Here is a 125,014-nt window from a genome sequence, read left to right as displayed (position 1 = left end):
ATTAAGAAGGTCCCTTTAAATAATTTTGTTTCATATATTCTTTGTACCTCTCATCACTCCAAGCCACTAACATGGGGGTCCCCACATCAATCCATTGACTATGGATGGAATCTGGAGGGTTTGAATAAGGAAAAATTTTCTCTCAAATTCTGACTTCTTTTATCATACAGGCTGCCTCATCTGGGCACCTTTGACCTCATTATTGGGATCTTGAATCCACAACTGCCTCCTCTTCATTCTCATCCTCCTCTTCCTCCTCCTCCTCCTCTGTGGTGTCTTCATATGTCTGCACTGCAGAGCGAGACATGTCCCGGGAGGGACGCTCAGCACTGAGACCCTTTTCCTACACTCAGCACTGTTTTTTCCCTACCTCCTTCTGGAAATCTACAACAATATTTCTCCAAGAAAAATCCTAGGGCAATCCTGGGGGGCAGTTTACCTGCTTGGAGGCAATATCATTAAATCTACCCATTTCCCAGATGCAAGCGTCCTTAACTCTCACTCATGCTGAGGGGCGGGCAGGTTGCGCCATAACTGCAGAAAAACTACAAAAATGTTGTTTCCAGACCACAAGGTCATCAAATGTGGACACATAGTGCTGTTCTGTCCTGTATGGTCACATACAGTCTGTCACAGAGGGAGCTAGATCAGGACTGTGGGGTGTTTTAAATATTGAGTTTAATTTACTCATTATTCTTACTCCTTCACCATCATCCCCCCAGAACAAAGAAAAATTTTATTACTATCCACTTCTTCCAGTGAAATGTTTCTTAGAATTGGCCTTAAAGAGACAGAAAATTACCTCAGTGCAATTACATAAATTGTTGATGCCAGTCCAGGAAATCTTAATATTTCTTTTTGTTTGAAAAGTACATATGTGCTTGTATACATATATTGCAACTCAGAAAGCTACTGCTTAGCAAATAAAAGCATATTGTCAATGGAAAATTTGTCGAAATCCCAATTTCTAAAGGCTCTTATTTTTCTAGCAGCTTTTATATGTCACCAATGCCATTGCTGAGAGTAGACTGATTTTGGGGGTTTACACAGGTTAAATTACCTTATGACATTGTATGATTGCTTTGGAACACAGCAATATATCTACTAGATCCAGTGCTTAGGTTCTAGGCACTAGCAACATTACTTAAAGCAAGGAGCTGTCATGAAGATTCTGCACTCACTCTCTGCCCCCATACAATTCATAAGGAGGATACAGGTGCTTCATGCTTCCAAAGATTTTAGCAAAAGAAATCACATTTTTTGTTCCACACTTTTTATTCTGCTTCTGCTATTTACATAGTTAGGATATAGACGAAATTAAAGATTTCTTGCATATTAAATGTAGTGAGAGCTCAGATCTGAAGGGAGAGGGTTCAGGAGCTGTAGTTTTATTATCAGTAACTTTGGGCATCTGTCCCTGATCTTTCCCTGGGCCTGGGATTATAACAGTTATTTTCTGCATTAATGGAGGAGGAAAAGAAAAAGAGGAACAAATGTCAACACAGTGATGTGTTTAAAAGGTCAAAATTAAACATGAAGTTACATCCGCCACGGGACAGGACAGCAGTGCACTAAAAAAGGAATGACCATCCCTGAGGAAGTGTCCTGGCAGTCCTGCACCAGGGCAACAGCCAGGAGTTTTCACTGTATTTGCCAGCAAGGACACAACTCCTGCCACAGTGGCATCAGGGACAGTGAAAAGCCAGTCTCTGTCCTCTGCATGGACTCCACCACTCTGCCCAGCTGCCGGTGGCTCTGCACTGCCCCTTAGGCATGGAGATGTCAACAGGTCCAGCCACCTGAAAATCCGCTGGGCGGTTTCCAAGCCATTGTCAGATCCCACTGACAGCAGACCTCAAGGCTCTTCTTTCCTGTATGAAAACAAAACAAATATCTGATTTATCCCTGGTTTTAATTTATAATATCTAATATGACTGGAAACAAGTAATTTGTAAATATGGACAATATTTGACTTATTTTTAATTTTTATTTTAATCAATATCCCAAGGCATATCCCCAAGGATTTTTGTTAATACTGACTTTAAGCAATTAACAGATGTGATTCTTCTGCCAAATGTTAATTAAGGTAGTATAGTGAACAACCTGTACTAAGACTAGATCTTGTAAGGATGTGCAGAAATTCTTCTTAAAAATCTGGTGCTTTTCCACAGCAATTAACAATCCTTTCCACTCATGTTACGATGAATCTATAGGAATTTACAGGAATCTCAAAGCATTCTGGATCCCAGAGGATGCCAGGGGGTGATGCCAAAGCTAATCAATGCTCTCTCTCTCAGCTATCCACCCCCTAAAACTCATTATGAACAATTGTCAATGACATTATAGTATTTGCTGCAGGATGAGAAATAAATAACAAAAAAAAAATCAAAAAAAAAAGAAAAAAAAAAAAGCTCCCAAACAAATACATTTTGAAACAAACAAAAACCCCAAAACCACCAAAAAAAAACCTCAGAAAACCCACCGAAGTAGCTGTTGGTTACAGGGAAATGTAAACGTCAACAAGATGCTTTCCCTACCTCTTCTTTTTTTTTTTTTTTTTTTTTGGTGATATATTTTATTTTGTTTGTTCTGAGCACCACCTGCTGGATGTCGCCAGCTTGCACGAATATCCATCCCTGCAGTGAGGTTATTTTAACACACAAGCTGAGTGAGGTGGATCCTGCTCCCACATACAAAGACAAGACCTTTTATATAAATATCGCCCCAATCCTCATAAAGCAGAGGCAAGTGATATATGTTTTACCATTTATTTCTAAACACATGAGAAGCACTTAGTAGGTCGTGGATTGCATCAGTGTTGAAGGTGCTGGAATGAATCAGTGGTCAGTGGTACAGCTGAGTGCTCCTGCATTAGGCACTAATCTGCTCTGACCTCCAGACAAGCACTGGCCAGAGTGTGCCTGGGGAAGGACAAGCTCTAGTCCTAATTATCAGACTCATGTTTACTTGGTGTTAGAAGGTGTAAAAAGAGGGGTTTAACCTTCCACTTCTGTTTTAGGCTTACTATCCTGCCTTGTAATGTAGCAGCCATATTCTGATGTGTTTGCTCCTTGGAAAATCCCATCTGAATTTCCCCAAAAGGTCTGGTTACACTGACTCTCGTACTTCCCCATTAGAGCTTACTAGACTTGTATGAGGAAAACACAATCTTATCTCATCTTGTGATCCCCAAGACACCTACTTTAGAAGCCTTTCAAACTATGTGCATGTAAGCTGTGACATTAAAGTGTCCAAACTGGTCTTTATTAGCTGCTGCTTAATTTTTTTTACATTAATTTTGCAAAATTTAGGGGGTTTTGACAGGTATTTCATGCAAATCTTGGGGAAAAAAAATAGCAGTATTATAAATTGTTATCTGCTGAATTGCTAACATACAATTATTATCTGTGTGGAGCTGATACAGTTATGAAGAGAACTGTACCAATCGCTTTTGAGCAGAAAAGTATCCCTGACTGAGCTATACCTTGAAGAGAGAATGAGATAAAGAAGGAACCATCTCTTCCAGAATTGTCTTTCATTTTTTGCCACAAATCCCCTGACTTCTCCCTGAAAACTGAGGCAAAATGCAGATGTTGCTAAGGGCAAGGCAAAGCTAACTAGTGCAGAGAGAAGGAGCAAAATAGAACATACTTAGAACCCCGTTTGAGAAGGATTCTATCCATGTGCCCCAAAATTCAAGCTATTTACTCCATAAAGGACACATGTTAAACAGAAACCACTTCAGGACAATTTCCACTTGTTATTTTTCCTTTGGTAGCACAGGATATATAGACCAAATTGAATATACAGTCTACAGTGTTTACAAAAATAAATTTGTTCTACTTTGGATTTTATTGTGAATATATGAAGAATATAGGAGTCCAGATAATAGTATGAGTCTGCAAAGGGTAGATCAAGAACCATCACTGCGAATTTTAAAACACCCTCATAATTCCTTAGAGAATTCTTTCCTTAGAGACTTTCTTTTCTGAAATAGAAAAATTATTAAAAAGTTGGGGTTTTTTATTCCTTAGTCCCACTGTGATTGCTCTAGCATTCCAAAAGATAATATCCAGGGTTCATAAGCAAAGAAATAGATTGCTGGGTGACAGAACAAAAGAGTGAGAAATCATACGCCATCATCAAAAGATGAAATCAGATGCACTATTGTTAATAATTTACTCCAGATGGCACAGCACTATTGCCACTGTGATCCAACTGAAGTAGAAACAAAAATATTTAAGATTTATGGAAAGATGGAGGAAGCTGATGTTCTTATTGCCTGAGAATGTTCTTGCAATATCTGATAACATTTAAATATGTTTACTGAGGTAAAATCAGAGTGTTGTGCCATAACATAGGTTGAAATGGATCTTTGGAAGTCACGTGTCCAACTCCCCACCCAAAGTAGAGCTGGTTACAAAGTTGAATCCAAATTTGAAACCATAAGGTTTGTCAAGCCAAATTTTGTATCTAAGGATCAAGATCCCACAGCCTCTCTTGGCAACCCCTTCCAGTGATTTATCACCCTCATCAGAGTAATTGGCTTTGTCTTACCTCTTAATTGGGATTTTAACTGTCTGTGGCTTGTGCCCATTTCCCCCAGCATTGGAGGCTGTGCACCTCTAAGGGGAATCTGGCTCCATCATCACTATAAACACTCACTCATCCGTTGGAGAAAAAGCAGTTTGTTTGCTCTTCTGTGGGCTGGACAAACCCACCTCCCTACAACATCTCCATGTCACATGTACCAGTCCCCCAATCATGGTGGTGGCCCTCTGCCACTCTCAGCTCAGCTAATCAGTGTCTTATTTGTACTGAGAAGCACAAAATTGGACGTAGTACTTTTAAGGCAGTCTTAGGACTGTTACACTGAATAGACAGCAGCAATCACATCCCTCTTCCTGTACCTGTGGTCTTACTAGTACAGTTATTGATGTTCTTAGGCTTCACTGAAATACACACAAACCAGCTGCATATAAACCAAACACTGCTGTGTACTGTGTTGCTCTAATATAATTGTAATGTTGCTGTGTTGGACTGTAACTGAATTTCCAGACACAATGTGTTGTTAACTGCTGGTGTTATTTAATTAATAAACATGCAATGTAAGCCATATTATCTATTTTTAAGATAATATCTTAATGAAGGTCTGTAAGCTGGAGAATCTCTCCTATGAGCTATACAACAAAATACCATGTGGAAAAACGCAGCAAATGCAACTGCAGTAGAGGCACACACCACTTTGCACTGCTGCAGTCAGTTTTATCCAACACTAATGAAGCTTTGTAGAACTCCTACAGAGCAGATAATTGTTATATTATACAGAGGGGAGGAACTGAAGCATAAATAAGCAACTGAACTAATTTTGAAGTCCGCAGTTATGGCCTAAATGACCTCTTACTGAGTGGGAGTTTTAGGAATGATTTAATTAGAGAAGAACTGGGTCAAGGCTAAATGCTTTCTAAAATCTCAAGCTACCTTTTCTAACTCAAGGTCGAGCAGAGAACAGAAATCAAAGAAGGCTCCCCTCCTAATCCTACAATTTATTTATGCATATCATACTCATAAACAGTAAATCAGATTCCTCCTATCCATGTTCTACCATTCCCATTGGGAGCAACACAGAGTAAAAAATGTGATAGTATATGGATTTTTTTGAACCATTTAATAATTCAGATATTTAGTTTTTATGTACAATACATTGGTATCCAGAACACTTTTCACACATTGCAAATAAATGATATCCCATGAACACCATGTTAGCAGGGCACCATGTCAAGCTACCTTCTTAAGAACATGTTTTCATAGCATGATAAGACACTTTGCTTACCTTCAAATCCTGAAATATCTTTTAGAAGATGTAAGGACTTTTTATTTAACAGAATGAAAATTTTTGTTAGAAGTGAGATAAAAGATCTCAAAAATGTTTCTGGGTGAACAGTGAGATTTTCTTTAATTGTTTTCTTGGAAAAACATTTCACGACTCATATTAAAGACCTTAAAATCAGGGGTGCTTATTGTATCACAAAGAAATTTACACTCTTGAAAATGTCAACTTTATAAAGTAATATAACAGAAAAATCAGGAAATAGCCACACAAGTTATGAGTGCCACAAGATGGCACTGCTTCGTGCCATCGGCTCTATTCTAAGTGTCCTAAAACTACGAACAGGTTAACAGAGATGGTAAAATAAAACCCATAAAGGATACATGTATAGGTTTATATATATAAAATTAATAGTAATAAATTAACACAAAATATGAAATATTAGCTAAATAGCAGATTCCATAGAAATAGGGTAGAACTCATTCAGCAATGACATATTTGCCTCAATGTTATCCAGAGGTGGAGAAGGCCTGGAAGTAAAGAACTCATCATTAAGATGGTCTAGTATTAAAGCTTTCATTGTAAGACTTAAGGTTCAGGAAATATTTGTCCCCACAGCATTCCTCAACCTTTTTCTTTTCCTTGAAAGATAAAATTCATCTACACTGGTTTCTATGGTCAGAACAAATATTTTGCAGAAGAAAGGAATTCTGTAGCATGGGCACTTACACATTTGTGCAGAATGTGTGTATTAACATTATTGACAGGCCTAAGAAGAATTGTACCCAAGCTTCCCAGAACAGCAGCGTGACACAAAGCTCCATGTTTTGATCCTGGAGAACAGGAATTTGTTTCAAGTTGGGAGAAAGGTGGATCAAAATAACTTATTGGGCACACCCAATACAGTCAGTTTGGTATTGTCGGTGGAAACTTAAGACAGCTGATGCTTATTCAGACCTAAAAAGTTGTGTCTCTTCTATTAGTGGGTTGCTCCATAAAGCTCAGGTAGCTTTATTCCCCACATTCCTGCATGAATGTCAAGATCAATTTTACCTGGAAGGTCTTGTCCTGCACCTTCTTTGCATTTCTCAAGGAACATTTTGTTCCCAAAGGCCTATGGAAGAAGGCATTCATTCCCACTGACATCACTGGGAAAATGTAGGCCGTTAAATCTTTGTCTGGTTAGCAGTCTTAAGTTCTACATACAAGTCCTGCTGGGGAGTGCGTCACAAAATTAATGTGCAGCCTGTCTGTATGTCTGTCTTTGTGTCAACACAGGTGAGGGCAACTTTCTCTCTTGAGGGAAAATGTTAATTTACAATATTTTTCAGGTGTATCTTAGAAAAACAGGCCTGGGGCATTTGACTGTGTTTTGGGTTGCAACTCATCACAAGTAGATCTGTGTCTTCAAACAAAGCCAACAATAAAAGGAAAATCTCTGCTGAATTTAAAGGGATGTCTGAAATTCTTTCCTTTTTGGATTATTTAAATATTGCCCTTATTTTTTCTACCTCTGTATTTGGAATATGCAAGAAAAGAAAATATTTAGCTACAAAATGTGCATGTCTGTGTACAATATTACCTCAAGTAAGAAACATCAAATTTGATAGCATTGCTAGAAGCCTTTCTAAAAAGTATTAATTTGCTATTCTAAAACATTTTCCAACTCTTTCTTAATAGTAGAATCAATTAGGTTGGAAAAGACCTTAAGACTGAGTTCAACCATCAACCCATCCCTGCCAAGCCCAGCACTAAACCATGTCCCTGAGCACCACATCCACATGCCTGCAGGGATGGTGACTCACTTCCCCATCCCAACGCTTGACAACTCTTCTGGCAAACAGATTTTTCCTAATACCCAATCTAAACCTACCCTGGTGCAACCTGAGGCCATTTCCTGTCATCCTGTTGCTTGTTACTTGGGAAAAGAGATTGACACCCACACCACTACCCAACATGGTGAAGTGCACTGCAATAGACTGTCTTGAAAAGCTACGACTTCATTGATTAAAGGTCCGTTCAGCTCTACTATTGGAAAAAATATTTTTTTGCAGGCATTATTTTAGCAGCCTTCATGGAGAAGGAAAGCAGCAAAAAAAAAAAGGGGGAGTAGGATGAGGGATTTGGGATATTTTAATATATTCAAGACAGGAAACGAATAATAACTGTGAATCTTGGCAAAGGGTTTCTCAGCTCAGATCTTTATGTGTTTGCTGGGAAGGGAGGAGAGATAGGAGCAGGGAAAAACAGACATAGTGTTTGGAAGGTTGGCTCAGGACCCTGAAAAATGTGTTTGTAGAGAGTTCCTATTCTGCAGAGAGTCCAGCCTTGTCATGTCTCTAAGCAACAAGATCTATAATATGCACTTGCACTGAGAGAGAGTAAATTGCCTCAAATGTGCATAAATTTTAAGCCAGACCTGAATCTTTATTTAGTGATTGCTTTCTTATCACAGTAAGTAGGGGAATAAATATTGTCATGGCTTCAAGACCTTCATAAAGCTTATTATTTTGCAGTATTCATGTAATATCTAGAAATTATTTATATTCAGAGTTCTGAGTAATGCTCAAAATTACTGTGTGGGCAAGGCCCTTCACCTGCAAAATTCACCTCTTAATATTTTTCAGAGGATAGTGATGACAGAATGTAGAAATCTCTGGATTATGGAATATTCATTTGTGTTATACCTTTATGTAAAATACACATTTTTATCAGTGCTTGTGATCTATATGACACTAAAGGTTTACATAAATAGTAATAAATGAATGCTCTAAATCTAGGAATAAATTGAGTTGAATTATGAATAAAAGATTTCATAATTCCATTAGAAGTAGACTTCTAAATTGCCACATGTAAATATGAAGTATACTACCTCTATTCCAGGTATATTTATATATTTACATAATTATATTTAATTTTTTTATAAAAAATGTCACAAATTAGATTTAAATCTTTCTGTTTATTTACAACACTCATTAAAAACTGTACAAGAGCTGAAATAATATTTTTAAATGGAAAACCAATGTTTTGAAGATTAGAAAAAACCCCAGTATTTATGGGACTTGAAAATTGGACTTTTTTTTCTTTTTTATACCTGCATTAAGGTAACTAGAAACATTTCAATATGACTGAATAAGTCTACTATAAATGATTGAATTTTACCACACAGAAACAACATTCTACAGCTCAAAGAACAAAGAGAAGATAGTAACAGCTCAAATGACATATTAAAAGTGTGAATTTGGCCATCATGATAAAGTTGGTGCTATTGAAGATATGGGAGATTTATTTATTCATTAAATATGCCAAGGTAGGTGTATAGCAACAACACTCTGACTGGTAACATTGGAGGTCAACGTGTAATCAGTACAAATTGCTATATAACTATGTATAGGACAATACAAATTAGCTAGGTTGGACAAGAACTTGGGGGAGAATTCGGTATCTGTACTTCCCTTGATAAAGTCTCTTTCATTGGTAATGTCCTCTGAACTGGATCATCTTGTCAAATAATAAACACCAAGCACACATACAGACTCCTACAGTTAGAAACATAAGCATAGGTGCCTCCATCTCAAGTTTAATTCCATCCTAGATGTATTTCTAGAAGACCATTAGAGAGCTGACGTGATGGTCCATGCCTTGACATCTAGGATTGTCAGATACGTGTTAGTGTTGACTTGGTCCCTACCTGCCACTGCAGAATGGCCTGGATCACCTTTGCATTTGACACATCTCTTCAAGGCTTCCAAATATGCAAGGCATGTCAAAAAGCAGTGGGTACTTATGTGTGAGCAGGTGAACAGAGGATATTTTGAGTTTATGTATGCCTTCACAGCAAAAATGGCTCAGCAAGCACTCATCATCTATAATTTTCCTGGTACCAACTAGCTTTAGTATCCTTTTTTTTCCTCTTTCTTTTGTGGAATCTCTTACATAGTCAGGTCTCTGTTTTCAGATAGTTTAAATGGTATTCATCTGTCCTATTTTTGATACTTTTATATGATCAGATCTCTTAGAATAATTTTCTAGTCAAGGTGGCTATGACACAATTTTAGACTGCAATTAAACTCATCCTAAGGTACGTGGTTAAAATAGGTCAGATGAATCACATGCCCATTTCTCCTCATTGTCTTTACAGTATGGCTAATTCAGGTGTACACCTCTAAAGTCAGGTCAAATGAATCATGCAGTGTGGTATCTCCTCAAGGACAGATTTGGAGGGAGGAGTTGCATTCCTTCCAAAATGACTTGTTACCACAGTGTTGTCAGAAGTCAGAAAGATTAATTCTACCTGCATATTTGTGTGTGATTGTCATTTTGCATGTTATTGTTTATAAGTCTGAATAAGTAAAAAGTTTCACCTTGGGAAAATAGGTATATCATTAATATTTGACTGAGCATTTTAAAATGGTTTGGTTTAAAAAGAAGCACATAATCATGCTTTCACAGCATTAGCCTCAAACATATGGCACAAAATTTGTTGGCTTTATGTCTTTCTGCCATGCTGAACACAGGAGAACAGCAAGCGTTTTATGCAGCACAAGGGAGACCAGATAGATAATGACTTAACAATGCATAAAACCTAGCAGCGCAAGGTCCATGCCTCACATAAATTAATCATTAAAAGAGACTTGAATTTACACAGCTGGTTTATACCAGAATAATTATTATTATCATGTGCTTATTTTGTTCTGGTGCTAGGAGTCCTAGACCTAAATTTGCTCTGTCCTCTAAACAAAGACTGAGAGTTGAATGAGGCCTTTCTGGGATGAATATTCTACCAAAAGCTTTTTTCAGCATAGAATAATCCTCTTCGCTTTTGATCCAATTCATCAAATATTCCTTCATGCAAATACAGTTCCTACTGAAACTGGATTGTACACAGATCAGTGAAATTATGGAAGCTATAAATAACTGGCAGCATCTAAAAGTTCAGCAAATAGGAGCAGAAGAAAGAGCAGAAAGCAGGAACGAGGAGGATGAGGGAGCTTCACTGTCAAGCTGGCTTCGGTGTCAAGAAAATGCCACATGTTTACTGCTAGGCAATAAATAACTGCATATGGTCATGACATATGCATATGCAAGTTGCTAAAGCTCAAGGCGCTGAACAACTCTGAAATGACAAGAAAGTTGAAATACCTTCCTGATGGAACTGAGGACCAAGAAATCCTTAAAGAAGGAAAAGACGTGGAGGACTAAACCTGAATATCCTTGAAGGGAAGTTCTGAAGAGCTGCGTGAGTTCACATGTGAACCAGCTCTAGTGCAGCCTGGAGATTTAATACTGGAGGAGGTACATGCATATGCGACTGTGAAGCATCTATAAGTTAGTCAGACGAAGGATGAGAGAAACCTTTAGAATCCAAATATTACATAAAAACATATGTTACTAGTATTTACATTAAAACTGTTTTCTAAGCCTTTATGACAGTATTGTTTACCTTTACACGTATGCCTTCTTAGTGAGAAGGCTGCTCTCTTTAGCAACTCCCAGTTGGATGACCTGGTTCCACATCCCCAAAGCCTGGAACTTGCAAGAGCTGGACACCATAGTAATGGATCAAAGTTATGTTTAACACCTTGCTATTTCACAGGAATTGAAAACAGAGAGACACAGAAAAAGAGGCTTTATAGAAAGGGAAAAGAGATAGCAAAAATTACCTGTAGTTTGCAGTAGTCAGGTAGATGTGAATCTTCGTTAAAAGGGATGTTATGTGCCTCAGAAATTTTTTGCCTCTACTTTTGAAGCACATTAATGATTATTATAACATGGCATTTTTTGTTGTAGCTCCATGCATTATATATTATCTATAACTATTTTGTCTCTGGGAAAGTTATGAATATTGAAGTTATTTTACTGTCTTGAATTTTGCATCCTAGCTTTCTCACAAAAAAAAAAAAGGAACAAAGGGGGAAAAAAAGCATTAAACATGTATTCAAATGAAAGATAGTGTCTATAAAAAAGATCATCTTGAAATAAGCCAGTAGACCTCCCAGGAATGTTCTATTACAAATATTGTCGCAGTTGGAATGAATACCTCCTGCAGCCTAAGCCTGCTACCATAACTGGTCTGACTCTGTTACAAGGCGTCCCAACAGGAAAAAAAAAAAAAAAAAAAAAAGTAGGGACATTTTAACGACGTGCGATGACTCTTAAGGGCTGTCCTCATTGACTATGACACAAACATCTAATGTTCCTAGTGTCACTTTCTACAATCAGCACTTTAATATGTGCAGCAATTTTTTTTTTTTTTTTTAAAGGAGATCCTATTTCACTAGATCTTTTGTAAGGGCTTTTTAGAACTGGTTGCACAGAAGCTGCCAAGACCCATATTTGCCAGTTCTTTGAACAGTTAAGCCTTCTCTCAAGTGACATTTCTGGTTGCAGTTGGGCCACCAGCCCTACACTTTGTTCCTTTTCTTTTAGCATGCTTATAAACAAAAGTAGCTGCAAGTGTGTATCTATAAAGAAGAAAAGCCATACAAGGTTTGATCAAGAGCCAACCTGTACCTTTACAACTGCCTACAAACATTTGGCTTGTGACAGACTCCACATTACCTCCAAATGTCTGTATGGATCTCTGAGACAAAAATGACATGCTCCTGCAGGCATTTGCAGGTCTGACAGAAATGCTGGCCTCTGATGAAGATTCAGAATAGACATGTACAAAAATGGGCCACTGGATTTTTAAATAACTGTTAAGAAAAATAATTACTCATTTCTGACATAACCAGTGGGAAGACAGGAGTTAGGAGCTTTGCTTTTCTAGAACACTTTTTGCTTGAGCCTAAGATACACTAACTTCCATTAAAATTCATGTCTCTTACAGAAATACACTGTTAAGTAATTATAACAGGACTGCATTTTGCTGGCCTTGGCCACATGGCACCATGGCAGGGGCCATGACTGACCCTATTCCCCCATCCTGGGCTTTGGCACTGGGAAGCGGTGCTGGCGGGGCGAGGGCACCCTTGGTGCTCCCCAAACCGACCCCTGGCCCACACCCCACTGCTCCATGACACCTCATTTGAAACAGAGACCCCCAGCCCTTCCCAAGGTGCCTTCTGCAGAAAATGAATGGGAGCAGCTCAATATGCCATGTCCTTTGCAGGGGACCTCCAAGGGCAGCTTTGACCCCAAGGAGAGGCTGGGCTGGCAGGCAGAGCTCTCCTCCTACCCTTACTGGGCTCCAGGAATGTGTTGACAGTTTGTGCTCATCACCTGGCTGAAGCACAGGGCCTATTCCTGGTTCCTAGAATGGGCTTGATTTGTGAAAAGAGGGTGTAGATGCTTGCTCTAAAATGACAGTAATTTTAAGTAAAGGCTTAAATCAAAGCTGTGGGAAACACAACTGATGAAATATTGAGATATCTGTGAAATAAAGTAGGGATTTTGAGAACTGCTTTCCAGATTAAGATGCCTCAGCCACAAATATCACAACTTGCACTCATCGCTAGGCACCACCTATGTTTTGAGGTGACAGCTGCTGCAGAAAAAAAAGATTTCTATAATCACAATACATTTTTGTGAAATACATTTTGAGATGTCTTCTTTTTCTTTCCTTCATAGGGTGTATCACTGCTATGTCAATTATCCCAGCCCTTTATTGCTGTTCTTAGCAACTTATCCAGGCCATGATAGCCATTATGACTTGCTGAGATGCACATAGCACAGCACAGTACTAATGCTCCAGCTGTGAATGGGAAATCAGGGATGGAGTCACATTTTTCCCTACTGCATGCAGGTAGTAATTAAAGCTACCAGAGATTTTCTTCATTGGATTCTCCCCTGGCTCCCTGAAGTTCCACTCACAAACTTTATTAAAATACAATCTGTGCAATGTTTTTCTGTGCAAGGTATAAAGTCCCCTTGAGAACAATTGTTTGTGAAGTGATGGGCTTTTGTTGTGCTTTAAAGTAGTTCTGATATTTCTGTATATACAGGAATACACGTCACTGTACACATCCAAGTACTTTGTTTGAAGTTTGAGTTTTATCAGTCTACACTAACATAAACATGCCCTTGACAGTTATGGGACTATGTAGATACAGTGTCATAACATTTTAAGACTTCAAAGATGAATTCTCACTATTAGAGGGTTTTGGGTGTTCTATTATATGCACAGAAATGGTTACAGACAGAAGAGAAGGGAATCAGAATGCTCAGGTTTATTTAAGAAAGCCTGATAAATATTGCTGCTCATTTTCAGCTCTTACTTTACAACTTCATGCTTCACATTTTATACATAAAACTCCTCTTGGTATATTTGTGACTTTTCCAAACTGCAGACTAAAAGTTCAGTGCCAGCTAACTTTGTCTTCTATTAATTTTTTCAATGACAAGAACGTGTGCACATGTGCTTCCTGCTCGAGGTGAGATTCATATTTACAGGATATGGAAAGTTAGCATGACAAAAGTAATGACTGTGTAGAAGGAAACTCACTTTCGTTAGCAGGCATCCTATTTACTCTACTGTCACCTCCCATGATACGCTACATACCATTTCAGACACCAAAGTTCTTTCAGTGAAAACTTCCTGCAGAGAAAATGGAAACTTTGACAGAAAAACAACAATAACATTAAAAAAAAAAAAAAAAAGGCTGCATTTACCCTGGGAAAAAATGTATCAGTGAGATCCTTTCCTCAGATATACCCACCCAGCTTCTACTGAGTCCTCTGATCACATATGAACTTGATCACAGAAGATTATTGAGAATTATTTGGTTTAATAAATAAAAAACCTACTTTTTTTTTTTATGCCCACTGCATTCTACTCACTGAGAGGCCTGGCTGTCTTCATAATAGTTTTTCCAAAACCTTTTAATTATAACCGAAGCTTAATTTTTCTGTCAATGGCAGAACTGCAGGTCTCACTGTTACTACCCATCTGCCTACATCTTTCCGCAAGAACTGGAAATTTAAGGGAAATCATTTTCCATGCACTTTACTCTCCTACAAGTCCTCTGCACTTAAAAACTGGGCTCCATGTGATTGCAACTCAAAGCACTGAAATGAACATGAAACCAGGAGAAATTCTTGTGAACTAGTGCAAAGACTAATTTTGTTTAAATTTTTTTAGGATTTCCAAAACATAATAAGAAAATAACTATTAATTTGAGTGTTTCAAGAAATGGCAAGCTTTGCATTTTTGCTTTTAAAATGAAAGTTTAGGATGCTGATTTCACCCCAGATTATAATCACCTGCAACCATTTTTTGCAAAGGCTATAACACTAAAATTTAAAAGAATGTCATTTACCCACATGATAAATTATATTCTGTGAAGCAAGATTTGACTATAAGTCAGCTCATATGAATGACTGAATTTAGAATCATGGAATAATATTCTTCTGTGCTCTGTGATGCATGAATTTAATTTTGCACAGTGATACGGATCACTGAAAATGACCATTTGCAGGGTTATGGAAGAGCTTGTCACTGATTAGAAACCATTGAGTGCAGCTGAATTTAGGAACAAAAAGGCTGAGAATGAGTATAAAGATCTGAAGTTTTAGCTTCTGAGAAAAAAAATGTGTGAATGGTTCACTAGTTACTAAAATAGATCGAGTGTTACAACAGCAAGAGCTTGTAGACGTTTCTTGTGTAATAAAAATATGGGTGGTTGCAAATTATATTGCTGTGAAGAACAGATGAGGAGAGACGCCTACTGAAACCTGATGCTGCCTTTGAACTTTAAAATTTTGACTTAATAAGCTTTGCAGTGGCGCTGCTTAGCAAAGAGCTGTCACGAAGGGCAGATTTGTTTCACAGCAGAGTTGCTTTATTAAAAATCCTCAGCATTTCCATGAAGTCCTGATTCAGAAACAGAAGGAGGAGTTACACTGAACTTGACTGCTGACCTGACAGTGAGAATGGAGCTATTGTGCCCAGGACTGAATATGCATATCTGTGCTTCTCGCCGAGCTTCACAGGGCAGTTCCCCTCCAAGAGAGATGAACCCTTTAGAGATCTGAAAGCTTCTACTGCCAGATACTGAAACCCCAAAACAGACCCTAAAGTCTGTAGGTTTCATAGCCATTAAGAGGTTAAAATACAGCTTTTAACCTTCTCCCTTTTTTTCCTCTGCTGTAGGGTAATCAATGGACTGCAAGCCATGTGCAGCAGCGTGGCCCATGGCGTCATCTTTGTGCTATTCAGCAAACTGCAAGCTAGATGTGCTCAATTAATAGTAAAGATTGTCAGGAAAGCAGAGCTGGAAATGCTTATTTGGTACTGCATGAATTGAACCTGCTTGTTTGAATAAAATACTAATTACCTCACTGACTCTTTTGCATTAAGCCTTCTCTTTATACTGTGCTTTACTTGGTGGGAAGGAGTTAGTACAATTCAGCACAAAATGTGATACAAACTAATGCTTGGGAAGGAAAAACTCTAATGGCACATTAAGTGTTGTCAATTGCATGGCTTTCTCTATTATTGCTGAGCTTTCAGGATAAAGAAAATACCATCTGTAATCATTGGTTGCACAAATAAAACACACAGAAAGGAAATTAATTCCCTCATCTTGAACCTCGGAAAAAGGCAGGGCTCTTTTCTGCTCTGCATGTGTTACTAGGAAGACTGGCATGCAACTAAATCACATTTTTTCCCAAGATTTTAACTGAATTTCAGACTCTGTGATGCAGATAGATCTGCTTGTGATTTTATCTAGTAATGATGACAAGAAAAGGTATTTTAGTTGACTTCTTCTGTGCCATCCTTGAGACATAGAGGCTGTCTTTTCTAGGAAATTTTTTAATCCTTTTTCAATTCATCTGTGGTTTTCTTCTTTCTTCATCCTGATGGAAGCTGTGGTGCAGTTAAGCATTTTCTTGTTAAGGCTGCACTGAGACAGAGCTCTTGGTTCACTCTAGCAGCTCCTTCTAAAAGTGATACCAGCAGCAGTAACCACTTCTTTTAAGCAAAGACATGCAGAAAATGCACTGAAAGACTTAGAGAATATGCTTCATTCCTGTTTTGAGATCTGTAAGGAGTCAACAGAAGGCTTTTTATGTTTCATTTGTTTTATGCAAAATCATATTGTTCTACAATTCAGTGCTCAGTTGCTCCTCTAACAACTGAATGAGCAGAATTTTTGTCATAGGAGAAATAGTTTTCTATTGCCACCTATTAATGAGCTAGAAAAGATGTTTGCACATACTGTTATCCGAGAAATACTTTTTTTTCAGTGACAAACTGAAATCTCTCTACAAGCTAGAATTGCAGGATGTCTAACTAGGACCATTGCAATAAACAGTGCCAATGAAAGGAGACCCTCCGAGCTCTTGTCACCAGTGGTGAGAAGCTCCTCTCCCTAGAATGAAAGCTCAAGGCAACATCATGATGGAAGATGGCTTTGTGAGCTTTGGGATGAATGGACCTCAAAAGACACAACAGGGAGGGGGATGAGATTAGGAAAGGTGATGTTATTGGGTAAACAGAAGAAAGTGAGATGGAATAAGATATTTATTTCCTATTCTTAGCAATGGATGGGAAAAATGAGGCAAAGATTTATGATCTATTGCTTACCTCTGCTAGGTGGGAACTAAGAGCAGCTTTCTAACCCTTGAGAAGGTTATCAAGAAGACCCATCCCTTCTGCATCCCTGGAGGTTTTCAAGGCCAGGCTGTATGGAGCCCTGAGCAGCCTGGCCTCGTGGAATGAGATGATTTTTGTAGAGGGATTCCTTATGGAACAAGGGCATATGATACCCCTGGAAAGATTGGACAACCCAGGGTTGCTGAGGAAAGGCCCCTGGCTGCAGGCAGGCCTGGAAAGCACTTGGCTGCAGGCAGCCCTGAGAGTCCTTGGCAAGGTATACACTGGCCGGCTCCCCCACTGATTAGAGGCTGTCTAGAGGGACTGGGGGTGAATCTTTGCAAAAGTAGATATAAGTTGGCATAGCTGAACAATAAAGGGAGAATGATGCTTAATCGTATTGGTGTACGTGTCGTTTATCTGGCCAGCTCTCCGGACTCGGTCCCTAACAGATTTTTAAGGTCCCTTCCAACCCAAACTGTTCTGTGATTGATTCTAAGAGAGGGACATGCTCTGCTGAGTGGTGCATGGCAGCTGGAGGAGTTTCAACGCATGTATGGTGAAAAAAGGCAAAGTTCAGACTGGTTGTAAGGCAGTGTCCTCAACACGAGGACAGTCACGGGCAGAACAGCTTTCACACAGAGGCTATGCAGTTTCCTTTCTTGAGGCTTTTCAAGGTCCAACTGGATAAACACCAGAGCAACATGGTCTGATCTCACAGATGACCCTACGTGGAACAGGATGTTGGACTAGAAACTGCCTGAGGTCCCTTCCAACACGAATTATTTTATGATTCTGTGAGCCTATGATTTTTTAATTTTTTGTGGACACAGATCTTTTTCCACACATATAAATGAACCTTCCATTTATCCTTACAATTGACTCAGAATTAATCATTGTTCATTATAAACATCTGTTTGACTGCTGACTATTGACTTTCCATAATTACCACTGTATTTATCTTTCAGATTAGTGATATTTTATTTCATTTACATATAGACTCAATGCTTGTAAGAAGAGATGTAAGGTTATTTAGAGAACTCGGAAGAACATGTTTAGCTTTTCTAGTTCAGATGCCAGAAAAGGACAAAATAGTTTACTAAGAATAAGGATATTTACTTCTTTTTAAGTAGTTTTAACATCATCTAGCTGGAGGATAGTATATGGGCTATAATTATTCTCATTCTAATAAGACAGAATAAAGAATAATGCACTTTTGGAAGTGAGGAAAGCATTATCTCAATGTTCCTAACACTTCTGTTGCTGTGCTGTTTGAATTACGTGCTAGACAAATGATAGTCTAGGCTTGGAATGTCTAAATTGTAGAGGGCCTAAATTTTCATGTTGGCACCATCTCAAATGGAATCTAACAGTACTGATACATGTATACTTTCTTTGAATTTTTGTACACCTTTTTAAAAAGGTAGCATTCTTGATTTTTCAGATTTTAGGTAAAAAAATAATTATAGGAATGTGAGGGGTTTTTTTGTCAAATGACATGTAAGACAGTTTTATACTTCTCTCCCTTGTTCTCAAATAAAAGAAAAAAGAAGAAAGAGGCCAGTCTCCTACTGGCTTGCATGTAGTATAAATGTTCTACAGTTTGTCAAACATGGATAAAGAGAAAAAAGGGCCCTGCAGAAAAAAACTCATTAGATTTACTCCAAGTAATTTTTATACATCCTGATATTTGTTTTGACACAACAAAGAACAGATAAATACAAGTGACTTTAATAAAAGCTATAGCATGTGCTTCAAGTTATTTCCTATAGCAGAAGAGCCAAATAATTGTAGGAGAATTCAGTTTTTTAAATTCCTTGAGTTTGCTGGGCACTAAGCTGATGCCCACTCCAGGAACAACCAGACCATCTCTCTCCATACTGTGCTGGAGGCTGTCACATCTGCTCATATCTTCTTCTAGAGTTGACAAGGTGAGCAACCTCTTAATATGATTCAGTCAAAATGAAGTGACCCAGGAGAGACCTACTACTTAAACTGTTTAATCTGTCTCATTTTTGACTGTAATAGCAAATCATCCCAGAAAATCTTTGGAGACAATAAACACAGGCAAGCTGGGAGTGGTGATGTGGTGGTACCAATACAATGGAACTGAGAAGATGACATCCATTCACAACTTAATGCTCCTGCAGAGGATGGTCTGGATCCTGCAAATCCTTTCCAAATAGTCAATGCAAGACAGGGTATTAGATCATATTTGGTTTGATGTATTCTTTAAACAATGGAACTGCATACATAAAGCATGCGTTAAAAACAGTATTTAAAGCTGCAAAGTTAAAATTTCAAGAATTAGGAAATATCAGAATCAAGATTTTAATGTACATTTCCCATGGTCAGATTGGGCACTTACCCTACTTTCTGGCTGAAAATCAGAGGCTTGGAGAAATGGTTTATAAACAAACACGAACATTCATGTACCTGGATTTTGCCAAAGCGTATGTATTGGATCCACACTGAGATAATATGGGAAATTCAAAGCCTGGCTTTTCCTATTACAAAAGATAGTAATCTAATTTAGCAATCCAACTGTTACTTCAAAGCACTTGTGTAATTTCCTATAACAACTGCTCATCACTTCATACATCTTCAAATTGGACTCCTGACCTTTTTAAATTACTAACAAAGATTTCAGCTCAATTGAAGTCCACTGACTGCCATGTAGCAACGGGGAAAAATCAGATGGCTGAAATTCCATTTCCATCAGCTCTGTCCCCCTCTCCTTTGACAGAGCCTGCTGTACTCAAGGAAAGCTCTACTGCTTATTTCCTGAAGCATATTTTGAATATTGTGTTGGTCAGCAGCTATATGAAGGTCTAGGCCACCTGAAAACTTCAGTGGCTCAGGAGTTGCTTCAGAAACTGTTCTCTTGCTACATGTACATTTAACTCTGATATGAGTACAGGAAAAGTGACTGAGGACCATTTCAGCTGTCTAATTTGAATTTATTCTCGGTATAACTGAGTCCTACTGGTCAGCAGAGAAAAATAATTTCAGGAGTAGAACAACAACAGCTATCATTTTCACTGAGGAGTAGCTGTAGGGCTGTGGTTCAGCCTACCAGCTATGCTTCTTCATTTATTGATGTTGCTTTGAAAGGAGCTACCTAGGCCTGGCTGTTCAGAGTGTTCAGACTCCATGATTTTGATCCAGGCTGAGAGCTTGTGAGGAGCACAAATTTAAAAAAAAAAAACAAAACAGGAAAGAATAATCTACTTTTATAAATGTTCTGCATTTATAGGGTACTATACATGGTACATTTCTATAAACAAGCTTTGTCCCTGCTGAACTCCATGGATCTTATCAAATTTTTTTTTTAAATGTTTTATAATACTAGAATATACCAACGATACACAGGTTTCTGTAAAATGTCTTCTATAGCAAATATATTAAAAAAACTGACACATAACCACCAAAACCAGAAGACAGCTCTCTGAGAAATGTCCTTTCAATGACATTCACAGATGATATAATAACACATATATATAGCACCTCAACTTAATGTTTGCTGTAGATGCTGTGTTAGCTTCCCAATCTTCCAAGTCAGCATTTCTAGGTGTGGTAATGTTGGGAGCCTTTGCTCCTCTTCTTTTCTCCATAAGTTCTATGTGAGTTCGGTGAAAAATAGAGGATTTTCAATACAGAAAATAATAGAGAAGAAGCAGGGCTGTGGTTTGGGATAATCATGACTTCACAACACACAAGTTGGGATGCTTCTTGCTTTCCATGTTTGAGTAAAAGTATGTGAATCATGCCAGATACACGTTTAAGCTGGATAAATACACTGCAGAAAATGTTTAACAGATTATTAAAAAAAAAAAATCTAACTCACATAAATTCCTAATCATCTATCTATAGCTCTGAACGATGGAAGTTATCCATCTTGTATTCTCGTGATTCCTGCAGTATTGGTTACCTCATTTGCATAAAATGAATAGAATAAATTGTTACGAATCCAAAAATATACGGTTGCCAGGATACATCTTGCTCGATGCAAATGAAAATGGGTTTGTGCCGACCAGCTTAAAGTAGTTTGGAACTTAGACATTTTCTTATTAACATTAATAGTGATAAATGAAACATTACCTATGCAGTGAGCTATTGAAATTATTAATATTTGTTTTGCAAAAGGAATGTTATTTCAAGAAAATCTGAACTAATGGTTGTACAGTGTAATTCTACTAAAATATCCTGAGGTTGCATTGTAGAAGCAGCATTCAGAGTGAATATTCCATGCTTGCTCCTTTATAAACTTTTTAATTTAAAAGGTAAGTTTCTTGTTAATTGTTTTTATGATTTTCAGTGCTACAGCCTTAATAACAAGTATCTATCAGTGTATAGAAACACTATTATTATGCTTTATCCATGCATAATATGGGGGCAAGTTAGTTACAGTTGACAACCATATCCAAAAAAAATCCTAGGGTCTAACCACATTTCTATACAATGACATAGAGAAACTCTTATTTAATATATATTATTCTGACTTGCTAAAAATGACAAAAATATAATTTATTTTTATTTTGAGCACTATATTTTATAAATCTCGAATTTTTTAAGCTGTACACATGCATATCAATATTTTTTACTTAATTTTACTTAAATTTATAATTTAATATCAGAAGTTAAACTATATAACCTTTTTGAGTAAATTTCTTTAATTTTCACTGAATGCCTAATGAAGATAATTAATGCATAAAATAATTACATTTTTATTGTTTGTCATTCAAGGTGTGTACATGTCTTTAAAGGGGGAATATATATCCTATATATTGACTTCCAAAGAGGTAGATAACAGATCAGATTTCCAGCTGTATTCAGATGAGACTCCAGTGTTTTTGGTGAGTGTTGTAGCTGCTCTAATCTGCCATGGCTGGTCCCTTGTCAGCAATGTCATGTGCCAGTTGATACAAGAGATATACTGTTTCTGCAGTAAAGGCTCAATGTGCTCTGAGAAAGAAAGCTCTTCAAGCTGAAGATACTTGAGACAATTGAGGTGAGCAAGTTTTCTCTACCCCGTGACTAATGGCTGGTTCTTTGAGAGGAGAGAAAAATATTGACAAAGCCACAGCAGCACTGTTCTTTCATAGGAAACAATTTCAGACACAAGTCAGAGTTGTAAAATTATAGATTAACTCCCTCCTCTCATCTTTTGGTTTGTTGTGTCTCGGAAGTTACTGGCTTCACTGCTAATTTTCAGTCATATAACTGAAAAAGAAGATTATGTCCCTAAATTATAAAATAGCACTGAGGTTCCTCTTCACAAGTTACCATTAAAAACAATATCGGTGGTACTGTGAATTATACAAATGACAGGATCGTACAGAATATTCATATAATTTATTTCATAGAATATATAATTATCCTTTTTTTTCTGTGTTAACCACAAAAATAAAGGGCTTCCAGACTGAGGAAATGATTAAGGGGCTGATGGAATGGGCACTGAAATTAAAGACCTTCTCCTTTGAATTTGGTAATTTCTGAAGAGAGCTCTAAACCTTTCTTTTCCTGAAAATGCCCTTTGTACTAACCTTCTTCCTTTCAGTCTGCACAGAGCTAAAATGAGCATTAAGGAAGATTTCCTTTTATTCTACAAATATACTCCCACATGTAATACTGGAGAAAAGTGCTAGATAAATACATTAGTTCTGCCTAGCAAGTTAAACATCAAAAGCTGAAAACTGATGTGCCCATCTGTTCTGAGACTGCTGGTTGCATCCAGGTGATTTTGAATGCAATTCTGAATAAAGCCATGAGTTTCAAGACTTGCAAGGCACCATACTCTACAAAAGACTAAACAACACTGTTCCAGGTAAATAAAAAACCAAGTATTTGCCATTATTGCAGATGACTTTATGAATCATGCCTTTTTAAAAAAAGAATCTATGTCACCATTCAGATTTCAGCAGATATTATAAGGCCAGCACCTAAAAAATCCGGAGATTGCTGCTATGCTGCTATGTCCCAGTTGAGCCATGGCAAATGGTTGTGTATACATTGTCATAACTGTGAAATAAAATGTGTTAAAATCTCCTCAGATTTCAGATTGCAAATCGATTTGGATGGGATTCAGTGTGAGATTCAGACTCCTAAACTTTAGATGTCTGTCAGCAGGTGTCTTTAGCTAAGTGACTTAAATATCCACTGCAGTGATGACAGATGCACTTAGCAATGGGCATTCTGAGCTACATCTACAGGTCACAGGACCTACAGGTGCTTCTGGAAGACCAGTAGAAAATAAGGCAAGATACCAAGGGTAACTTAAAAATCTCTGGATGTTTGTGCTTATCCCACCCATGGATCAGGACTGGGGTAGCTTTAAGCTGTGATAACACAGACTGTTACTGGCTGGCCCATTGCACCTCTCACCAGAGAACTGAGCATAAGTGCCTACCTGCTTCTTGTGATGTGTGAAACAACCTCATGAAAGCACCAGACCTGGACTTTAGCACTGCCTGTAATGGGAGATTAGACACCTAATTAGTGTCTAAGAAATGGAGGTGTCTGTATACCCAGATTTAGGGTATATGAAGGTCTTTTCTATTCACACAATTCGCCTCATAAAGGCAAGCACATCCTTTCACCTGAAAAAGTTTAGGGTGCTTGAGGTATTGGGATGGCACTGGTAGAGATGAACCAGAAATTTATGGGTATCCTGAATCTCTTCAAAGAAAAAACAGGTGATATGTGAGATCACTCACAGAGTCTAAGTGATAAGAAATTACTTTATTGAGGAATCTGATCCCTTTGTGTACAAACTGAATTTGTCTCACACAAGCACTAAGATAACAGTTTCACACATACAGTTGTGGCTTGGCTAATATGCCAGTAGCCAGTTAAACAATTGTTTTCTGGTCTCCAACGTCATCGTCCAAAGCTGAGAATCTGAAACCTATCACTCGCCTGCCATTTCCCCTACAGGCTGATCAACTTCACTCTTATGGTAGTATGTTACACTACATGTAGATGTTCTACAGTTCATTTCATCAATATCTAGCAGTTCCTTTGTTTTGGCAGGATTTAAAAGTTGGATTTTTCTAACTCCTAAATATTATCTGTATGCAGAATAAAAATATTCTTCTGGCTAAGTCCTTGATGCATTCAGTGCAGACAACTTAAGAGCATACATAGCATGCGGTCATAGAGTCAGAATATTTCCAAAAGATGGGTGATAGCTGCCTCTTCTTTTGTAAAAGTATCCAGTTAAAGACACGACCATTATAAAGCAGTCAGAATGCATGCCCCAGAAAAATAATTAAAAGGGGACATTACGTTGCTAGCTGGGAATCTGAGGTTCAGTTCTTTCTCCTGGTTCAAGTTTTCCATGTGACTGTTCTTCCCGCTTGAAAGTGGAGCAATGCTATTTACTTCTTTTAAAAAGTACTTTGAGACTCGTGGGTAAAAAATGCAAGCCAGCAGCTCAGTGTTCTACTAAGCTGGGTGCTGAAAGGGTAGCTATACTAAATATGTGCTACAGCAACAGACACACAGCCTTTTAATAGACTAAGTATGTCACTTGAATTATTTTCTAGACAATTTGGAATTTTCAGACCAAAAAAAGAACAATTCAAGGACATCTGGATCCAGCCTGGGTAAAGGGAAGCAGTTAAATCATGGAAGTGATGCTGCTCTGGGGTACTTGATCAGAGGGAGTGACAGGCCAGAGGGTCAAGTCAGCAACAGGCCCTACATCCTCATAGCTCCACCAAACCACTCCACTTCTCACAGCGCTCCAAAACTTGCCTCATTCATGAGAATCACACCTCTCGGAGCACAGAGCTCTCCTCAACACATTTGCCCGAGGCAGGAGGCAGCTGTGAACTCTCAGGCTCACAAGCATAGAGCTGTGATAGCTTTGTGGTCAGCATCACAGCTTCTCACAATTAAAGAGCTCAGCAAGCAAAGTCCTGGTATGAACAAATAAGAAGATATTTCTGTACTGTACTCCCAATACTGTCACTTGTAGGTTTTTTTGTTTTGTTTTTCTTTTCTTGCTTTCTTTCTTGCTGTTAATGACGCACAGACTGGCTTTTGGGGAAGGGGGAAACCGAGTGCTGCACAGCCGTTCTGGCGACTTTAACCTCATTTAACCCTCCGCACAGCAAGAGGAAGTACAAAGTATTTTCACGAGCTGTGAATGGGCTCAGATCTGGTTTTGACGTCTTGAGGAAGCGCTGTGTTCTGCAAAGCCAGAAATACAAAAAAAAAAAAAGAAAATGTATGTGAAGTCCCGAACTCCAGCGTTTGTACAGACACCGTCCCGTCCCACCTCCCCCCACCCCGAAACAGAGGCCACCGGAGAGAGGGGGATGGAATCTCTACGAAACGGGGAGGGTTTGGGTCAGCGCCGATGTTCCCCGGCGGGGCGCAGCGCGGGTGACAGCCACACGCACCCCTGCACTGATTCCTGAGCGGACACCCCAGCGCCCCGACCCGCCGACTGGGGACCCAGGGCGCCCCTGCGTGCGGTCTGCACTGGGTGGGGGACCCATCCCATCCTATCCCTATCCCTACCCCTACCCCTATCCCTATCCCCATCCCCATCCCCATCCTCATCCCCGTCGGAGGCCGCCTCGCCCCGTGGCGGCGGGAGGCGGGTCCGGGGAGCCGCGCCCGGGGCGGCCGCCGGCGGGAGCCGCACGCAGCCACCGCGGGGCGGGGCGGGTCTGCCAGCGTCGCGCTGGGCCGGGCGGGCTGGGCCGCGCCGCAGCGCCGGCGGCTGACTCGGAGGCAGCGGCGGGGGATGGACGAGGGTACCTGCGGCGGCCAGCGGCGACGGGCGGCCCAGGTAAGAGCGGGGAGGCACGGCGGAAACGGGGGCTGCCGCCCGCCCGGGGGCTGCACGGGGTGGGGGCTGAGCCACCTCTGCCGCTCCTTCTCTCGGCGCCCCCGCATCGCGGCGGGGCGGGGACGGCGCGCTGCAGCCCCGGAGTTTCTCCGCTCCCCTCGCCCCCTGAACCTCCGCAGCCGCCTTTGTGCCCGCTCTCCGGCCCCGGGTCACCCTCCCCGCGGTGCCCCTGCCCTCGCACCGCGGGGGCTGCGGGCGGTGGCGGGGGGACGCGGAGGGACACAGCCAACTGTTGCCTGGGAAGCGCCGGCCCCGGAGCGCTGCCAGCGGCCCCGGGGCCGTGAGCGCCGGGGGGCCGGATTCGCCCCCAGCCCCGCTCGGAGAGGCATCGGGTGCGGTGCGAGCCCGAGCGGAGGCTCCCGGTTGGCCTCGCCCAGCCGGGGAGACGCTTCCCCGGCCACTGGCTCTCCCGGGTAGGCGCCTCCGGGTTTTTGCTGCCGGGCGGTGGATGCCGGAGCCGCCGCGGCCGCAGGGACGAGCAGCGCGGGTGCGGGAGCCGGCTGTGCCCGCGGCAGGGCCTGGGGGAGCCCGGCGGAGCTCCGCGCTGGCCCGGGCTGTCGGTCAGACAGCGCGTCGCTGTGCCTGGCTGGACTGAGTGCGGTGCGGGGCAAAGGGAGATTAAGCGTCAAACTTTGATTGTACCGAAAACTTTCTGTTCCAGCTGCTGGTGGTTGCTGGATGCGGGGTGCCATAAGCGTGGTGTTTCCAGAGGGATGTATCTAGACAGGAGATGAAAGACAGGTTCTGTAATGCTGCATTCATCTCGTTTGAATCGCTGTCCATGTTGGGAGGTGTTACAGTGAACAGATAGCTCGGTTGCATCTATTCTTCCTATTATTATTTTTCTCCTAATTTGATTCCAAGACCGTTTACTTTTACTTTTTTTTCAATCTGGGGTTTGTTCTGCTAAGGTCTCAGTAATACATTACGCCACTGTGCAAAATCGAATGCTCCATAATTCACTGGCAACACAGCGAGTCACTTAACTGCACAGGCTTTCAGTGGTGCTGCTAATAACTTGCCGAGGGTGATGATGTGAGTTGGTTTCCAGCCTGTTCCTAGTCTCTAATTGCCATACAGACTATCTGTTTTTGTTACCAGTTCTAAAGGCAGTTTATATGTGTTTGGGGAAAGGGTAGGTTAAGTGGGACAGATGTGTTTGCTTTACTCCTTCTGTTTTGATCATCTGCAAGGCCAGAAAAAAATGAAAATTGCTTTGGCAGTGAACTCTTAGGTGGGGAGATTTGGAATGAAATGCTGTCGTGACATGAGGTTGCCTTGTGGGCAAAGATTTTCACATGCTCAGCACAGCTCTGCAAAAATACCCCAACTCCTGTTACACAGGGAAGAACTGAGCTGATACTTCCCTTTTCTCTGTTACGGTAACTTTCGTATTTCTATGAAATGTAAGGAAGACTGTTACATCAGCAATGTACTTTTTAAAAGTAATTTTAAAAAATAAACCTTGTAATTTCTTGTGTTTAAATCTGCTTTCTACTCTCCTGTAATACCCCCGCTCCCCCATCTCACAAGGCCCAAATTAAAAACTGGTGATAAAGTCCTACTACTTCCTACAGTAGACTTTAAAAATATGTTTTAATGAAATGAAATTACAGATTATGGGAACATCATGAAAGGTTTGACTTAACTTTATAAAAAGCATAAGGTAGCAACTAAGAATAAAATTCTTCAATTTGAACTGCTGTAGTATTGTTTAACCGCTGGTCTGTAAAGTTTCACTTGATGTAGACGATGGCAAGTATAAGCAAGGCTTTCTGAGTTACTTATACGGTTTCTCAAAGACTCTGCAATATTTGATTGTATTCTGCTGTGTACTTTTCCAGTACCCTCCTCTGCTGCTGCTTTTGCAGTGATGCTTTGTTTATTGCCCCGTGAACTTATGCTCTTTATTAAAAACTGAAAATAAACAAACCACAAGCGATTAAAAAGACAATGTATGTCAGTAATTAGAATAAAACCTCCTTGATTAAGTAAGAAAGGAAAAATGGTGATCATCTTGGATACTACTGCATAGTTACTGTCGTCAGATGTCATTTTGCCATGACAGTGAGCCTATTAGTGAATTTTACAGTGGTGAGAAGATAATTCATTGTTAGTGTGCTTAGCTTGTCCTCATGACATCATTTTTGACGCTGTTTTGTCAGGCTGAAATATCTTGTCCTCAGCAGTATGGCAGCCTTACAAAGACATTGAGGATTTGCATGTGCAATATGTTGCAGATTTCCAGGTTATGTGATATACAAAATGAGCTTAAAATGTCTGTCAAAAATACTAGATGTTATTTAGATGAATAAAAATTCCTATACTTGGACAGAAATAATATTTTGTAGGTATACAAATACTATAAGTAAGACCTCTGTCATATTTTTATCTACTTCCAAATGCCATTCTAATTAGAGTTTTTTGAGAAACTGTAAACTATTTTTGTGGAATACTGGCATTCTTTAGCAATGGATGCATATTACATGCAATAGCACACGAACTTAATCATTCAGTTCACATTTTATACAAACTAGAAAAATACTATTCTATATCCAAACCCTATATATGATCCAGACATCATTAAGTCTCCTTTTAAAATCCCGTTGGGACAAACTGAGTATGTTACTGGGACCTATAACATCAGTGGATAGTGGTGTATGGATGCTAACAATATATGTTAATTTGAAGCAGCCAAACCTCTTAGTGTTTCCTCTGTACTGAATTCAGTATGTATTTGGATCCATTTCAATATTATCAATCATTCTTTTAGCAGTGCTTTCTACTCATGTTATCTAGGAATGCAAAACAGTAACACTAAATCAGAGAAAACAGTTTGAGAGGCATGAATTAAAATATTTAATATATGGGGCAGTTTGAGAGCTGCAAAAAAATGCAGTCATAAATTTGAATTTTGTTGTTTAAATTAAAATTGTAATAGATGCTGCTCTGCACTCGTGTGAATAATGAGCACAATGTGACTGATTTGAGTTGTACAGGTCCTAATTCTTATGAAGTACCAAGAATTTACTATTCTTCTACTTACATAAAATTCCAATTCTCACTTCCAGTTAAAATGAAAAATGTGCCTAATTTTCTGTCTTTACATACTGCTCAATACAAGTTCTTGATTTAAAGTGGTAGCAGTAATTTAGTATTTAGTATTGTGGGTTTAAAACGTTAAGAAATGATGCCATCATGAGGATACCAACCATGAGATTTAGTTAAACATCAGTCAGCCTTACCTTAACTCAGGAATGGTTACTTTTGCATGCTAACAACTAAACTACTCTTGTCTAATTTATAAACTTGTCAATAGACTAGAAAACCAGTGCTCTGAGGGACTTCTTTATGTATATTACCTTTTTTTTTTCCCCCTCCTGTCCACTACAGTACTTCTGTAGTGCTTTTCATCATGGACAGGTAGACTTTTAACAACATGGTTTGGATGATCAGCAGCGCAAAAAGTGAAGCTAATGCATAAGTCCCAGGATTATCTTTGAGTAAATCTGTGTAAGGAATTGATGATGTTTATAGTGTATGAAAAGTAAATTTTGAAGGTTCCAGTAGCAGTGCAGGTTGTGGTGTTATGTGTGCCTGTCATAAGTGCTAGTCTGGTTTGGTTCAAGTCTTGGGTTAATAAATGTGATTCATGAACACGTGTTCCTCAGACCTGGTGAAGAGTATCCATAGCATCCATACAGCATGGGAGTTGTCATGTCTAGAATATGGCATGGAGCATACTGGAATCTTGAGTTTCATCCCATTTTTCTGTGGTGAGCTCGGGATGGCAGAGTGTAAGTTCACACAATATAATAACACCGTGGAGGTGGTTTGGTGTTTTAAGGGAATGTGTAGACTTATTTTAGATAAAAGTCATTCTGTACTGTCCTGTATCTCTCTGATACACAAAGGTTTAACTTAAAATTTAAATAGTTGTTAGAAGCTTTCTTATATATAATTTATGGGATTTGGGCAGGGGGGAAATCCTTCTCTCTGCTGTGTTACTGCCTGAATTCATAAATTATTTGAGTGGCCTATTTTACAATTAGATGCCTCAAAGCTGAGGTTGATGGTCCTAAAACCCGTGTCTGAAAGCACACTTTTCTACAATTTTTACTGTGAAGAAAATGAGATGCAGAGCTTCCATTTTGCATCCATCCATAGCTGTTACCACCGAGGCTGTTCTGGAGAGTGGAATCTCTTTCCTGCCTCACTGCCTTTGGCATCCAGAGATGGGAATGTTCCCTCAGGATTAGAAAAGCTTGTTTTGCTAAGAAATAAGTGTAAGCTATTTACTCAAACTTGAGTAGAAGCATTTGCAATGATGTTAATCTCTCTTCATGTTTTATGGTGCATTAGTTGCATCCCATATTCATTGTGTGACACTTTATTCTCTGTCCTTTTCAGCTTTAAGTACCTTGAGCTCACATCACCCTCTTCCCGAGAGAGTGAAACAGTGTGTCATAAGCTGTCCTTTATTTAACCTGCAACCTGTGGAAAAATACCCAGAACAAAACAGTAATTAGGCCAGAGGGAGAGTGACTCCTGCCCTGTGATTAAAGCATTCAGGTGAGAGAAACCTGGTTTCTATAGGTGTTTCATTCTTTCATCCAGTAAATATTTTTCCATTTCATAACTTCAGCAGGAATAGTCTTAGGACAGACAATAGCCTGTGGTTTAGGGCACTACCCTGGTGTGCAGAGATGTGGTTGGGAGCCAGTCTCTCAACCTGAAAAGAGCCTACCACCCACTTCTACTTCCTCTGTGGTTGCTTTCCTGATGCTTTTAGATAGCTCGGTGGTGCTTAAGGGCATGCTCCTGCCCTCTCATCCGAAACTTCAAAATTGCATGACTCCTTTCCTTGGGAGCTTGTGAAAGGAATGACTTTGTATCTTGCTTCTAGAGAGGCCTGAGGGTTTTACAACCCTTTTTAATAACATAGGTACCTCTTCAGCTTCCAGGAATAGGTGACATCAGTTTAAGGTACAACCTTCACAACTTTCTTACCTGTTAGGTTAGATGGCTTCCTGCTTGCTCTCCGAGTTATCTTACTTTCCCTTATATACCCAAATATGTTGCAGCCATGCTCAAAATTCTCCTGTGAGTCCAATTTGGGCTTCTAGACTCACATGGATTAGTAAATCTATGATGAGTATAGATTTTGAAGGGATGAAGGCCAGAATTCAGCAAGACTAAGGACTTCCAGAGAAGGTCTTTTGGGTTTAGGACACAATTTGAGTCTGGTTTGATTCAGTTGTCCAGTGTAAATGTTTTTTCTTTGATGGGATGCTTTGCAACGTCTGTTGCATCTATACTTGGTTAGCAGATGCAAGGAGGCTGGAAAACCCATGTCCTGCATAGGCCCACATCCTGGAGTACCTACTGGGATATTTTAAAACAGCTCAGTACTATTTGCCTCTGCAGCTGAACTGAGCCCAGTAGAGTCCTAAGACTATTGTTGCTTAAGCTGAATGTGGTTATACTGAGAAGTGGGAGGGAGGGGTTATTTTAATGTTTTTCAAAGATATTTCAAAGCAAACCTGCTTTTTGTGTTTTTAATGTCTAGCTTGATAATTATAATTTTCATTTTGCAGCTGCCCCAGATAAAATCTGGAAGGTTAGCTTCAGTTAATGGCTTTCTGGGAAGAGGGGAGAAAGTTCATCTTCTGGTTTCTCTCGTGCATGTTAATAATGGTGTGGAGCTGTGGGGCAAAAATTCATTACTGATTTTAGCTGGTATCGAAATGCTGAGTGGTAGTGCCACTTACAGAGCAGAACTGACTGAGGAAGAAGGAAAATTTTCTCTGATAACTGATCCGTATGATTCTATCTCCAGTAAATTGGTTCCAGAATTGTGTTTAAATAGCCTCCATAGGAGACATACAGTAGTATTTATTTGGTGTGGGTGATCTGTTGGTCCTAATTTTTCAGAGGGGATTGCTATAATGCTGTGGAAACTGGGGAGGGAAACAATGGCAAGGGGAAAATTCTATAACATTTCTCAGAGCTGTGAGATCTCTTCATATTTGAGAAGGCTAGACTGTTAAATTTGTTATGTTGTATTTCCAGGAACAGTCTAATTTTGTCTGTTACACTTTGTCCCACCCACATACACACGGTCTGACTCCCTGTGCTGTATTGCTCTGTAATTGCAGTGTTTTGCTTCAAGGATCATCTGTAGGCAGTTGGCGACTTCTTCAGATACAGATTTCATGATGGATATTGGCATCTTTAGAAGCTTCTGGGAATAAGTCCTCTCCCTAATAATTGATGGTGGCAGAGGAAATGGGTTCTGATATTTTGTAACCGTTTTCCCTATGTTTTTATTATTAACTCATAAAAGCCCTGTAGGACTGACTGGAACACTTCCCTCACCCTCTCACAAGGCTGTGCTGCAGCAGGGCTCTGTAACACCAATTACTGCGGGGACAGTTTTGCTGTTCCAGATGAGATTGTGATGGGGGTGTTGGGAAATGAGTCTCCCTCAAAATGTGTTTTATGCTCTGAATACAAGAGATTGTGTTACTATAGTGCAATGCTTAGGTCTATGGGGTTCATGTTTTTAGTTAGTGAAGGTGAAATCCGTTTAGAATTTTTTACATCAGCATCTCTTGTATTCGACAGGAAAACAGAAAATATTTCCTGATCTTGAAGTATTTTGGGACTGTGTTGCCTGTAGAACTGATGTGTATTTCCATAACTAGATAATCTTACTGCTTTTATTAATTTTATTTTTTTCCCTGAAAGACAAGGACAGAGCACACATATTAGAGGTCCTACACGTACAGGTAATATGTTTGTCCGTTTTTATACTGTGAGACAGAAAATGATTGGGGTCTGAATACTTACGCCTTTGTTTTACAGAGGTTTTGATTCATTAAGGCACAGACAGTATCATGTTGTCCTTTACTGAACTAAAAGTAAAACTGCCAAAAAAAATCCCCTTTTGTTCTGCTGCTGAGGAGCACTGTGGGCTGCCAAATCCTGACAGTCTGAGTCACCACAATTGTAATAAAGTGTTTGTACTTTGGCGGTTGCTGTTATTCAGCGTCTTCTAAGTTATTCATAAGGCAAAGGGACACCTACAGGTTTAAAATACTACTTTTAAAAGAAATAGTCCATGTTTATAAAGAAACAACATTTTCAATAGGGAATTAAATAAACTGTGGTAACACTTCAAATCTTCTAAGGAGTATATGGTTAATCTTTAACAGTAAGAAATATGCTTATATACATATATTTAACAAGTTCCATGTTTTGTGTAATAGCAATGCTAGACTTCAAAAAATGATGGGATAATTTTAAACTCCTTACTGAACTCTGCTGTTTTGGCCATCTGATCTGACCTGATAACAATCTGATAACCAGGGAGACTGCTTCCTTCCTAAAAAAAACCAAAAAAAAAAAAAAAAAAGTTTTGAGGACAGGGCCTCTGACCCTGGAAATGCTTATCTACATTTTAACTTTGAAGTGTGGGCTGTGACCCAGCAAACATAGCTCATGTAATTGAATTCAGTTGTTTTCAGCATCATTTCCAAACAAAGTAGTCAAAGTTTAAGTTCTAGTAGTCAAATTAAGTTGTAATAGTCAAATAAAACTCAGAATGAGGGCCCATAAAGAGCTGGAGGAAAGCAGGGTGGCTCTGACTCAGGGATGATACCTGTAAGGCTGACAGGTGTGTTCCCAGACTCACAGCAGGTGTCCTGCCTCTGGCCATGTGCACACTGTGGTGCTCTGGCTGATGGATGCTGCTGCCTATGCTTGGGTGGGACATGAGAGTACTTACAAATTCTTGATCCCATCACCTGTGCATGGAGAGGAGGTGTGTTTCTTTATAATTTCTCAATACTATAGCTGTTTATGGATGTGAGTCCTCATATTGTTTAGTATCAGTTATTGAGGCAGAAACAATGATTCCTTTCTTTCCATTGATAAAATAACAATAAGGCTTTTATTCTTGATACATAGGGAATTTTGTATGTTACCTTTCCCTAACATTAAGCTAATGAAATTTCCACAGTTCTCTCTCTTAAAAAAAGCGACAAATTTGCTAAACTGGATTACTAATAACTTTCCCAGCTTCCATCTTGTAGAGCTGCTGAGAAAAAGGATCGAGGTGGATGTGGGTGGTAGTCACTGGGGCAGTGTGGGACACATGTAAATTCTTGCAGCAGAAAGTACTATAATTTTATTGCTGCTCAGTGTCATACTATCACTACAGCTGTTTCCCAAAGAAGAGGTTTTCCTGCTATTGACAGGACATTCAGACAAAGGAAGGAGATGGTAGATAAGCAAATGCAAATATATTACATGCCTTCTATCCTTTGGTTTCTAATGCATGCTGTGGTGACGGGTTCAGCATGAAACACTCAGTGACATGTAATTATATATGCATTAAGTGGAAGCTGATTCATAGTGTCCCTCTCTGAGAGTACCTATCCATAAAGCACTGAGGTAGGGATGCAAGAGGAGCAGCACAACTCTGGGCTGCTTAATTCATGTGGCAGTGCAGTCCTGCTCAGCTGCTGACTTCCTTTCTCCTTTTTTTTTTGCCCATAAAAGGAGAAAAGTGCTGCCATATGACTCGCTTTAGAGAGAATCACAAGATGAGGTTGGGGCCAGAGGGAGGGGGGCACGAGGGGGGGAAATTATTCAGGTAGCTTTGTTTCTTGTACATGGTACAAAACATTCAGCTCTCTGTGTTTAATGTGGTATTACGAGCAAAGTATGTGGTAGTATTTCCTTTAAGTGACATTGAAATCAAACATTTCATTCTTATAATAACTTTTTTTTTCTTTTTTTTTTTTTTCTGCATGGATGAGAGATTCTGAAGGGAAGGGATATAAATGAGTTTGGAAAGGAGATAACTTCAGTTCTTAGGGATTAGGCTATCCTTCAAACCTGCAGACACTTTCCTGCTGGTTGTTAAGGAATGACTGTATGTGGTATTCTCCCATCTCGTGCCAGTGACTGTAGGTAGGCATGCCTGAATTCATTGCTTAATTTTGCACTGTTAAAATCTTCATCTCCAGTTTTTCCAGAAAACAGGCTAATTGGGTGATACTCTGAAGACTTGCTCAGAGATCAAATCTGGACACCTCTGTGCCTTTTCACAAAACGTTTGAGCTCTCTTATTCTGCAGTCTCACAGTGACTCTCAGTGTACAATAAAGCAAGAGTTCCTTTGACATATTCTGACAAAAAGCATAGCCCTCTCACTGACGAGGGTTACAGTTTTAGGCAATTAGCAACTTTAAAGAGTTCCACCCAGTTTCTGGCATGGGTCACTAGGTGGTGTTTGATGGGCTCCTGATTCTACATCAGAGTGCAGAGCAAGCACCAGGATGGTCAAGTCCAACCATGCTGCCAGCTAAAGTCCTGTGTGTGTGTGTGTTCAAAGCCATCTCTGAGTCAATATTTCACAGTATTGATCAGCTTGGATTTAGTCAGCCTTGCACGTTCCCTTTATTTACTGATGCTGTGAAGCGATTTGACATGGGGGCATATAAATCAGATGTCTCTCTTCTTGCTCACTCCAACACAAGATGTTTTAGAAATCACAGCAAAATAGATGTGTCTGTGCAAACCAGACTTTTTTCTTTGACAACTATGAAAAATGGAGATCTTCAACCCAAACATGTACTTTCATATGAATTGAAGCATTTTGTCAAGGAGTCCAAAGGGAGCTGGAGAAAATTAAGATCTTAGTAATGAACAGTCATTTCCTATATTTCCTAGCATCACCGTTTTCTAGTAGGTATCCTGGGAACAGAGCAAAAGGACCATACTAATTATGGATCTAAAGTAATTTTTTCTTTTTTTCTCTCTAGCTGTTGTTTTTGGGGATTTTTTACATCAGAACTAGGGTGTAGGCCAAGATCTTTGAAAAACAGATGTCTGTCTCATGCCTGCAGTGTTATCATCACTGGGATTTAATAAATTTTTTACTTCACATATGTGGGTGGGTTTTTGTTGTGTTTTAGACTTTTGGTTGTTTTTCTTGAAACATCTGATGGTTTTATGGTTTATTGGAGTAATGGTCTTTAGTTGTGTTGATGTCACTGTTGAGATACATTTGTCATCTTTTCATCTCTTTGGAAGACTGAAATTGTACCTGTAGTTCAAGACACTACAATTAAAGTATTCACTGGTAAATCAGAGTGTAGGAGTTCATCTGGGACTATTAGGTTGGAGCAGATGGTTATTAGGTGGATTATTAGATGGACCCACTGGACCAGATTGGCAGCTGCTATCCCAACAGTTATAAATGGGTGCTCAAGGTTTTACAGAGTAATAAGCAGTTTTGTCAATACTGAGGTGGGTTGACCCTGGTTGGATGGCAGGTGCCCACCAAAGCTGCCCTGTCACTGCCCTCCTCAGGTGGGCAGGGAAGAGAAAACATAATGAAAAGCTTGTGGGCTGAGATAAGGGCAGAGAGAGATCCCTCATCAGTGACTGTCATGGGCAAAACAGACTTCACTTGGGGAAATTAGTTTAACTTACTACCAATCATATCAGAGTAGGATAATGAGAAATAAATCCAAATCTTAAAACACCTTCTCCCCACCCTACTCTTCTTCCTGTACTCAACTTCACTGTCAAATTCTCTACTTCTTTCCCTCAAGCAACACAGGGGGACAGATAATGTAGGTTGCAGTCAGTTCAGCCCACCTCTGCCACTCCTTCCTCCTCACATTCCTCTTCTTCTCCAGCATGGGGTCCCTCGCACAGGAGACAGTCCTTCATGAACTTTCCTAACATGAGTGCTTCCCATGGCCTGCAGTTCATGAAATGCTCCAATGTGATCCCTCCCTCAAGATGCAGTCCTTCAGGAACAGCTTGCTGCAGTGTGGGCTCCTCTCTCCACAGGGCTACAGGTCCTGCCAGGAGCCTGCTCCAGCAGGGGCTTCCCACAGAGTCACAGTCTCCTCCAGACATCCACCAGCTCGGGGGTGGGGTTCTCCATGGGCTGCAGGTGGATCTCTGCTCTGCCGTGTGCCTCCATGGGCTGCAGGGGCACAGCTGCCTCACCGTGGGCTGCACCAGGGGCTGCTGATGGATCTCTGCTCCAGTGCCTGGAGCACCTCCTGCCCCTCTGGCACTCACCTTGGGTCTGCAGGGCTGTTGCTTTCATGCTCTCACTTCTCTCTTTGGCTGCTGTTCTGCAGCAGTTTTTTTTCCCCCCTTCTTAACTCAGTTATCCCAGAGGTGCTGCCACCATCACTGATGGGCTTGTCCTTAGCCAGTGGCGAGTTGTGTCATTCTGTCCTGTTCCCCCTCACTGCCCTCCCCACTACCAAAACCTTGCCATGGAAACCCGAAATACAATACCATTGCACTTAAGACTCCAAGGTAAGGAGTTGGCACTGAAGATGATGATCTGTAGGTCAGCAGTTGTGAAAGGGTTGTATGTTTTTGTACTGTCAGGATGATTTTTCAGTCCCCTATGACACTGCATAATCACATCTATACAAAGTTTTACACACAGTAATTCTGGCCAAGTACAATATTTACATCCAGATTTGCACCACATTAGTTGTGTTTTCCTTTGGAAGGTTTTATGTGCCTCTCTGGTGTTTACAAGAACTTCTTGATTGTGTTCCTTTTTGAGAAAAATAAGGGCAAGTGCTTACAATTCAGGTTTGCATGAAGTTTTTTTAAGTAATTAATTTGATTTCTGACTTCGACAAAAGAAACAAATTTGTGAAGACATACATAACTTTGTGAATTATCGAAAAAAAAGATTTGTTCTTAAAATGCTTGTAAGCATTGATCTTGTAAGATGAATTTCTTCCTTGCCTATCACCACGATGTGGGTGAAGCTTGGAGAAGCAGAGTCTCAGCTGTGCATTGGGATGCAGTTGATAGAGCTATGCCCACTTCATACCAACTGACAGTCAGGGCCAATGTTCTACTGGCAGCAATCCAGGCTTGCCGAAATTAAGAAATCAGATGCTCATGTTCAGTCCATCTGAACACATTAAAAAGCTCCAAAACCTAGAGAGTGCAAATTTTCACTTGTGTTGCCTATGACACCTGTGGAAACACAAATGCTCAGCTCTTATGTTTATGTGGTTCTGTTCCCCTGATCTGAAAGCAACAACCACCTAGGTGAGGGTGACTTGTTAATTCTGAAATGCATTTGGCTGGTTATGGAATTAACTTCTAAAAATTATGTTCTCCAGAAATAACTGGGTACTGTATTTGTGATGCACGTTCATAGTAGGAACTAAATGAGGAGTGGATATGGCATGCAACTCTACTGTTACATTTTTAGTACTTCTCATGACACAGTTTTGTTCTATGCCAACTAACACTCTCCCAGATAATGCCCAAGCATAGTTCTGGGGTTAGGAGACACTATGGACCATTTCCAAAAGGCTGTTTGGATCTGGCCAGGCTGTATGGAGGAGTAGGATTTTAGTTGTCCAGCTTCAAGCTGTGACATGTTTGCTGGTTCCAAGCCCAGAACATGGCTGTGTGCCCTGGTCTGTTTTATTTTTTGACATATATGTGGCCACAGATCCTGCTTTCCAGGAAGCTGGGATTCAGCAGCTTCTTTGGGAAGGCAGTGGCAGCATTGTCACTGTGTGCTTAGGAAGGTAGAAGAAAAATTCTTTCAAGCCTGGAAGTGAGAAGCTGTCTGGAAAGCAGGAAAAATAAGCCAGAGCAACTTAAAATCATAGAATAATTGAGTTTCATATTTTTTTAATAAGACAAGCCCCAGGGAATACACAAATATAATCAGCCATTTTGAAAGCACTTGTTTAAAAAAAAAAAAGAATATATTTGAAGAATTATGGCCTGGCATTTTAAATCAAAATGAATAAACTGAATGTTAAGCAGATGGCATCTACAACATCCTCAACCAGAGGATGTATATCCTGGCAGTAGAGTAAAATTTATCCCTGGCCTAAGCTTTGCCTTCTGTTAGCTAAAGGAGCAGTAGCAACATGCTAGTGCAAACCTGAGTTGGCATGATCCTTAGCTTTTCCCTGGGGAATCCCTGTCTTAAGCAGATGTCTCAGCCCTCTTCTTCTAATTGTCTGTTTGCCTCCTGTCAGGGAGGTGCAAGTCTAACCTTATATTTAGCAAAAACTGTAGGGTGTGAAGTTTTGTGTGTGGGTGTTTTTTACTTTAAGCAGTGTTAAAGCTATTAGCATCCTAATGACTTAACAGTGTCTGGTCCAACAGACAGCTCAAGGGTTGACTCTAGTCAGTAGAGCACAGCCATCTGTCTCACCACCTCGCTTCTGCAGGACACGAGGAATAGCTGCTGGGATGGCATAGGCTTCTTGGTAACCTTGTCATGTATTTCTCCACCTGGAAGTGGTCCAGCAATCAGAAACTGAGCTCCCAGTCCCCACACTGACAGTGACAAGGCTGAGTGCCATCCCTGGGCTGGGAATTCCTGGTGCAGTTTGTGCTTTGAGGGTTGTGTGGGGAGAGAATTGGAAGTGCAGGTCAGGATGCTCTAAGGATGAGCTGCCCTGAATTACCTATATTGCCATTGACATCTCTCGCTTTTTTCTGCGTAATATTTAAATAGTACTGGCTTGGTAGTAGAAGTTTTAAGGATTCTGTGCTTTTTCAGTTTATACATAGATAAGTGTGTTCAGCTGCTGCTCCTTTTTTGTATTTTAAATCAGAATAGAATTCATTGCTTCATTTTGGAACTTTTACTTTCTACTTCTTGAGTAAAGGACTTTAAAACATGAAATAATGTTGTGGTTGCATATTTAGGATTGAGAGTTTGACCTCTGATGCACACTTCATCTCATTTAACTCTTCTCTTTTGCCTTTGAACTACAACATTATGTATTCTGTTCTGTAATGCAGCTTCACTTAACTCTTTATTTCCAAATAGAATTAATTTAACATCTTTGCTATTTATGCTTACTTGAATACTGATTGTACAGCCTTAATTATTTCTTACACAGCAGGAAACTTTCAAAATAGCAGCTGTGTTTTTCCTTAAGTCAAATTGGTTGTGAACTACGACTGCTCAAATCCCTAGGTGGATAATAAGCTTTACTCCCAGCAGGTCCCCCAGACTACTACACTGAGGGAACTGAACTGACTCCCATGTTTCATTGTATAAATGCATTTTAACTATGGATAAATTGACTTGCTGGATCTTGCCAAAGTAGTAAAAGAGAATTTTCTCTTCTGTGTTAATATGTGATGCCTCCTTCTTAACATCCTTCCCTTAAAGCGGCATTAAGGTTTCTACTAAAGTAGAAAAGAGTGCCTTATTTATTTCAGTCCATTTTTATCAGGCTGGTGTTTAAGAAATGATCACTTTACTTTCTTTCTGACTCACAAATTCTCCCAAGGACAGGAGCAGTTGCTCATAAATATGTTTCTTCACCCTGTGGTTATGTAACAGTGTTGTAAGGAGTATCTTGATATTTAGTTATTTTCTAAACTCATTAAATTGTTGTTCCTCTTCATTCCCCTCAGCTTTCCTATGGAAAACTCTTGATACCAATCTTGGGATGTTTATCTCCACTTTAAAAGGAATATTTTAAAGATATGAAACTGGAAACTCTAAACTTTTCAGAGTAGTTTATCCTCCTTCCCTTCCATGGCATCGGCTTTCCCACTCGATGGCATCTCAATCCAAATGTGATACCTCAGTGAACTTGCCTTGCAGCCCATTCCGTGCAGTTATTGCTCACGAACAAGAAATGCTTCCTGGCATCTGTTCGTAGTCTTCTTTTTAATGCCCCTTTCATACCTGCTAATCACATTAACCCCGTGAATTACACTGACATTGTTTTTACATCCCGTTTGATTTTGTGTTTCATTTTGTTTTATATTGAAAGAAATTTAGATATCTGAGATAATTTTTTTAAAAGATTAAAAAGCAGACTTCCAGAATGTTGTGTGTATTTGATTAAAAAGCTAATTCAGTCCTAGTTACTACTTAAGTTGTGCTGAGGGATAGCTATTCTGTGTAAGTTGCAAAAGTTTTGTAATTTTATAATTCAGCTGAAAAGGAGGTTCTCCTTGATAGTTGATGGGTTTTTATTTCCAAAATTTAGTTTTTCTATATAAATGTAATCAATGCTGGAATTAGAGAGTCTTTCAGACCTGTCATTTTTGTTGTTGTTGGGTCAAAAGGTAAGGGGACAAAACAATGGTATTTAGAGCTGGTTTTTGCACTGGAGGGTCAGAAGTTGTCTCTTACTACATCACTTCTCTATGGGAAAGGGTGGGTTTCTGGGTTCTGTGAGGTGCTGCCAGTCCTTTCCCTGTCCTGAGGTGTTCCTGCAACAGTAGTTCACTACCCTGGTGTGTGGCAGTATGAGATTAATTGACCTTTGGCTCTGGGAGTAATGCACGGTAGAAGACACCTTGCAGAGTGCTCTTTGCTTTTGAAAAAAGGGAAGTTATTCTCTATTGAAGGCATTTAAGTAACTTTTCTGATTTTTACTCAGTAATTAAAACTGTTTCATTGATAACAATCCTTTTAAATAAATTTTAAAATTCACAGATTGCAGCCTCTGTCTAAGTATTGGGAAGGCTCTGGATCATCCTCAACAAGGTAAGAGTCAACTCTAGTACTTTCAGGCTTGCACAGAACAGCTGTTGAGCAGATTTGAACATCATCAATGATAAATGAACACTCAGCCCCCCTTGAATACCATCCTTTATGCAGTTTTACTCTTGCACCTCACTGATGCTTTCAGAATGCTATCTGGGCATAATATTCTCGCCTTGAGGTTTTTATTTGTTTGCTTTTCTCATTATAGAACAACAATTGAGAATAATTCTTCCCATGTACTTTTTTCATTTACTCCACTGTTTGTTTTGAGTCATTTCACTGTTATTGTTCTGGTCTGGGTAAACCCTTGGGACAGAATTGGCTTAGGCAGAGAGCAGGATTTGTTCACATCCCTTTTGAAGTCCTGGTTCTGTAATTTTTATGGGTCTCCTACTGCCATTTTTTTTTTCCAAATCTTGACCAAGTTCCCATCAAACTCTCTGAAATATAAGTTGTAAATACCATGCATTGCTACAGAACTGGAGAGAATTTGCAGCCAGCAGCAAAGTAAAGCAATGCTAAAAAAAAAATGTTTTTCCCCTAGAGAAAGGGAGTTTCCTGACTTGACTGGCTACTAATTGGTACAAAGATTTGTTTACACAGAGGAGCTATTTCTAATTAGTTCCCTGTGTGGGTGTTCTACTGGGAAATTAGTGTTACATTTTGATATAATTTAATCATCTTTTATAATGAATTGTTACAATTTGCAGTAAGGAACATCTTTTTAGGAAAAAAACGAATCTGTCCGGCACCACCCCTGAGTTTCAAAAGGTAATTCCTCTCTAAGCCGCAGTCAAGGTTACTATTTGGAAATTAAATGAATAAAAATCCATAATTAGATTAAACCCAGTTTTTAGTCACATGTTTATAAATATAGCTTCAGAAACACAACCATGTGTTTTTCAAAGCCAAAACTTAATTAAGCTGAATTAAGCTGATTTATGAACCGGATAGCTTGACCTCTGAGATCGTGAGGACAGTGAAACTGAATATTTGGGAAGAGTGTGCAGTTACATTAACATTATTGAGGTTATGGTCAAAACAGAAGTTCACTTCCAAGCTTTTCTGTGGGGAATTTATTTTCCTTGTTACCTTCACTATTATTTTGGGAGCAAGCTTGCACTTCTCTTAAGTTATTTTATTTAGAGAGTTGAAAAAGTAACATTAAAATAGCTGTCCTATAGAACCTTATGAAGGAGCCGGTCCCCTTGTTTTTCTAGTGGCCTCCCCCGCCTCAATACTTGCAAAATGAAATGACCACTATTGGGCATTTAAATTACATTCTTTATTTCAGTAGTTTCAAAAGATTGGAAAATTAATTTCTGAATTTAGAACTGCTTTAACTGGACTTTTTTCAATATAAATATTGTTTTACATAAATATAACCTTTATACTAAATTGCTAAATGTTTTGGAAATGAATTCCTATTTCCATGATTTCATTATTATATCTTTTAATTCTTAATATAATGAATACCATTACCAGTGCACATTATTTTCCTTTGGCTGTACCAGTCTTAGCAACAGCTTATTCTAAAATCCAACTTAAATTGAATCTGTTCAGCAGAATTATATGGAATAAAATCTAGTTTGAATACCCGATCATTTCAGCCCAGCTTCATTTTTAATGGTATTACTACAAAAATTTTTGGATGTTACAAATTTCACTTTGAATAGAATAATTTCCATTTCTCATGGAAATTTCTTTTTTAAGCTAGAAAGTTGCATTGCAAAATTGAGATAGGGAAGAGCAAAGTGATCCCAAGTGTAATCTTGAATGTTTTTCATGACAGACGGACGTTGAATGTTTAGCATCACCTCTTTGGATTTTTGAATGTGAATTGGAACCACTGTATTTCTAGGTAAGACATAACTGAGTGTTTGTGTTAAGCACCCCCTTCCTTTTATACCTGAATTGTGGGAAAGCTAAAGAGGGCAATATGCTGGACTTTGCTTTGTGCAATGCTTATGTATTTGTTGAATTAGTGCAATGTTATTTGAGATTTTAAGTACTAATAGTTCATTTGTCCTAAATTTCTATGTTCCCTGAGAGAAACCACAACAGCCACTCTTGTATGGTCAGTATACGTACAGGACTGAATTTTGTGATCAGGTGTATAGTTGTTCTATTAGCTCATTGTCATCTAGAGGGGTAGGTGAGTGCTGTCTGCCCCTTCTCTTGCATCAACACCTTCACTCAGCAGGATATGCTGGTTTAGGGAATTTGCTGCTGAAAGTCTGTGGGATTGCAAAGGCTTCCCAGAGGATTACTTTTCTGTCAGTTTAGACCTCTGCATCAGCTCACTGCAGATTCACACAAGTACTGGTGTCAGTGCAAGGGAATCAGTGCCAGTACCTGCAGCAACAAATTGTTTTATTGGCTTTGAACTCCTTATTTCTCTCTGCTCCAAGAAAAGGTTTGATACATGAGGAAGACTGTGAAGGGGTTGTGAACAGCTGCAGACTTTAATAGCTGGGGAGAAAGCAGATGGGGATAGAGATGAACTAGAAAGTTTTGATCTGTAGATGTAATTAAGAGAAAATTTGTCACTGAAGATTACCTTCTTCTTAGTGAAATGCCAGTCTGGCTTCGCACGTTTTCTACAAAGGTTATAGGGACCAGAAGGGAGATCTCTGTCACACTTCACATGCAGCTGAGTTGTGGCCAGCACTGCACTGGGGCTGCACGGCTGAGAGTCACAGACATCAGTTCTGGTGGTTGTGACCCAAACAGTGCTGTTTGCCAGCCCTTCCTGGACTCCAGGGAAATGTGAAGCAGACAGGACATTTGACCTGGAGTGCTTTGCAGCATGCAAAGCTTAAAATCTGAAAGGCAATAGTATCTTAACTAGTAGTTGTGTGGATATTAAGTATTGTGGATAGTAAGGCTGTGCGAGATGGTGGCTTTGATCCAGTGGTTTCTCAGAGAGATGGAAGCCACTGGGTATGGAAGGGATTCTTTAAGCTAACCCTGCTTTAGTAACAGTGCATGCTGTCATTAATTCAGCTTGCTGTGAGAGGCATCCAAAAAGTGGTGCTGTGGGCAAAAGCCTGCAAAAACTTCCATTTGTTGTAGGTGAAAATAAGCCCAACATGGCAGCAGCCTGACTGGGTTTCTGTCGAAGCTGGTTCACAGTACCCAGGTGAACCCAGGGCAGTCTGTCAAAATAAAGGTGTTTGCTGGTCATGTGGAGGTTTGTTCAAAAGAAATAAAGCCACCTGCAGAGGTGGAAGGTGTAGAGATTCATCACTTTAAGGTCACAAAGGATGTGGAACCAGCATAGCTGACAGACAGCGATATTCCTGTTTCATTTCACTGGATGGCTGAACAAACCCAGGTCCAAGGGACAAAGTGGATGGGAGGGGTGGCAGGAGAGACTTAAGATGAACAGCTGCAGCCAGAGCTTGACAATTTCTGCAGTGTAGAAAATTATTCTCTGTTTTAAACGACTGATGTGAACTTGTAAGGAGTGTATACATAAGCAGCAAAGCTATTTTGCTTATTTTATTTTTAGGTTTTATTTTCTTCATTAAAAGAGCTTCCAACCTTCTATTTTGTTACAGACATATGGGATTTGAAATAGGAATTATGTATATGACATACCTATTAAATTTTATAATAGCACTTCAACTAAAATTAATGGCCCAGGATGATCCTTCTGGGCCAGAGAGGAGAGAAACTCAAAAATGAGTGCTCAGCATGGACTTATCTACTCCACTGGGGGGGAGTGAGATGAGTTGAAGGGAGATCTTGGAGGCAGTACAAATAGAATGAAAAGGAAGAATAAAAGGAAAAATGGTAGGAGTGATGAATAATACTCTTGGTGTATCAGAAGACACAGGAAATGAGGAGAAAAAAAAAGGGAGTGAAATGAGGGAATAGAGATTTGTTAAATTATGGGCTATTTCATATTTATTCCATAGAAAGTTAATATGACTGCAGTGTGGTTCACTTTTATTAAGTTCATTGGTAGAAAACAATAAACTGGTAGGAATTACACCTGGTAAGAAAATTAGTATTTTGTTTTACCTGTTATATTTGTGAAGTCCTCACTGTTTGCTCTTTGAGATCTTTTACAGTTAAGACTTTTGTTTTTTTCAAAATGAAACCCTTAAATATGACTTCACTGATCTTAAATATTGGGTTTTTTTCAGACTGGCAAAATACAAGCTGTAGAAGCATATGAAGATTTTTTTTTGTAAAAGGAAAGGTTCTGAAAATCAAATCTTAATATAAAAGTGACAAGCCAGTAATAAATTTTAAATACTAATGCAGCAGAAGCAATATTTTGTGCTCTTAGCTGTGAGCTGTTTGAGCTGTGCTGGGAATTTTACATGATAAGGTTTTAATTTCTGTCAGTGCAAAGAGAAAGACTGAACCTCGTACACTATTTTTAAATGGCCAATATCCCTTACAACTTTTGAAAGGTGTGACATGTATTATTGCTTTAATTCTCCAGAGTTTGAATGTTCTTATCAGATTAAATAATTGTATAACTGTTTTCAGAAGTGTTTTGTATATACATGTATATGGTGATCTATTACTCTTGCTTTTTTAAATGACCTTGGGAGCAGCAGCACATCGGGTGGGAAGCGAGTAAACTAGTTTTCATTTTCAGTTTCCTGTTTTCTAAGAATACATTGGAAAGTTTCTTAGTTAAATAATATCATAACAGACAGTTGGAAGACAAACTATGATGATTATATTCAGGTCTTCACATGGTAAGTATGTTCTTAAAATAGTAACTGCTTGACAAGAATTAGGCATCATTTTCTACCAAAAGTAGTGTGAACTGTTAAGATGAAGTTAGCAATGCAGGGAGAGCAAGATCAAACATTTAACCTAGTCCAGACAATTAAGTTGGATGCCTAAAGTAGGCTTCACTAACTGCTTGAAGATTGATGCTTAAGTGCCAGAATTAATATCTAAAGCTGAATCTCTGGAGTGAATTTGTACTTCACACACAAATGTGTCCTTAGTTTACCTTAGGCCATGATAACTTACTAACATCTCGGCTATCTTGATACAATGAGGAGCACGGTGGTCATAGAAGTTCAGAATGCATTTCAGACATTTTTTTAGGAAGTAATTAAAAGTTCATAAACAAGATGATAACTTTCCACGCCTGTTGCTGTGCAGTTTTTGAGACTGATTTTATCTCACATAGTATCTTGTATGGGTGTGTTCTGTACGGTTATGAGGAGTACCATGTAATGAAGTTTTCAACACAGACCTCTAGTCTAATTCATTGCCAGGTATTTTACAGATAAAATGCATAAATGTGTTTCAGGGAGAACTGTGAAGAAAAGTACTGTGGTAATTGTTGGGGTTGCCTTGTATTGTTGGCCAGATGTGTTTTCCCAAGAACTGGGTACACTCTCAATCTGGAATTCAGCTTTATGCCAGATTTTGGTCTGTAGTGCTAGACTGTGACTCAGAGCCTAAAATTAAAATGCTTTTCCTGAGTTTTATGTCTTCAAAGAAGGATGGTTTTCCAGCAGGTGTTAATGATGAGATGTCTGCTTATTTACAGACACCTCAAACTTAATGAAGTTTTTGAAATTAAGGGTAAAATTTTTCAAAAGTAGCAAAAGAGAAACTCAGTCACTTCTTCTGAAACAAAGGCTCTAATTTTTCACCAATAGGAAAAAATAAGGCCTTTTGTTATCTCTTTTTTAATAAAAAAACCTCTTTCACATATATTTTTCTTCCATGAAAAAGATTGTAAGCCCTTTTTTTGCAATGTTCACCTTCATTAGCACAACTTGCTGACTTCCTTCCTCAGCTGCAGTTCTTCCTACACTCAGAGGTCAGAAAAGAGCAGGATCAACAAGCCACACATCTGGCTGTCTCTCTTTCCAACTGGAACAAAGAAACAATTTTTTAATGGCTTTTTGAGTTAATTGTAAACAATTTGGTTTTGGAGTCGCTGACTTGCAGCAAATGTTTGTCGTAGGCGGATGTAGGGAAAAAGGACTATGTCCTAATGCAATTCCTCTGTGGCCAGCGAGGAGTAAAAAATCACTTAAAAAAAAAGAAAAGGAATGTCTTGCTCCTTGTAGCACTGAAGTATGCTGAGAATTTTGAGTGCATATATAAGACATTTCACAAGCTTAAAATATATGTTTTGATGAGGCTGAGAGACAGAAGTACTTGCTCATTTAATTTTTCTGTAATCTTCTATACAGTAATACTGATTTTTCCACCTCCCTTTATTTTCAGGAGCTGTTTATGTATGAACAAACTTGATAGTGATAAAAGACCAGGGACAAACAATAGGAATAGGGAAAAACTATTTTAAAATGAGAGTTCTGTTCTAATACTTTTCTCTGGTATTTATATTGTTCCTAAAGGCATTTTTCCAGTAAACAATTGTCAAAACCCTATACTTACAGTCATTAACCCTTAATTAATATTTTGAAAACAAATCCTTAAATAATTAGTGAAGTGTAGTAGTTTTCTTACTTTCCCAATTATTGTAATCTTTAATACTCTCTAGAATCAGGTAGCCTCATATCTAAATTATTAGAATTACCTATTTTTTTTTTTAAGTGTTTTATCTAAAGTAAACATCTGGTGTGACTTTTATACTTTTATACTTCACAACAGGAAATACTACACTTGTTGATTTACAGCACTTCTGAAACCCCAGCTACTTTTAAAATACCTTGTTGTAGTTTAATGCATCTTATTTTAAACTCACATTGCTCCCATATCTTGGTTGCTTTGTTTAATAGGTTTGTTATGATGGTTTTATTTCTAATAAATGTCTTAATCTGAAAAGTAAATTGCTAACGCTGTTTGGAATTATGCCAAAGCTTATGACAAAATTGAATAAAATGAATTATTCAAAGGAAACGTTTTCTCCTCCTACAATTTGTTTGTAGGAGGTAAAGTGTGCTGTATTATGATCACTTTTTGTCAAAATTAGGTGTTTGGGTTGCTAATGCCACTTAGTGGATATCTGCCTTAACTGCAGCCTGTTCCAAAGCCAAATCAGGTGCCTGACAGCTCTCTTGATTTGTATATTGGAGTTTTCCTCCTGCCTAGAATATCTTGACTACAGCATGTTTTCAAGAAACTTTTAATTATCAGGTGCATTTTAGGAAGTTTATTACAGCTAGTTCATTTCTTGGATTAAATGCATTAAAATGTAGGAATTATTTATTACAGAATTTTAAACTTAGAGGAAAATGAGGATCTTATTTGCATATTTCGGATTATTTGAAACATTAAACAACCGTCTTGGTCACTTTGCACTGATTCTTTAGGTTAATGAAATATAAATTGATACTAAGGGGATAATTTTGGTGGTTTAGGCAATGCTTTGTTTTAACCCTTTGGGTTGGAAGATTGATGGCTGGGCAAACACTGACCTGGATGGAACAAGCTGACAGTTCAAGAATGGAATTGAAGAGTTGAAAGTAGTGAGTGCCTTTTGCTTGGTGTATCCAAAATGGGAGTGGGATAGGCCCTGCTGTAGCTGGACTTCCTCAGACTTCAAATAATTGGTTAGAGCAGGGTGCGGATGGTGTCAAAGTTGTGGGTTTGATCCCTGTATGGGCCATTCACTTCAGAGTTGAACTTTATGATCCTCTTGGGTCCCTTCCAGCTCCGAATATTCTGTGATTCTCCTTTGGAAGATCAGAAAGGTGAGATAGACATCAAATGTCTCTTCTACCACCGTCATTGAAAGTTATAATTTCCTGAATATATTTTTTTTTAATAAAGACTCTTTATTGCTAAGCAGTTTGGATGGTAGTATTAATAACTTGTTGTATTTGATACAAAATTTAAATATATTTTAAAAAATCTTTTATCTGATACCAATACATATACACATATATAATCTATATTGTAAGTATTTTTTTCTAATATTAGTGTTTTTTAAAAAATCTATAATAAAATAATATCATCCTTTTTGCAATTTAAAGGCTTTTTTTTTTTTATGGAAAAGATTTTTTTCACTTTTGAAATGGATATTGATTTAGGTCTTTCTTTTCGGTCCTTAAACTCTGTTCTTTGAACTTTTTTTTGACCTCAGTAAATTTCTGTTATTTCCCATCAACCCTGATAATCTTCAATCACTAAGTATTTTTTACCTAATCTTTCAGGCTTTTCTGAAGTTTTAATTTATGCTGTTTTTATTAGTAAATCAGTTGAATAATTTGCATCTAAAATAGTAATTGGCTCAGAGGAGAATAAACCAAAATTCAGCTTCCAGACATATTTTAGTGCTGTATTACAGGCTGTTTAAATTAATGGTGAAGTTTGCACGACAATACAAAGACTTTTGTTGGCTTGTGTAACAATATTTTTTATAAAATTTCTTATCTTCCACTTGTTTACAGTGAAATTAGGAATAATTGCAGGGTTTTATCTGCCTTCTGCCATCCTCCAGTGAACTCATGACATCTTAAGTCATGAGCTAAGAGGAACCTGAGCTGTAGGACTCTTTCTAATGCAGCTGAAGTCACCCAGGCGTTCCGCCTGCCCATAGATGGCTTTCAGTCACCAAACAGAAAGCTTTGGTTGAGTCAATGAGTTTAATGTTTTGATTTTGTTACAGTTTTAATCTTGATGTATCTGACATTTTTTTCTGTAATAAGCAGCCAGTTCCCAGTTCTTGGTTAAAGAAGCTCATTTGCAAGTCCCTGTGTACATGCATACAGTGGGTGTTTGCATGTCTGCGTGTGTAGTTTTTATAAAATTTAAGTTTTTCAACAAAGTTTTAAAATATTTTTACATTTCCTATTTAAATAGTTGTTTATAATTTGAAATTTTCTCAGAAACTAATGAATGTTGCCTTTTCAGGGATTTGTTTATTTTAGATGTGACTTCTGTCACTTCCAATGTGAATGGCAAGTTAGTTACAAGTGAAAATGAAACAAGGTTATGCAAAAGTAAAATTTTAAATTTTGCTCTAAACCTAAATATAGTGTATTTTCTATAGTTCCTAATTCTAAAAGGCATGATTTGCCTTTGCAACAGGATTCAGCAAAGGCAGTAAGAAAGTCTTGGATGTGACTGCTTCCTTCCATTTTTGATAGCAGGTAACTGGCATTTTAAAATTAGAGATGTCATCCCGTGTATCTTTTAGTCAGACTACAAAACCATTTCTTCTTTCTCAACTTCTAGGCTGCTCCTTAACTTCAAAAGAAGTAATGTTATTCCATACTGCTTGAGAAAGTGTAAATAAAACCAGTGTTCCTGTACAGATGGAGAAGACAGGATTGGTGCCAGAGCTGATGTGGCATGTGGCAGATGCTGGGCGGGGATGCCCTGCTGAGAACCCTCACCAGCCTCAGGATCTCTCTGTGCTAAGCCTGAGCAGCTCCCATGTGCTGTTCAGTGTTTGAGTGAAAGTGACACTAATGATAATTTCAGATGCAGCCACAGTTACTTTTAAGCTAAATTCTGAATTTCAGCAGGAAGAAAGGGAAAGCAATATAATTTGGTTTTTAATATTTGTATTAGTTCTGAAATTATATTATTGTCTGAATTAGTTTGGGTTTTGCTTGAGCTGTAAGAGTAGAAGAGAAGGTCACCCACTGGTAAAGGAGCCTGGAGCCCATGCAGAAATCCAGGCTGACTGTGCAGAGGGAGGTTGGTGCTGTTGGGCTGATCTCAACTGGCGTGAGGGCTCTGTGGCCTTTACTTAGGTGGGAAGGTAGACTATGGAAACAGCCAGGGAACTGATGCACCTCATTTGTGAGAAAAGGCTGAGGGAGCTGGGCCTGTTTAGCCTGGAGAGGAGAAAACCTGAGTGTAGGCTCCATCAATGTGTGTAGAAGGAGGGGTGTCAAGAGGGTGGACCAGGCTCTGCTCGGTGGTGCCCAGCAGTAGCTCAAGAGGCAATGGCAGAAACTGATGCCCAGGAAGTTCCACCTGAACATGAGGAAGAACTTCCTTGTACGGGTGCTCGAGCAGTGGAGCAGATCGCCCGGAGGGGCTGCGGATTGCCCGGAGGGGCTGTGGATTGCTCGGGGAGCCTGTGGGTTGCCCGGAGGGGCTGTGGATTGCCCGGAGAGGCTGCGGATTGCTCGGGGAGCCTGTGGGTTGCCCGGAGGGGCTGTGGATTGCTCGGGGAGCCTGTGGGTTGCCCGGAGGCGCTGCGGATTGCTCGGGGAGCCTGTGGGTTGCCCGGAGGGGCTGTGGATTGCTCGGGGAGCCTGTGGGTTGCCCGGAGGGGCTGTGGGTTGCCCGGAGGGGCTGTGGATTGCTCGGGGAGCCTGTGGGTTGCCCGGAGGGGCTGTGGATTGCTCGGGGAGCCTGTGGGTTGCCCGGAGGGCTGTGGGTTGATCTCCCCCGCTGGAGCTGAAGCCCGGGGCGCTGCGGTGGCGGCCGTGCGGCAGCAGGGGGTGCTCCCGCGCCGCCCCGTCCCGCGCTCCCCGATCGGGCGCGCTCCGCTTTCCCTGGCTCATGGATAATGGATAATGAGCCTCTGCAGGCTCGTGCATCCCCCAGGACAGGGAACAAACTGGCATAAGTGGGCCTTGGACCGGTCGCCATCCGCACTGGTCAGTCAGCAAAAAATACATACATACAGGAAAGTGAGAGTAGGGTATAGAGTCACTACGGTGCATCAATTTTACTGTCTTAATAAAAAGTTATTGTGCAAATTTCATTACTATACTAGGAATAGCTTCCAGGAGTGATTAGAATTAATTACTGCAGAGCTTGCCAGGGTCAGTACATGCTTTCAATTTTCATTTACACTTACAAGAAATCTAAGTTTTAATTAAAAGAATGGTTTTAATTCTGCACCATCCATAGCAGTCCTTCCCTGTTTGTCATTTTAGGCAAATAGTAGACTTGTTAATATACCCCAAAAAAGTTGCAGTGGTTTTAGCAGCTCATGTTGAGGCACAAAGCTTGTTTGCCAATCAATGTAAGTAAAACATATTATTTGAAAATAGATTTACTAGGGAACGTGCTTCTTAAAGTATTAGGCACAATGCAAAATTAAGAATCTCTTTGTGTTTGCATCATTAAGAGGGCTAATGTGCTTGCCTATTAATACAATTTTCAAGGCAGGCTCTTTTGCAGAAAAATGTCATGCACCCTTTCTGCCCTGTATGTCTTAATGAATTGAGTCTTTAATTTGAAAGTATGTGCACTAACAAAATGCTGTCAGAAGGATTAAAAAAATTACACTGAGGTAATTAAGAAAAAAGGAAGAGTTTTGTTGAAATTTATACTTTTCAGTAATTCCTGCATACTTAAAGGTTAGACTAATGTTTTGGAGAAAACCTCTTATTGTTCAATATTCAGTCTCCTCATCCCTTAACTTGACTGTGAGAGCAGTCATTGAAAAATTCCAGAGTTTAGCAACTTTCTAACCTGCCTTATGTTTAATTTATAGTCCAGTATAATGATTAAATATTTTCTTCTCAGTCTTTCTGCTTACCAGTCTATCTGCATTTTTGGGATTGATTTGCTTTTTTCTTTGAGTTGAATAATTTACATTTGTATTTATGGAATGTCTTTTGGATAGTATCTCCAGCTTATTAAAGTATTTTGAATTATGACCCTATTTTCCAAAATATTTTAATTCCCTTCTAGCCTAGTGCGTATTTTAAAAGGGTATTTTCTTCTTCTTTGCCTGTTAGTAATTAAAAGTATTGAACAAAACCAGATCTATACAACCGTTACTGTTTAAAAATACTGTTGTCTTTTTTTTGGCCAGTAAACTGCTGACAGCTGCTTTTTCAGGTTTTCAGTGTTCTAGCAAATTTATGGTAGTAAATAACATTTTCTCGTTCCTCATCTCTAGTGCTTTGTCAAAGCTCCCTCTATTTCTTCAATTCTGCCCTATGCTTATACAGGTATATTGATTTCTGAGCCTCTGTTTTATCTTTCTTGTCCATCAGAATAGCCTGTTGTGTATTGTCTTAACTGCTGAGCTTTCTGCACTCCCTTATCCCTTAAATCAACTTGCCAAGAGACCTGTCCTTCCAGGTACCTGAGATTACTGAAACTGCTTTTGTAAAATCAGTTTAATTTGCTGTTTTCTCCTTGTTTAGTAACCTCCTCTCTTTTTAATTTCTCTTGTATTTTCATCCTTATATTCAGTTATTTCTCTCCATAACTACCATAAAAGTAAAAAATAGCCTCTAGAAATGGCATTACTTACTCCAGAAGCCTGTGCAGATACATGGTTAATTAATCCTCCTGAAGCTTCTTGCCCCATTCTGTCACTCATACACCTCCATACTTCAGCAGAGCCTTCTTAAACACTTTCCTAGGTTAGGTGGTCTCTCAGGTTGCTGTTTTGGGATGTTACCTGTTGTTTCTTTTTTTCCGTTTCCCAGACACACATAGAAGTTTTACTTTTTTTCTGAAATCTTGAATACATTTTTAAAATATACATTATCCTCCAGTTTATTTACAGTGGTTTTTGGGTTTTTTTCCCTAATGGAACTCTTGCTATTTCCATCAGCAGCCTTGCAACAGCCTTGTAATAGGTCAGCAAGTTTTCTTATTTTTGTAATGAGATATTAAATAAGACCACTATGACACAAATGGAAATATTTTAAACTAAAAGCAGCAAATCCCTAGAAAGATCCACATTTCATCTTTAATTCCGCAAATCTTGAGCTATTGGTAAATATTGTCAGCCATATCTGTCTTACTTCCACTAATGTCAATATCTTTGATTGAATTAATTGTCTGTTTAGTATTTTAAGATGTTCTTTCACTTCTCTCCCCTTTCCTAGGAAACAATACTTGTAAAGACTGTTTCAGATCCATATCTTACAGACTCTTACCCTCCAAACCATAAATACAAAATGGCAAAATGCATTATATCCTAGATACTGACACATTCAGAACAGATTGCTAGGAAATATGCACTAAGAAATCCAGCCCCTGTGGGATTTATGTTTGACTTACTGAGATTAGGTGTACTGTTTTGGCATTTATGTATTAAAATGAGAAGTAGAATAGAAAGAGAAGAAAGCTAGCATGCAAAGACTTAACTCCTATTATCAACTGGCACAATAAGTAACTGGAAAATAAAATCACTCTGAGGAAAGTTTTTACCATAGTTGTCCAGAGAACTAGAGTATGATGGTTTTCATCTTGCTTCTCAGACACATGCATTGGATTTTTTGTGAGTATAATAAAAATGCTCTGTGTGGCATAGTCATAAGGCTGAATAATTGAATAATCAGCAGTCATTTACAGGCAGAAAGGACCAGGAACATTTTTTTTCTTTTTCTGATTTTCCATCCAAGAGTCATGTTTCTGATTCTATGTCTAAGAACTTACCTGATGTCGCATACATTTTTCACTCATTATACTCACAAGTGTTGAAACCAGGTACCTTCTCAAATGTTCAAATCATTAGATTGCCAAAACTGAGTGTGTTCTAAGATGGCTTATATCCTTTCTCACTATGAATTTGGTGAGAGATGATGAGGACAAGAAAACTTTGAAGAGGAAGATGATGGTGTGGCTCTCTTGCAAGAGGTTGGAGGAACTAGGTCAAACTCCACTTGGAACAAAATACAGTGGTTTTATTTTGAAAGAAGAAACACTCAAACTAGCCAAACCTGACGTATCTTTTAAAAGTGTCTCCCTGCTGTGAAAATTGATGAGAGGCTCCATTTATTGTGTACAGAGTAATTATGTCTTTGGTTTGTGTAACGCATCTGTGCAGGCAATGCCATATTCAGACTGGCTTACTGTAGTTACTCTACACTCAGGCAGAAGGATCAAAGTGCAACAGTGCTTTTTTAAAGTCAAATATAATTTTACTCTAATTACTTAATTGGATTCCATTCTACATTTTTGTTGGTGGTTTTTTGTTTGTCTGGTTTGTGTTCTGTTTTGTTTTTTATTATGACCTATGAATCAAAATCCAGATATTTTGGTTGTGCCTGGTTTTTGTTCTTTCATGACAGCTGCTCTGACATTATATACTTTAAAAATATACGGGAGTTCAAAGTAAATTCAGGTGTGGGGGTTGGCATATAGAAAAATCCCCCCGTTGGATACCTTTTAGGTTCATCTAAGGTAATTTTTTCTTTTACCTTTTAATTTTAGAGAGACTGCAAGCCAAGCTCTGTAATCCTTGGGGCTACAGGTACTAATGTTGGCCAACTCTTTAAACATTTTATGATTAGTGAAAAACATATTTGTCATTACAAAGCATTTATTAATTCCATGTAACTTGCATCACTTTTTTTGTAGGTTTTAATTGTCAATTAAAACCTACAATCTGCATATCAGCAGCAAAAGCTCTTAGCTGGAGTGTTCCTTAGCTAGGAGTTTTAATAAAATGGTTGTTCAAAGAGGGAATGATTCTTTTATCTTGAGTTACTTTCACCTTGAGCAACTTTATTCTCTTATTCCACTCCTCAGTTCTTTATAGCTATTTTCTGGCTTTGAGTTTTGTTGGAGTTTCTTTTTGTCTGTTTATACTTCACCTGCCTGCGGAATGTGTGGCACTGATTTTCCTTTGCTTGCATATAGGTTGCCACTTGGTGGACTTTATGTATGTTATTTATGTTATGAAAACCTTATAAATACAGTGTTTAGAGGCCAGCATTGGGGATAATTTCTTTTTTCTGGAAAATGAATATAGCTTGCTTTCTGAAAAGAATTTGGTTATGTTTTTCTCTTATCTCTGCCTTTCTAGAGAATACTTTACATACTTCATTACCAAATATCTTTGGGGGTTTTGCACAATTAGCACCTCAAACACAAATGTATGACTAATTTTATTTTTTTTCTTAGTATAACAATACATTTTTTAACTTATTTCTAGAATGAAGTCCATAGAGGAATAATACCATTTTTAAAAACTAACTGTATTTGCACAACTGAGACTATTAAAGTATCAGTTGTTATATTTTTCTTCATCGATGCAACTACAGTTTATAAGATTTAAACACTTAGCAGTAAAACAACTGAAGATAATAATACCATATCCATGCAAATATCCTCATTTATAAGAAAATTGAAGTGATTATTAAAAAGAAACCTACTGTGGAATTTGATGGAAAGAAGTAATAGAAACAGAGAATCGTTTAGGTTGGACAAGACCTCCAAGTTCATTGAGTCCAGCTGTTGACCTGATCCTGCCAAATCCACCATGTCCCTAAGCATGACATCTATGAGTCTTTTAAATACCTCCAGAGATGGTGACTCTTCCACTTCCTGGGTCAGCTTGTGCAAGTGTTTGACAGCCCTCTCAGAGAACAAATGTTTCCTAATATCCAATCTAAACCTCCCTGGTGCAACTTGTGGCCATTTCCTCTTGTCTTACTTCTCTGCCCTGGTCCTGCTGGCCACGCTATTGCTGATACAGGCCAGGTGCCATTGGCCTTGTTGGCCACCTGGGCACACCTGGCTCATGTTCAGCCACAGTTGACCAACACCTCCAGATCCTTTTGCTCTTGGTCACTTTCCAGCCACTCTTCCCCAGCCTTTAGCACTGCAGAGGTTGTTGTGAGCCAAGGGCAGGACCTGGCACTTGGCCTTGTGCAACCTCCTACAAGTGGCCTTGGCCCATCAATGCAGCCTGTCCAGATCCCTCTGCAGACCTTTCCTGCTCTCCAGCAGATCAACACTCCCACTCAACCTGGTGTCATCTGACACTGAACTGAATGAGAGTGCAATCGATCACAGAATCATTTAGGTTGGAAAAGAGCTCCAAGGTTATTGAGTCCAACCTTTGGCTGAACACCATCAGGCCGACTAGAGCATGGCACTAAGTGCCATCTCCAGTTTGTTGAACACTGCCAGGGGTGGTGACTCCACCACCTCCTGGGCCAGTCTGTTCCTATGTTTAACCACTTTTTCCATGAAGAAATCCTTCCTGGTGTCCAACCTGAGCCTTCACTGGTGCAATTGGAGGCCATATCCTCTCGTCCTGTCGCCAGTTGCCTGGGGAAAGAGACCAACCCCCGTCTGGCTACAACCTCTTTTCAGGCGACTGTAGAGCGTGATAAGGTCTCCCCTGAGCCTCCTTTTCTCCAGGCTAATCACCTCCAGCTCCCTCAGCTGCTCCTCATCAGACTTGTGCCCCAGACCCTTCACCAGCTCTATTTCCCTTCTCTGGACACGCTCCAGCTCCTCAATGTCTTTCTTGTAGTAAGGGGCCCAAAACTGGACACGGCACTTGGGATGTGGCCTCACCACTGCAAATCCTCTTGCCCAGATCACTGGTAAGTGTTAAATGGGACTGGCCCCAGTACTTAGCCCTGGAGAACACCACTGGTGTCCAGCCACCATCTGGATGTAACTCCATTCACCACCACTCTGTTCCAGACAGTTTTTCAGCCAGTGCCTGGTGCACTTGTCCAAGCCATGAGCAGCCAGTTTCTCCAAGATAATTTTTTGAGTCTTGCACTTTTGCTGTTTCCTTACAAGCACCTGAACCAACTGTATGAGTGAATATCAGAAAGATTTGGAATCATGCTTTTGATCTGAGAGATCTTGAGATTGCTCAGATGCTGGTATATTTTTGAAACCACAATTAATTATTCATGGAGGAAGGTCGGTTCCAGTGCTTTAATGATGCTGATGTGCTTAGTACATTTCCCTCAGACTGTGGACTGGATACCTCCTGTCTCTGCCCACTTAGGTGTGCCACTAGAAGTTATCATTCTGAATCATCCATTGCCACTCCTGAGCTTGGGAGCCTCTGTTTCTCCTGATACTCCCAGTGGAGTGAAAACACGCACAGCCCTGCTTTCGTTAGGATGATCTAAATGAGGTTAAGCAGTAGGTATTTGCTGATCCAGCTCATTTTGACAAAAGCCTTTCAGACCATGTTTATGTGAGCAGGCAGATTTAGGAAATATTATCTGGCAGAGGAGTACTGCTGAGCTGCAAAGGCTTGAGCTGGTGAATCTGTCCTTCACTAACACAATGTTTTAAAGCTTTGACTCTCTGTTAGATCTTCAGTGTACTGCAGTGCTGCTGATGGTGTTGAATTGATACTGATTAAATTAGTCCTGTAAGAGAAGAAATCAGTCAGTACTTCTCTAGCAATTTGTATAGTACTTTAGCTGTCATTAGAAAGTGGTGCAGAACTTCACACTTGAAAATTGTGTAGTTGCTTAAAACAGTGTGTAAGTAAAGATTTTAAAGAAGAGTTGAATAACATGATATTTAGTTGTGAACATTCAGTGTTCAGTTAATAATACTGAGTTTGGGAACACTTACTAAATTTTCAGAAGTGGATTTAAGTATATAATAAATATATTTCAGTATACTTTCAGTATATGTTTGTAAAATCCATGGCAGATTTGTAGGGTTGAATTCTGATTTGTTTTGGGGGGGGATAGTATTTTATATATCACAGCTCAAAAATAAACTGATTGCTTTAGTGGGGTAGAAGGAGTTTATTTTCTCATGCAAGGTAATCCCTCTAGAATGTTGAAACTAAATCAGTGAAATTTTAGGAACACAGTTATGTGTTGGAAAACCAACCTGTGATATTTTGTTCAAAGCTAAGATTTTTAAACATGCTACTGGAAAATGGTAAATAAAATGAAAAATGCTAAATGTGCTTGCCTGTTCATTGATGGGTTATGGTTTATTTATGTCTATGGGCTACTAATTAAGTGATGAGCATCAAAAATCAAGCAATGAGCTTTAAAATGTCAACAGTAGCTTAAAAGCTATTTTCTATATGCTTATGTAATATCTTAGGGTAAGCTTTAATGGTTTAGAAAGCAATAGCGAAAAACAAAATGCAAACATCATTTTCAACATGTGATAATTTTAAAAGCGTAGTTAAAAGTTGAAATTTTAAGGGATTTAGACACTAAAGAGAAGCAGCTAGCATTTAGTGTTGCGGCATCAGCAATATTTTTATATATGCATTGAATCTCAGTTCAGCATTTAAACTGATTTTACAGTAAGTAAAATAAAATGCTTTCCAGTTTAATGAAATAGAATTTTATGCTCTTCTGTTAAACCTTTGTGATTTGCTTCTGTACCTCAGCTGTTATTTGCATTTCTCCTGCAACCACAGTATATATATTGACCTGCTCAGAGTGTGTGCCATTAGTTACTTTGAAATCTCATTAAAATTATCCTGGAGGTGACTTTCAGTTCCTGAGGTTTGGAGTATGTTATTAGAGTTTTTAAGGAAAGACAGTTTGAAAGAGCCAAGTACTGGAAAGCAGCAAGCTATGCAGAATTAAATAATTCAGTTTGAGGCAAAGATTTGTGTTTATTAGCACTTCCTTTAAGGTGAAGTTTGGCCCTTTAATTCGGAATTAAAAACTTAGTGTTGAATAATGAGTTACACTTGAAAGTGAAAATTTCTTGGAACCAGGTATTGCTTTTAGTTTGTTTTTTTAGGAAACCATAAAGAAATTACATAAAATCATAAATAATTAAAACATGTTTAGCCACTGCCTGAGCCATATTTTCTAGATGTTGATGTTGAATATGACTATTTTTGGGGTTGTTGTGCTTTGAAAATAGATGGTGTCAAACCAGAGCCTTGAGGATCACTGGAAAATGCTGCCTGCATGAACACTTGTACATAAGTTTGTGGTAGGGTTCTGTTTCATACTTGTGACCTGAATAGCTGGATCAGTTTCTACACAGGGATTGAAGGAGAGGGAATAAAGTGAAAAACAAGCTAGGAACTACAACAAAAGTTCCGGTACAATACTCAGAAATCTCCCAAGCCGAGATGTGCTGTACTTATGTAAGAAGGATCAGAGGCAGAGCTTGGGCACATGACCTCAAGCTACTCAATGCAAATGAGGGAGCGTATCCTCAGGTTTTTGGCACAAAGGGTTCCTCGCTGTTCGAAGCATGCTATCAGCTAAACCAGTTCTGGATGCAGTGCAAGCTTTGGCAGTAGAAGAAATGCTTGGATACTCTCTGAAGATTGAAGGCGATGAGGTAAGATGTGGCTTAGAAAGAGTTGAAAGTGAAGAATCCAAGCTGAGTCAGTCATTTAGATTGTGATAGTATTACATAATATAACTTTATCTTTCAAGGTTATGAAAAGGAAAATAAGTGTGTGTACGTTACCGTGTTTCTTCTCGCTGATGCTGATAAAATGTATTATACCAGTGTGATGAAGATGTTAAATTATTGAAGATACAAGTTTTAACACTGCATAAAATCTATTTTGCTCCGTTTGCATGTTTTTCCCCTTTCTAGGCTAATCAGAAAGTCAAACTCAGTTTATAAGGTGCTGATCTTGTTCAGAAAGTAAAAGTGTAAATATTTTTCCAGCATATAATGAATGTAACTTTACGAATAATGGAAAATGTTTCTTTATGTTTCAATTTTGTATATGCAAGATGTTGCTAATTACAAAGGGCTTGACAGTCTGCTGACTGGATTTGTTCTGGAGAGAAAATTTTGAAGTATTAAATGCAAAACAAAGCCATTTATTTATCAAAAGCCTTGCTTACATGAAACTGCATGTTCTGAACAGATTATTGATTAAACTTATATCATTTTATGGTATGACTGTGGCTGCTTTGAAATCTCCAAGCCTCACATTACTTTCCTAGGTTTTCCTGATGTAGAAATACATCCTTTATATGCACATAGAAATTAGGGTTGATGGTACTTTTCCTACTGTAATACTTGTGGGAAAACTTGAAAAAAGCTTTGTCTCCTCATGTGGAGTATCAGCCATGTACATGCTTAGAATAATTTTTTATGATCTGATCTCTTAAGTGGGAAGAGATTTAAACTGAATCGCAGATGAACATCAGATGTGAGCCCCAAGAGCCATGGTTTAGAGTAATGAGAATATTTCTCTTTGAGGCAAAAATCAGTTTTCAATCTGTGTTTTAAATCTAAAATTACATTTTTCTACATCCCTCCAGGCAGATCTCTTTATCCTGATATGTGCTTTTCATGGTTTAATTTTTCTCTCTTCTGAGTAAAAGTTTACGTTTGACCAAGAAAGCTCTACTTTTACATAGTTTTAGAAAAACTTATCTTCATAAGGACTGCACTGGTAAAAAACATTTCTTCAAATCTACTTCCTTTTTATCTTCCATAGAGACTTGCTCTTTGAGAACTGGTCACTTTTCCTCTTGGGAGTTGTTCATAACTTGAAATGCAAAGAATTCCAAGATGATAAAAGATAGGAATAACAGATAAAAAGAGTACAAAACTCCCCTTTTTCCTGTCTTTTTTTTTTTTTTTATTGCATGCTTACATTTTTAAAAGCTAAAAAGCTTTTTAGCTGTCCTTTTTGATAGAATTTTATAGTAATATATTATAAAATCTTACTGATTGGAAATAACTAGATTTTTTTTTTCCCTTATAGTGAGTTATTTTCCTAAAATGACATGGATTTTTTTGCTGAAGATTCTAAGACCTCAGTTTTTACTTTGAAATTATATTCAGTAATCTGGAGTCCAGCAGTTTAGAGAATTTACAAATAGAGATGTAGCTCTGAGTTTGTTTCTCCTGCTAAGTAAATAAACTCATAAATATCTGTTTATACACTGGGATGTTATCCTGATGTTTAAATTCCAATTTGTTGAATAGAATTATTTCAGTGTTTATCTGAGGTCTTCCTCTTTCTGCCCCCATGCGTAAATATCATGACCATCAAAATGTTTCTCTTGGTCCAGAACTTGGCAAAATGTTGAATACATGATGCAGACTGTGTCAAGCCCTTAGCTGTATGAGTTTACATGTATAACTGTTTATGATTTTGTTGCATTTACTAGGTTTGCTGGGATGGGTAATCTTCTTAAGGTCCTTACCAGGGAAATTGAAAACTATCCACATTTTTTCCTGGATTTTGAAAGTAAGTTCAAACAATTACAAGACAATGAGAGAATCTTTTCCCTGACTTAACAGCAAACTGAAGAAAAACTTTTAAAATCTAAATGCTTACAGTGTGTATTTTCCAGCACAACCAATCTGTCCAAGTCCTTGTCTCTAAAATCATTTGTTCACTCAGGACTGCTTTTCTCTTCCTTTTCTATTTTTCAGGAACCAAATGGGAAATCTTTTAAAAGTTCTCACTTGCACAGAGCTTGATCAGGGGCCAAATTTTTTCCTTGACTTTGAAAGTGAGCAAAGCTTCTTGCCTGGCTTGCCTTCTTTGCTTATTATTTCTTAATAAACTGCATGTGCTTATGCATCATAAAGCAATTCAAAAGGGATTTGCAAACAAATCAAATTACAATTCAGTAGAATACTGCTTTTTGATTTTTGTAAAACCGTACAAAATTACTTCATTCTGAGCAGAGAAAGGTAGATATGCAAGTAAAACCCTATCTTGAATTAAATTCAAAACATTTATGAGCCATTGTTAAATTTACACATGAATAAACTTGTTCTCAACTTTCTTTAACAAATCAGGGCTAAAAAAATTATGATTCTTTCTTGAACGGAAATACATGTTGGAAATAAAAAGCTGAAAAAAAAAAAGCAGTGGAGGTGGAACTACTTTTCTGGGATAATAGTTTCTAAAAAGTAGTGAAGTGGTCAAAGTGTATGTGCTTGATTGCATCTCTCTTAATTGCATGGTTATCAGTTTGCAGAACAGTATTTCCCATTCCAGTTTTCTTGCCACATCTATATATGATTCAAAGCTGTTTTCACTTTTGCTGACTACAGTTTCCCTGCATGTACTTCTAGACACTGTTAGCAAATCCCTTAATATGGGTTTAATCTGTTTTCACTACATACGTGAAAAGCATTTTCTTTGAAACACTAACAGTGTGTGATGTTTTCTCTCTTAATACCTCTATTCTAAAAAAATAAAGAAAAGCCAAAAGTTTAAAGAAAATCCAGTGTTTTAAAATACTTTCCTTTTGTAGCATGGTTTCAAAGAGCATTTCAGGTGATTATACACATATTTTGTCATCTTGAAATAGTTTTGTTCTTTAATCATTTATTCCTGAATTATTTTTCTGAAAAGAGTAACTGACATTCTGTAAGTGTGTATGTCTGTGTACACTCAGAATCACCACTTCCAGAAGTCATTTAGACACATACTTAAATCTCATGAAATTGCTCAAACCTGCTTGCTTAGGTGAGAGCTAGAATGTATGACTGGAACTGTACACGTACCTTTATCTTCTCATCTAGATCTTAATTACCTCATTATGAAAAAACAGTTTTAAATGATGAGAAAAAGGTTAATTAGTTAGTTTGGGTTTAGGAGAAGGTACCATGAGCCATGGTATCTTCTCTGTCTGTAAAATTTGAAAATTTTACTGTCATCCCAGGATGTCAAACTTATATCCAAACCACCACCTAAATTTTTTCTACCAAACTTTTGAGGGCCTCGGCAGTGCCCTGTGGCTTTGCCAAGCTATTGTGAAAGTTTTCAGCTGCTCTGAGCTTCCAGGTTTAATCAGCCCCATTGTGTCCTTGTTGGCAAGAATGTGTTCCTGACCCAGGCTGCAGGCTTGGCAGGAAACAGCTGGCCTGGCAGCGGGGAGCCTTGGTAGAGGTGGTGGTGAGAGGGGGAAATACTGAATCTGTTGCCTTGGCAGTGAAGGTTGGTTTTTATTCCAAAAGCATGTGGCCAAGAACTGAATGAAGCCCCCTCTCCCGCAGGAGATGCCAGTGGTTAGGGCACACTAGTAAGGCACATCTACCTGGAGAGGAACAAAACTGTCGGCTCCAAATTTCAGGGAGTTTCATGCTCATGAGTGAATGTTTAAAAGTTTTTCTCACAAAATACAGTCCCAGAGGTTTTTAGTGGCACAAAATCTGTATTGGCTCAAGGGATGTGACTGAAAAGGGCTATGGTTCTGTGCTTTGGTCTCCTTTAGCTCTCCTGCTTTTTTGGTCTCCTGGCCATTGTGAAGTGGAAAAGGACTCTCTGAATGAGTGAACACGGGTCAGAGTCTGGTGTGGGCTTGCTGGACGTGTGGCCTTCTGTGGCCTGAGCTGTCAGTTCAAGCTCATGGGTGAACATGATCACTACAGTTGGCTATTCGGAGGATGAGGGGTGTGCTGAGCTGATGTTTTACTGTATTCATTATTTGCATCAGCATATTGCTTTCTAGTCTCTGTGTGCTTTTTCATTAGCTGGCTACAAAAAAAAAAAGAACAAAGAAGTTTGACATCATCTCTTTTCCCCTACTTTTGTGCAGGTGACCACACTGTCAGTTGCAATTCTTTTTAACACCTAAGTTTATTCTTCAATCCAAACTGGAAACCAAGTTTTGTAACTTCATGGTCATACTTGAAAAAACTTGAATCCAGCATTAGTTTCAGTTTATGCTGTAGAGCAAAAGCAGTTCTGTTTGGTCCCCAGTAATAATTTTAGTTGAGCAGTTACGCTGGGTCTCTGGAGAATAACATTGTCCATGCAGGTGGAAAGGCCTTTTCTTTGAGGGGTATCGCAGACTAAATGCATTCAGCCAAATTATTCTTTTTTAAGGTCTACTGAAAGGTTTACATAAAGAAAAATAATTTCATCCTTCATAGAAAGTGCACCATATTGCTATTTTACACTTGGATCTTGATGGGAATATTTTTAATCAAACTGCTACCTCTTAGGTTTGATTATATACACCACTTACTTTACCTTAATTCCTTCTTAGCTCTCAGTTTGAAAATAATGTTAGGAAAAGTCTGGCAAATCTTGAGAGTCTGGATTTCAGGATTCCATGGCAAATTCTCTTGAATGGATTTTGTCAGTTCAAGAACTGTTTTGTTCTCTAAATTTTGACCTTATTTAAATTAGTTGCAGATAAATGAATTCTGGGTATCTGAGCTCTTTCTGCACAATTTTAAAATTGCTCTTTTTTTGCAGAAAATCTATTGTCAAATTACTGCTGCCTTTTTCAGGCAAAGTAAACAAATAATTCCACATGAATTCTTGGAAGTAATTTGAAAGTGGAGGCAACAATTTGTTTCAAATATAAAAGACAAAAGTTTATAGATTATTTGGAGGACATGTCCTTAAGTGACACCTACAGTCCCATCCTCTCCTCAAATACTTTTTCTAGACCTCTCAAATCTTATTGTGAGCAGGTTCTTTTTTTTTTTTTTTAAATTTTGGCTAGGTGGACTTGATCCTAGTTAAATCCCTCTCATCCCCTTCACGAATCTTATTTTCTAGAATTCCCTCACATGCCCAGAAAGATTCATGAAATTTTTAGTTACTGTTCATGTATGATTAAAAGGGTCTGTTATTAGAACGTGTCTGGCAGCAGAGCAACTGCCCACTTTTTGTATAATAGGCTATTAATTAATACCCTTTCTGCACAGACAGCAAGGCTGGGGATATAGTTGGGGTCCAGCCTGAGGGAGGGTGCGCTCAGTTCCTGAGCTGTGGAGTGTCCTGAGCCAGAAACTGCAGCTCAGTCAGAGAGGTGCTGTGTGTCCATCCCCTGTCTGATGGAGCTGAAGCTGGGCACTGATCTCCCTGGCACAGCACCCTCCCTGGAGCCAGTATTAACAATTTAGTGAGTTTAACTTTATTCCAGCTAGTTTAGAAGGACTGAGATTCAAAAATCCCTTGTAGCCTGGGTGGGGTACTGCTTCTATCCAGTACTGGGTGTTCTTTAATGTATGGAGTATAGCAGGTTCTGGTACCCTCTAGAGTGCATTACTCCCTGTAATTGTAATGCCTTTGCTCATTTCTAAGAGTTTTTCTTTTAATTTTTGTCCCAGATTGCCATGGAAAAAAATCATCGTCATGGTGATAAATCTGAAATAGGACTTTAGCATTATGCACTAAATATGTGTACTGCTCTCTAACTTGCTGGCTGATGGAATTATTTGCCACATTCAGCAGTGGACAGGACAAGAAGAGCTGAAAGCAGAGCCCATGAAAGCTCTTGTTTAACTTGCTTTCTTTTGCTATGTTGTTGAGGCCAGAAGGGTACAGTATTTTTATGACAAATATGATTCTACATTCACTGAAGTGAAAGAACTAACCAACCTCAGTGGGAATCTTCTTAATCACCTGAGGGTGGAATAAAGTTCTGAGCTTTTGATCTGCATTTCAGATTCAGAAAGGGAGTGTGAGTTGGAAGTGCTTCTTTTAATACTGTTGTTAGTACTGTTCATAGTACTGTTCTTTCTTCATTAAAATTAATTACTGAGATATTGTTACACTTCATTTGGTATTGGTAAATACCAAATGAACACATCCTTTCTATATTTAGTCTTGTCCTATGAGAATTAATGTTTGACCTACCTAGCAGTTTCTATGGTTTTTTTCTAATGCACATTTGGTGAAGGATGAGGTAGATACCTTACACTGTTAGGAGGGTTTTCTGAAACAAATGACAGGTATCTTGCTAAGAAAATAATGATGACCCCACTTTCATGCTTCACCATTCACCTGAAATGCTTAATGCATCCACAAATGAATTGTATTGGGTCCAGGTTTCTGCCTGCTCTTTATGAAGTCTGTAGTTCCATACAAAATATGGCATAGACCATGTGTAAATGTGAAAAAGAGCATGTGTTCATGGAATGGATGAATTACCATATCCTGATTTTTTCTGATGCAGCCAGTGGAAATGTATTTCTCTCCAGAGCTAAAGTTTTCCAGTTTTGCTGGTAGAATCTATATATGGAAGATTCAAGCCTCATCTGACTCATATTAATTTGATACAGGATACAAACATGTAGTTGTTTGGTGTAGGGTTCACATTAGAAACATTTGTCCAAAGGGAGGTAAAAGGGTTCTTCTCTATTTTGTCTTATTAAAGACAGAATACTCTGAATGCTAATCATGAGTACTCTAAAAACTCAGACTTGAAATGCAGTGAGTCTGGCCATTATGGTAACTTGTTACTGAGAGGGCTTGGAGTCACTGTAGGTTAGTCAGTAGCAGTGGTTTCATTTAGAGATGGGCTTAGGTTCCTGAAGCACTTGCTGATTCTCTGGTGGTCTGGGGATAAGAGGTGAGCACCTCCAAGCAGTGATTCCACACTGTGATTCAGGATTGGCATTTTTTAATTGAGAGCAGAGAAACTAGCTTTGGTTTCATTGGAATAAAAACCAGTTTTAAAAGCCAAAATCTGTCATGAAGAAGTCTCGATTTCTTTTAGTTGCTGTTGCTATTATTGTTGTTGTTGTTGACAGTAAGATGAAATTGTTTTCAAAGTGATCCATTACAGTTATTTTAGCTGACCATTTTTGGCAGGATCTTCTTGTAAAATCCCTTTTGAAACATGGCCATGGTCTTATCAGAACATCTGATTGCATAACTTTTATTTCATAAATAAGATGCATGCTTTTTTTAAAAAAAAAGCCTGAATCATCCTCCCTACCTTTCTTTTTAAGCTAAATACTTCCAACATAAATATAAACTGCATCCGCAAATGCAAGCTAAGCCTGTTGCTCTGGAGCCTTTGCAGTCCTTTTCCTCTCCCTTCCCTTTCTTTCCCTCTTCCACATACCTACCTGCCTCTTGCCCCTTCTTCCCCAGGTGCTGGGATACTACAGAAAGCTCAATGAGTTTCAAATATTCCTCCTTCCACCAACTTCCAAAAGATGAATTCAGAAATTTTGAAAAACGCTTACAATAAAGGGTGTTACTAAAGGCCATTTTGAAGTCCCAAAGTGCTAGGCCATCTATAACATTTACATCCCCCTTATGCACTAGTACTTTTAAAGCAAATAAATTGTAAAAATTAACATAGAAGTTCCTTGTAAACCAACAAGGTTAAACAAGATGCTTCAGGTGACCTGCACATGCAAATTTTACATTCATGAACTGCCCTAACAAATTATTTATTCTCTTGTGCTAGTATTCACTCAAAATGTTATTTTCATTAACTAATTTAACTATTAAAATACCGATACTGATTTTTATGTGACTCCTACCTTCCCCTGCTCTGTTGTTGTATGGTATGTAACTGTTTTGCAGGATCTCTTCTTTCGTTCTTAAAGTCAGAAGGGTTTTCTGTTTTGCTTTTTATCACAAGGTGGCAACCGCCTTATGGTGTGTACCTGAGATTTCTTGCAGCTTGAGGAAAGAACCAGTCTGGAACACTGTAAATTTAATGTGACTGATGGGTCAGTTCAACAGCCATGTCCCAGATGGGATTTTCCTGTGGGGACAGTTTTTTCCTTCTGTGCTCATTTCCCTCACTTCTTGAAGGATAGTGGGATTTTTAGTTACATGAAGTATTTTGGCTATAAAACCCAGCTAAGTTCAGTTTATGTTTATTTTCACTTTTTAAATAAGATAAAGGAAGACTTCCAGAATAAAAGGAAAGTCCAGTCAGTATTACGTGCCCAGTTTTGTTGGACTCATGGTACACAGGAACTTGGGAAGGGTTTTAAGTACGAGTTGCTTTGGAGCTGCAGACATGTAAATCTCAGCCATTTGTGTCCCATTCATGCAAGGTCCATAGATAACTTGAAACATTTAAATAAATTATCTGAACCTGAAACATCATGGAGAGAATGCCAATTTTCCATACACTCCAGTGTGAACCAGTGCTTTTGTTTCTAATGGGGACTGGGTAAATGAATCCCATTCTGATACATTAGTAGAAAACTCTGTCAGTTTTCTTAAGGAGAGTGAGACGACTAAATAGAAAAAGTATTTTTAATATTTCTTGTCTATTAATGTAGAGATGAATACAGTAGCTTGTCCTAATTGGTGAGCTTTGAACTGAACTTACCTCGTTGCTTTTAATTCAAACAAGTAGTCTTTAAGTTCTAAGACTCAACTTCAAGGTAGTTTTTTTCTTTCATAAAAATTAACATTCTATCTTTACAAGCTAATGCAAATCTAAGGGAAAAAAATAGTTTTGTCTTTGTAGAAATCTGCTGGGACAATGTCATTGTTCCTTCACATATAGACTGCAATCCCATATATAGGTTATCCAGTCTTTGGTCAGTGCCTGTCATCTTTATGTTTTAAAGCAAAAGAAGACAGGAGAACTCTACCTTGTCTAATGTGTTAGTGTTCTGGGGATAACATCACTCTCTGGTGTCACACTGCTGTGTAAATCCCATAGGAGGAGATTTGAATAGGAAGATTGATCTACTTTCAAATGTCATTTCTCTCAACAATAAAGGTCTACAGGTCACTCACACCCTGAAAACTGATTACTGACAGAGCTGGATTTATTTTAGTGGCATGAATGATCCCTGACATACATGAGGAAAAAATTATTTTTAATAGTACTGTATCTGTGTTTTACAAAAGGAGAAATAAATTACCCTGGCTAAGGAAGCCTGGAGGAAAGTCAAAGTGGAGCAATATCCCACTGCTCCATCCATTGAAAGGCCTGATTTTATCCCCAAGCTGCAAGAAAAGTGAGCAATTTTTTGTGATTGAGCCATGGAGCTAGTGAAAGAGAGGGACTGATGCATTATCCTATTTTCTAATAACATTGCTTTATGATACTGCTGCTCTTTAAAATGCTGCATTTTGAGAAGAGGCATTATGAGCCAGAGCATACAAAAACTGTACTGTTTTTCCTTCCTTGCTATAAAAAGCAGAAGCTTGGATGTTAGCAGAATGGCAGTATAATTGTATATTTGAAAAAAACTTCATCAGAATGGAGTTACACACAGTTAAGCTGGATGTGGTATTGTTAAGTAGAACTGAGTAATCTTGCCATTTGTACTGCAGCTTCCTTTTGACTTTGTGCATTTTGCTTTTCTCATTCTTAGATGCACAGCCCACGGATGGAGAAAGGGAGGTCTGGAACCAGATCAGTGCAGTTTTACAGGACTCAGAAAGCATGCTTGCAGACCTTCAGGCTTACAAAGGAGCTGGACAAGAAATTAGAGATGTATGTTTGTTAATTACAGTTTTTTTGGAAGCAAAATCAGGCAAAACTCGATGTGTTCCCTGCTTCTGTTCTCTGTCCAAGCACATTCTATGAACTCAAATGAATATCTCCTTAAAATTGTATTTATAAAATACGTAACAGATTGTGCATAACATTAAGTATAAAGCTCTAATTTGAAATCATTAAATGATGGCTGTTGGAACTTCTTTCAGGTTTTCTGTTAGTAATTAGTTATTATTTTTCACTTCAAGAAGCACCATTTCATATACCTTGTTTCATGTATCTCATGGCAGAAGTCAAATTTGAGGACATGGAAGAATACTCAGGTGTCAGAAATATATGATACAGAAAATTGTTCTTTTGTGTAAATGGAATAATGAATCCTGGTAAATTATAACTTCACATCCACTTTAGAGGCATCTTATTCTGTGAAACTGGTCCTGAAGTAGAATTTTGAACTGTAACTTCGAATTTTTCTCAGGTGACCAAAACTTTTCCTTCATCAGATTTGCAGATGCTCGTAGTGTGAGCTGTTGGTTACTTAAGAAACTCAGCATATTGAAGATTTCAAAAGCATCAAAACCTGAAAAGAAGGCTACTTTTGCAACCAGTAGTTACATAAAAGGTTTTACCTGATGCTTCTACAATAGTTTTGCTCCCAAAAGAATATGTCAGTGGTTCACTGTAATGAATGATTTTAAAACAGTATGTTACAGGGGTGAGGGAAGGTGAAAAACATGGTATTTTTTGGAATCCTATGCAATGTAGTTTCTCAGAGTTCTTCCATGCTTTACAATACTTTTTAAAATAATGTAGAAAAATTCCAAACCACCTCTTGCTTGTTATTCGTTTATCACCGGTCTTTATGGTAATATTTTCATTTCAGGCAATACAAAATCCCAATGATATCCAGCTGCAAGAAAAAGCATGGAATTCAGTCTGTCCCCTGGTTGTAAGGCTAAAGCGCTTTTACGAGTTTTCACTCAGACTAGGTGAGCCCTGTTTTAGTATGTACGTTTAATAAGTTTTTTATATAAAATGAAAGAGGAAGTTTTGTCTTTCCACAAGCTTTTAAAGAGTTTTAGAGTTAATATTATTTCTGTTTGATATCAACAGACATTTATCTGCAATTGCATTTATCGAGGCATCTCTTTAATCTTAATTTCATAGTTTGTTAGTTTGTCTATATTACCTAAATAGCATACAAGCAAAAAACATGATAAAACTATAATGTTTTTCACTGTTTCCTGCCACTTTTCTGCACTTCACTGGTCCTTGCTGGACTAATGGAATTTATTTTTTGTAATTTGGATCCTTTGGAGTTTTAGAAGGAATGTAAGCCAGTAATAGTTTGAGACTTCTTAAAAGCAGGGATAATGGGGAAAGAGTATCAATAAACTCACAGGGTGAAAATCTAAAGCTGGATGTGTTGTACACTGACTTTGTCATCCCAACAGACACAAAAGGTGATGTAGTTACTTTTTGAATTAGGATTCTGGAATGCAAATATATGTATGAAATGAGAGGGCTCCCAGTGCAAGGGAATTCTTCTACAACGTCCTCTAACTATGTCTTTCACTTTTTGAGTTATGCTAGTAATTACAGGCACAGAAGCTGATTTATATTGCTCTCAGTGCCTAAGAGTACACTTTTAGTAACAGAGATGCCAGAATAATCTCTATACTGAGCTGTTCGCTAATTGAGGAAGATGAAAGTGCTGGATATCTGAATGCAAGAAAAATGCTTCCACTAGCATTTTTGATAGGGATCCCAGATAAAGGGTGACAAAAATGGAAAAGAGTTCAGTGATACAAAATGGAGAGAAAATGGCAGAGCCTGAAGAGGGAGGTGTCTTCAATTAATGCTTCTCACTTCAGAATAGTAAGAAAAACCACTTCTGTTATGTCTCTGCATGTTTGGAGGGTTCCCTCCCTTCGAATGCAGTATCTTTAGATATGTAGTTAAAACTTTGTCTTTGTGTGGACTGACTACAATTTGTGCTTCTGATTTTTATTCAGAGAAAGCCCTGCAGAGTTTGCTGGAATCCTTGACATGCCCTCCCTACACTCCAACTCAGCACCTGGAACGGGAACAGGCTCTAGCAAAAGAGTTTGCAGAAATCTTACATTTTACTCTTCGTTTTGATGAACTTAAGGTTAATAAAGTCTTTCAATACATGTTGACTTTTGCTGTGTATTTTGAACCAAAACTGATTATTTCCTGTTTTTCTTCCTGGAAGATGAGAAACCCAGCAATTCAGAACGACTTCAGTTATTACAGGCGGACAATAAGTCGCAACAGAATAAACAATATGCATGTAAGTAAATAAACTCTGATGTGCTGCACACAGTGAGGTATTTATTTATCAGGATGCATTTATGCCATTTGTGGTAAAGTTTTTGCTTTTGATTCAGTAGCTGTCATATTCTCTCCTTCACACTGAGAATTAATCAGCAGTCCGGATGAAGTGATTAGAGAGAACTATTCATGCAACAGTCTGCTTGCTGACATGAACATGTACTGTATCTTTTTCTTGCTGCTGGCAAGATTTTAAAGAGCTTTACTGACTATTTTTTCTCCTGTTTCCATCAGCTAGACATTGAGAATGAAGTGAACAATGAAATGGCCAATAGGATGTCCCTGTTCTATGCAGAGGCCACACCAATGCTGAAAACCCTCAGTAACGCAACAACACATTTTGTGTCAGAAGTACGTAAAGGGGGAGAAAGGTCTAACACAGACATTCTTGATTTTAATTTTAAAAGATAGTTTACTGAACATTGACTTTTTCTTACCCTTCCAGAACAAAACGTTACCAATTGAAAATACAACAGACTGTCTAAGTACTATGGCCAGCGTATGTAAAGTCATGTTGGAAACACCGTAAGTTTTATCTTAAATCTTGGGAGGTTTGTACAACAGAACTTGTACTTTAATTAGTCACCTGGGATAATGCAGTTTTTTCCAAGTGAATTCCTGTATCTTTGCCTTAAGTTGTTACTACTTTTGTATACAAAGCATGACCTGGTATTAGAAAGCCTTGCCTCCTAACCCCCTTATGATATCTTTCATGAATCAGTGCTGAGTTCTGTTGGGGAGAGCTTACATGGTCAGCCTGCATTTCAACAAAAGGTTAAAATATGAGTGTAATAATCTTATGCACTCACAGGCTTCAGTGTCTATGTCTTGTCTAACCAGGGCCAAAGGCTGACTGCTGCCTCCTGCTTTCCCATGGTGCTCAATTATTAGCACACAGAGGGGCAAGATTTTGGCACTTCCAAGCAGCACTTTAGCAAATACACAAGAACTATTTCAAGGATCATTTAAGTAGATCTTTTTTTGTATGCAGCCATCTTATTCTAGATATGAAAAAATTCAGCTGTATGAATTTTCATTCATATAAATGTATTCAGCTGTACAATTGTGTTTGTATCTGCTAGTGTAGATAATAGCCAGTGGGCTATTTTTTTAAAAAATTATTATTTTACTATGCATTTGGTGGAGTATATTTTAGGTTAGATGTCTCTTTGACTGGAAAGCACATACAAGATAGAGTCAAGGTAGTCTTTCTGCCTGTGAGTCATTTGTTCATGGTACCATGTAAAGGGTAGAATTCCTGAGGTTTGTGTTTGTTCATGAAAATTCTGGAGAAGTGTCTGTAGGGATGGGACTCATATCACAATCCTGAGGCATCATAAAAGTAGTAATTGAAAAGTAGCCTTATAACTCAGCTCATTTTTTTGACAAAAGCAGAGAAAAAGAGTTGTGAGTCATCTAAAAGATTATCTGATATTTAATTCTAATTGTGGGATAATCAAGCATTTTCACATCAAAATTTCTGTAGCCTTTAAGTCTGTTCATGTTACGATGCTGTGGAAGAATAAAAGTTGAAGTTGTTGTAAACTGAGAGGTTCTACAGTACAGAGAGAGAGAGAGCACAATGACTATTACAATCCTCCTTGGTGAAGCCCTGAACTTCCCAGCTGCTGAACTTAGATCCCACTTAACTATTCCAAAGTAGGAATTTAAGCGAAAACGTAGCTTTCCTTTGAGGTCCCAGCATGTGGTGTTTCTGAGTTTAAACAGAAGTATGATCAGTCTCCATTATATTTCCTGAAGTTTTCCCTGAAGCCATCATCACATACATTTTGAGGATCCCAACTGTGCGTGGGTATGACAAGAGGTTTACATCTTTGTACTCTCTAACCATTCTTCTAAGCTGGCAAGGACTTACAGAATTCACAGATATTTAAAGTCTTACTAGTGAGCATCTGCAACCTTAAAATAGACCTTTGGTTCAGATTTCATGCACTCACAGTCTAGTTTTTAAAGTTGTCTAGTAAAAGGTCTAGAATGTTTATTTCTTTTGTTCTGTTTTCCAGAGAGTACAGGAGTAGATTCACCAGTGAAGAGACCCTTATGTTCTGCATGAGAGTAATGGTGGGAGTTATTATTCTGTATGATCATGTTCATCCTGTGGGAGCTTTCTCAAAGACATCAAAGATTGATGTAAGAGAGGCCTTTCTTTAAAACTCTGCAGGTTTGATAATACTAGTCTGCAGCTCTTTTTCAGCACAAGCTTACAGCTTGGTATAAATAATTTTAATTACTTCTGAATGGCAAAATTTAGAATTTGTCTTCACCTGTGCACTTTAATACATCAGTTTGTTTGAAAATAAAATAAGGACCAGCTATTTTTATTTTCTTGCACACACAGATAATAATTTTTCTTTGTTATCTCTGCTTTCTTGCCAACTGTATAGTTAGGCTAAAATAATTTCGTATTACACCTAGCCTGGAATATGTTCTGTGGTCATAATTTTTTTTAAATCATGTAGTTTATCAGTGCTGAAATGCTCATCTTAGGCAGTAATTCTCTTGTAAATAAGTAGGTATTCAACGCTGTCTCTGCTTTGTCTGAGATCTGCATCAGCAGAACTGAAATGTTACTGTTGTACTGTTGATAATGACCCTTCAGTTTTATCTTTGGCACGGCCAGTCACAGAGAAATCAACATTATTTTTCCATTTGAGGAATTGCAAGCACACATTAAAAGAGTACTCATTTTTTCTACATGTTTTTACTAACTTAAATCTCATGCACCACTTTGTTATTACTTAAAAAGATGCCAAGTCTTTCCCTTTACAAGAGAGCCTGCTACAAAAGAAAAGAAAAAAGCATATATTATTGCCCTCCATGACACTGGGTCTTTGTTAGCATTTTGCATCTGCAGATACCAGAATTTTGCCCCATCTCCTCTTTGACTCTGTACAGGGGGAAAGATTTGTCACAACAAGGTGAATAGATTTGCTCAAGGTCATGAAGCAGATAGAGGCTGGGACTTGAATGCAGATTTCTTGACTGCTAGTTCAGTCTCTTGCCTACAGAAGCAACACAAATGAAATTCTGATAGGCCCTAATATACATTGTGTGTACTTTGTTTCTCACATTTATCCTAAAGCCCTGTAATCGTACAGGAGATTTAGCTAGATGTAAGTGGGAGGCAGGAGATGTATGACACAGTTTTAAAAAATGACTACGTGGTTCCAAATCTTGATTTGTGTAATTAGTTTAGCAATTTTTCTGTAATTAAAAACATCTCCTAATGTTTCAAATGATGAGTTTATTTTACTGTGGTAAACAATTCTTTTCTCCAAATTACTCACTTCAGGCATTCAAGCCGTTTCAAGAGACTTTCAGGGACCGTGGAGTATATTACCCTTTCCTTACTCTTTCAAGACTGGAGGCTGTATTTCAAGCTATTAATTACAGTCTCCTAGCTTAGACATCCTAATTGTTTTAGGGATTCTGATTCTAACAAAAACTAAAAAGAATCATTTGAATTTTTATTCCCTTTGACCTGGTCTGGTCTGATCAGATCTGGTGGGGCAGGTAAACCTGTACTGAGTGATGTGCACTTAGACTTGAGTTTCTCTAAGTTAGACAAAATAACTGTCACTTCAAGGCACATGATACTGGCCTGAGAATCTCATCTGATCTGTTATTTGCAAAGCAAGTTAACACCTTCCAGGTAAAAATGAGCCAGCTGAGCAGTGAGCAGTGTCTGTTGGGCTGGTCACTGTTGAGAATGCTGAGCTACATTTTCTGATTCATTTTTGCTGGCAAATAAGTGGACTTCAATTAAGTATTTCATCATCCATTTCCTTAAAAAGGCAGAAGTGCTCTTTAGCTGAAAAGAAAATCTGACATGTAGATTTAGCACTCCAGTGTGACTTGGAAAATTAAAGGATTCTGATCTTGACTCGGCTGTGTCTTTACCTGTTGCTTTGAATAAAATGGAATTAATCTAGGCTAATTTCTGGATAGCTAGATTAGGATGTCTTCATAGCAATGGGAAGAAAGAAGTACTTCTGGGGCATAATTCATTACATATAAAAATACGTTCTGAATAGGTGAGAATAATTTCTTGTTTCTCTCTACTGACTAGCTAGGGAGTCTGTACAGTGGGTCACATGAGTTCTACTCCTGCTTTCTCTGCTTCATTTCCCCTTTTGTAAATTTGGACAGATTTCAGCCCATTATTTACAGTCTCTACAAAGATGTTCATTCGGTGTGGTGTTAAAATCAACACCATGGACTTCTTAGATTAAATTTTTAACCACTAGTTATGAAACAAATCATAAGTTGTCACTGGTTAGGTTTACAGTTAAAAACTGAATACTGAAAATTACTTCCTTGTATGCAAACATAAAAAGTCTAAGCTGAAACATCTCTTCTTAGAGTTCTTAACAGCAATGACATGGAACTCCCAAACTCTCTTTTTTTTAGCTTATATCAGCTGGTTTTGATTTTTATATTTTTAATTTGGAATTGGAGAAATTGTGTGCAAGCTAAATATAGACACTTGATATATAGTTTACTCTCTACAAATGCTTATTAAAATAAATGTTTTCTCCAAAATTGGGTTTTTAACTTTGAGATAATTTTAGTAAGTTACAATGCTTTTATTGTGTCATCTAAAGCAGCATTAACGCTCAGTAAGAAAAGAAACCTGCCTGTATATGGTGAAAATTTTCCTTGTTTTCAGCTAGTGCAATTCATATATTATTGTTCAATAGTGGCATGCTTCTGTTCCCAGATGAAGGGATGCATAAAAGTTTTAAAGGAACAACCACCTGACTCTGTGGAAGGACTTCTGAATGCTCTCAGGTATGTGTGGTTCAGCCTTAGAAAATTCCTCTTTGTTTTTCTCCCGCTCTCTTTATATTTAAGACTTCACTTTAGAAGCTTGATTTAATAAGATTATCCTTTCAGGTTTTCCTTCATCACCTGGGGTTTTCTTGATATTCATTTCTTTCCATTTAATTTCACTTGAAGAAACAATTACTATTAATATTGTAAATAGTGTATCCTAGCTAAGATTTGCTATATAAAATATCCCAGCATCTAGAACATTTTAGAAATGAAGTATCAGATTTCTATTTCTCAAACCCTTGGTACTTCCCATCTCCCTTTCCATCTTAATAAGACTTTTTCTTTTGTTAATCTTGCTTCAAGAAAACAGCATCCTAAATCCCAGTCCTGTAGCTGAATGTTTATGGTGCTGTCTTGGGAAGGAAGACACACAGGAGTCTGACACTTCTCTGAAGTTGAGAAGGGAGTCAGTACCAAGTTTTTCAGAGCTGTTTTGAGTTTTCTAGTTGTTGAATGCTTGGATAGAGGGAGAACAGTACCTCCATATTTGCTTATCATGTCTTTTGAACTAAAGTTGATGTGGAGTTAAATCTACAAGTATCAAGTGTGTTTTGAGTTTATGTAATAATCAATCTCCCTATGAGCATAGGTGGTGGAGAATGTTTGGGTTTAAATGGAAAAAACACACTAAAGCTCTTCAGTCCTCTCAGGATGTTTAAGAAAACTGCTTAAAGTCATAGATTGTACCAAAATTCAGTCTAGGTTCCTAATTTATTTTAGTATTTACTGTATTTCTTATGTCTTTTCATGATTTTGCTTCTTAGGAGGCTTTTAACTGGAAAAAATGAGAAATAATTTTGACCCAAGATGATGACAGTGTCATAGACAGATAGCAAACAGGATTTAGCCACAGTTCTCCACCTTTTAACAGGGAATAATTTATTGCATAGCATATTTAGAAGATAAAGAGCACCAGACTCTTACCAGTTAAATTCCAGTGATCAGTAGAGGAACATGTAAATTCCTCCTTTGTGTAACTGAACTGTGCTGATTTCAAAAACAGGCTCAAGTGTTCAGACTTTTCCTATCCCTGTTCATTTTATAAATTATTGTTCTAACTTGTAATTTCTAGGTTCACTACAAAACACCTGAATGATGAATCTACTTCAAAACAAATTCGAGCTATGCTGCAGTAGTATCCAGAGACAAGTAGATGTTTGTATTGATCACAGAAGATGTGTATGTTTACATAATTTAATACAGTTTGATGTTAATACTTGTGTGTATTTACATAACCATTTTCTTCACGTTGCTAAAATATATGAATCTGTTCATAACCTAACTGACTTTATATAGTGCAACCTAAGTTTTTATGCTAGCCTTTATCTTTTGACTTTTAAAATACTTTTTTACTTAGATACTTCAGTTATGACAGTTTATCTGTGCATTTTAATCCTTAAACACCTTCTCTATCAGAGAAGTAAGCAGTAGTGAAGACAAAATGGAAATCAAACTGAAACGTCAAAGGTACTGCAGAAAAGAAACTTTAAAGAAGAAGAAAGTTAATATAAGAGAAAGTAAAATGCATTGGGTATGTTTTAAAGAACGTGTGCACAGTTTTTTGGTCAGTTTTAGGATCTTGTCAAACTAGTATGCATAGAAGAATACCTGAGTGTTCATCACTCTCATAAAAAGCATTGTCTTTCCTGTAATAAGTGGAGATCCACCTGATTTTAAGGATAACGTGCTGTCTGGCATCCAAAAATGTATTTCAAACAGGTACTTTTACCTTTTTAATTAAATATAACCTGTACCTTTCAACAATTGAAGTCATTAATATTCATTTTCAGATTCAGTATAAATATACAGAAAATATGCTTAAAGATCGTTGATAGATTTTGAAAACTCTGTATAATTTTATTAGATTTAGAAAGGAAAGGGAAAATGCTAATGCCTTGACTTAACTAGAAAAGGTTTGTCAGTGTAAATATATCACAATGAACATTAACTCCCAGACAGCTCTAGCTGGTAAGTAAGTATTTTGCTGATCTAGACTAGTACACTCTTCTGTAGCAAACTTCCCTAGTGTCAAATCAGCCTCATCATACTAGGGATGGTTCAAATTTAAGAGCTGAACTGTTCTTAGGAACTCCATCAAGTTCCTGATGGTGTTATTCATTACATGATTCAGAGTCAGCACAGAAATATTTATCAGCTGACTGCTCTTCACTGGCTTTTGAGATTTGATTGATACTTCAAGGAGTTAAGTTCCTTGCTGAGTTGTTTCCTACTTTCTGGTAAATTTTCCAATTAATGGAATAGAAATACTTTGCCAAAAGCAGCAAAGTGCTTATGCTCTGTTAAGTGTGTCTACTGGGTGGTCTGCAGTTGCTGTACATATTCTTGCAGAGGTCACGTTCTGAAAATGTGTTTGATTTTGTGTACTTTGCTTGCATGTATGTGTGGAAACTCCAGTGCTTGTGCACAGATTCAGATTTGTATTTGCTTATTCCCGTGTAGATAAATCAGGGTTTGTGTGCCTTCACTGGAAGTTTCATGCACATCTCTTCTAAAAACATTACCTTAAGGCTTTGAAGATGCATTTGGTCTGCTGGAACTCGGCTGCACTGTGACAAACTGTCACTGAACTCAGTCCTTAAACAGTATTAATGTCACAAGTTCTCTGGAGTAGGGATTGACTTAAGAGTTTATTTCTGAGCAGAGCAACCACTGTGAGGTTTCTCAGGCCTGATCAGAACCCACAGGTGCCAGTGTCACACATGCCATGATGCTGGACAGCACCACAACTCCAGCATTCATGTCACACCTCTGCAGGTGCAGCAGCCGGTTGCTATGTTGTTGTCGGGGACAGAATTAGAGCTCACTCACATTAGGTTTTTTTCTTTTTCCGAAAGCAATGATCACACTTTTTTCACAGTAGTAAATCCACTGTTTACAAGCTCAATTTTTAATTGGGGGGACATTTAAAAATGTATATTAGGGAAAATCCTGCTTTGTTCATAGTCACTTCCAGTTAGGTGAATTAGGTGGCTATTCTGGTGAGCTTTGGTAACTGAAGTTAATATATGCTTACCTGCAATTTTTTTGTCAGACAATGAAGTCTTATCTTTAAGTAGCCCAGAAAAAAGCTATTTGTCACTTGTATAATAAAAATGTAAACCTTAAAGCATTCTGTGCATTGTCATGTGCTATTTGCTGAAGTCACGGGATTTCTTTGCCTGCTTTGATGTTTTTGTACAGAAGTTTGTTTGAAATAATAAAAAATTTGGTACTGTAAACTTTGGGACTCCCTATATTTAGAGACAACATAAACAGGTTGAGAAATACATCATTTAGAGTTCTGGATCATATAGTAGGCTCACCTTTATGTGTCCAGTTTGTAGTTTATTTTAAAAGCACTTGTTTCACTTGTATGCTACAACAGTATAACCTCACATGACATTAAAAATCCTGGTTTTCTGACATGTCTTAGCACTTGTTTGCCATCATGACCAAGGGAAATTGTTGATACTGCTGAGGGCATGAATCCCTTTTCTGACTTTCATATCTTCACATTAGCCATCCTGGCCTATGGGGGCCATCTCAGGTTGTGTTTGTAATCAATAAGGTCACCAGAAGATGATTCATTTAATTGTAAGATAAATTCAAATGAGTTGCTTTTGGAAGAAGAGCTATATAGATTAATGGTCAAAGTTATTGATCTCCATTTTGTCAGTGCTTCTTCTTATTTTGTCTCATCATTATGTAAGAGTACATGTTTGTGGTATGTTAAATATTTAAGCCTCATACTGACAGCACTTCAGAATGCTCATAAATGACCATGAATAGTTTGGGTCAGAAGAGCCCTAAAGATTTGCTAGTTTTGTGGTGGAAGAAAATACTATTTGAGGGTTGTATGAATTTGAAAGACTAAGATTTGTCACTAAGAACGATTGAATGTGTTTGAAACATAATTTTTGACTTCTTAGCTTTCTGCTGCTAGTAAGTGGCTGTCATGAAAGATAGCTTCTGAGACTGCAGTTACTGGTATCTGGTAGACCACATCACTCAGATAAATTATCTTACATTTTCCATGTCTACTAAAATTTACAAACCAACAAAAAGTCCTCTCTGTGTTGATTTCTGTGTTGTATTTCAGCTAAATCTAAACTGGAAGTAAGACATAAATATATGAAATTGCTTGCATTCTTACATATGTTCTGAATTAAAACAATGTAGGACATAAATTCTTCATGCAAAATGATCTGTCCTCCCCCTCCCCCATTTACTTCTTGAGCCGTTAATTGTAATCAATATATTCCTAGGAAAATACAGTGCCAGTTCAGTAGATTCCCGTTTGGGAAATGGTGCATCACTTTTTCATGCCACATCTGAACCAAAGCAGTACAGGTGTCCAGTTCCCAGTCTGTCAAGGTCCCTCTGAATGGCAGCACAACCATCTGGTGTATCAACAGCTCCTCCCAGTCTTGTATCAGCTGCAAAATTCCTGAGGGTATGTTCTGCCCCACCCTCTGGGTCATTAATGAAGATGTCAAACAGTATTGATCCCAGTACCAACCACAGGAGAACAGCGCTAGTAACTGTCCTCAAGATGTATTTTGTGCTGCTGGTGACATCCCCTTTGAGCTTGGAGTATAGCCAGTTCTCAGTATATCCCAGTGCCAGTTTATCTCATCCAGAGTTCACCAGTTTGCCTCTGAGGAAGTTACAGGGCCAGAAGCCTTGCTGAAGTCAAGATAAACAAGACATTGGCCAGCTCAGTCCACATTTATGGCGCATCCCATCAGGTCCCACTGATTGTGTAGGTCCAGCTTGCTTAAGTGTTCCCACCCTGATCCCTGATCTGCCCAAAATCTTTCTTGCTCCAGACTTTCTCTCTGGTTTCAGGCGCTTGGGATTCCTGAAGGTAAATCCTACCATTAAAAGACTGAGAGGCAAAGTGGACATTGAATGCCTTGACCTTCTCTGTGTTCTTTGTCACAGGTCCCATACCCCATTTAGCAGCAGGAAGACATTTTCCACAGCTTTCCTGTTGCTGCTGATATACCTGTAGAATCCCTTTTTTATAGACCTTTATGTCCTTCACCAAATTTCATTTCAGAAGGGTTTTGGCTTTCCTAAGTCCAACCATGCCATCTTTGCATGTCAGAAGAGACCATTCTTGAGCTTGGAGGAGGTGGTCCTTGAAAGTAAGCCAGCTCTCCTGGACAAATCTTCTCTGTGGGGCTGTATGCCATGCAATGCTTCCAACCAGATCCCTGAACAAGCTAAATTAAAATTCCCAAATTAAATCTTTTTTTGTAAGTCCTCTTGTGGCTGTGTAGTCAGAAATAAGCTTTTAAAATTGCACGCATTCTTGGACTATTAGAAGTATGTGGTTCTGTGAACATCAAAAGTCAGGAAATACAAAATCTTGTATATCCAAAAGTCTTCAAATAGATGCAAATAGTTGGAAGAGATGGGGTTTTGGTTCTTTTTCTTTAAAATGTGGGACACTAATTACTGTTTCCTTGCCTCAGATGAATTCTCTAATCCAAAATTACAGAATCTGTTACTTCGTACTGTGAAGTGCATTAGGTAACGCAATGCAAGTGAGCAGGCTGAAGCAGTGACATGGATTTGAATTGCCAATAAGAGAATAAAACTCCATTTTTGCTAAAAATCCAGTATAGCAAACGAGTATTTTAATTTAGCTGTCTGTAATGCTTCCTGCTACGAACTAATAAATGTGAATTCTTTGCTGCCACATAATCCAGATTCAGCAAACACAGAAATCTTTCATAGGGATTTGAGGCAAGTATAATGCAATGGGTTTCAGTAGAGGGGTTTCTGATTGACACAGGTGTAAACAATGCCCTTTGTCTTTCCTCAGTTGTGGCCTTTGACCCGGGTTGCTTATTACTGAGCAAATTGAGTCTTCTTCTCGTGAGGATCAATGGCATAATGTTATAATCTTGCAGAGATCTCCTGTGCATGACTACTTTGAAAAATAAAGCTAAAATGAACAATCCAGTACGTGTTCTAGAAAATAAGTATATAGTTAAAAGGCAGGCCAACCAAGCACTATTCCCTAGTTTAAGAGGAAGAAACATAATGATTTTGCAACACATCTTAATTGGGGGTCAAGCTGAAATTGATATGACTCTCTTGTCTTGGGTATTTGGGCTGTTGACAATTAAATATGTAGACTTTGGTATTAAGAACTTGACATACCTCTTGACATTTTAAAATTGCTCACAGGACTTAAAGGTTAGAATATCTGTATGTGGCTTGTATCAAAAGTGCTACTACAGCTTGTGAAAATTCTCATTCTGTGAGGATCCATTTCATGTAAGATAATGGATCTTGGGTTTGGTTTTGGTTTTGTTTTCTTTTTTTTGGTTTTACTTTTGTTTGGGGGCGGGTGTTGTATTGCATACAAGGCTGTGGTTAACTACAGGCACTTTCACTATTAAACTCAGGCTTAAATAACATGCAGCATGAGAGCTCAAAGGCTCTTTAATAGAAACCTTCCCAAATAAGATTCCTTACAGGGGAGTTGAATTAGGTTTCTTAGATGAACTTACTGAACAAGTTAATGTGGTCCTAGTTGCTGAGATACTGAATATATCAGTATAAGACTGAAGCAGGTATTACATCTCTATGGAAGTTTTTAGTTTGGGGAAAGAAAAGTTGTGGTATATAGCCAACCTAATTAACGGATTCTTTAGAAATTTTTATTATGGATCAAATATATCTATCAAATGAAACAAACATATTTGTTCTGATTAATTTTGAAATGCTCATATTCAGGTATACATTCATAGTAATATCTATGATATTTATACAATGAGAGATTTTTTGTAACCACTGACTTAGCCAATTCTTTGCAGCTGTGTTTTAAAACTACAGAGTGAATGCCACATTTGTTTTACGCAGCCTGTCAGATTGACATTTATAACATTTGAAGCTTAAAATTCCTTTTGTTCAGTGGTTTCAGACTCACATTGAGACCCGCTGTTCTGATTATATGTTGTACAACTGTAATTAATTTGAGATACACACATAAGACCATTTTTTTTCTTTATTCTTATCATTTGCTATATAATTGGCCCGAGTTTTACATAATACAAGGTTAGGTTAAATAAAATCAGCAAAAGTACTCAAATACATGCTACCTGAAAATGACTTTAAATTATTTTGTTGAAAAATATTACTTCTGACACAATATTATTTTTCAAACAAGTAACAGTATTTTTGTATTTTGTATTTTTCAAATAGAAACTGAGAGTTTACTGTTACAGATATTGCCTGGGTATGTGAGTAGTTTAAATCAAGAGGTGCAGTGTAACTGAGCTGAGAAAAGACAGAACAATTTTGTTAGAGTTTGACACAGGTTCCCAAGACACTGATCACTGTTCATGTTGGAAAGTTAGAGATTCCTCAGTTCTTTCATACTGATGAAATTAGGAAAAAAAAAAAAAAGTAATTTGTCTTTGACCCCAAGAACAATTTGAAATGCCATACTTAATAAAAATTAGCCAGTCTAACAAGCAAATGTTGTGGGTTTTAGCTTTGAAATGTACAGGCTTAAATTTAATTCAGCATATTTTCATGCCAGAGAGTAGTGGGGACATTACCATGTAAAACAAAAGGTCCAGGAAACAGCGGAGATTTGGCCCTGCCAAAGTCTGGGATTTTGCATGTGTGTGGAAAGTTAAATTCTCCTGGGGTTTTCATTCAATTGTATCATAGTTGTATTGGAAACTTTTGCTGGACGAATTCTGGGACATCTTCTATTGACTTTATGGGTCAAGAAGGAAAAAAATGAAAGATAGCCTTCTAGACTTGGCAATATCAGGTCATTTAACTCCCTGATCCTAAGAGCAAAATGAAAATAATTCCTGATCAGAGTACTGGTATCAGAGTTCCTAAAATGTCATCTCTCATTCTTTTTAATGACATTAATTTTTTGATTTCTTTTTATTCTCTCTTTTCAAAATTAGAAAATGTATTTTTGCCTCCACTTGAAGTAGACTAATTGTTCCATAGCTTTGTTCATATTAACCTGATATGCTGTTTGAAACACAGAATTTTATGTCCTGCCTGACACAAACATCTTGAAAATACAGGTGACAGGTGTTACAAGCTTAGTTTTCATATGACATTTCAAGGGAGAGCACTTGGAACAGCCATAGGCTTTGCTTGCAGTAGCAAATTATGGCATGTGTGCAGTCCTCAAAAGAGTATGGACAGACAGACCTCTAAACACCCTTGTTCTTTGTGTTGGGGTAGACTAAATTGTTCCAAGAAGTCATAGAATGGTTTGAATTGGAAGGGACATTAAAGCTTTCAGTTCTGACCACCCTGCAGTGGGCTGGGACGCCTTTCACTAGACCAGGTTGCTTAGAGCCCCATCCAACCTGGCCCTGAGCACTACCAGGGATGGGCCATCCACACCTTCTTTGGACAACCTGTTCCAGTGCCTCACCACCCTTACATTAAATAATTTCACATTAGATATTATTCCTAATATCTAAATTGACCTACTCTCTTTCAGTTTGAAGCCATTCCCCCTTGTCTTGTCACAGGTTCTTGTAAAAAGTCCTCCATCTATCTTGGTGGCTCTCTTCAGGTACTGGAAGGACACAATTAGGTCATCCCAGAGCCTTCTCTTCTCCAGGCTGAAAAATCCCAATTCTCTCAGCCTTTCCTCACATGAGAGGTGCTCCATCCCTCAAATCATCTTGCTGTCCTCCTCTGGACTGACTCCAGCAGATCCATGTCCTTCCTGTGCTGGGGACCCCGGATCTGGATGCAGCACTCCAGGTGGGGTCTCACCAGAGCAGAGCAGAGGGGCAGAATCGCCCCCCTCCCCTGGTGCCCACGGTGCTTTGGATGCAGCCCAGGACACAACTGGCACTCTGGGCTGCAAGGGCACATGGCTGGGTCATGTCCAGCCTCTCACCCACCAGCACCCCCATGTCCTTGTCAGCAGGGCTGCTCTGCATCTGTTCATCCCCCAGCCTGGATTGATACCAGGAGTTGCCCCAACCCTGGTGCAGCACCGGCACTTGGTCTTGTTGAACATCATGGGATTCCCATGGGCCCCATTCTCTGTCTCTCCACTGTTGCCTGTGGAGATCCTGGGTTATTACCCTGGATGAAATGCCAGCTCTTACAATCATCTTCAGCAGAGGCAACAAAGTATCTAAGTGTTCTCAGTAACTGAAAGTTTTTGCTTTGAGCAGTGTCTGTTGCTGTCCTGTTCTGGGATTTTTGCAACAGCTAGAGGGAAGCAACACAAGCAGCATTATAAAATAAATGACAGGGTTTTCATTCTAATTTAGTTTATCTTTGAGGATCTGATTCAAAGCCTGTTTGAGTCATTAGCTTTCAAATTGCCAAACTGAAAATAAACCAAAAAAAAAGCCAAACAAAACTTCACTCTTACAAGCTGTAACTTTTTCTTATGTGTGCTTATAAATCATCTACTCTGTCTAGTAGCACTCAGCTACCTGACAGCATCACCAGCGATGCTAATTTCCTCGACAGGGTTCAGCAGTTCAACCTTACTGGGTTACTAGGAGCTCCTTTGACTTACCCTCTCAGGTCTCTTCCATCTGTATCCACTTAGAATAAATGTCCTCTAAATACCACATTTTAAGACATGTTACCTTACATTTGCCAAAACGTGAGTTTTGTGCTCTGCCACAGGAGTGGAGACTTACCCAGCATTTCTTTAGTAATGTCTGGGTGCAATTCTGCACTCATTGTATATTTGAATTACAAGAATCTTAATTGTAATTACAAGTAATTTTTAATTCTAATTACAAATAATTGTTCAAATGGAACTATTCAATAGATAATCAAAGCATCTATGTTGGCAACAGTATGCAACAGCTCATAAAAACACAGAGTTTTTTTATCACATAGATTCTAGAAACAGCAGCAATTACTAAAATAAAACTAAACAATAAATATAAATAATATCTATTTATATTTATTATATTCTGGGGGTTTCCTTGCATTTTAAAATAAATATATTTCCCATTTTATGCCCATTACTATGTTTGTTTTCTTTGAGATATAAGGAGTGTTTGCTGATAGAAAAAGGTCTAAGTGGGGATTCTAGAGCACACAGAAGAAAGATTTTACTCCTGAAACCATTCCAAAGGTTTGGCTCATCCTAACAAAGAATAGTAAGCATTCAGCTCAACTGGAGATCTCAGCATCAGAACAAACCATTGTTTAATAACAGCTTTCAAAAAATATTGATATTTTGCATTGGAATCCACTGAAGAAAATTACAATATACTGATGGGAAAAAACTAACAAAATAATTCAAATTTATGTTGAGTTTCAGCTTGCGTTCAGTAGAAAGCATGAATCTTGTCTGACTTTGGAGCAGGTTTAAGCTGATTTGTAATGATTGCCTTTGTTTTGGTCAGATCAGGTGCAACTAAACATACATCTCATTCTTAAATTTATTGTGATAACATGAGTGAGAATTTTTCTAAGCAAAGTTGAGGGACTGGGTTGTTTAATAAGAGTGAATTTGCTTTTATTGTTTGTATTTTTCCCTGAGTTAGACTTGATTACTTTGCCCATGGCTGGCAAACATTCTGCCAGCCATGGGCAAAGAACTCTCTGCTGGCATGACCCCATTAATATAAGTGTCCTAGACATTAAAACCAGCCTTTCTCACACATGTGGTGCATTGCATGAGGCAAAGGCTTTCATGTGCTATTTATACATTGTGAAATGCAAGACAGCATAGGAAAGGACAGAATTTGGCCCTTAGTTTAATCTTATTAGGCATTTATTTTTTCTGGGCTTTCACTGTGAGACAGATTTCTCCCTTATTACCAGTCCTACTCTGGCAACTTTTTTTTCCTGTACTTATATTTCATATAACTTTTTTATTTTACTTCTAGTCAGATCTGCTTTTGTCTTATAGGGAAAGAAAATTAAGAGACTGGTCCGTTATCTCACATTTCAGTTAAGTCTAACATATATTTGCTTAGGGGTAAAAAAGGTTGAGGAAAAAAGGGAAATGTCAGAAATGAATAATAAATGGCATATAAACAGAAGCAGATTTTCTCTGATATGTTACCCCTGATAAACTTGATAATGTTTCCCAAATGTGTTGCCTTGGTTCAAATCCAAATCTACTGGTCAAGTTTTACGTGCTATTTTTAATTTTACTGCTTAAAAAACTTTACATCATCTTGTAGGAATTCCCTCCTACTGCATAGCTGTATCTAGTTATTTGTAGGTTAAAATTCATCTTAATATAGATTCATATAAAACATGTGTCAGCACAGAGGCAGCAAAAAGGCAGATCTGGGTGGGTAAAACAAGCTGGATTTTCAAGGAAACTCTTTTTTCTTTTTAATGAAATATGTTTTCCTTTGAGGTCAGTCTGCTGTTTGATATTGTAGACTCAAGGTCTTTCCATTCAGTAAACTTTCCTTGCCCTTTAAACAGTGAAATCAGAACGTGAGAGGCGAATACAAACAACCAGGGACAGGGAGACCTGGAAACATTTAGGATCCACAAAAAGCCTCTAGAACTAGGCAGTGAACTTGAGACATTGCAGAGCAGTTCAGCTTTTTGGAATGCTTAAAAACAGAAACTGTCTCCTATAAGCATTGACTTAGTAGAGTTACTCTACTTCTACACTGATAGGAGTAGAGATATTTATAAAGAAGCTTTCTCAACATAAAATATTAAGGATGTGGAAGCATTAAAATTGATGGAGAAAGGAAGGGAATTACACTTCCATTGGCACAATACGGAGGTGAGAAACAACTCTAGTAACAGAAGAGCTTTGCAGTGTTACTTGCTGCTCAGTCCATTAGCTAGTGTTTATTCACCATTATCCCACAGCACAGGAGATATCACAGAATCACAGAATATTTGGAGTTGGAAGGGCCCACAAGGATCATCAAGTCTAGCTCTTAAGTGAATGGCCCATGGGGCATCAAACCCACCATCTTGGCTGTATTAGCACCCTGCACTGACCAGCTGAGCTGATCTCACATGCTGCAAGTAATATCCTTCAATACTGAGTCCGTGCTTCAGTGCCCCAGCCTTAGCTAATTGCAGTATTTTGGAATGGGTTGGGCCTGATGAACTTCATCGTATGGAATTTGATGAACTGGGTTAGCACAGAGTGTAGTTACTTCTAAAGGGGAGGTGAGTCATGTGCCTGCCCTTAGAAATCAGGTAGGCGTGTGAAATAAGCCTGCATATATAACAGACTGTGCCAGACCATGTCAAAGTTTCCTTAAGAGAAAGAAGTAGCACAGAAGAAGCAGCAATATCAAGTTAATTTGCCTCCATGAGGCTTTTGGTACTACCCCACACAGATGGTCTGTAAGCAGCTAAAGCAATGTGGTCTAGATAAATCTGTCAGAGGGTAAATAAAACCCCTTTCTGGAATGCAGACACTCCAGCTGTACAGGGCACAGGGTGAGGACTGAGCGCCTCTTCAGCCATGCTCCAGTCCCACCCTGTGCTCTGAGAACCCACAAAGGTCTGTGTACAGCTTGAGCCTTTCCTCTGTCAGTTGTGGCAGGGTTGTTTTGGAGGCAGAGGCAGAACAAGGACATGGCTGTGGCCACATCCTGCCAGTCAGCCCACTGGCCAGGGACATGTTCAATTTATTAGTAGTGATGTAGCCTTTATGTGTAGACACTTTGGATCTTACTCCAGGTAACTGTACTTCAAGAAGGCAGAGCTGTTGGGTGGGGGAAAATAAATGGTTCACCGGACATGTTTAGTATTCCATTATACCTTTTGTGTAGTTATTCCTTTAAACAAACAGCAAAATCTGTTCATTTGTATTAAGGAAAATGTTCAATTAAGTGGTTAATTATTAAGTGGTATAATATAAAAATGTAGCCAGCTGATAAAACACAACCTCTGCCATGCAGTCTAAAATGTGAAGGACTTAGATGTCATCTCTCATACCTTGCTGAAACACCATAATTGATTTAAAATGTAAGAGTTTATCCTGACTGAATTTTGTGAACATTAAGGCAAAATACTAACTTTCTAACAATATTTTTAAAGCTTCAGTAGAAATTGATGGATAAGATATCCTTGTGCTGGCTCTCACTAGCGAAGCCACCTTTTTGCCTTTATTTACCAGTTCCCAGAACAGGAATTATTATGGAAGACTAGATCATTTAATCAGTGGGTTAACAGGGCTTGCATGAGTACCCTGGAGTCAGAGATTACATTTGTTTTTCTTCCTTATTTGAGTGCCCTTTAACTATGAGGGGTTTGCAAAAGCCATGAATTATAATTAATATAATCTGAGAAAGGTGAAGTGTAGCATAATTGAATGTGGGTAAAATGTTACTCTCTCTTATTCCTGCTATATAATCATTATCACCAGATAGTCAAAATAAGACAAAAACAAATTAAAATCTAATTGTTATAACGACAAATTTAATAAACATAGATGCCAAACAACAGCAGAATTTTGTGAACCATTCTTTATCTCACTTCCATCAGTCCTTGGTCTCATCTAGCGATGAAAAGACTCCTCCCTTTTCAGCATGAACTGTTGAGAACAATGTTTTTGCAGCAAACTTAAACAAGTATTACACACTTTATTATTTCTTCCCTTTTTTTTTTTCCCCTCAGTATGGCTGTAGAGTAAAACCAGGGGCATGTGAGTTACAGCTGACACGGGCTAAATGCTGAGCCATGGAGTTCCCCACCCTGTGGCTCACTCTGCTGCCAGCAGCTGAGGGTCTCCGGATCTGCTCAGAGGAGCTCCCTGTCCCTGGCCAGGGCTGATCCCACAATGTGTTCCTGTGGTCTGCAGGCTGGTTTCAGCACTCTTCGTGCTGAAAGGCAGGAATCCAAGCTCTGTTACATCCTGCAAAGAGGTCAAAGAAGGAAGCAGGACACAGCAGCAGTAACAATAAAAGGAGAAAAATGGGCTGTGTACAGGACTGGAGGAGAGGAAAGCAGCAAAAAACACAAAAAGGCCTCTGAATGAGTTGGAAGAGGGAACAATACAGCTTTTTACAAACCACAGTCTGTGGAAAATGATGTGTGTGCAGCTCAGAACAAGGGTTTCCTCACTCAGACGCCTGTGTAAACATGGCTGAGGAGCCCAGCTCTCTTCTTTTGCATATTGTTTATATTTTTATGCAATTCCATTAGTTTAAAACCCATCAGAAGGCAATTCTCAAAAAAAAAAAAAAAACCGAACCCAACAAACCTTTCCTTTAATCTAAAAGTTAGGAAAATAAATTATTATCCCTCTGGTAAAAGCTTAAGAAGAAAAATCTCATCTGTCAGATACACATAATATTGTGCCATTCATAGTGGGAAGGTAACAAGGGCAGGGCAGTATAGAAATTATATATGGCTTGTATCCTGTTGAAGCACAGAATGGTGCAGGTGCAGTTTTTGAGTGCCTGTCAATGAAAGCAAATTAATACAAAGATACAATGATTTCTAGAGCAGGCAGCTGAGATCTCTGGTGAACTGAACCCTTCCACAAGATTTCCACCTGAGTAAGGTCTTGAAAACTGAGGAGAGATCAGTGTTGGGTTTAATTCTGGATGTATAACAGGAGACATATGAAGCCACCTTACCATGTCATTTAGGTTGTGATTTTTGCTTGTGAGTGCAGATTTTTTGCTTGTTTTGTCTCCTGCCTTGTTTACACAGGGATTACTACAGGTGTTATCTGCAGTAAGCATTGGCAGCAGGTTTAGTATCAGCTCAATGAACTTGTGGGACAGCCTTCTCTCTGTTTTGCCCTACTTAATCATAACCAAACTGGAAAGACAACCCAAACCCCACATAGGTACCACAGAAGTACAGGGTCAAGATGGTGCAATCAGAAGTCAGCATGGGCATAAGAAAAAAAAAACATCAAAGGGGGAACTGCAATCTTGTTATCCACCTACAATGGACATTTATATTTCTTAAGTACATTACTTTACTCCTATCCTATTTAATCCTATTTCCAGTGAATTTCCCACTTGTCAAGATTTTGAACTCTGTTTCTGATTTTCAGTGTTTATTGGGATGCAATTGCAAGGTGCCTTTACAAAGTCTGTGGCTGAAAGGACACACTGTTCTGAGCCAGGTGTCATGTCACTTTCCCATATATCATGTGCCGTGCCAACTCCTGTAAATGTGCCTGAGAGAAAGCAGGGGAAAATGGCACCATTTTTCAGTAGCAAGATGTACCTGAGTCTTTTTTCTCAGTCCTTCCTACATTGATATTGCCTACAAATGTATTGGAAGTATTCTCTGGTCTATTGGCCATGACTTCCTCGGGAGAAGAAATTTGCACCCGCAAATCTTTTCCTTCTGGCAGTGAACTACTGATTACTCTAAGTATATTTTGCCTTTATGAGATTCATTTAAGTGAATTATTTTGGATTAATCTGGATATTTTGATTTATTTTGTTTTTTTTTTTCATTTTTATAGGCAGATTTGTCTACAATAATGTTCATGCTAAGTTGGTAATTTCTAAGGACAAGTATTGATGTGCACTTTTAGAGTATCCTTGGACAGGAGCTTTATATGTGCAGAGATGTTAAATCAAAAAACTGTCCCTGCCAACTGTGAGGAATATATTCCTTCATCAGTCTTCAAATACACTGTGTCTAATTTTTAGGAACTTTTTCTTCATATCAAAACATCTCCTGATTTGGCACAAATCAGAATAGCTCTATTTAATGAGTATCTCTAATTAATCCAAGTAGAGGATGTGACCTTACCAAGCACTGCATTCTGAGGCAAATTATGGACAGTTTACACTTGAAACCCTGTGGAACTACATTGCCTGTGTAGAAATACAGGCTCCTATTTTTGGTGTTCATTTATATAACTATATAAAAAAAGGGCAAAATTAGAAGACGGAAGATTTCAGTGTGAGCTGAGGATAAAATGTAATTTTTACCTAATAGGCCACAGCAGCTACAGAACTACCAACACTAGAAGTGATGATGATGGGGACCCCTGGGCATCAGCGGTATCTTCATCAGTGCTGGGAAAGCTACACACACAGAATCTGCAGAATGGGTTTTAGCTATATTAGTTTTGTGCAAAGCATGGAGGATTTTGGATGCATTCATCTCTGAGGTCAGGTGGTAGGTGCTGCAGACTTAAAGTGTGCTCATGCACTCTGCATTCTGCTCCTCAGAGATGATAAAGTAAGAGATGGGTGCACCATGCTGGCTTTCCAGGCAGGAATACAATTTCATCATCACGTCCTTTTTCACTAGTCTCTGCCAGAGTGTACAACAAATGCAGAAAGCTTTGTCATTCCCATGGAAAAAAAGCTGCAGTGCCACTCTTTTGAAGAGAGAAATTTATCTGACTCTGATGAAACTTTTTATTCAACTCTCAAAAAATTAAACAAGAAAAATCAAGAGATGGATGAGAGGCATGTGCAATTTCACTACAAGAAAACAAAGCTTTTACCTGAGCAGACACTGGTTTTGGAGGGAAGAGATTTTACATGTATGGGTGTAAGCCAAGCTGTGATCTTTAGCATGGTTTATTTTCAAGCATAGACATAGCCTGAGGTCATCAGGCACATATTTCCCACTTCTTTAATGTCCAGTCTGCAGATCAAATTGAAGAAATGTGAGTTGCATTTCCCCCTCTTCTCCAGCAAATGAAATGTATGTGGTGGGGGCAGGACTGTTGTGGCTTATTTTGCAAAGGCAAGAGCCCACAGATGGACCTGAGATGAGGGAGAGTGACATGGCAGAGTTTGCATCCATGTACAGCAGGCCCATGTAATAACTAAGCAACATATTTGGGTGTATCTGCCTTAATTTTTTTAATATATATCAGGGGAATAGAGTTTTTGGAGCAGGTCTCTGACCCATGTGGTAGAACATGTCTTGGAGCACACAAAACAATTACGGTGCCCTGATAGCAAATGAGGTGATATGCTCCAAATATCACTTCACAGCTCTGGCTTCTAATGAGCATTCAGTTCATGTCCCCAGAATAGATCTGGCCTTACATAAAACCTCCAAAACATGCCTACAGGGGACATCATGTCAGCACCATGAATTTTGCTCTACAGATTCACTCCTTTTCAGCCACAAAAGTAAATTGGGCCAAATCCATTGTCATTTAACACTAGTCAGTTATATATAACTATACAGTTATTACAATGCATTTTATCACAATCAACTGGACATGATGGTAAAAGGCTCAGCCTCTTCCGTGATCTCCCAGCAACCACCAGAAGATGTAACTTGCATCAATATTCATCTTTAGAAAAAATTTCTATCAAGCTGACCAGTGCTGCAGCATATCAAACAGGAACCAATGAAAAAATAAAAAAAACAATCCTCCCAGAAAATCATACCAAAAACCAGCAAAGCCCAGTTCCCTACAACCAGGTGAACTCCTGCCTGTGAACATCAGGGAGTAAAGCATACTACTATACAGCAGCTTACTTGCAAAGTAATTTGATAAAAATGAACTTCCCTTTAAAATTCTGCTGTTGCAGTGTTGCATAATAAAATAGTCCCAACATTCTGTAAAACTTAGAATTCCCAGGAAACCAGCCTGAATTTTTGCCCATGTCTGGAAGTGTGCTTCACTGGAGGCAATTTCACCCAGATGACTAAACTGGGATCCAGTTTAGGACAATCATCCCAAGGGGCCAAAACCCGAATTGTCTCTCCACTTTTTCCCATGTTCATCTTCTTATTTCTAGCAGTTGCTTGTAATAATTTCCAAGTGTGGAAGCCTGATAGGGTGAAATGATGGAGAACTTTTTGCTGTTAGCAGCAACCTGAACTAATTCTGCTTTATTAACATTGTGCGGGATAATTTCTTCCAAACCGTAAAGGCTTCCTTGGGAATATTTCTAACAAAATCTTCTAGAAGTTGGTTTCATCATGAGATAAAGATGTTTTCTAAATTCTGTACTGTATATTTTCTGTCAGAAACATTTAACAGCTGATTCTAATCTCATTAGGCAATTTCAGTAATCTAAAACTAATATACATGTATATAAAATTGCTTATAGCAAAGTTTTTCATTAGTGAGAACAGCAAGGAACAAGTTGGAGTTTCAACACATGGACAGAGACTGTACACAGAAGGATCAGGTACTATAATTTATGGGAGTGTATTATCAGGGCAATTAAAAATAAATACTGTGACACAAGTAACTTTTATCAGTGCAGGTAGCCAAACATTAATGGCATGATGTTACACCATATGATAGTGTTCCTTAGAAAATGGCATAAATGTTGCACAATTCCCCAATGTGAATAGTTTCATTAAACTATGAGGAACACATGAATGACAAAGCAAGCAGGTTTTTAATTGTAATTTAATATTTTGACTATGCCCAGCAGTGCTTCTCTGAGTCATAGTGAAGAGAGGTATTCCCAGGGTTTCTGTTCAGCTGTATTCACTCATCTAAGTCAAATTCTTTGGACTGGATCCAGCAGCTTTACACAAGTGCAAGTTCTGCCTGCTAGAAATGTCAAGATCACCTGTGATTTCAAAGCAAAACTTATGTGCTTGCAAACAGTTGTGCCCCAGCAGCCTAACAGCCTCATTAAAGATGGTCTCAGGAATGCAGAAATCCAGCACCAGAAAGTGAGCAAGTTAAACGGGGGTGCAGGAGGAACATGTAAAGCACCAGTTAGGGAACTTCACCAGGGTCTCAAAACTAAGATATTATCTCTATTAGCTAGAGATATTAGCTAATATCTCTATTAGCTAAGCAAGGTAAAATACAAATTGTTTGAACCACTTATTAATTAATTAGAACCACTTTCACTTTCTGCAAAGTATCACAGAAAATTACTGATAGATATCACCAGTTCATGCCTTAAACTGAGCACAGGAGAGTGGTTGCATCAAGCAAATTCATTGAACAGCATGGAAATGTCAGCAATGGTTTGAGAACGAGCAGTCTAAAATCATCTATTGCAAATTATAGAAATAAAGGAATTAGGGGGGTTATTTTTTTATGTAAATCCATACAGCTTGCAGCTGGTTTATTCAACAAGAAGGGTAGCATTTGGTATACAATGCCAATCCGAACTTGAATTTTTTGAAAGTCTCTCTAATACTGTATTGAATTCAAATTTTTTTAAATTTAAAATTAAAGTATCACTGCCTAAAATGACTTTACTGCACTGCTTCTAAATGGCCTGTTTATATGCTGACAAAATCTAAATAAAATCTGACCATCAGCAGTATGAAGTGCTTCATGAAATTAGTAAGAGCAGGTCTGTGTTTTTTGTGAGGTTTGGAAATTGCCAGACTTAAGCTGGTACCAGGTTTCCCTTTTACCTTTGAAAGCCAGAGCAGTTCACCTCAGCTTTCTATCTTGTTGCTTTTCCAGTCCATGTAGCTGTTCTTTGCATGGCTGCTTTCTTGTTCAGTGTCTCGGTGTTATTACCCGTGTAGCAGCCTGCATTCCTCGTTGCTCACCTGAAGTTTGAATGAGTCTGAGTTCCTCACCTGTGAGCTGGGTAACACTGTGCACTCAGAGGCCTCTCTGTCAGTTTTGCTCTGTTTCACTGAAGTATTAGTATTTGTGTATTGGCTGTTAGCTGGGGCAGTAATGGGTACATCGGGCAAGGTCTGTCAGGAGCAAGCTCAGACCATTTCTTATTGCTTCCCCAAGCTTATTTTTATGTCTCTGAATCATCATCTACAGGTGCAACTACTGCACCCTACGTGCACATCAAAGACGAGCATTTAATCCCCTCCCTAAAGCACAATCTCCTCCCCCTGCCACAAATTAGCTATGCTCAATAACTCTGTTTGCAGGGAAAGCACACCTTCATGCTGGTGATCTTTTTAAAGATCACTTCTTTTCCATTCGGTCCTTATCCCCTTCCAAGGCTAATTAATTACATTATCTGTTTTATAATATTTGTACTTAATCCTTCATAACCCTTCTTGTCTCATTATCTGACATATTATAGAAAGTGAGTGAAAAAATCCAGGTTAAACTGCAGGGTAGCTCCTGCTTTCTAATCAGAGATCTTTTTTAGCTTAAAAGTGTCACTACTGCTGTGCTAACAGAATTTTTAAAGCTTCATTTTTTTTTTTTAGTAAATATGGGTTTGAAGTACATATCCAAGAGAACTTTAGATACTTCACAGCATCAGTAGGGCTACAAAGATGATCAGGGGAGGGGAGCATCTCTCTTAGAAGGAACAGCTGAGGAAGGTGGGCCTGTTCAGCCTGGAGAAGACTGAGAGGACACCTCATCAAAGTCTGTAATTATCTGAGGGGAGGGTGTCAAGAGGATGGACCAGGCTCTCCTTGGTGGTGCCGAGCAACAGGACAAGAGCCAACAGGCAGAAACTGATGCACAGGAAGTTCCACCTGAATGTGAGGAAGAATCTTTACTGTGCAGGTGACCACACACTGGATCTGATTGTCCAGAGAGGCTGTGGATCTCCCTCACTGGAGTTGAGGCACAACTCTGAATGATGTGATCTAGGGAACCCTGCTTGAGCAGAGAGGTTGGAGGACATGACCTCCAGTGGTCCCTTTCAGCCTTAACTATTCTGTGATTCTGTGATTCTGTGATCTTAGACAGCTTTGAGGGAAGTGATTGAATCACAGAGCTAAATGTTTCGGTTACTGGAGAGCAAAATAAGCTGCTGTAGAGGTGTGGATATTTACTCATGTGGAAGCAACTAGACTGAAACATCTTGACCTGCCAAGGAAGTTAGATAGTTCCTGTCTTTTTGGAAAAGAACCATATATGTTCACAGGCTAACATCTTCTTGAGCTGGGACTTGTGAAAGACTACTTTCAACTGTCCAGTGAAGGATGGAGCAGGAGGAATCCACCTCTTCTGTTCCTCTCCAAATGTCTCCTTCCAGGAGTCTTGAGTAATATAGTCCATAACATTTGTGCAGTAGTCACATCTGATGGCAATTACAACCACAAAGCACAGAGTACCTAATGGATGAGAAGGCCATCCAGTGCCATCAGGGACTAAAAGTGTGAGGGAGCGATGGCAGCCAACACCCAGGAACATGGATCAACAAAAGGTCTACAGGCTTGGGTCGCGTCAGCACACACACACAACACTGCACACACAGACACCTGGATAGCACTGCCACCCCCAGCACTGTTACCCCCAGCAATGTCACTCTCCAGCACTGTCACCCCTGGCACTGTCACCCTCCAGCACTGTCACCCCCAGCACTGCCACCCCCAGCACTGTCCCCCCCGGCACTGCCACCCCGCAGCAATGTCACCCTCCAGCACTGCCACCCCCAGCAATGTCACCCTCCAGCATTGTCACCCGCCGGCACTGTCAACCCCAGCACTGTCACCCTCCAGCAATGTCACCCTCCAGCACTGTCACCCCCAGCACTGCCACCCTGCAGCACTGTCACCCCCAGCACTGTCACCCCCAGCACTGTCACCCTCCAGCAATGTCACCCCCAGCACTGCCACCCCCAGCACTGCCACCCCCCAGCACTGCCACCCTCCAGCAGTGTCACATACCCCAGAAGCCACTCCCCCAGCAGTGCCACCCAGCCGTGTCCCCGCGGGGCAGTGCCGGCTGCGGCCGCCGGAGGCCCGGGCGGGCAGGGGCGGGGATCGGGCGCTCCGTGCCGGCCACGGCCCCGCAGTGCCGGGGAGCGCCGGGGGAACCGTGTCGGATTCTGCTCATCCATCACCCGCCGGGGCTCTGCCCGGCAGCCCGGGATGAAAGGGCCCCGCTTTGTCTATTGTCGCTCTCGCCGGCCGGGCTGGAGCTACTCCCGCCCCGCCGCGCTGATGCGAGTCCCGGAGAGCCGGGGCTGCCCGGCCGCCGAGTCAGTGAGAAATCGTTTGGGGCAGATGTTCTGTTGCTTTGCCTTCCCTGCGATTCCCTCCCCGTCTTGAGGCTCTGGACCTTTGCCAGACGCGCACAGCGTTTTCCCATCATCGCCAGGGTCTGGTTCGGCTGTGCCCGCAGTCCGCTCCCCCGGGGACGGGATCACTGACAATATGGACTCTGCAAAGCCGCACACAACTCCCTGCAAGCTTTTTGTTATCCGTTAGGCACGTAATAAATTTTAAAATTATCTATTAGACGTGCACTAGTAGAGTGTAAGGAGCAGTGTCTCAACACTGAACTACAGGGACAAGAGTCTGCATCTTCAATTCTGCAAGGAACATCTTGTCCCAGTAGCAATCTGAACATGGGCAACCTGTTCTGGAAGCACCACGAGTGGTGATGAATGATGTCCCTCAGGGGTTCGTATTGGGAGCACTGCTGTTTAATATCTTCATCAGTAACATTAGGATCAAGTGCATCCTCAGTGAAGACTGGGAGAAGAACTCATCGAGAGCAGCCCTGCCAAGAAGGACTTGGGGGGTGCTGGTGGGTGAGAGGCTGGACATGACCCAGCCATGTGCCCTTGCAGCCCAGAGTGCCAGTTGTGTCCTGGGCTGCATCCAAAGCACCGTGGGCACCAGGGGAGGGGGGCGATTCTGCCCCTCTGCTCTGCTCTGGTGAGACCCCACGTGCAGCACTGCATCCAGCTCTGGGGTCCCCAGCACAGGAAGGAAGTGGATCTGTTGGAGTCAGTCCAGAGGAGGCCACCAGGATCATTAGAGAGATGGAGAACCTCTCCTACAAGGACAGGCTGAGACAGTTGGGTTGTTCAGTCTGGAGAGGAGAAGCCTTTGGGGACACCTTAATACAGCCTTTCAATACTTAAAGGGAGCTGATAAGAAAGATGGGGACAAGAGTTTTTAGTAGGGTCTGTAGCAACAGAACAAGGGGTAACGATTTTAAACTTTTAAAAGAGCGTAGATTCAGGTTAGCTAGAACCATGAGGATGGTGAAACAAAGAAACAAGGGTCTCCCAGAGGTTGTAGATGCCTCACCCTGGAAACATTCAAGGTCATGTTGGACAGGGCTCTGAGCTACCTGATCTTGTGGAAGATGCCACCATTTGCAGGGGGGTTGGACTAGATTACCTTTAAAGGTGCCTTCCAACCCAAACTATTCAATGATACTAAGAGCTCAATACTGTGGATGCAATCAGCTCGTGCCGGTTGACTTGGAAGCCCAAGGACAGGACTTTGTCTCTTTCGTGCTCCCAGGATTCTGGTCTCCAAGGAGTTCACATGAAGAGGAGAAAGTGAGGCTGCAAAAGGTGCGTTGCTGTAACAGTGCACACAAAGTGAAGGCTATTAGCAAAATTCATGCCTTCTTGTAAGGTCTTGAGTTATCTCGTAAGGAAAAACATAAATTTCTTAGAGAGCTAAGACTTCTGGAAATAAAATACAATCATGTTTTCAATCAATATAAATCTGCATATCACCAGTATGGTATGTAACATAACTGGAATTTTAATGCTCTGAAAAGAAAGAAATGTCTTTTTCACATTAACATTAGCCTCTCACTATTATTTCTCACCAGTCAAAACAGGGGGTTCTGTCTCACTTTAAGTCATTTTGCAGTAATAGGCAAAGGAGCCCTTGGTTAGTGGTTCTTTGGGTTGTTTTTCATTTTTTCTCGGAAAATCTGCTACCTTTGACATACCTCTCCTCTTTCTGGAGTTTTTCCAGTGACTTTGGTTTGTGCAAAATTCACTTAATGACATGCTTTTTGAAATCCCACCTTATAATTTTCATTTAGAAGCTGTTGGAAAAATCAGATTTTAGTGGGAAACAATCAGTAAGGTTGACAGCATGCAAGTAATGCATATATAATAAGGGAATATGATGCATTTTCAATCCGTTTTTACAAGAACTAGGGAAGAATGGACTTGCAAAGAGACTTCTACATTGCAGGTTTTCTCAGTGCAACTAACTCGACCAAAGGCAATTTTTGTGATTAGTGCACAAGAGGTCTGGATGCAGAGGTGTCACAAACATAAAAGCTGTACTCTTGTATTTGTATGCTGCTAGCTTGAATTAAGCTCAAGGTGAGATTTTACTTCTCCTGGCCCATGAGAAGACTCTATTCCCTTAGAACAGTGAGGCTGACTTGCAGCTGCACAATACCAAAATAAGAACAAATATGAACTGCTCCAATTCTCATTAAAGTGCCACCTGTTAAATGTCTTTCAGGGAAGGAATATTGAAAGCAAAGATCTAGCATTTCTTACACCTGCTGTCCCATGGAAATTTCTCCTTTCCTAACATTTGTGTCCATAAACTTTTGATGATCATTGTAGCATAGCATATTTTCCTCCTTAGCAATACCATTTCAAGAGTGTTCAGTGGCTTCTGCCCCCTGTGATCACACAAAATGCCAATTACCTAGTAGTATTCCCACTCCCTGCTCCCAGCTAGCTGGTATTATCTAAAATCAAAATATTTCTTGTGGATAGATTCCATGTGCTATTATCTACATCAGAAAAAAAAAAAAAAAAAAAAAAAAAAAAAAAAAAAAAAAAGCCCCAAATCCAAGTTATCTCCCAAATCCAGAAAAGCCACTTTTTCAAGACATCTTTGTGTGCATAAACTTGATATTGTTTAAAAGCTTTGTCGTGCTACATATTGAATAGGAGAGGACCAGACTGAGACATCTTACAGAGATGAGGCTGCACTGGTCAGCAAACAATCTCTTCGTCCTCTTGGCAAGGGCAGGCAGATGCAGAGATGTTCTGGTGAGAAATGAGGTCTTTTGGTGTGATTTACAAGCTCCTTGGGTGGTGGGAGAGCTTAGGAACGGAAGCTGTTCTCTTGGCAGCTGAAGGATGTCTTTTTTAGCTCAGGAGATATTTTCTAGTGCTTTTTCTACCAAACTGACATTTGACATTGCATTTCAGAAGTGCATGAGCAACTGTGATGAATCCTGATTTCGCTGTTTCCCTTGTGACCAGAGTTTCATGGCCTAGTGCCTGTCAGCTGAGTGGCAGTAGCTCACTTTTTGTGTGTGCATTTAGTCTGTAGCAAATGTGGTTAAAAATAATCACACCAGACCTAGGTGGAAAAGGTAATACTTGTGTGTTATCCTTGGTGGCAGCAATGGGCTGCATTTAAGTACACGGGAGCTGCTGTGGTTCAGCTGATGCAAGGTAACTCATTAATATTCAATAACTTGATAATGTGTCAGAGCCCTCCATTTTCTTTAGCTCCTTTAAAAATTCTTAGGCAGGGATTGTACCTTGGGAAGGACCGCCTGCCTTGGACAGGTATGATTTTCCCAGGAGTTTAAGCCGCAGCAGCTGGAGGGTGTTCTGCCCTTGAGATTCTGCTGTGAATCACATCTAAGTATGAAAAAAATTCAGATCCTACCCTGGCCTATGGCTGCTACAGTAAATCTGTAAAAATCACTCCTACTGAGCTGTATGGATCCACATAGGCCTGTGCAGAATGTAAATCACATAATCCTGAGAAAGCTGCCGGGGCCGCACAGGAGAGAAACTGCAGCATGCACAGAATATGTAAGAGTGTGGAAAGGCAGGGTCTTCCCCCCACAGGTGATTTGTGAGAGTTAACATTTGGGTTGTGAGATATTTGACCAATGCCTTATTCTCCCTCAGATTGTTTGGTAAGGGCTAGAGGGGAAGATGCAAGCAGTCCCCTGAAGCATAAAAACCCCTGAGCTGGGGGACGGGGTGTGGGGGGCCAGGTAAAAATAAGTGTCACAAAGCAGATTTTTAAAAACAGGGAATTAAGCTCAGGATATGATATGCCTTCTGTCAGCTAAAGTGGATTTTTATGGATATCATCTCGTGGTGCTTGACTGAAGGTATGGCAGGAATGCTGGATAGGTCAGCTGGGTGAGGAACTGACATGTCCTAAAGGATAAAGATATGATGCAAGAGAAATACCACCATTAAAACACGTGTTAGGATATGTCAGGACAGAAAATTATCAACTTTTAATAGTCTTCAGTCTGCACAGCAGCAGTGAGTGGACCATGAGATGTTTTATTGATGACACCTTGCACTGTGAGACAAACTCCATAGATAAAGATTTTCAGGTTTGCTTTATGGCCTTTCCAATAAGGAACAATCTTTTTTCAATAAGATAAGAATTATTGGCAATCCTTTAAATTATAACAGATGTCTGAAATATACTTTAGCTAATTTAGCTTTAATAGTAAGATAATTACAGAGCCAATACATACCTATTGATTGCTGCAATTGTGTCTACTGACCTTCATCAACTATTTACTCTTACATGCACACAGCCTGCCAGATCTTTCAGTTCATTTTTTAAAGTCTTAGAGGGGGCCCATATTAAGGATATTGTTAAGGTTATTAGGTATTAAGGTTAGAGAAGTTTCTGCATACAGGAATCCAATTTCAGTTATTTAGAAGTTTTCCTATTTTCTTGGCTGTATTTTTTTTTAATCCAAGAGTCTGTCTTGTATGGAATTCTGAGCATATGCACAGAAATTTTTATTGAAAATTCTTCAGCTGTTTCTGAAAACTAATACATGAGTTTTAAGAAAAGTTATATGATTTTATAGATGTTACAGAGAGGTGATTTACTTAAAGTAATTGAATTACCCACATGCTATGAGACTTTAAATATGGAAGGGGGGGATTGCGCTTTTTACATCTTGGTCTTCGTCTTCCCACAGCAGCACAACATGTCACCACATTCTTCCTGTAAAGTCATTCCTTTTCTCATTTCAGTGTCTGCACTTTTACAGACCCACATGTTCTCAGGCCAAGGCTTTTTTTGTATATGAGTGGGAGCTTGGACAGAGACCTCCCAAAGCCCTGGCCCAGGAAGCTGGTGTGACCTCTCTTTCTCTGTCCAGCCTCAGGTACCTCCTGCTCACAATTTCCTCCCAGTCTCCTGCCACAAGCTGCTTTTATTACTATTATTATTATTATTATTACTACTATTATTATTATTATTATTTTGTTTTGTTGCCTTTTTTTTTTCACAGAAACACAGTGTCAAGTTCAAACCCTTATTTCATATTCCTAAAACTTTGCTGTTCGTGAACTTTATTGTGGATTCCTTTTCCCTATATTTTTTTTCCTCAGTTTTCCTGGGATCTTTTCCTTTTCTGAGGCACATTTAACCCTGTCTGGATGCTTCTAAATTCCTGTAGCGCCACACTAAAACTGCAGCCTTTTCCCTGTAGGGGACCAAAAATATTAGAAAGAGTGGTGAAGCTCCTTGAAATTTCACCTGCACACCTGCACAAGGGTGAGGCTCCATTTGCTTCCTCGGGGCTCACTCACACCTCATGGCCTCATTCAAAATCCTCACTCAGGTAAAACTGCCCTTGAAATCAATGGCTGTAGAGACTAATTAAGTGCTTCTGGTCTGGAACCAGACATCTTGTTGGAAGCTAATTAATGATGATTCAAAGTTGATGGTCTACAGCAAATAAAATAGGCATTCTTGGTTTTCTTTTCTGCTCTTCTGGGAAAGCTGAGAGTGGCTGAAGAAAAAATGTTTGTGTTGATGTGCTTCATGTGTGGCTGTATGTTGGTGGCTTCTTTTTGTGACTGTTCAACACTGCACAAAACTTCTTGCTAAAAGAAAGAAACAAATGATAATAAAATTTTAAAAAGGTGCTAACATTCACATCACTCTTTCAATGACCATCTCTGGGCTGTGTACAACAGGATATAGTTCCTGTAGACACAAGAATTCCTGTAGAGCTGAGTTTATTATTTAAGAAAATGTGTTCTCTGGTAACAACAAAATAAACTAGTTTGTACTTAGGATGATGTTGTAGAAGCCTGGGTGCTGATGTGTCTTTGCCAGGCAAATCGGCCTGAGTATTTTCACTATAGTCTGAGATATGTAGTTTGTGTGAGAAATTTTCAATGAACAATACTAAAACACTAAAAATTCTCATTTATGACTTTATTTTTTCTCTCAACGACCTTTGGAATTTCATTCATGCTGATATTCATGGACAGCAGTTTTCAAAAAATAAGCACAGAATAGTAATTTTTTCTGCAATATATTTCAGATGTGGTAATATTTCTCTGACTCCATTTCTTTCCTTGACCAAGTGGGGGTGTTCTTGGCATAATATTTCTCAAGAATACAATCCACAAATATACGAAAATTCTCTGCTGACACCTGAGAAGAGCTGGTTTCAGTCTAGGTTCCAGGTCTGACAGCAACCAGGTCACCACTTTGACTGGATCTTAGGAATGGTCTTGTTCTGAGACTCCTATTACAACAAAATCCACAGCAATGGTTCTGGAGAAATGCATTATAATTAACATAATCATAATCAAACATAACAATGTGAAATAATTGCCCTGACAAAAATGTTCTGTTTAATGTTTAAATCTCTAGCTGAGGGAAGGGGGGGGGAGGGGGGTAGAAGGTTGTTTATTTGTTTTGTTTGTTTTAAGTAATGGAACAAAATAAGAATTCTGCAAATAGTTTCCTGTAGTCTATAAAAAGCCTTTTTTCTGAACTCAGTTGTTTATCCTACCTCTGTGAGTGTTTAAGTAGCTCTGGAATTACATTAATCTTGACTTAATGTTTACATGGTTGTATATAGACTTTTATGCTTTAGTACCCTTATACCTAAAAAGAGAAAGGAGTCATCATTTGCAAGGACCCTGTTGGACAGGGTGAAAAATGGTACAAGATTTCAAGTCACAAAGAAAGGCCATGACCAAATCAGGAAATGAAGTCAAGGTAGTGCCAAATATAACACCATCTTTTCTATTTTCTTGTCACTCTTTAATGATTAATAAAAATAAGAGTTAAGTAAGTAGCTCAGAAAACTGATCCACTTGTCCCACTGCCAAGAAGAACTGAGCATGAAGAAGATTCAGTTTTGCAGACCTTTACATTAGAGCTGTGGAGTTTCTCTTGAAGGTGACTTCTACTTCCCAAAAATGAAAGTGCTGTCACCTGAAATATCAGCTCCCTGGTCATGTAAGTGGGGTAACCAGCAATCAACAGTCATGGCCATCATCATCATCATCGTGTAAGGTGAGAATTCCTCAGCTTACAGGGACCATGAAATTGTGATGTGAAAGTAATGAAGAGTTTAACAATGTGGATGGAAGGGATACTATTTTCTAACAGGAGGTGTTGCTGAAGCTGCTTTTCCAAATAAAGCATAAAGTTAGATTTCATGTTTCCTTTGTCCCACACAGTGCTCTATGCACAAGTCTGGACTGACTCTTCAGCCGAAAGGTGTGTGTTTTCAAGAGCATATCTGTACTCACTGTCATCTCTGCAGACATCATAACCTTGACACAAGGCATGTTTCAGCTTTTGTTATTGAAATCACAAGCCAGGAGATAATATCCTAGGTCCGTGTGATGGTCCCTGCAGTGAGCAGTGAGAGATTACACTCCACTTGTGCATATACAGGAATCTGTGCACATGGGTCTGCCACACTGTCCATCTACATCCCAATAACTCTGAATCACTTAACTAGTTTCAACCCAGGACAGCAGAAGTTAGCAGAATTTAAATATCCAGTTCTGTAGGAATAGGTGGCTGAGCAGGAACAAGAGGTGTCATTAGTGGTCTAATCAAGTCAGATCTTCTCTAATCACAAGGTTGCAGTGTGGTCTCCACCCACTGGAGAATTCACACAGAAGACAACTATTATGACTGCCCCAACCACAGGAATGGTTTTAATTGGTACTCACACCAAAGAACCCAACCACAAGGCACAAATCCATTAAAAATCCCAAGCTTCATTAGATCTGTTGCAGATGGATCTGCTTGTCTCTCCAGGAACCACTCTGTACTTTATTTGTGGCAATTTCACTAGACTTTTCATGTTCCATTTCATTTGAGCTAATCTCTCTCCATCACAGCTGGCCTGCTGAGCTCTGAGGAACAGATGTATGCGGTCACTGACTGCTGCTTGGCAAACCTGGCTTGTGCCATTTCAGCACTGAGTGATTCTGCCACATCTGCTCCCTTTCTGATCTCTGAGCACTTTGAGCTATCACAGGGCAGCTGTGAATCAGTGAAGGTTTCACAGAGAGCCCTCTTATATTTACAGGAAAAAAAATGTCTGCAAGTCCTTTATTTGTCTTCTTTTTCCGAAAAGACCACCTCCAGTGTCCCAATGTTTGCTAATGGAGACAGTGAATTGGTTTTGGAGCATAAGTATTTCATCCCTAAACTAAATCCAGTTGTCTGAGCAAGCTTGGTATGACCTCCTCTTATCAATAAAGTGTTTTTTCCTGTCTCTGTAAACTGCAGATTTTCCTCTCTGTGAATTGCTTAAAGGCACCTCTGCAGAGAGACATTCAGGCTAGCTGTTTTTAGGACACATTATAGGCATTTCTTCACAGTGCCTATGTATATTACTAATGTGCAGGAGGGATGTGTTTGATGAGTAGCTTTGATTGGGTATTTAAACTTGGACATTTGAAAATGTTACAAAATATTACTCAAAATATACGGATTATAACCTGTCACATACATAACATAAAGCAGGACATAATTTCCAATTGAGAAAGGAGATTTGAAAGTTAAGTGATTTTTTTGGTGACAGCCCAATCCTAATTTGAAATAAACTGGCATCAGCAGCCAACAAAATCAATAAGATCACGTAATAAAACAGCAGCTAAGGATGTGGACTTTAAAATTTTTATTTTCACTAGGTAGAAAATGCTAGGGAGGCAGCTGTGGCCTTGAGAAGAGCCAAGCAAAACCATTCTTTCTCTATGCCCATCTCTATCAGCAGGGAAGAAATGCTGACACAAAAAAAAGTGTCAACCCAAATGGACAAGAGGCTGGTGAAGTCAGTCTATTTCCACACCAGATGGGAGCTCCATATTCACTTTGCCAAGAGTGGACAAGAAGATACAATTCCCCATGATGACAATGGAGTCATAGAGATGTTAGCTGCCCCTTCATGTTTTATTTGTAGTGCTCTTTAGCTATGGAAGGAGAAAAACCCTTGAGCTGTCATCGTTAGGTTCAAATCAGATGAGCTGCTTTAATTACCAGATTCCTAAAGTCCTCCAAATGCTCAGGCCCTTTATATAGGTTACAAGGAAAAGGAAATACAACAATTAATGCTTATTCAAAGTTATATCTTACCCTTGTGGGATATAATCAATCCTTTATGTCTCTAATTATAATAAATCCTATTTTATATTAACATATAAGGCTTTTTGATTCAGATTGCTTTCCTAATTATTATAAAAATTATTAACCTCTTTATCCATTTTTAGTGTAAAATTCTGCAGTATATTGGAAGTACATGACAGTACCACTCTAGATTTTAAGACAGGCTAGTGGAGAACAGCTGTAACTTACTGAGATAGCCAAGAAATTTCAGAAAACTGCCTATCCCCAAACAAGTTTGGCTGCAGATTAATATCCTTTTGCCTTGGAAAACATGCACTGCAATATGCAAAAGCCTCCATCACATTTTTATGTCACCCAAGGGCAACAACATAGAGGACTTTAACACAATTTAAGGAATACATCATCAAATTATTCTGAAATATTCCTTCTCTAGGTACAATTCTAGAAGTCCTTGATTTATGTTAGGTCTGATAGGTTTGGTGACTACTGTGGAGCATATTCCATTATGTGTGATGTGTGATATTCTTTTATGAAATCAGCTAAAGGGAAAGATGGGACCACAGTACCTATTACCTTTTAATTTTTTGAAACCTCAGGATACCAGAATTTCTTACTTTTAACATCTTCATGTGAATATCAGAAAAGAAATGATCACTACTGAGATGTGCATATTCCTGGCAAGAGGCCAGGCGTTCCTGTTCAGTTACATTGCAGTGCTGGCACTAAGCCAAGGAATCAGCAGTTTTGCTTTCCATAAGGAAAAAATTTTTCCCAGAGAGTTTCTATGTGATGGGGTTTTAATGTGATCCAAGATGTTTCTTAGGTCTGCAAGTCTTTTCTGTGTGGTGAAAGGAAGCATTATGAAGAGGAAGGCCCTAAAACCTGGCAGTCAGGGTGTTTTTGGAGGTAACCCTACCCCTGCTCTTGGCGTGCTGTCCCTCACTGCATGCAGGGAAACTGTGTTTGGTTAATGATATCCGTAGCTGGGGACTTCAGAGAGCTGTGACAAACGCAGCTGATTGATTGCTTTTCTCAGAAAACAGAGTTGCTTGCTCTGTTTTTCAAGTGCAGACCAGCTGCTGGGAGATGTTACATCAATTCTTGCTGTAAGCCACAGCTCTTAGTCTGAGGTGCTACTTCAGCCTTTTCTGGAAACATCAGTTCCCCCACACTGAAACCATGGACACTGTACAGGGGCATTTGATTAATTTTCCTTTTGTATTTTAAGCAATATCTGTTAGCATTCAAATTATTCTCTGCTTCCTGCAATGGTCTCTAAGATAAGAGTGGTTCAAGAATGTTCGTTTGTGGTAATTAAACCGTCTTGGAAGTGCAGTGTCAGGAAATGTATGGTTCTCTGCTCTTTTTTCCCCTTCTCTTTTTTTTTTTCCCTCCTGCTAGCTACTTGTCTATTTATAGAAATATACCTCACCATTTACTTCAGAGCAGTGACACGGAGAAGCAGACATTTAGAGGAAGTCCATTCACTTGACAAAAACATCCATTACCTTTATCACCAGTGGAGACCAAAAAAAGAATCAATTACAATACTTCACTTGGGAATGACTAATTGGATTGTGAAATATACTGACACTCTGAAGTCACTGTGGTGAGCTAAATACTGGCACATGTAAAAGTCAGGAAATGTAGATAAGATGCTGATTCAATTGATTTGAGGTTAGAATGCATTTTCAGTTTGTGTTGATGCTCTAAGCTTGTCTAATTTCCACCAAGTCTTATTAATCAATGGTCAGGGAATTAGCTCAGAAGAGAGAACTGCAGAGGATTTGCACCTACTTGGTTCAGCTCTGAAATTAGCTGAGTGCTAAATGCACCACATCTCATCCTGCAGTCACAGATCAGCTGTCAGCTCTTTGTTTAATCACAGAACCACTTAAAGTAGTCATTTGGCTGGATCTAGTGGTGCATCTATCATATGTCCTCTGTCATCCTCCTCCACACTTGCTAGCACCTTCAGATTCTGCATGCGAAGGCAGAGGCAAAGGGTGTTGCTGGGTGGCCTCAGCTGGATGTGCTCTGACTCCTGCTCCTGTTTGTCTGCATCATATATTAATGTACTTTGAAAAGCTCCACTGGATGTTCCAGGGGACTGGAACTTCATCTTAGGAAGATCCTTGGCACAACTTTAGCTGGAGCCATCCTTCCCATTCCAAATGCCTCAGAAATGGTTCAGAAGTTATCATGGGGCAAATATCATTTCCAGAAGGCACTTTGGGTGAATGGCCTCCATTTGGGCATTCATGCTGGGTGCAATGTTCTCAACACAGGTTTTACTGTGTTGTTTGACCTCAGTGGCAGAGAATGATATGTCTCAAGTTTAATTTACTGGTGCAGTTTCCATGCTGCAGTAAGTAACTTTTCAAGATAAAATACTGAAACTCAGGAACTCTAACCAAAAAAAATGAGGTTTTTTATATATACTGCAAAATAATCAAATAATGTGTTAATAAAACTCAGTCAATTCAAATAGAAAAAGCTGCAGATGGATATAATAAAATTATTATGCTGGCTTAGTAACAAGCATGTGGTTAATTACTGAAGGAGACTTGCATGTGCGATGGGGATCCTTTCTTTCCCATTCCCCTGAGCTCCAGGAAGGAAGAAGGGGTGACCTTCCTGCCCCAGTGGAATCCACCCTACAGACACATCCAAATCAAAAGGTTGCTTTTATTTCTAGGGCTTTCTGAAAAGCTTCTGAAGAGGAAAACGCTTTGGTCTTTGCAATGTCCTGGGGGCCTGATCCAAGCACTTTGCAAGCAAAGAGAATTGCTGAGTTTGGTACAGAAGGTGAAATCTCAGTGCCATTGAAATAAATGCTGTCGTCCCCTTGATCCACTGAAGTTAGGATTTAACTTCATTTCTTCTTCAGTTCATCATATTGAAGAATTCTATCTCCATATCTCTCAGCTTTAACACTTTGAAAAAACAGTAGTTCAGCAACATGCTTCAGTGTAGTCAATGCTTCTTTTACCTACAAAGGAAATAAAAGAACATTCTACAGGTATACTTAATTAAAACTGCTTTCTAATTGATTTTTTCTAATATATTTGGTTTAAACACTAGAAGGGCTGGTCTTGTTTACAAAATGAAGTGTTAGATTCTCTGGATTCTCTCTCTGAAATTGACTCAGTCTCCTTTGTGTCTAAGGGATTTGTGATTCATCATGGTGTCAGGAAGGAATGTTTCTGTTAGAACTGATCAGGTTATTCACCACAGCAGAAAAAAAATATTCAGGAAAGAAATGTGTGTTTATGACCTGTGATCTGAAGAATAGATGCTTTGAAGGGTAGAGAGTAAGAGCCTATGTCTACTACTAAGCTCAAGGCAGATGCAAAGGGAAGGGAGAAAGTGAAGGAGAGGTAAAAAAGGTAATTTACTGCATATTTTTAGTTATCAAAAATTATACATTTTGATATATTTTAAATATAATAATATTTAAGTATTATTATTAAATAATAGTAATTTTTATTACCATTAAATAATAATACTGCATATTATTTACATTGCAAGATACTTTGATGCTGGACATCTCGTGAGAAATGGTATTTTAGGTACATTCTACCAGTGTGGAATAACTGGCACAAGAACCTTTCCATTTTCAGGCAGGACCAAGGTGTAATTTTACATTAAATAGAGTGCACATGGCCCACTGGATGACGTGATTCTATTGAGTGGGACTTGGCACTAATTCTGTGTCAAACTCTGCTGGAGAGAGCAGTATCCATAACTTAGATGGACAAATATCAGGGGAGGAAACATCTGAAGTTGGAATAACTTGCCTGTGGACAGACAACAGCAAGCTGGCAGGACTGGAGGTTAAACTTGGTTTTCTAGCTCTTAACCCTGCTTGTTCAGTGATAACAGGCAGAAGTATAAAACAAAACAGAAATTGCAATGAACTCCTCTCTCTCTTTTCCTTTCTTTTCCCTTCCCTTTATTCCCTAGTGGCTTAAGGTAAAGCTTTCACTTAAAACATGACTTCCCAGCTAAACTGTTTCCTTAAACCTCTTTAAAATAAGTTTTGAATCAAAGAGGATACAATGTTGTGTCACATAATTTTTGATCAGTTATTTCTGCTTGTGGATAAGACACAAATTTGTTTATTACTATAGAGACAAAGCTAAGAGTCCAAAATGTAGCTTCAGAAAAAAAACTTAAAGAACACAGGCTTGTTAAATAGAGATGCCAAGTGATTTCTGCGTTCGAACACAGGGCACATAGCAATTCTGTATTTTAGAAATGTTTTCACACATGGTGTGGATGCCTAAATGAACATGTTCTAGAGCTCTTGAAATCCAACAAGTTTAGAAAATTGTGATGTCATCATGAAAAAACAGATGTTTTTACAAGGAAGCTCTCAAAGTGTACACAAGAACAAGTACACATTTTTTCAGTTGTGTCACATGCAAAAAAATGACACTCACACCAACATCATTGCCAAGGGTTTACACCACATATTTCCAGTGCACCTATTATGGAAATAAAAATTTCACTGCCAACTGAAATTTTATGTGACCATGTCCACATTCTGTAGTAAAAGTTGGCTTGCAACTGAAAAGTGAAACACTAGAGCCTGAGGATGGCACTGAGGAAAAAGACCCTCACTTTACCCATGTTTTCAACTAAGTAGAAGATGAGCTTCTTAGATGAACTTAATTTTGTATAAAAAGGCATTCATGATTATAGATGTACTGTGGGAAAATGAGTCTGGCCAATGAACTGGAATGAGGTGGACAGGAATGCAAGCTGTAATTTCTTTAAAGTCCTTTGGCAATATCTAGTTAGGTTTATCACAAAACAAGAATGATATTTGACACAGTAAAATCTTTGTTTGTGTTCTCTTCCTGTAAATCTTTACACTAGCACCTATTTACAGCATTTCCATTTCCTGAAAAATTACCTTTAGTAATCCCTTTTGGGAATTATTCCCATGTTGCCGTCAATAGATTTTACATTGTTCTTAAATGATGACAAGTGTGCAGAGACCCCAACAACTGGTTAGAGCCTTGACAACTGCAAAACAAAGATGTTCTGTGCTGGCCTAAGCTTGCGAGAATGAGAGAAGTGCTGGAGCCAACCACATATTTTGGGAGTTTTCCAGCTCTGTCAGAAAACCCTTTTTTTTCTTGTTTGGCAACAAATGGCACTAATGAGAACAATGAATTTCAGTAATTGGGTTAAGAGGCTTAAACAAACAGCCTAACTAGAACAATGAAAGATGAAGATGGGAATATAGATTATTGTGAGCTTATTGTCATTGTAGACTGATGACAGTTTAGTGAGCTAGCTGACATTACCATTATTCATTTCATCACAAAGTTCATTCCAGACCTGCCCATTTCTCTATCTGCTGTTTGGGTTTAGGAGCAAGAAAGCTGCATAACAGAACTGGAAGAAAGTAAATCTGAGAGATGCTGCGGGGTGAATTGACTGCACAGGAAGCGCATTCCTTGTTCAGCCAAAGAACAGCTGTAGTTTTTTTTCAGAAAGGAAGCTCAGTCCATGAGTTAATGTCTCATAAGTTTTTAGAGAATAGGGTTCAAATCCCTGCTCTTCTGCACATTTTTTGATCTTGAACAATTCACTTGAAGTTTCCGATTAGCTAAAAATGGCACTAAAATATGGAAACAATTCTGTCTTGCAGGAGTGTTGCAAAGCTTATGACATGCTCAGATACCAGATAGTGAATTCATTTAAACATCTTACAAAACACTGAATAATATATTGCAAATTACCCTACTCATTGGCTTTGGCTGAAACCTGAAGCCTTGTGCATGCAGGTTGATGTTTTTTGGTGGTTTTTTTTCTCTGTGAGACTTGTTCAATGGCTCTTTACCTGGGAAGCTGCTATATGTTTTCCAAATTTGCCCTCTTTTTAAGCTGTATAGTCAGTCATGGCAAACATGTTTGCAAAGAGAGTTCATGTTTAGAACAATTAGTAGAGAAATGAGGAGGGACACTTCACCGGAGTGGGAACAACTTCATTTTAGTTTTCAGGACAGAAATTGATGTAATCATAAAAGTCAGTTTTGCTGATAAATTTCCTCAAGAACAAGTGAAGCTTCTTTCCATGCTTTCAAGCTTCCACAGTGGTGTAACAGGATGTGTTCAGATAAAGGTAAGAATGGTCTTGGACTGGAAACGTGCTGCTTAAAGACCAGTGATTGTAATATTTAATAATTTAATATATCTCAAATATTAATTATTTAGTATTTACTTCAAAGTGTCTTCAGAAGGGTTCAATTTACAAAGGCAAAACCAGTTTGATGGTGACGAGGGTTTGGACTGGAAATTTAGACTGATGATGTGTTTTGCTTTAACACATATTTGCTACATACCTAAACTTTCTAATAATTCACATCCAAGTCTCTCAATTGTTTATAAATACACCTGATTACATTAAGAAGTAAGACAGCAGTTAGGAAAAAAACCCAAACACAACGATATACAATATGTAACTTGCATGCTAAAAAATACTGAAAAAAATAATGTTAGAAACTAAAAATATGGAGGAAAAACATTAGCATGATAAAATGTAGGTTTTTAAAGTATGTTGGTATAGAAGTATATCGAACATAAAGTGATGTTGGAAAACATCAGTGTCATAATGTTGGAAACAAATCATCAAATTCTTTTTAGAAGACATAGAATAGTTAAAATTCATAAAAATAGCTGGATTCCTAGAAATAAAATACAGATGCTGTACTTCTACCATATAAGAACAACAAATTTCTTTCTGTCTTGTTGTGGTCTGAGGAAAATACAAAGCAACTTTAAGTAGAATTAAACAATTCTAATTCAGTGGAAACAGATAGTTCGCACACAAATTGCTCTGGGAAATTTTTAATCTTTAATTCTCATTTTTAACAAATTCTGGAATACCAGGAAAATTCCAGAAGACTGAAATTGAGTTTACAGTGAGCCAATATTAAAAAAAATCTGACAAGATGATTTGAGTCAGTGTAGGTCAATTAGTCTGACATCTGTTCCAGAAAATATAACAGAAAAGCTAGGAAGAGAATCAGCTGAGAAATAATTAAAGGATAGAAATAAAATTAATTCCAGACAACATGGTTTTATGAAAAGCAGATCATGTCAAAGAAATCTCACTTTATTCTTTGATGAAATTGCAAGCTTGTTTGAGTAATCTGATTTTTGTAAAATATTTGAATTTGGCAGCACAGCATGTTCTGATTTAAACATTGGCATCATATACTATTAATAAAGCAAATGTTTTATGAATTAAGAACTGGTTAAGTGATAGATCTTAGAAAGAGATTGTCTCCAGGAAATTATCAACAGCTGAACATACTTATAATGGAGTTTCATGGGGATCAGTAGCAGACCTGATACCATTCAACGACTTCACTGATTATTTTTGAAAGTAAATAATAAATCACTTATGATAACATTCGTAATTAAAACTGAAAAAAGAAAAACAACTTGGTAAAATAGTACATAAGGATAAGACAATGAGGCAAGACAATGATCTTTTCATAAACAGGACCCTGAAAAAGACCTAGGGATCAAAACGAAGGAGCAACCTAATGTGAGGTCTCAGCATGGTAAAAGTGCTGATAATTAGCTGTAATTGCAGTCTACCTGCACATGCAGCCATGCTATTCTCTGGCTTCTGGCTCTTCAGTGTGCAATCAGCACTGGGGTGTCTGTGCTGCACTTCTCTACACTTCCTCTTGCGCTGGTTTGTATAAACTGAGACAGCTCAAATGCCTTGGATGCCTCTGCCAGCATGATGTAGTTTTGCCCTTGATCACAATCACACTGCTTTCACAGGGAGAACGTAATGGGTATTAAATAACCCTTCAATCTAAGAGGAAGGAAGTAACAAGAACCAATGTCTGGAAGTTGAAGACATGCACATTTGAGTTAAAATGTATAATTGTTCCTATATACACATCACTGGAAGAAATTATCAGGGGAATGTCCAGCTTTGGTCAAGCCTGTGCCTTTGGAAGCATGTAATTTTGTGAAAGCGGGTGGCAAATTTCATGAGACCTAGGTGAAAAAAACAATGTGTTACTCTCATTACTGTTTTTAAGAACAGTGACCTGGTTGCAAGTTCTGTTTACTGCTCAGAACAATTAGCTTGCTGACACTGATTTTGGAGGGGAAAGGGTTGAAATCTCATACGTATAGGCAAAGAACATAATATGTACAGAAAATTCTGTAAAGGAAAAGAAAGTTCATAATACAAAGCACTAAAAGTCAAATCTGAAGCTCTGCTCTCAGGCAACAAACCTGCCAATTGAAAAAAGAAGTCTTAGATTGCCCATGGTTAATGCCTTTCAGATGACAGAAAGGGTATGACCTTGAGAGGTCATCCCCTATCTTAAGTCAAGATCAACTCCACTGAAAGCTGATTAAGAGAAAAATGAAATGCCAGAAATGTTAAACTCACTGGTATAAAAAATGTCCTTGCTGCAACAACATAAATGACTTCTAATCCAACTGAGCTCCCCCCTGTCCCAGGCATGGCAGGGAAATAAGAACAGCTTCTCATGCAATCTGTGAATGCGTGGACCCTTCCAGAAGAATCCTTAAATTTCCCAAATGTGTTGTTCTCTCAGACACTCCAGGCTGCAAATCTGTGTATTGTAACTAGTTTGAGTCAAGGATTAAAGTGTCCTGACCCTGAGTAAGTCCAGCTAGTGTGGAAGTGCTGAACAGGTTGTATTTCAATCACAGAATGAGAACAATTAGGTCAACTACAAGTGAACGAACTTCTCAACATAGAAAAGACTCCTTATTCAAGAATATACTCTTTTGAAACCAATTTTATAGGAAGATTCTGTAGTCAGTACCCTAACTTGCCTGTACTTCTCCTTCTGCCCACTGCTGAAACTAACCCTTCTGGACTTCAGTTCCTGTAGAATCACTTTTCCTATCTGACAATAATTCCTAAGGGATCTTTAAATAAAGGTTGTTGATTCGGAAAACCACAGTAGTTTGCCATGAAAGAGTGATTTTGAAAAATTTTCTTGGTAAAAGGACCTTAACAATCACAGCCTATTCAGTATTTTTTAGATGGTGTGTAGTTGTACATCTTCAGTGCAATTTCATTTAGGAAATGTTGCCATAAGATGGGCTGACTGGGGGAGCATGCTACTGGCAGTGTTAATTTTCCATTATGAATTATCTTGGGATGTAGATGCTCTCCCATTAATGATTTGAGTACAAATATTTAAATATTGACTACAATATTGAAAGAGATATTCTCCTTCCTTCTAGACAAAATAATGCAAGAAATAAAAAAGCACTGATACAGCAGCTTTGGGAACATCTGAACTGTTACTTGTGTAAGACAATGATTGACAGAATCTACTTGAATTGTATCTTACAAACCCCAGACCAAGAGATAAAGGAATGTAGAATTGATAACATTACATCAATTTTAATAAGCAAAGCTTGACCTAAAAATAGTCCAGAGGAGGCCACAAAGATGCTGGAGCACCACTCCTGTGAAGACAGGCAGAAAGGACTGGGGCTGTTTGGCCTGAAGAAGAGAAGACTCTGGGGAGATCTTATTGCATCTTCCAGTACCCAAAGGAGCTGCAAGAGAGCTGGAGAGGCACTTTTGACAAGGGCATGTCGTAATAGAGGGGACGGCTTTAAACTGAAAGGGGGCACATTTAGATGAGGTATTAAGAAAAAATTCTTTCCTTTGAGAGCTGTGTGACACTGGATTGGGTTGTCCAGAGAAGTTGTGAATGCCCCACCCCGGGAAGTTTTAAGAACAGTTTGGATGGGGCTTTGAGCAACCTGGTCTAGTAGAAGGTGTCCCTGGCCATGGCAGCAGGGCTGGAACTGGATGATCTTTAAAGTCCCTTCCAACCTAAACCATTCTATAACACTATGAATGCCATGGTCTCCTTCTGCTCCCTCTCACTTTCACGGTGGTGTCTGTCAAGGATAATATATTTTACAGAATTACAGAATATGCTGAGTTGGAAGGGACCCACAAGGATCATTGAGGCCAACTCCTGGCTCTGCGCAGGAGCATTCCAAGAGTCACACCATGTAGCTGAGAGCATTGTCCAAACACTCCTTGAGCTCTGTCAGGCTGGTGCTGTGACCACTTCCCCAGGGTGCTGTTCCAGTGCCCAACCACCCTCTGGGTGAAGAACCTTTTCCTAGTATCCAACCTAAACCTCTCCTGATACAACTTCAGGCCATTGCCTCAGGTCCTGTCACCAGTCACCACAGAAACCTATGGTTTTCAATTTACAAAGACTAAGAAATTGAAATTACTTTTTACATTTTAAATTTATTTTAAGTGAGAACAAATTTTGAGACAAGAATTGTAGGTTCTATCATAAAGGCACTTGCACTGGTATGAGAACCTGTATTAACTGGGAAGAAACTGGGGTAACAAGAGAGCAGGATTACCTTGTCAGCAGAAGGATAGGTGAGCTCAAGGCAGCTGTGAAACCCCACTTGAAGTCTCTTTTATCAAGTTAGCCTGGAGCCAAAACTCCCTGATGGGCCAGCTCTTGTCCAAAGCAAGTGGAGCAGGTCTTCAGGCAGGGGTCCTGTCTTACATAGGAGCTCTGGCCACACATCTGTACAGTAGGGGTGGCTCAGGCCCTGGCTTGATCTCACACTGCTCAAACAAGTAGTGCAGACATCACAGTGCTTCACAGACCCTCTTATGCTGTGTGTGATGCACATACACAAGTAAAAGAATGTGCCTGATCCAGTTTTAAAGAACTTAAAAGACCAGTCTAAAAACAAAGTTAGGAGGTGGCAGAAACCACCAGATGCAGCAGAAAGAGGTGTGTGGGAATTTCCATGGGAACAGTGGATCAGTTGTCCTTCCATTAAGCAGCTATTTATACACAAGGTGAGACTCTAACAGTCAACACGCAGCATGTAAACCACTTCTCAAACTCAGATCACACAGATGACATTGCCATTTTCTCCCAATACCAAAGGCAGTACAGCAGCAGCTTGTGTCTCCTTGTGCTTTCTCTAATGGACATCACAGCCATTCTCCTTTGGGATAATGTTTGCTTTGCAGTGCCAATCCCAACTGATATGCTCAATAACAACTCTTTGGTCACAGGCTGGAGGCCCTGTTTGATGAGAAATATCAAGGAGGTTATATGTTTACTATCCAGATTCCAAGGCTTGATGATCAGGAGGATGGAGAACAGCCAGAATAGCCTCTCCCACAAGAGTGGGGGATTACTTCTGCTTCTTTGTGGGCTTACCGACTGTCTTCTCCAGGTTAGTAAACACTGGTGGAGGAGACACCTGTGTTATTCCATCCCTGGAAGTGTTCAAGGCCAGGTTGAATGGGGTCCTGAGCAACCTCATCTAGTGGAAGCTGACCCTGCGCATGGCAGGGAGGTTGAAACTGGATGATCTTTAAAGTCCCTTCCAAACCTAACCATTCTATAATTCTGTGATTCTATGAGTCTAGGAGCCTATGAAATGCAATTGATAAAGGAGGAGAGGAATTTAAATAGTCTCTCTAAAAGAGGTCACACACTGCTTTTGCTCAAGTAAACCCAACCTTTGAGCCTAATGTATCAGAGAGGAATATGCAAAAGACTTCATGTAGGAGATAGAAGCATTCTTATAGACTTAGGTTATATGAACCCCTGTCACACTGTGTTACTTATGTGGACAGTAAATTAGTCTTTGCTTTAAGAAAGAGTATGTGTTGGCTCATTGTTGACAGTCATTAAAGGAAAACCTTTAAGCAGCTTCAAGATGTGTTCAGCAAACATATTTCTCAGTCCCGGCAGTGTGGACTGAATTTACTGCTCTGCTCCTAGTCTCAGAGGTTATCTAAAACAGAGTCCTTAATAATTTTGTTGGAACACTTCTCATGCTTTACTATAAGCACAAACTTATATTGCTGTAACTTTCTAAAGAGTTACTCTGGCAAAAACTCACATACAGATTCAGTTACATGGGTGAACAATATCAGCATATTCTTGTGTCTATGCTGGCTACCCTCATCTGAACACCTCTGTACAGGCGCTTCTTCATTGCCTGGAACTGTAGTCACACTGTGCTCGATAAAGCACCCTATGCTGTGCTGCTGTCTTTCTGGCCTGGGGCAAGAATTGACGCTGAATTTTTAACTTGAACCATTAAAAGCCAAAGGTAGTGTTGCTGCAGAATGACAGCTTTTCCTCTCTACCTCCAACTGCCCACATCACACTCAGCTTTGCAGAACTCTTTGAACTTATGGGTTCTCTTTGGTGCAATGCACAAGTACAAAGAGTAGAGGCTTCAGCTGTGAGTTTTCATACATGTGCAGACTTCAGCAGTCCTGAATGCATAAACTTTACCAAAAGTGATGCAGCTGATTCATTTTTTATTTAAACACTGTAATAATATTTTGTCATAGAACATTCCTATTTCGGGCGTTATCTTAGGGCTTTGCTACTCAGATGTAACCATTGCAGAACCAAAAAAGAACTACCAGCTCAGAAGGTGGAGTGGATGTCAAGTAAAGGGCCACCAGCCAACAGAACATGAGAAAAGAATTAACACATTTTGAGAGGACAGCGGCTGGGCTCTGAAGGATGAAACACAGTTCAGTGTTTCTGTCACTGCTCCAGCTGGCTGACCTACAGATTGGCTCCAGACCTGGGAACAGCTTGACCAGTTATCAGCCCAGAAACAAATGCTTCAGCAACTGAGCATGTCAAATAGAAAAGAAAGAAAGAAAGATAAGTGCTAATGAGATTTTATATAGAATTTTGTAAGTGAAATATAGAAATAATGAAATAACACATCCAAAGTCGTAGTGCTTGGGAGGGGAAAAAAAAAAGACATTTTTGTCTGGATTTGGAAAGTGCTAAATTTAAGAATTTAGAAAGTAGCAGACATTAAATAAATAAATAATGAGGCCCACAAAGATGAATAAACTTTACAGACTTACATTACCAAGGGTGCTAAAAAGAGTGTTGGTAATTATTAAATATACTTCCTAATTAACTGGCAGCCTGTTTAGGTCTGTTTATTGTGGAAATGCAGAATCTCATTCTAAATCTGAGTAAGGTAGCATATCCACCTGGGGAGTGTGAAGCTCATGTAGAGGAGTTGTCTCAGTCTGCAACTGTATAATTACATCTGTTCATGATATAAGTAAGTGAGTTCCTTATGGAAGGACTAAAAAGCCATTGGATATAGGTGGAGCATCAGTTCATGCACTGTGTGCTTGAAGACTGAGAGAAAAGGTATAAATGTGCTTATTTCTACACACAGTAGGTACATCTTTATTAGCTATGTAAAAATCTGAAGAAGCTCTTTTTTCCTCCATTGCCTGAGTCACTGAAAAATGAAATTTTGAGAAATACAATAATGCAGAATGTTTCTCAGCAACTGGGGGAAGTGAAGAATCCAAGAGAAAAATGTAGACTCATGAATGAATAATGCTGAAAGGATGAATATGATGGGAATGTATGAAAGGCAGAATGTGCCAATTCTGTGGGCGCAGGAAGGACTAAACACCAGTTTCTTTTGTGAGTGGAGGTGCTGCAGTGATGTCTCATGGATTGCTACAGCTTTAGTGTTTCCTTCAATAGTAAGGTGCAGGATTATTGTGCTTAGTAAATGGATCCTGGATGACGTTTTCTCAGACTTTTTGAACTGCACTGGTGTCTCTAGGTCTTCTTTTGTGTCACCTCAACTTCTCCTGAAGTTATCACAGCATTTGCTTCCTCAGGTGCTGCAGTCAGTCCTGCAATGCCCTGTTTTGGTACCCAGTGAGTATTGGTTAGATGATGGAGCGTAAACCTGCTTTATCTGTGAGCAGTGACAACAGGCCCAGCCACATATCCAGGGCAGCAAAGCAAGAAGTTGGATTGCATGTTTTGGATCTTATCCTCCTCTCTTTCCTGCATTCTCAGGAGATACTCAGCTTTAGAGAGATGGACTCTCTAGCATGGCTTTAGGCTGTCTTCTCCCTCTGAGTTTCTGCAATACACAATAAACATAACCAGGAATAAGGAGAAAAAAAAAAGGGAAATTCTGAGCACAAAATCAAAGCAATTCTTGCAGGATGAATAAAATACAAATGTGTAAGCAAAGAAAAGGACTTGAACACCTGCAGTAATAAAGGCTCTTCTGCAAAAATATGTTTCAATATTTAAATAACCATCTCTGGTAGCCTTTTGGGTAACAATATAGCTTGATTGCTGGCCATTTCCTACAATGGAAACTTGAGGGCCATCCAGTATAATTTTACTGTAATAAATAAAATCTGAAAAAAGCAAACTGTAAGGTGGCAAAGCAGACTGTTTTTCTGAACTGCTTTTCCCTCTGAAATATTTTGTTGGCATGACATACACTGTTTATTGTTTTACATGTCTTTATAGCCTTCAGCCTCTCTCTCTGTCAACACATTACTCTTCAGCTTCATTGTGCTCTTCTGTCTTCTCTGGTGCCGTGGGAACATAAAGCAAATGATTCTACTGTTCCCAGCTAGAAATTGTTTTTCATTATAATTTCAAGAGGGGCTTTGAAGTATCTACTTAGGCTCTCACAGCTAATAAGCAACAAGGCAGTTGCTATGCTACTTGTTGATTAAATGAAAACCAGACCCGATAACATGTCAAATCTTCCTGAGGGAGGTGTTTCTCTTATGGAGATGAGTACTGAACAGTTAAGACCTGAAGTTGTATGTCTAAGGTTAAATGCCTAAATGGTCATTTTAAGCTCTGAAAGCAATGAGCTGGCTATCTGGAGGCAGAGTGTCAGTGGGTGTAAAACGTCACTGACACTTCCCAAGCATTTGGGCACTAGGGGCTTTGAGGACAAAATGTTCATTTTATATTCTGAGCATTAAAATTGCTAAATTTTCATTTAAGAACTAAATAAAAAAAATTCTTCTTCTGAGGTGCAATGTGACAGAAAATTCTAATGACACCCAGGAGAAGATCCTCAGTTCTGCCAAAACCAAGATATCATATTTATGGCAATAAATAACATGTAATATAACATGAAATAACATTTCATACTTGTCACAGTTTGAAAATTACTTTATGCTGAAAAGCCCAAAATACTATTTATGTTTCTGAAACAGAGTATAGACCTCTAAATTCAAGACATCAGTCTAATCTAAAGCCCAGAATATGTTTAGACATTGGAAGTTTCTCATATATGTTGAAACCCTTAAGTCAGATTTAACACATTCTGAGAGCACTGAGTTTGGAATAAAATAAAAGTCGCAGTGACTTTCACAGTGAAACACAATAAACAGAGGTTCTGGAGCATTAATGGTTTTGTATATTTAATTTAAAATATCATACTTAAAACTGCAACTCTCTTTTTTTTCGTTTGCTGTTGAAAATGGGTAACTCTGCAGCAGAGGATGTGACAGTCATGAAACCAAAGAAGGAATAAGTAAGAGAAAGCATAATTTTATAGCCCAGTGATTTAAGCATTGTTGGAAGAGAATAGAACTGGTTCTGCTCTGTACATCATTTCCTCTTATGTGTGTTTATCTGGTTCAATTGAAATGCAGAAGCAATCTACAGCAGCAGAATAGAAAATGATATTACACCATGTCTCATTTGCTGTATTTTTGGTCCCACACTGTGGTTAGCATGTGAACTGTTTGAGGAGTGGTGAATGTACCTACAAGATAGTGGTTATTGTCTTAGAGATCTGAGTTTAGTTCCCTTAAGCTAAGACGGGCTTTCTTCTGTTCCATTTATTGACAGCAAAACGCTTGATTTTGTAGCTGCTCACAAACCATTAGGATAGCAAAGATCTGCATTCTGGCTTAACTGAGGAGGAAACATCAATTGCATGTAAACACTGGATGGCAAAATTCAAGGCAAAGAGAGATGCACATTTTTCAAATACATTTCTTTCTCCAGCTGGAACAATCAGCCAGCTGCTGTCTGCATGCTCCTCTCCCATGTGTGTTTTCCACCCCTTCTCCAGATTATCTAGCTTTGAGGTGATATATTACTGTCTGTTGTATCATAGGACTTTTTTGGAATGGGGTTCTACACAGGAGTGATCAAGATGTGTTATCTACCAATGTATTTCTTGTATATGATGTGTTAAAGTTTCAATGATTGCCTTAATGCCTTCCCCTGTATACTAGGGAAGAAATAACTGTTCATTATCAATGTGTTGTTAGACAGTAACACTGAAATTTTTCTGAAAATAGCAGTTTCTGAAAGAAAAAATACTTTAGATGTTACAATACTAGCACACTTATTCTATTAATTCGTGCTTTCTGAAAAGGACATGAAAATAGGGAGATTACCCTAGGGCAGTAGTGTCCACAGAGACTCCCACTTTATACCTTTATTTCCCCTTCGTAAAAGGAAATTATATGCTGGGATAATTTTTTGTTTATTATGTCAGATTTCCTTTATTGTACTTGGCAATTTCATCCA

General features: G+C 38.9%; 1 protein-coding gene across 9 annotated transcripts; it reads left to right on the top strand.

Moving 5' to 3' along the window:
* Window positions 1-26,065: 26,065 nt before the first annotated feature.
* Window positions 26,066-80,932, top strand: CYRIA (CYFIP related Rac1 interactor A). Of its 9 annotated transcripts, none has more exons than XM_039568796.1 (14): window positions 26,066-26,172; window positions 41,734-41,784; window positions 43,577-43,645; window positions 62,466-62,545; window positions 62,734-62,813; window positions 70,357-70,478; window positions 71,365-71,470; window positions 72,497-72,633; window positions 72,718-72,795; window positions 73,071-73,187; window positions 73,282-73,361; window positions 74,861-74,987; window positions 77,578-77,648; window positions 78,766-79,113. In XM_039568796.1, the coding sequence occupies exons 5-14, from the start codon at window positions 62,741-62,743 to the stop codon at window positions 78,827-78,829; spliced, it is 975 nt and encodes a 324-aa protein (XP_039424730.1). In that variant the 5' UTR covers window positions 26,066-26,172; window positions 41,734-41,784; window positions 43,577-43,645; window positions 62,466-62,545; window positions 62,734-62,740; the 3' UTR covers window positions 78,830-79,113. The 9 variants fall into 9 exon arrangements, with proteins under 9 accessions (XP_039424730.1, XP_039424729.1, XP_039424733.1 ...); XM_039568797.1 differs by lacking the exon at window positions 62,466-62,545 and adding an exon at window positions 30,643-30,804 and having other exon boundaries at window positions 26,076-26,172; XM_039568795.1 differs by lacking the exon at window positions 62,466-62,545 and having other exon boundaries at window positions 26,067-26,172.
* The last annotated feature ends 44,082 nt before the right edge of the window (window positions 80,933-125,014 follow it).

Source organism: Corvus cornix, chromosome 3 (assembly GCF_000738735.6).
Source record: "Corvus cornix cornix isolate S_Up_H32 chromosome 3, ASM73873v5, whole genome shotgun sequence".
NCBI lineage: Eukaryota > Metazoa > Chordata > Aves > Passeriformes > Corvidae > Corvus > Corvus cornix.
This window is presented reverse-complemented; position numbering and strand designations above follow the sequence as displayed.

Coding starts and splice junctions, on each gene's coding strand:
- CYRIA (XM_019282191.3), top strand. Junction 62,546..70,356: donor TTTTTTCCTGGATTTTGAAA/GTAAGTTCAAAC, acceptor TCTCATTCTTAG/ATGCACAGCCCACGGATGGA. Junction 77,649..78,765: donor GGACTTCTGAATGCTCTCAG/GTATGTGTGGTT, acceptor TGTAATTTCTAG/GTTCACTACAAAACACCTGA.